The sequence below is a fragment of the Sorex araneus genome, chromosome 4, assembly GCF_027595985.1.
Source record: "Sorex araneus isolate mSorAra2 chromosome 4, mSorAra2.pri, whole genome shotgun sequence".
Classification (NCBI taxonomy): Eukaryota; Metazoa; Chordata; class Mammalia; order Eulipotyphla; family Soricidae; genus Sorex; species Sorex araneus.
In genome coordinates this window covers 206,060,907-206,192,426 of record NC_073305.1, presented here as the reverse complement: position 1 = coordinate 206,192,426, position 131,520 = coordinate 206,060,907, and the positions used below count along the sequence as shown (strand labels likewise).

General features: G+C 58.3%; 7 protein-coding genes and 1 non-coding gene across 15 annotated transcripts; 2 read left to right on the top strand and 6 right to left on the bottom strand.

Moving 5' to 3' along the window:
* Positions 1-28,710: 28,710 nt before the first annotated feature.
* Positions 28,711-33,280, bottom strand: LAT (linker for activation of T cells). Its single transcript, XM_055136233.1, has 11 exons — positions 32,877-33,280; positions 32,777-32,807; positions 32,650-32,684; positions 32,459-32,525; positions 32,268-32,332; positions 32,165-32,194; positions 32,014-32,068; positions 31,848-31,945; positions 30,365-30,427; positions 30,170-30,232; positions 28,711-30,095 (listed from the first exon to the last, which is right to left on the bottom strand). Exons 1-11 carry the CDS (start codon positions 32,974-32,976, stop codon positions 29,974-29,976), a joined length of 729 nt encoding a protein of 242 aa, XP_054992208.1. The 5' UTR covers positions 32,977-33,280; the 3' UTR covers positions 28,711-29,973.
* A 342-nt stretch (positions 33,281-33,622) lies between these two features.
* On the bottom strand, positions 33,623-41,649 carry SPNS1 (SPNS lysolipid transporter 1, lysophospholipid). 2 transcript variants are annotated; one of them, XM_055135167.1, is made up of 13 exons: positions 41,547-41,649; positions 41,102-41,395; positions 40,956-41,021; positions 38,859-38,995; positions 37,711-37,862; positions 37,555-37,621; positions 36,158-36,303; positions 35,155-35,310; positions 34,812-35,001; positions 34,526-34,591; positions 34,299-34,397; positions 34,032-34,203; positions 33,623-33,946 (listed from the first exon to the last, which is right to left on the bottom strand). In XM_055135167.1, the coding sequence occupies exons 2-13, from the start codon at positions 41,340-41,342 to the stop codon at positions 33,852-33,854; spliced, it is 1,587 nt and encodes a 528-aa protein (XP_054991142.1). In that variant the 5' UTR covers positions 41,343-41,395; positions 41,547-41,649; the 3' UTR covers positions 33,623-33,851. The 2 variants fall into 2 exon arrangements, with proteins under 2 accessions (XP_054991142.1, XP_054991143.1); XM_055135168.1 differs by having other exon boundaries at positions 41,102-41,310; positions 41,547-41,636.
* An 8,395-nt stretch (positions 41,650-50,044) lies between these two features.
* On the bottom strand, positions 50,045-61,210 carry NFATC2IP (nuclear factor of activated T cells 2 interacting protein). The gene is made up of 8 exons (XM_055136580.1): positions 60,759-61,210; positions 59,897-59,972; positions 56,574-56,688; positions 55,195-55,275; positions 54,926-55,112; positions 53,584-53,728; positions 53,379-53,488; positions 50,045-52,456 (listed from the first exon to the last, which is right to left on the bottom strand). The coding sequence occupies exons 1-8, from the start codon at positions 61,146-61,148 to the stop codon at positions 52,298-52,300; spliced, it is 1,263 nt and encodes a 420-aa protein (XP_054992555.1). The 5' UTR covers positions 61,149-61,210; the 3' UTR covers positions 50,045-52,297.
* An 8,376-nt stretch (positions 61,211-69,586) lies between these two features.
* Positions 69,587-69,693, top strand: LOC129404551 (U6 spliceosomal RNA). Its single transcript, XR_008629948.1, has one exon. It is a non-coding gene; the product is annotated as a U6 spliceosomal RNA (small nuclear RNA).
* Positions 69,694-71,694: 2,001 nt separating this feature from the next.
* On the bottom strand, positions 71,695-83,105 carry CD19 (CD19 molecule). Its single transcript, XM_055136404.1, has 15 exons — positions 82,994-83,105; positions 82,500-82,760; positions 82,000-82,182; positions 81,625-81,912; positions 79,666-79,776; positions 79,347-79,395; positions 78,990-79,075; positions 78,658-78,741; positions 78,402-78,503; positions 78,244-78,312; positions 78,097-78,156; positions 77,952-78,008; positions 75,141-75,233; positions 74,945-75,045; positions 71,695-72,001 (listed from the first exon to the last, which is right to left on the bottom strand). Exons 1-14 carry the CDS (start codon positions 83,079-83,081, stop codon positions 74,954-74,956), a joined length of 1,623 nt encoding a protein of 540 aa, XP_054992379.1. The 5' UTR covers positions 83,082-83,105; the 3' UTR covers positions 71,695-72,001; positions 74,945-74,953.
* A 7,731-nt stretch (positions 83,106-90,836) lies between these two features.
* Positions 90,837-103,952, top strand: RABEP2 (rabaptin, RAB GTPase binding effector protein 2). Of its 2 annotated transcripts, XM_055136254.1 has the most exons (14): positions 90,839-91,349; positions 91,977-92,186; positions 95,212-95,369; positions 97,778-97,888; positions 97,980-98,330; positions 99,151-99,246; positions 99,317-99,415; positions 100,705-100,860; positions 102,036-102,213; positions 102,299-102,310; positions 102,422-102,474; positions 102,567-102,596; positions 102,705-102,821; positions 103,455-103,950. In XM_055136254.1, exons 1-14 carry the CDS (start codon positions 91,289-91,291, stop codon positions 103,554-103,556), a joined length of 1,734 nt encoding a protein of 577 aa, XP_054992229.1. In that variant the 5' UTR covers positions 90,839-91,288; the 3' UTR covers positions 103,557-103,950. The 2 variants fall into 2 exon arrangements, with proteins under 2 accessions (XP_004615993.2, XP_054992229.1); XM_004615936.2 differs by lacking the exon at positions 102,567-102,596 and having other exon boundaries at positions 90,837-91,349; positions 103,455-103,952.
* On the bottom strand, positions 103,943-120,135 carry ATP2A1 (ATPase sarcoplasmic/endoplasmic reticulum Ca2+ transporting 1). Of its 2 annotated transcripts, XM_004615835.2 has the most exons (23): positions 119,859-120,135; positions 119,572-119,589; positions 119,255-119,337; positions 117,984-118,088; positions 117,244-117,382; positions 115,628-115,708; positions 114,749-114,834; positions 114,311-114,608; positions 114,020-114,186; positions 110,980-111,068; positions 110,696-110,798; positions 110,216-110,347; positions 108,245-108,370; positions 107,948-108,166; positions 106,839-107,174; positions 106,499-106,719; positions 106,100-106,302; positions 105,861-105,946; positions 105,642-105,775; positions 104,966-105,083; positions 104,744-104,861; positions 104,526-104,566; positions 103,943-104,186 (listed from the first exon to the last, which is right to left on the bottom strand). In XM_004615835.2, the coding sequence occupies exons 1-22, from the start codon at positions 119,974-119,976 to the stop codon at positions 104,562-104,564; spliced, it is 2,985 nt and encodes a 994-aa protein (XP_004615892.1). In that variant the 5' UTR covers positions 119,977-120,135; the 3' UTR covers positions 103,943-104,186; positions 104,526-104,561. The 2 variants fall into 2 exon arrangements, with proteins under 2 accessions (XP_004615892.1, XP_004615891.1); XM_004615834.2 differs by lacking the exon at positions 104,526-104,566.
* A 3,081-nt stretch (positions 120,136-123,216) lies between these two features.
* SH2B1 (SH2B adaptor protein 1) lies at positions 123,217-130,467 on the bottom strand. Of its 5 annotated transcripts, none has more exons than XM_004615836.2 (10): positions 130,343-130,467; positions 127,697-128,709; positions 127,121-127,222; positions 126,922-127,013; positions 126,656-126,831; positions 125,174-125,377; positions 124,866-125,077; positions 124,607-124,778; positions 124,134-124,233; positions 123,831-123,987 (listed from the first exon to the last, which is right to left on the bottom strand). In XM_004615836.2, exons 2-10 carry the CDS (start codon positions 128,618-128,620, stop codon positions 123,969-123,971), a joined length of 2,001 nt encoding a protein of 666 aa, XP_004615893.2. In that variant the 5' UTR covers positions 128,621-128,709; positions 130,343-130,467; the 3' UTR covers positions 123,831-123,968. The 5 variants fall into 5 exon arrangements, with proteins under 5 accessions (XP_012789809.2, XP_054992252.1, XP_054992250.1 ...); XM_055136276.1 differs by having other exon boundaries at positions 123,849-123,987; positions 124,551-124,778; XM_012934355.2 differs by lacking the exon at positions 124,134-124,233 and having other exon boundaries at positions 123,217-123,987.
* Positions 130,468-131,520: the final 1,053 nt, after the last annotated feature.

Here is a 131,520-nt window from a genome sequence, read left to right as displayed (position 1 = left end):
ACACACAAGGTCGTCTCTCTCTGGGGTAGGGGCAGCACCCCTGCCCAGGGACGCCCCCGGATCTCCCAGCCCCTCTCCTTCCTTCAGGTCCCTGCCCAGATGGCAGAGGGACAGAGAACACGTCCTGGAGCAGAAGCTCCTGGGCCCAGCCAGCAGTCCCTGAGGCCGCAGCTCTTCTCTGTACCCTCGGAGCCCAAATTCCAGAGAGTGTCTGCAGCGCACTGCCCTGCCCCCAGCCTAGCACGGGGCCTGGCACCTGGTGGGCACCATAATGATTTGTCAATTTCATGAATGAATGCCCGCTGCTATTTTAGGGGCCGAGGACTCAGCAATAGACCAGAGAAACAAACCCTATGTCCTGAAGGAAAACAGACACTAAATTAGCTTGCCTAATTATCTATGAAATGGGGGGGAGAAGGGGGGACAAAAACAGGAGCAGAAAAGATTCTAAACTAGATGGGAGGAACTGAGCCAGGAACGTCCCACCACTGCTCGCAGTGATGCCTGGCCCCTGGGGAGGTGGACGGATCCCTTTCCTGAACGCCCCCCCCACCCCACCACCACCACCACCACCACGGATTGCTAAAGGATGAAAGGAAACGCGACCCCGTCACGTGGGACCGCCCGCCGCCTGCGTTTGGTCCCGCAGTGAGTCAGGGAGTTCCAGACTGTGCCGCTAGGGGGCCTGGGCTTGCTGCTGCGCCCCGCGCGGCCTCGCCCCCGCCCGCCCGGGAGCTGGACGGCCCCCCCGGAAGCCGCGCGGGCGCTCTCTTAGCCTGCGCCACCTCCCGAGGTCCTGGTGAGGTCCTGCTGCAGGGACTGGAGACCTTTCCTGTCCCGCTGCATCGCTCCGAGGCCCCCGCGCGGCCGTCCAGAGGGCCGGGGACTGGATTCTTTTTTGCTTTTTGGGTCACACCCGGCGTTTGCTCAGGGGCTCATGCACTCAGGAATTGCTCCTGGCGATGCTTGGGGGACCATATGGGATGCTGGGAATCGAACCCATGTTGGGGACTGTATTCTTTAGTGCCCCTTGAGCCTTCTGCAACGTGCCACCCCTCCCCAGCCCAGTGCCGGTGACAGCCAGCCTGCAGAGCCTCGGGGTGGGGCGGAGGAGGGGACCACCTCAAGGTTCCCGGCACCCTGGGTGGGGGGGACTGCCATCGCCGCTTACATCACGGAGGGAGTGCGCCTCCATGACGCCCCACTCTCAGAGGTGGGGACCCACCCCCCCCACCGCCCCGGGCGGTTTGGGTGACGGTGTGGAGGTGAGAAGCGTGATTGAGGGGGCTGGGGATGTGGCTCCGCGGTGGAGCGCCTGCCTCGTGTGTGGGAGGTCGCAGGTTTGATTCCCCGCACTGCACCCCGGGCCCCTGCACAACTGCTGGGTGCATTCCTGGGGGGGGGGGTCCCAGTGTCCTCAGGGCTGAGCACCGAACTGCCTGGGGTGGCCCCAGGACCTCAAACACGGCTCAGGATCGCACACACCTGTGGAGCTCACAGGGGTCCCATATTTGGTTGTGGCCCCAGGGATCCCAAGCAGCAAAGCTGCTGCGTGTGGGTGGAGCCGGATCGAACTCACAGACTCCTAGGCAAGTGCCCTATAGCTGAGCTACATACAGTTGGGGCCTCATATTCGTTTTTTTGGGGATGAGGGGTTAGGGCCCACCTAGTGGTGCTCAGGGATCACTCCTGATGGTTCTCAGGGACCATATGTGGTGCCAGGGATTGAACCCGCTTGACATACGCAAAATAAGTGCCCAACCCCTGTACTATATATCTTGGTCTCCTAGGACCCCATGTTCTTCTTTTTCTATCAAACTTTATTTAAAACCACATAGTTTACAAAGTTGTTCATAATACAGTCGTTTCAAGCATTCAGTGTTGTGACACCAATCCCACCCCCTGTGTGAACTTCCCTCTACCTGTGTCCCAAGTTTTCCACCCGTCACTCAAGCCTGCCCACAAAACAGACACAAGCAGACACAAAATAGTTTATATTGTATCGGTTGTTACAACACATGCAAAAATTATAAACGTTGGAGGACAATTAGTAAGATGGCAAGAATTTTGTCCAAAAGCAGTCATATCTAAATATTTTATTTTATATTGATTTGGGCGACACCCCATGGTGTTTAGAGCTTACTTCTGGCTCTGTGCTCAGGGAATCATTCCTAGAGGTCCCAAGACTAGGGATCAGAGCCTGGTATTGTACAGGACTCCATATTCTTGACTGATGAGTTTGGGGAGCTGACTCCACCCATGGCTCTGTGGTATGACCACATGCCCAGGTCTGATCACCAACCAGACCTTCCAGCCCAGCAGCTGGCTCAGACAGGGACGGGTTAGACGGCTCTGGCCTTTCTCTTCTCACGTGGGAGAATGTTCCTTCATGAGTGTGTGGGGGGTGGGCTGAGCCTGTTGCTGCCCATCTCTGCCAAAGATGGGGGAGATTCTGGACAAGCCTAAGACTACACAGAGCAGATGAAGCGGCAGCCAGAGATGAGCAGAGACAGATTCTGAGCATCAGCATCCATGACTGACTTCCCTGTCAGTAGGTTTTTGGGGGTCTGGTCTGTAACGCAAATGATGAGGCGGAAACCTAACATGTGGGCCGGAGCCACAGCACAGTGTGTAGGCTGCCTGCCGTGCACGTGGCCAACCCAGGTTCAACCCTGCCACCCCCTGTGGCCAATCCCCCGAGTCCCACCGGGAGTGATCCCTGAGTGCAGAGCCAGGTGTAAGCCCTCAGCACGGCCGGGTGTGGCCCCCCAAAACAAAACAAATCAAACAAATAAAATACAAGAGGGGAAAAGAAAGAAACCTGACATGGGCAAGGCCCTGGGGTAGATCCCTGACTTGCATTTCCCTTACCCACCGGGCACCGCCAGCTGTGGCCCCTACAAAATAAATATACAATTAAATGGTGGGGTTTTCTGCTACATAAGCTAAGTCGCCATCATACATCCTTTTTTGGGGGGAGTCTCCCAAGCGGTACCCCACCAAGCTACCCTGGGTCATTCAGCGCAAGGGCTCCAGGGATACCAGGATCACCGCAGAGGGACACACACACACACACACACACACACACACACACAGAACTGCGCAGAGCGGGTAGAGACCTCACACACACACACACACACACACACACACACACACACACAAGCTGAAATGCACAGAGCAGGGTAGAGACTTCAACTTCCTGCCAGGTTCTCCTGCCTCAGCTCAGAGGGGAGGGGCCGTGTTTATCTCTGAGCCACCCCCACGGATAGAGCCCCCACCCCTTCCCCACCCCTCCCCTCACCCAGTGGGCCTGCAGTCTGCTCTTGGCTTGTTTTCTTTTTTTCTTTTTGTTTTGTTATTGGGGGATGGGCCACACCAGCAGTGCTCAGGGGTCACTCCTGGAATGGCTCAGGGACTACTGCTCTGACCCCTTGGGGAAAATATCCTTATGGCACAGGCCGGGCTGAAAGGTGGCCCATGCTCTGCATTTCTATCAGCAACACTGAGGCTTTGCTGCCCCCAAGCCTGGCGGTCCCATGGCTCCTGTCTACCTGCTGGGCCAGGGACATGGTGGGTCTCTGCCTGGAGCATCTTAGTCTAAGCGTCTGCCTCTGGGCCCCGTCTTCTTCCAGTGGCTCTTCCTCTGTCCATTCCGTTCTTTCCTTCGGGTTCCTTGTCCTTGGTAGGGGTCTCCTGTGGCCAGCCCTGCCCGCCTGCCCCTGTGCAGATTCAAGGCTCCTTTCCCCGGAGTGAACCTCTCTATCCTCTACCATTTCTTTCATGCTCAGATTCATCTAAAAGACTCACTGCGGGGTGGGAGGGGGGCTTCTGAGCTGCTTTTCTGGCTTGAAAATTTCCCCCAGACGCCAGACCACAAGCCTTTGATATGCCTGAGATTTGCTTTGCCATGACGGATGAGATGCAGGTCCCGGGAGAGATGCTTTTGTTCTCTCCAAACAAACCCTCCTCTTCAGAGGGAAGTGAATGTGCACATATTTGCTGTTTCAATTCCTGTAGGGGCTGAAGAGAGGGAAAACAGGGGTTGAGGCGCATGCCTTGCATGTATCTAACCCTAATCAAGCCCTGGGTACCACATGCTCCCCTGAGCATCACTGGGGTCCCCTGGGTAATCCCTGGCACAGCAGGGCCCACCAGGAGGGACTGCTCAGCACCACTTTGGAAGCCAAAAATAAACAAATAAGCAGATTCCTGCTAGCTGGGGACCCACTCGAGGTGTCTATTGGGGTACTGTGGGGACAGTTGTCGCCAGAGCTCACTCGTGGTTAGGATGTCCCATGTGTGTGGGGCCACACTGGCATTTTCACTGCAATTACTGGGAGGGGAGTTGCAATCTCACTGCAATTGCGTTTTCTGACATTCTAGGGCCCCCTCTTCAGTCTTTTGTGTGTGTGTGTCTGTTTGTTTCAGTTTGGGGCAACACCTGGTGATGCTCAGGGGTTACTCCTGGCTCTACACTCAGGAATTGGGGGACCATATGGGCCACAGGGGTCTAACCCCAGTCACCACATACAGTGCCAAGTGCCCTACCCACTGTACTATCTCTTCAGCCCCTCTTTTGCTTTGTCTTTCTTATAATAATAGTTGAACAAAATGTTTTTTTCCGTTTCTAGGTAAACATTTATTATAACCTTATGTCAATTATTTTATTTTTGCTTTTGCAATTTGGAGCATTTCTGTTTATGAGAGGGGCCACACCTAGTGGTGCTCTGAGATCAGACCCGGGGCTCCCACATGCAACGCTGCCCTCCAGCCCTTTGAACCATCTCCTCTGCCCCCACCCACCCATTTTATCTGATCCTGGCATATTTGCTTTTTGTTTGTGTTTTTGTGCCCAAGGGATACTCACAGCTCCATGCTTGTGGAGGAGTGAGGGCTGTCCGCAGGGAGCTAAGTACTAAGAATTGAACCTGGGGTTTCTTCATACACACAATGTTTCCTAGTCCCACTAATCGAATCTGCCCCTCAGGCCCCATCCTGCCTATTTAGTAGCGCTCTAAAATATGCTTTATTTGTTTTGTTTTGTTGTTTTTCTCTCTGAGAAATGGTTTAAGTACTTAGATTGATACTTGCTTGTGGAGTTATGGGGAAAAAAACTTATCATACTTAAGTAACTTATTTCCTTTTGGTTCTACCGTGTTGTTTTTTTTCCCCAAAAAAGTTATTGAACTTCTTGCAGAACTTTTTCAACTTTCCTAGCTACAACCTTTTTATTTTTCTCGACTGAGGTGTCAAGGATCATTTCCACTAGCAAAAACTAACAGTCATGTATTCCTGTCATAGAATCTATTTGTTCAAGCATGTTTTTCTTTGTTTTGTTTTTTTTGTTTTGTTTTGTTTTGTTGTTGTTTTGCTTTTTGGGTCACGCCCGGCAATGCACAAGGGTTACTCCTGGCTCTGTGCTCAGGAATTACTCCTGACAGTGCTCAGGGAACCATATGAGATGCTGGGAATCGAACCCAGGTCGGCGCTTGCAAGGCAAACGCCCTTCCTGCTGTGCTATCGCTCCAGCCCTGGCTATGTAATTTTATACGTTAGCATTTTCTTGAGAATATTTGCATCTAAATCATAGTTCTATGATTTACTGGCTTGTGGTGAATTTTTGTTGTTGTTCTCTTTTTGTTTGTTTGTTTGTTTGTTTGGGGGCCACATCCAGCCGTGCTTGAGTCTTGCTCCTGGCTCTGTGCTCAGGGATCATTCCTGGTAGTGTTCAGGGTCCCATATCAGATGCTGGGGATCAAGCATCATGCAAGGCAGATGCCCTACCTGCTATACTATTACTCTGGCCCCCCCCCCCCCGTTTTTTGTTCTTTTGAACAAATTAATTTTGTTCATTTGTTGGGGCCAGAACAAACTTTAGTAAGTGAAGAAATAAGTACTGAAGAGCCAAGAGAACAAGTAAAGGCATGTCTGTGACTCACCCGTCCCGGTCCCCGAGACACTGGGCTCACAGGGCCGCGAGCTGCCTGACCGAGGAGGCATCTGCGGGTGAGTGGAAGGAGGGGAGAGTCCTGCGGATCTCTCCTCTTCTCTGTGACAACCGTGCCCCCATACCGCAGGGCCTACTAGGGGGGCCGCGCCTCGTGGTACTCAAGGGCTACTCCCAGCTTGGTGCCGGGGGACACGCACTGTAGTTCTTGGGGACCATGTGGTGCCCAGGATGGAACCTGACTCCCGCACGCGGAGCATATGCTCTGGCCCTGGGAGCTGTGTCCCGGGCCGCAGCGCCTGCTGAGTTATTGGCTGGTGAGACAGGCAAGAGGCAGAGACACGTGGCGGGAAGCCAGCTCTCCTCGGCAGCTGCCCCGGCGGGCTGGGTTTCTCAGCTCTGCAGCAGGCCCTGGGAGGCGTCAGTACAAGCAGGGGCTGCACCGTGTGTGCGGGTCCTCCTCCCACCCCACCCTCCCCACAGGACTCGGGTGAGGGGGAGCCAGGGGAGGTGTGGGTGGGCAGAGTGCAGTGCACACCTGCAGCAGGGCTTTGTGCTGGGAGGGCTGAGTTAGCCCGATGCTGCAGGTGAGGGCACCGAGGCAAGGAGGAGGGTGTTCCTTGCCCAACTCCAGGTCCTGCCGTCACCGAGCCGCCCGGACACAGGTCTCTACCGCTTCCCCAGGATTGGGGATGCCCCCCCCAGCCTTCCACGGCTACCGTGCCACCTGCTTCTTGGGACACGCATCCGCCCCTGTGCCCAGCACCTCAGGTACCTGCCCCCGCATGAGTCACTCACCAGAGCAAAACGAAAGAACCACCTCCCGGGGGAGGCCCCAGGAGAGTGCATTTCGGGTTCCATCTTAGTCACCACTGCTCCATTCCCACCCTTCCCCCGAGCACAGCCTCTGCACACATGAACATGAACATGTGTGCACGCAGGTACATGTGTGCATGCACATACACATGCATGCACACATGCGTGAACAGACAGGGCACAGGAATATGCAAATACACATACATCAGACATGTGCATGTTTATATATTCACACATGCACATATACACAATTTACACATGCAGTGTAAATATACTGCACACATGCATGCACAAACGTGCAGAAGCATGTATATGCACATCCTTACTGTATTCACGACACACATGAACATATATGTACATGGAAATGTACATGAACACACATACACATATGCATACGCATGCACATTTATACATTTACATGCATGTGTGCACACAAATGCATACATGTGGTTATGTATATACATGAACATGCACACATACATATACACACAAAGGCACACACAGGGGAATGTATAAGAACACATACTTGTGAACATAAACACATGTGCAACAACCACATGAGTACACTGTGCATATGCATGCACATACAAGTGTGCTTGCACATATGCACACCACACGCATGGGACGATATACACACATTGCACACACAGCCTTATGGATCACCCCCAGTGTGCCTAGGCGCCGGGTCAGTGAGGTCCCATTGTGGGGTGCTCTCTGAAGCTGGGTCTTGCCACGTGACTGGGTGTTTGGGGGCCCCACCCACTTCACTAGGCAGTGAAGCTGCCAGGCAACGCATGAGCAGGACCCACCATTTCTACGCGTGGTCTCGGCCAGACCTTGCTCTGGGAAACCAGGGCTCAGGGAGCAGAGGAGCTGCTCAGTGCTCTGCCCACACGGGTCAGAGCAGGGAGCCAGCTCCACCCCCTGCCGCATCCTGGGCCCCGGCACAGACCCCACACCCGGAGTCCAGGCCTGCCCTGGGAGCTCACCAGGAGAGGGCCAGGAAGGGCTCCCTCTGCAGAAGGCAGGGAGCGCCAACTCTGCCCAGTGAGCTCTCCCCAGTGTCCCCCCAGACGCCCCCTTCCTTTGTGCCCACTGGACCCCTCCCCTCCTCTCCGCCTAATGAGTCCCAAACTTGTCGTCATCTTCCTGGAGCTAAGCAGGTGAGCCCCTCTCTCCAAGGCTCCATTCCCTCCCTGCGGAGCAGCAGCACGCCTCACAGGGGGCTGCTCGAGCCGGGCCCGTCGGAAACCTCCCTCAGGGGTTCACTGGCCCGACTGTGTGGCACCAGGCCCACCTCCCGCTGCCCGCAGGGCACCACAGCATCCCCTCTCTGAGTTATTGGAGGAACAACCCAGGGTCCAGCCAGCGGGATTTGGCTGCGCCTGGACGGTCAGTGCCGGCTCGACCTGGACAGGGTTGCCTCTTCCCAGGCGGTGACCTGGGACAAGTCCACTAACCAGCCCCACTGTGCGCCCCGCTCTGCCGGCAAGGGGCAGAGCATAGTCCTTGCTCCACGGTTGTTACGACAGACGTGGCCGGTATCGATACAGCCCCGAGGAAAGGCTACAAAAATGAGTGGCCGTGTCCCCTCCAGTGGTCAGCCCACCCGCACTGTCCACCCCATCTCGGGCTCTAGGTCACAGCGCCTCTCTCTGCCCACCAGGCCCTGCTCTGTGCTCAGGGGCCTGTGTCCTGAGTGGCCAGGCCAGTCAGTAGGGACCCCCAATCTCAGGAGTGGGGAGCAAGCATGATGGGAAATCTGTGCCTCAAGTCCTCTGACTGACCCTCCTGGGAGCACCATGGAGGTGTCGGGGAATCGTGTCTGATGGCTTTGTCCCACCCTACCCGTTCTGAACGGGTAGGCCCACACTGTGGCCCCGTGGCCCTCCCTCTCTCCCGAGGACCTGGCCTGGCCCCTGGAGGAAGCTGGGAAGATTGTGGGGGGTCAGCAAGCCACCCCCCACAACTGGCACTGTGGCTTCCCTGCAGCCTTGAGTCTTGTCCCGGAGCTGTCACAGGCATCTCAGGTCCCCTTGCACTGGCTCCACAGCTGTGACTGTTTGCTTTTGCACCAGGTCACCCTGAGAACTTTCTCCACCACCTGCTGCATCCCTGCAGTCTACAGAAACTTCTGGAAGGCCTCTTCACTATGCAGCAGTCTCGCACCTCCTCTGCTCTGTCCCCTTCCTGCCCCTGGTTGGGCGTGTTGCATAAACCACAGGACCCCAGTTACATGCGCATTTCTTCTCCCTGAGCACTGTGGCTGGAGTCTTCACCTGCACATCCAGCAGGGCCACCCAGGCGCCGGATACAGCCCCGAGGGAAAGGCCTGTCCAGCAGCTCCATTGGAGACATCACATTCCTGGAGGACCTGTGTTCTGTGTTTCGTGCCTTTCCCTCTGCACCCCCCCCCAACCAGCCTACACAACCTCCCCACACCCCACACCCTTCCCCTCCCCCTGCTACCATGGGACTCCCTGGGGTCCCTCTGCCCCACACCTGGCACCTCCCTTTGAACTGGGAACTGGCGGTTTGGGGCTCGGCCTCTATTCCCAGCTGTCTCTGTGGGGGAGAGAAGGCAGAGCACGTGGCACAGACCCCCTGGCAGTCCCCCTTGAGCCCTGCCTGCCCCTGACAGAGGGGCTCGTTCATGGACTTGCCCCGGATCTTCCCATGCCCGGGTCTCTTCCGAGGGTTTGGGGGCTCAGTCTCCTGGGGAACCCCGGGCCAGGCAGGGCCTGGAGGGAGTGGAGGCATCCCCTCGGGGTCTTGTCCCTCCTATGGCAGCTGTGAGCCTGTGACATTTCCTGAGGCTCAGCCATCACTCTGTGGGGGAGGGGAGGCCCGGAACTGAGGGTTCTGGATTCCCCAAGGGGAGGAGCCAAGGCCTCCACTCGCCAAGACTCAGTTTTCTCATCCAGAACTGGGTGAGCCAGGAGCAAGAAGGCCTTTAGGGGCTGCAGATTCAATTCCCAGCACTGCAGAAACCCACCACCGCCCCCGGCCCCAGCACCCTAGGGGTGGCCCAAAAGAAGAAAGACCTTCGATCACAGAAGGACACAGTTGAGGCTCCAGTTAGGGTGCTGTGGTCTCTTAAACTAGGTACGCCCCAGTCTCCCTCCTGGGCGGTACCATAGTCACACCCCCACTCTGGAGCGTGCAGAACTGTTCTCGCAGGTCAGCTGTTAACGGGAGCCCAGGGTGAAGGTCCAAGTCACCTACCACAGACAGTATAGACAAGTTCAACACCTCCAGACAAGGGCCCCCAGAAAACCCAGGAACTGGCCGAGCAAGCACAGGAGGAAGCACCTCTTCCACATTTCCACAGGATTCCTTACTTAAGGCATGGCTTCAGGTCCGGTCCGAGGTGGCCCGGACCTGGGCAGGGGACAGCGCACAAAGGATTCCGGGGGGGCACAATGTAACAGCAGCTGCAGACCACCCTAACACCAATGCTGTGCTGTGGCTTTTGTTAAACCACGTTTAGCTGTGAGCCACTGAGGTGGAGTCTGCACCTGCACGTTTAGCAGGGCCACCCCAGGGGCCGGATACAGCCTGAGGGAAAGGCCTGTCCAGCAGCTCCATTGGGGACCTCACATTCCTGGAGGACTCGTAGAGATGCAGGAAACCTGTGGCAATGCACCCAGCTTCCTGGTGGGCGACGCGCACCCTGCCCCAGAGCTGGAAATGTGAGTGAGGTGAGGAGGGCAGGAGAGGGAGCACTGGGGGTAAGGCACTTGCCTTGCACACAGCCAGTCTGGGTGTGACCCCGGCCTCAGTACCAAATATGGCCCCCCCCCTGGAATGTTTCCTGAGCACAGAGCGAGGAGTAATCCCTGAACACCAATGGATGTGGGGCGCCTCCAAAAATAGAGATAAGTGACCCTCTGAGCAAATATATTTGCCTCTATGTCAACAATGAAGAATGAATTCTCCTAATATATGAAATGATCCTTTTCTGTTTGGTTTTGATTTGGGGTCACACCCAGTTGTGTCCAGGTCTTACTCCTGGATCTGTGCTCAAGGATCATTCCTGGTGGGGTTCCGGGGACCATATGGGATTTGGGGGATTGGACTTAGGCCCTACTCACTGCACTATCTCTGCAGTTCCTATAAAGTAATTCTTGAAAGAAACAACAAGACCAACTACTGAAAAATGGTTATGGACACAGACAGGTCGCAGAAAACACTTAAACGTGAAAAGATGATCTTTCATCAGCTTTCAGAACTGCAGTTTACAATTAGAGTAAGGGCCCAGGATTATAGCTTAGCAGTCGGGCATTTGCTTTGCACATATGAGGACCTGGGTTTGATGCCAATATCACACACATGTGCATGCACACACACATACACACACACACATGCACAAACACACACAAACCCAAAGCCAGACGGCAGTTTTCATTGACAGTCTGGTTGAAGATGAAAGGGCTCCTGAGCACTGAGCTAGGACTGGGGGTTACTGAGTTGAGGAGACTGTGGGGTGCTGTTGGCTATGACTGTGGGGGTGTCAGTCACCTCTCCACTATGGGGAACTGGTCAATATCTAACCAAATCAAATGTGCTCATTTGCTTAGAAAAAAATTAATTCCATTTGCAGGAATTTGTTATCACGAGATTGTCCCACTAGGCTAAATGACTCGTGCATATGATTATTCATTGCAATGTGGTTTTAGAAAATTACCCTTGGGGCCAGAGCAGTAGTACAGTGGGTAGGGTGCTTGCCATGCATGCGATTAACCTAAGGTTCGATCCCCAGCGTCCCATATGGGTCCCTGAGAACCACCAGGATTGATCTCTGAGTGCAGAGCCAGGAGTAACCTCCGATTACTGGCCCAAAAAAGATCCTAGATGTACAGCCCCTTAAGTGTCTTCCACTCATGAGATCCCACATTCCAAGGAGCAAGAATCACCAGGAGTGGCCCCAGGTACCGCCAGCAAAGGACCAGATGCCATCAACTCTGCCTGAGACCGGAGCCTGGTGGCCAGGATGGGGTGGCAGGTTTCCTGCTCTTCACGTTTTGATGCTGTTGGGAGTTTGAAGCACAGGAAGGGAACGTGTGTTTTACAGTACGTTCAATTTTCATTTCAAAGCTCCGACAATACATAATGAAACCAGGTAGGCTTTGCTCAGCTCTGGCCTTTGTTGTAAGATCTTTCTTTCAGACACACGAGGCCGCCGGAACTGAAATTCCGAGCTGGGCCTCGCTGTGTGCTTGATGCCACAGTTGGTGTTGCTGCAGCTGCTCCCTGCGGAACCTCGTGCAGGGATGGAAAGTCCTTTTCCTGGTCTCCCAATGCTGGTAGAGACGCAGGAAACCAAGCGGCATGAGCCCCGGCTCGGATCCCAGACCACACGGGAGTAGATCTCGGCACCACGAGACGTGGCCCTCCAAACAACAAGACAGAAAAAGAGTGAGAGCACTGGAGGCCGAGGCACCTTTTCTGCATGTCCCAGGCCCTTTCCAGAACAGGAAAGCATAGCGGTCACATGACTGAGGCTGGCGCCGAGATCTGAGGGTGCTGGAGCATGCGGGGGCCCTTGGTGAGAGCCCTCCCTGGCCTGGGGTGCGGGTGGGGGTGAGGTGGCTGCTCACTCCTGGGGACACCGAGCCCGAGCAAAGGTGCTCCGTCCATGTGGTGGGCATTGAAGTGTGTGTGAAGCACCGCAGAGGAATGCCTGAATTCAGACAACACCTGAGTGTCGTAACCATTTCCTGGCAGGCAGAAACAGTCTCTGAGGAAGGAGGCATCTGTTTCTTATTCATACAAAGACCCAGCTGCCTTGCTCAGTACCTCCCCAGTTTTGTTTTGTTTTTTTGTAAAGGTCACACACACACACACACACACACACACACAGAGTATGAGGGGCTGAGTAAGTAAGGCGGGGCACCCAGTTCAGGGCCTTGAATATGCTCAGCAGGTGCCCCCTCACCAAGCACTTTCCCTGGCTGGCTCTGGCTTTATTTATCCATTCACCCATCTATCTCCTTAATACGTAGGTGAGAAGGTGGCTGTCCCCAATTCAATCCCAAGCATCCCACGGAGTAAGCCTGAGCACAGCCAGGTATGACCCCAAAACTCAAAAAAAAAAAGGAGAAAAAAATTACTTGGAAGAATTAAATTATTCTTTCACATGAACAGCTAGAGTCTCTGTTATCTACAGTTCTAACTTTATTCTAACTAATGCAGGAAAAAAAATACGGGGGAGAGGGAGGCTTGGGTCACACCCAGTGAAGCTCAGGGGTTATTCCTGGCTTTTCACTCAGGGATCACTCCTGGCAGTGCTCAGGGGACCATATAGGATGCTAGGGATCAATCCCAGGTCAGCTGTGTGCAAGGCAAATGTGCCCTACCCACTGAACTATCACTCCAGTCTCCCTAAAAAATTTTTTTAATTAGAAAATTTTAGACATCAGACAAATACCTCAGTGGACTGAGAGTGTTTGACATGGGATCAACACCAGCACTGCAGGTCCCCTGAGCGCTACCAGGAGCAAACCCTGAGGTTTGGCCCCAGAGCAAAATATCAAGCAAACAAAAATTGTAGGGCAGGGGATAGTAAAGGAGTTAAGGCCTTTCATGTGGCTGGCCCCAGTTTGAGTCCCAAGCCCCTCTAGGACCGATCCATGAGCACAGAGCCAGGAGTAAGCTCTGAGCCAGGTGTGGCCCAAAAACAAAGACAAAAAATATTAGAAACCTCCCTGTGAACTTAGTCATATACTAAGCTCCTCCACACATATGGAGTTCCTTTTCCTTTCTCTTCTAGCTTCCAATAAACCTCTCTACTTTCTGAAAGAAAACTCCCTTCCTAAATTAATAAGAACCGCCCCCCCCGCAAATGACCAAAACAATCTTGAAAAGAACTTTAAAACACTCTCTATATGAAGGTAATACTAGCAAACTCTGTAGCATGAATTGATTATCAATAAAGTTCTTTTAATATGTCATAGAGTGGAAAAGAAAATAAATTTTAAAAAGGAAAATATATTGGGCCAGAGAGATAGTTTAACGGGTAAGGTCTTGCACACAGCTGGCCTGGGTTTGATTCCAGCACCCCATATAGACCTGGAAGTACTGCCAGGAATGATCCTGAGTGCAGAGTCAGGAGTCACTTATGACCATTTCCAGGTGTGGCTCAAAAGCAAAAAATATATATATGTATTATACATATTATTATAATACATTATGTTACATATTATAATTATATCACATATTATTGTATTACATATTATTATTATACATATTATCCATATATATGGAGAGAGAGAGAGAGAGAGAGAGAGAGAGAGAGTCTCTTGCCCGCACACCTAGCTGTCTTCCCCAGGGCCCTCAGAGGGAATGGGCTCCAGCTTCCTTCCCCGCCCCACCCCAAGCAGAGCTCCTGGTGGCCGAAGACCTCCAGAACCTAGCCACAGCCATGCTCAAGGCCCCTCTCCACACGTTTAGACAAGCCTCACACATGAAGGTACCGGTAGAGGAACCCAGGTGTGTGTAATCCCATCAATGGCCAACATCCAGAGACTTAAAAGCAAGTTCCCAGAAGATATCTTATAACCTACTCCGTCTGGGAGAAACTGGCAAGCTACTGAGAGTTTCCTGCCCACATGGGAGAGCCTCTCGAGCTTCCCATGGTGTATCCATATGCCAAAGCCAGTAACAAGCTGGGTCTCATTCCTCTGACCCTGAAAGAGCCTCCAATGCGGCATCATTGGGAAGGACGAGTAGAGAGAGGCTTCTAAAATCTCAGGGATAGGATGAATGGAGAGGTTGTTGAGACTGCTCGAGAAATTCAACAATCAACGGGATGATGATGATGATGATGATGATGATGATGATGATATATATATATATATATATATATATATATACACACACACACATATATATATGGACTGAAGGGCTGGGCATGTGCTCTGCATATAAGAATCCTGGGAATTACACCCCAGCACCACATGGTCACCTCAGCACCCCTGGAAGTGACCCCCCCAAACACTGATCCAGGAATAACCCCCAAACAACACTGGGTGTGGCCCCAACCCCCGAATACTCAAAAAATGGGAAGAAGAAAGTCAGAAGACTCACCCTACTACTTTAGAAGGTCAGAGGTTAAGTACAAGGCACTGTGTAAAGATAGAGAAGGGGTGCCCACAAACCTGTGCAGGAGGCCCAGGTTTGATTCTTAGCACCACTTAGTCCCCCAGCACCGCCCAGAGAGACCCTAAGCACTGATCCAGGAGTATTCCCAGACCCAAAGGATGTAGCCATAACACCCCCCAAAAAACCTCAGACATATTGGCCAATGAAAGAGAACAGAAGCAAACCCTCACATACATATCAAATGATTTCCTAAATGGGAACGGGACACTTTGGCAAAAGGTCAGTCTCCTGCTGCAAACAGGGCTGGGAAAACTGTGTCTCTACTTGCCAAAGAATGAAACTGAATCTTCATCTCACTTAGAAAACTAATGCAAAATGGATTCAAGACCTTGGACCCAAGCAGATAGGGTGTTTGCCTTATATGCAGCTGACCTAGATTTAATCATCTGCATTCCATATGGTCCCCAAGCACCACCAGGAGTAATTCCTGAGTGCAGAGCCAGGAGTAACTCCTGAGCATCGCCGGGTGTAATCCAAAAGAACAAAAAAAACCCACACCCAAAAATATGTTTGAATGCCTAGAGCTCAATTTTTTGGTTTTGTTTTGGGGCCAAACCCAGTTGTGCTCAGAACTCACTCCTGGCAGTGCTCAGACAACCACATTCAGTTGTGGGGATTAACCCAAAGTTGGCTATGTGCAAGGTAAGTACCTTAACCTCCTGAACTATCTCTCAGGCACACAGAGCTCAATTTTTAAAACTCCAAACAGCCAGATTTTAAAATAAACAAGGGCCTCCGGGGCTGGAGAGATAGCACAGCGGGTAGGGCTTCTGCCTTGCACTCGGACAACCCGGGTTCGATTCCCAGCATCCCATATGGTCCCTTGAGCACCGCCAGAAGTAATTCCTGAGTGCAGAACCAAGAGTAACCTCTGTGCATTGCCGGGTGTGACCCAAAAAGCGAAATAAATAAATATAAAATTAAATTAAAATAAAATAAACAAGGAGCTTGGGGCCACTGGAGTAATAGTACAGAAGGTATGGTACATTCCTTACACGCAGTTAACCTGGGCTCAACCCCTGGCACCACATATAGGTCCCCCAAGCCCTGCCAAGAGTGATCCCTCAGCACAGAGCCAGAAGTAATTACTGAGCACTGCTGGGTGTGGCCCCAAAACAAAATCAAATTTTAATAAAATTTATTTTTTTTATTTTTAATTTTTTGCTTTTTGGGTCACACCCAGAGATGCTCAGGGGTTACTCCTGGCTCTGCACTCAGGAATTACTGCTGGCGGTGCCTGGGGGAACCATATGGGATGCTGGGGATCGAACCTGGTTCGGCCGTGTGCAAGGCAAATGCACACGCTGTGTTATCACTCTGGCCCAAAATTTTTTAAAAAACACAAAACACGGGAGGTGCCAGAGATAGTACAAGGGTTAAGATGTATGAACTGCATGTGGCCGCCCTGGGTTCAATTCCCAGCATGGCCCCAACACCACACATTTCTGTATGCACTGCCAGATATAGCTGGCCTCCAGGTCCCCCGAGCACCACATGAGAGCCCTCCCAAAAAAATAAGCAACGAATTTGTAGAGACATTGCTCTAAATTATCACATGACTGTCAGGCCTATGAAAAGATGCTTAATATCTCTAATCATTAGGGAACCAAGGATTGAAGTCACAACAAGTTCCTTCCTCACACTCGCTGGATGGCCGCTCTTGAAAGCAACAGTAGGGAAAATGACGAGTGTTGAGATGAGGTAGAGAAACTGGAACCCATGGGACACTGGTGGGAGAGAACTACTCCCAGCCACTGCGGCCCAGTGGGTGTAAGTATTGGAAATGGTGTAAGCAAATGTTCTGGAAATTTGACACTGCATACACGGCCTAAAGATATTTGCACAACCATAGGCCCAGAAGGAAAAAGAGAAAGAGAGAGAGAGAGAGAAAGAGAGAGAGAGAGAGAGAGAGAGACTGGAGGGGGGGAAGTGTTCTCATAGAGGCAGTGGGGCGGGAGGGGGGAGGGAAACTTGGGATATTGGTGATGGGAAATGTACACTGGTGGAGGGATGGGAGTTGGAACATTGTATGATTGAAACCTAATCATAAACAACATTGTGTATCTCATTGATTCCGTTTTAAAATAAATTAAAATATATATATTTACATAAGAGTATCCAAACAGCAGAGTCACGAGAGGTGGGCGTCACGCGTGCCCATCACAGATGAACGGGAACACAATGGTGTACACGCAGTGGGACATTAGTGGGAAATCATGTCCCAATGCGGCAGCTCGAGGGAAACTTGAGAATACCAGGAGTTGCGAAATGAGCTAGTCACAAAAAAGATGAACGCTGTTTGACTCCACTTACTTGAAGAACCCAGACGAGCCAAGTGCTTAGAAACAGAAAGTAAAAAGGTGGTTACCAGGGCCTGGGGGACGAGGGGGTGCTGTTGCCGCGTGGGTTCCAAGTTTCGGCTTTGCAGGATGAAGCCGCTCTCTGTCGCACAGGGTGAATTCTAGGTTAGCATGGCTGCACTCAACTGAGTTAAGATGCTGAATGTCATGTTAGATGGATTTTGGTTTTGGGGGTCACATCAGGTGATGCTCAGGACCTACTTCTGGCTCTGTGCTCAGGGATCATTCCTGGCAGTGCTCAGAGGATCATATGTGGTGCCGGGGATCAAGCCCTGGTCTGGCACGTACGAAACAAGCTTTCCACAATACTATCATTCTGACCCCCCAACGTGGAGTTTTCAGAGCACAACTTAAAAGCAGATAGCGGGGCCAGAGGGATAGTACAGTGGGTAGGGCACTTGCCTTGCATTCGGTTTACCTGGACTCAAATCCCGGCATCCCATTTGGTCCCCTGAGCCCGCCAGGAGTAATTTCTGAGTGCAGAACCAGGGAGTAACCTCTGAGCCCTGCTGGGTGTGGCCCAAAAACCAAATAAATAAATAAATAAATAAATAAATCGAACCCTGGCATGGACCACCCACGTGCAGTGCTGCTGAGGCTGGCAGGGCCCACGTGTAACAAGGGGCATCTTCTGCGCTTGTCTCATTCATTCATTCTCAATACCTGCTCCACTGTGGCCGGCTCTGGGGGAGGCCCTGAAGGACAGAGACAAGCAGAAGTTCACCAAGAGGAGCCAGAGGAGAAACCCCAAATACACAAAAATATGGGTACCACGATACCGGTCCAGAGGGGCAGCAGGATTTGAGGTGGCTGAACGGGGACAAGAGGACACGTGGTATGCAGAAGAGGCGCTGACACCCTCACCAAAGGACAAGAGGAGCGAGGTCTGTTTGCTCCAAGAGAGGAGGGGCAAGTGTGGGGCCCAGAGGCAGTGAGGGACATTGGGGGGTGGGGGTGGGGAGGGCAGTGAGGTCACTGGCTGGCTTGGAGCAGAAGGCAGCCGCATACCAGCAGAACCATGTCCATGATGCAGACCAAGCAGGTTTCCAAACTCACTAGGTTAGTGCAAATATCCTTTGTGATAAAAATAAAACATCTGGGGCCATAGTACAGCAAAGATAGGGCATTTTCCTGGCACAGGGTTGACCTGGGTTCGATCCCCAACACCCCATAAGGTCCCCTCAATCCCATAAGGTCCCCTGAGTTCCACCAGGAGTGATCCCTGAGTACAGAGCCAGGAGGAAGCCCAGAGCACTGCTGGGTGTGGCCCCCAAACAGACAGATAAATAAATAAATAAATAAATGAATGAATGAATAAAACATCCATGGGGGCCAGAGAGATACTACAGTGGGTGGAGCTGGAGCGATAGCACAGCGGGTAGGGCGTTTGCCTTGTACTCGGCCATCTCGGGTTTGATTCCCAGCATCCCACATGGTCCCCTGAGCACCACCAGGAGTAATCCTGAGTGCATGAGCCAGGAGTAACCCCTGAGCATCGCCAGATGTGACCCCGAAAAGCAAAAAATAAAATAAAATAAAACAGTGATACTACAGCGGGTAAGGCACAAGCCTTGCACATGGTCTACACGGATTCAATCCCTGGCAACCCATATGAGCTTCAGACCACTGCCAGGAGTAGCCCTTGAGCACAGAGCCAGAAGTAAGCCCTGAGCACTGCCAAGTGTGACCCCCAAACCAAAAAAATTAAAAAATAAAACATCCAGGCAATACACAGCTCAGAGACTCTCGGCTGTTACATTGCAAATTTGAAATCTGCTAAGGTGTAGGCATAAAGAGACAATTATTTTGCAACATGCAAAATAATTGAGACAAGTATTTAACAGAAAGACAATAACTTTGCAAGTTATTTTGCAAAACATAAAATTGTATGTTTGAAGCAAATAAAATGTGTATCAATTTCACTTTAATTTTAAAGCTTTTTTTTTTCTTTTTGGGTCACACCCGGTGATGCGCAGGGCTTACTCCTGGCTCTGCACTCAGGAATTACCCCTCGAGGTGCTCAGGGGACCATATGGATGCTGGGAACCGAATCTGGGTCGGCCGCGTGCAAAGCAAACGCCCTACCCGCTGTTGCTCCAGCGCCTAATTTTAAAACTTTTAATAAAAAAATATAAAAATAAAAAGAAGTAGTCTCATCCCAGAGAAAGGCTGGGTAAATGAAACCCCACAAGCATCTCATACATGGGATGAACTCAAAAGGCTTCTAGTGCAGGCTTCTACTGAACTCAAAAGGCTTCTGTTTCGGAAGCCCCAGGTTGGATCCCCGGCACTGCTTGGTTCCCAAGTACCACTGGGAGTGGCTCCACACACTGCAAGGCATGCTCTCCCAATGCCCCCTCCAAAAGAAAATCTCATATTTGTCTCAACTGACTCCCTCGGGCCCGTGGAGCCCATTCAGGACATGGAGCCCAGAAAGGGGGATCAAGCAAAGTCAGAGCAGGACAGGTGTTAGGTCTGGGGGGGTGTCTCACCCCCAGGTCAGGGTGGGGGGCCTTGGAGAAGAGGATTCCACAGCCCAGAGCCCTAACTTGAGTGAACAGTCCACTCTGTGGGGTACTTCTCTTAAGGCAGAAGTATCCTCCATGGCTGGGAAGCTGGGGCACGGGTGCGGTGCCCAGGCTGGGATGAACAAGGACGGACAGTGATGTGTCCAACAGCAGCCTCAGGGCAGGTTGGAAGGCATCTGGGGGAGTAGCAGCCACAGCCCGTCCCTCCCCCCCCACTCAGCTGGCCTGGCCCTCTGTCCCTGCCACCTGTCCTGGACCCTCTCCAGGGAACCTCTGGCTCCAGTAGCCCATGTTATTCTACTTTGGATACTGACAAGTCAGAGTTGGGAGGCTGTGGCCGGTGGGATGGGTGGGGGAGGGTGTCTCTTAGTGGCACTCTCATAGAGCAAATGGGGTCCCAGATCAGAGAGGCGGTGGTTCCTAACCCACTGGCCTTGGGCTTCCTCCATATCACTTCTTTTTTTAGGGGGAGTGGGGGAAGAGGGAACATTCCTCAATACTCAGGGGTTACTCCTGGCTCCGTATTCAGGAATTACTTCTGGCAGTGCTTGAGAGATCATATGGAGTGCCAGGGATCGAACCCGTCTGCCCTATGCAAGGCAAATGCCCTACCCACTGTACTATCTCTCAGGCCCCTCCATCTCCCTTCTGAAGGTCATGCAGGCCTCCCACCATTCTGGCCACTGCCCACTCCTAATTTTCTACTGTTTTTCTTTAAAATGCCATTCTCGGATGGGGGCAGGTGGAGTCCCCGCCCCACTGAAAGACCAACTATTCCACACACTCCCAACATCCTTTGACATATTAGTGGCCCAGCTCCACAGCTAATCTTGGAGAGACTCCAAGCTGCTGAACCATCCTAGTTTTATAGCTCCTAGAGCACGTGGCTACATATGTGGCCGCACCTCCTAATTTCACTGTACTGACAGCCCAGTAAGGAGCACAGCACATTAGATGTGAAAGTTGCATAAAAGCTCGCAAGGATCAATGAACAAAAACAATAATACAGAAGACTCAGCTAGCACCAAACAGCCCAATAAATTCTCAGATAACGATTTTAGTAACACTATTGTGAGATATATGTTGTCACAGGCAAGAGAAAGTCAATTATTTTGTGCCTGCTTAAGGGGGCTGACACAAAATAATTTGGAGAGTCGGTGGGAAACTGGGGACACTGATGACAGGATTGGTGTTGGAACAACGAATACCTGAAACAACTGTATTATAAACAACTTTGTAAATCACAATGTTTAAATGAAGTTTCAAACATTAAAAAAAACACCTAACACAAGCACGAAAAAGTGAATCTGCAACTGTACCCTCACGGTGATTCACTAATTAAAAAATAATTAATTAAAAAAAATCACCTAAATACCTCCTCCTTAGGGGATTTGTTTAGGAGACCACTAGCTGGTTAGAGGGTGGCCTGGCCTGGCCCTGAGTTGCTGACAGCTGCTCTGGCTGGATCGAGGCCCAGAGCAGTGGGCCCATGGCCCGTGTGCAAACCGGGAAACTTGCCACTGTTTATAATGCAGCCTGCAAGTTTCAAAGCTGCTAAGGAAACACAGTAAAGCGCCCTACTGTGATGACCACGGCCTAGTGTGTCCACCCGAGGCAGCATTAGACCATTTGTCCCTGATGCTGCGACTGAAGGAAGGAAACACTCACCACTGCTCAGGGGAAGTCAAAGCACAGCAAGGAACCAGATGCCGGCTCAGGGCACCACCTGGCCAGGGCAGAAGCCAGGGGACAGGCTGGGGGAGAGGTGGGCAGCACTGGCCAAGGAAACGACCTTATCTTCCAGGAGCTGTGGCGCCGATGCCCCCGTCTAACGAGAACCCTCTGCTGCACCCAGACTTTAGGCAGCCAAGTTCTCAGAGCTGGGGACTCCTGGTCACACGGGTTTGTTCCAGGCCCAGCCAGGAGGGAGTTCAGATCTGAGTGATTGATAAATACTACCTGGGACCCCTGGAAGGGATGAGGGCTCAGGACATCTGGGGGTCTCCCTGCTTTTAGCAGCTCCAGTCAGCCCCCCCTCCGCATCAGACATCTGTTCCTTACCTCCCACCCCTATTCATCAGCTTCATGGAGCCCAATTTCTTTCCCAGACACCCCTCAAGGGTGAGGGGGTTCTCCAGGCCTGTCCACAGAGGCATGACCGAGGCCCAGTGAGGTGACACCGTCCCTGTGCAGGCCAGACGAAGGAGGAAGGCACAGAGACTTGTGAGCTTCCCCCCAGCCCCCACATTATCTCTAGGCAGCAGCAGCTGAACCTCCTGGTATCTCTCAGATCCTCAAATTTCCGGTGCCCTAAAGACAACTCAGGATGTGGGGAGGAAGGGGCAGGAAGAAGAGGACAGAGACAGAATGGGCCATCACAGAGAAACAGAGATGGGACAGAGGGGGACAGAACTTCCAAGACAGAGGGGCACAGTGAGGGCCCTGAGCAGGAGGCAGTCTGCCACTCAGCCAGCAGCTCTGCATGGGAGGGCCACCAAGAAACCCAGAAACCAGGGCAGGAGGCAGAGGCCCAGAGACTGAGGCGGAAACCAAGCCCTTGTGGGATCAGGAGAGAGAGAGGCGAAGTCAGGGTTTGAAGTGGGGGGCTGGGGGCCGGAAACAGAAAGAGCCTCCCTGAGCTTGAGAGATGGTGGGAGAGGGTGCAAATGCCCAGGTGCGGGGGTGGCAAACTGGGACAGGGAGGACACAGAGGCCCCAGGTCCCCTCTTCCTCTGAGCTCTGAGGGCCCGCCCAGCCTGGCAGATGTTCTAAGAGCCCAACCCTTGGTTGCTCGGAGCCCCGGGTCCCCAAGAAGAAGACAGCTTGCCCCACAGGCAGCAACCCCATACTGAAGTCCAGAGGTTCACTGCGGGGGTATGCTGAGGGGGGTGCACTCAGGGAGAGCACTGGATGGTGCACTGAGGGGTTGTACTAAGGGGTGCACTGAAGGGTGCACTGAAGCAGTATACTGAGAGGGCGCATTGAGGAAACTTTGCTGCCCACCCACTCGGGCACAAAGATGAACTAGGACCCCTGAGAAGTTCCTGGAAGAAGGCACTCAGGGCAAGTGACCTTTCACGGAGGAAGAGCCAGCACCCTACTTAGTCTACCCACAACCCCTCTCTGAGACTCGACCGCCTCCTTCTTCCTCAGCATAGTCAGGACCAACCCAAGGTTTATGCGCTGGGTGGCACCTTACAGTCCCTCATGCGGACATCTAGTCAGGCCCACAGACAGGCTGAGAGTCACACATTCCAACATCCGGTCAGATAGACACAGTCACACACTCAACTCACAGTGTCATACACTCTAACACATAGTCAGGCACACAGTATGCACTCGGACACAGTTTCATACACTCTGACACAGTCAGACACAGAGTACACATTCAGACACACAGACATAGTGTCACACATTTTGACACCCAGTCAGGCACAAAGTACATGCTCATATTCAGTGTCACACACTCATACACAGACAGGCACACCGTACACATTCTGACACACAGACACAGAGTATACACACAGACACACAATCACACACATGGAAACACAATCACACACTCAGATAGTTACACAGTCAGACACACGGTACACACCCACATACAGTACACACACACACACACACACAAACTCAGACTCACAGTCATACAGGCACACAATCAGACACTCAGCCAAGCAGATATGTAGTCACATACTCGGTCAAGCAATCACACACTCAGATACAGTCATACTCAGATGAAGTCAAGCAGACATGCAATCACATACTCAGACACAGACATGAAATAACACTAACGCACAGACAGGCACATTGTATCACAACTTAGGTACAGCCACACACACAGGCACTGGCACAGTCCCACAGGCACAGCCCACGCTCAGGTAGTAGGTTGATGGCTGAGGCCCTAGTTGAAGGTCATTGCTTCATAGTATCCGTCAAGATGAGTCAGGCTCCCTTATTTGCAACTTACAGGAACTGGATGTTGAACCACGGGAGAAAGAGAAGGAAGGACATTAATGTAACTCCCATGTAACTCTCATGTAACTCAACAGCTCAGAGTAGATCCAGTTTCAGGAACAAATGGATCCAGGACCTCAACCCATGTTCTCAGGATTTCCTCTCTTGGTTCTCATCTGTGTGCTACCTTCCCTTCCCTTGAAGCCTTCGCCTGGCAGCCTTGGCAGTTTCAGACCCTCAGGCTCTCTGTTGCTTGGGTCCAGAAGAAAGAACCTCAGTTCCAAGAATTTCAGCAAAAATCCTCATGCAAAGCAGTTCAGTGGAATTTCTCTCTAGATTCTCATCTTTGTTTCCTCCCTTTGCCCCACTTTCAACCAGTGTAAAGCCACAATCCCACACACCCTACACATAACAGGAATTTTCTGTGACTTAAGCAAATCCATTTTTCTCCTTTCTATAAAAGGGCTTCCTGTACCTCATGGCCAGGAGTGTGTGAGACTGAATGAAACAATGCTTCGATGAAAGTGTAATAAAAGCATCCCAACAGACACCCACCCTTCTGCCGGCAAGAACCCTCACTTTCTTCGGGTGCCTGCGAAGGAAGCATCCTCCTGGCCTGTGGTGGCTCCGGGTTGTCAGGGAAACCCAACGAGAGCAGCCAGAACGCTGCAGGCCTTTGAGACAGAAGCTGGAGCCCAGGAGGGAATGGGCGCTGCCCGCACCAGCTGCTACCCACAGCCCAGGCGCTGAGGGAATGAGGCATGGAGAGAAAGGGGCAGTCGGGGCCCTGTGAAGACTCCACCAAGCCCCCCACTGCTCCATCGCCAGGAGGCCTCTGCCTTTATCCTGTCGTGGTCATCGGCTCCCAGATGAGAAGGTTGGAAGTCCAGTAGCCTTAAACCACGAAGTCTAGTGTCTGAGCCAGGAATGACCCGGCCGTCTCCTCGCGCGACACTGTTCTCCGGGCAATCATGTCCTCCCCCTCGCACCTCCCCCAAAGTCCTAAAGCAGGGCCCGGGAAGCCGGGGAGGGCTCCCTGGAAGCGGGGAGGGCATTGGCGAGGTGCGTGCGGATCAACCCCTCTGGGGGGCAGTGAGGACGGAGGCTGAAGAAAAGTCTGGAAGTTTCTCATCTTTGTGTCATCTCCAGGCCAGAGACTTTGGGACTTTGACTAAAACGAGCGTGACTGTGATGACAGCTTTTACCACAGCTCACCTGAGGGCGGAGACTGAGGAGCCCAGCACGCCTCAGCGGGCCCCGCACCCTCACCCGCCTCCCTCAGGCTCGGGCTGTGGAAGCTCAGGCGTCTCCGGTCGGCCGACACCCCCCCCCCCCAGCCTTTGGCGCCAAGTCTTGATTTCATTGGCTGGGTATAAGTCACGTGCTTTCTATCGACCAATCAGGTGCGGGTCGCCCAAGGCCGGCATGGGTGATTCCCACAACCTCCGTGTCTTTGGGCCAGAGTCAGAACGTTTCTCAGAGGAAAATGACGGGGAGGTGAGGGAGCGGTGGGGGAAGAGGGATGCTGGCCAGGCAGGAAACTCAAGCCGTCCTCGAGAAAGAGACCCGCGAAAAGCCGTTTCAAACCGTCTGACATCGAATAAATGGGAGCATGGGAGCGGTTTCTTTCTCTCTCTCTCTCTCTCTCTCTTTCTCTCTCTCTCTCTTTCTTTCTTTCTTTCTTTCTTTCTTTCTTTCTTTCTTTCTTTCTTTCTTTCTTTCTTTCTTTCTTTCTTTCTTTCTCTCTTTCTTTCTTTCTTTCTTTCTTTTGGTGTGTGTGTGTGTGTGTGTGTGTGTGTGTGTGTGTGTGTGTGTGTGTGTGTGTGTGTGAAGTAAAACAGATTTTATTAGGTGGTTTTGAAGGGAAGGAGGAAGAGAAAGTGAGAGACTGGAGAGTAACTTGCTGGAGAACCCGGGCTTCTCCAAGGGCGGAGAGAGCCCTACACACAATCCCGGCATTAGACATGAAAGCACATCTCAAGAGGGGTGATGCAGGTGACACATGTGCTCAGGCACCACATGTGCACAAGCAACACATGGGCACAAGCAGCACATGGGCTCAGGCAGCATCTGCGCCCCTAGCTTCTTAAATGCTGGTCACAAAAGGTATTGAGGACCAAAGCAGGTTTCTGAAGGCACAAGGAAGACGCAAAAATCCGTCTAGGGGCCAGAGCGATAGCACAGGGGGTAGGGCGTTTGCCTTGCACGTGGCCAACCTGGGTTCGATCCCTGGCATCCCATATGGTCCCCCAAGCACCGCCAGGAGCAATTCCTGAGTACAAAGCCAGGAGTAACCCCTGAGCATCGCTGGGTGTGACCCAAAAAGCAAAAAAAAAAAAAAAAAAAAATTAAAAAATCCGTCTAAAGTTCACGAGTCATGGATTCGAGGTGCTTCCGTCAGCATTCACCTAGCTTGCATTTCTCAGGTGAAAAGGGGTCATGACTGGAGAAAGTTGAAGAAGTCCGGCTCTGGAAGCTTCTCCCAGGACCCTCATCACGAGAAAAACTGAGCTCAATCAAGGTCACAAAAAGCCCTTTCCTGACAGGACGCTTGGTGGGTCTCGGCTGCAAAACGCCAACCTCAATCGTCTCTGTGCAGGGTGTGCTCACCAGAAGCAGGGCAAACCAGAAGTTGTGGAGAATTCAAAGATCTTTGCTGGGGTACAGGGCCCCACCTCCTTCTCTGGGAGTTTGTCTCACACCTCAGGCTCTGGGCAGTTCCCCGCCTGCCCTACCTGGATGCCCCCAAGACCTGGAGTGGTCTCTGCTTCCCCAGTTCACCTTTTATGGCTCACTTGCCCATTGCCCCCCACCATGCTTTCTGAGACCAGCTCCTAGAGTAACTGCTTACACGAGACCCTCATCTCAAGGACTGTCCCTGCGAGATTCCAAAGAGAGCTGGTACTTAAAAGAATTTTTTCTTTTGTTTTTTTTTGGGCCATACCTGGCAGTGCTCAGGTGTTACTCCTAATTCTGTGCTCAGGGATCACTCCTGGTGGTGGTGCTTGGGGGACCAAATGGGATGCTGGGGATTGTACCTGGATCAGTCATGTGCAAAACAAATGTCCTCCCTGCTGTACTATTGCTCCAGTTCCCGACCTGCTTGATGTTTCTGAGCATACCCAGCAAGTCCTGCAAAGACTGTGCATCGCAGACTTCCTCTTTTCCCATAGACTAAAGGGTAGATGACTTTCTGGCACTGCCTTCTCTGGGCAGGAATCCCCAGAACCCCTGCCTCAGGGGAGACCCCCTGACAGAGATTGAGCCAGCAACGCCATGTGTCTCGCCTACAGGTCCAAGAAGCACCAACAAAATCTTCTCAGTGGCTCAGGAATACCACCCCCTCCCCAAGAATCCACCAAGCACCAGGGCTCCCCTGCCAATCAGCCATGGCCAGCCTGCCACTGCATCCCTCAGTTCTGCCTTCCATCACCCGCTTTGGAGCGCCCCTCCCTTCCGCTAGCATGCCTCCCTCCCCAATTCACGCTTTTGCTGACGGCGGCCAGGTAGGTCGCAACCTCCTGTTCACCATCTGCTAGCCCGGCTCTCCCGCCCCTTCCACCCCGCCCTGGCCACCTCTGATTATAAAAGCATGTACATACTCCAGGGGATGACACACGGGGGCAAAAGACATAACATAGCGGGACAGGGCTCTTGCTTTGCATGCAGCCAACCTCGATGCGATCCCTAGCACCATACATGATTCCCTGAACTCCCCTAGGCGTGAACCCTGAGCCCTGAGCACCTGCAGTGTGACAGAAAAATACAAAAATCACAGCAGGGGGCCGGAGTGCTAGCACAGCGGGTAGGGCGTTTGCCTTGCACGCGGCCGACCCGGGTTCAATCCCCAGCATCCCATATGGTCCCCCGAGCACCGCCAGGAGTAATTCCTGAGTGCATGAGCCAGGAGTAACCCTTGAGCAACGCTGGGTGTGACCCAAAAAGCAAAAAAAAAAAAAAAAATCACACAGCAGGATCCAGGAGGTGGTACAGAGGGCTGGAGCAGATACTAGACATGGATGGGGCCCAGTTCAATCACCGGTACTGCAGGGCCTCCCAAGCACCCCTGGGTGCAATCCAGGGGAGCCCCCCACCCCATGGAAAGGAATCAACTATAAGACACTCGTGTCTCTGTTGAAGAGCACGCCTGGCCTGGCCCGTGCCAGAGAGGCATTCCCAGGAAGCCAGATCCTTCCACTGCAGCCCTGGGCCGTCCTCCTCCCTCAGAGTCCTGCCTGACACCTCAGGTGCGCGCCTTCCCGGGGGTCACACGGCTCTCCTTTGCATTCCTCACTTCAGAGGTTTTGTGGAAATAAAACAGCTCACTCTCCTCTCACATCACACTCCTCGGCCGTGTTAGCACCTCCCAGGGCCCACCTTACACATCCTCTTCTGCTTTCCTGCAGCTGCTAGATTGTTTCTCCAAGGCGTTCACAGCTGCAGTCCTGGTTCTAGCACTGCTGTGTGTCCCGGCAGAGACAGAGGGGCTGCTACCCAGTTCTGAAATCATCTATGGCCCCCGCATCTATGGCCTGTTGGGCTCCCCCGCATCCCCGCCCTGGGCCTCCTTCCTCCACTGTCCCATCTGAGGCAGCTGGACCCAGAACGGGGGATGGTGACTGGGATGGTGACCGAAGGGTGAGTCACAGAGTCAGTCCCAGATGTGCTCCTCAAACCCCACCAGCAGCGGCAAGACGCCTGTGGGGAAACTCCTTCTCTGTGAGCTTCGTTCGTCACCTAACCTGTGAAACGGGAGCGCCAAGATATCGACAAAGTACACACACAGACACAGGGTCAAAGCCGGGCCCGTTGCCTGGGCGCATGCAGGCTGCCACTGGGCAATCCGCTAGGGCCACGTGGGTGTATGTGACACAAACCTCCAGTCACACCAGGTGAAGAGCAACAGGAATTTATTGACCCGCATTTCTGGGATGCCTGAGGGGGCCCTGCGTCAGGGGACCCCGGGATGCTGACATGAGAGGGACCGGTCCTGTCCACCTCTGGGCAACTGTCCTCGACGGGGTGGCTGTTCTGGGGCAGGCTCAAGTGGGGCTCTGGGGCTACAAGATGGAGGGCAAGGGGCCCCCAGGGAGTGAAGTTTCCCATTCCTGAAACTTACTGTCCAGACCCAGGCCAGTGTCACTGGCCACAAGGAGCAAGGTACCACCCGAACCCCAGATGCAAAAGGGTTTCCAGGCAGTGCTCGGTGCCCAGGCTGCTCAGTGCTTAGGCAGCAGCTAGAGGATCCATCGAGATGCCTTCAGGGAGGCCCTTGGCTCGACCCCTTGCTAGAGTCCAGGAGAAGGTGGCTCGGTGCGGGGCACAGGCTTCATCTCTGGGCACAAACGGTCCCCGAGCACAGGGCAGGTGTGGCCCAAACCCAGGAAACAAAAAACAAAGATGAAGAAACGGGACCAGCAACTCCCACCCTATGTCCCTTCCTTTCAGTGAGAGGGACTGAGTCCTCAGAAGGGCCAGCCTGGCCCCCTCCTAGAAGGCCACCACACACACACACACACACACACACACACAGAGTCCCTCAGGAGCACCAGATCACACACACACACACACACACACAGTCCCTCAGGAGCACCAGATCCCTGCAGGGGACAGAGACTCAAAGACACAGACATATACATATGCACAAGCACACACACAGACACAGAGACACACACTTATTCACAGACACTCACACACACACACACAGAGTCATTCACATACAGACAGATTCAATCACATACACACAGACATACACAGACACACACTCATTTTCACACACACACACACACACACACACCCCTCCTAGCACAGCTCACTCTCCCCCTAACGCCACCCCTGGGTCCCCAAGCCAGCGCACATACAGACCACACCAGCCTTTATTGGGCCCCAGAGGGAGACTGGACCTGGGCTGTTCATTCTCAGGCTGTGTCCAGAAGGTGCAGTGTTGAGGGCACACAGGGGGAACCCCCAAAGTGGCAATAAGTTAGGGGGAAATTCTAAGGCTGCTCTGACCACCTGGCTGGCACAGCCCCACCTGACACAGCAGGCAGGGAGGCCAGGGGGCCCAGAGTTGGAGAAGACGGGATCCCCTCAATCAGAGGGCCCGGGTGGCGGGGAAGGGTCCCGAGGGAGGCTTCAGAGTCACCAGGGGCAGAGCTGGGGGCAGCAGGGGGTCGGCCTCGCCCCAGCGTCAGCTGAGCTCCTACAGATTCTCGTAGTCGTCATCCTCAGGGCCGTCCTCCTGCTTCTGCTGCTGCTCCTCCTCCTCCTCTTCCTCCTCCTCGTCCTCCTCCATTTCCTCTGCCTCGTGGGAACTGGGGGTGGCTGAGAGGAGACGGGGGTTGGCCCGCAGCAGGTGCTGCTGCAGGTGCCCCCCACACCCAGCCGTCCCCACGCACCAGGCTCAGTGCTCACGGCCAGCGGCAGCTCCTGTGACACGTTCACGTACTCCCGGCTCCCGTCTGTGGCGACATGTCGGGGGAGATGGCCACATGCCCAGGAGGACAGGCCCAGACCCAAAGGCGACCGAGGGAGGGGAACCCCGGGCCAGGGGCGGGTGGGATCAGCCCCAGGGCAGGGCTGATGGCGCTCACCCAGGGATGCGTCCGCGCTCTCCTCGCTCTCCTGGATGTTCACGTAATCCTCCCCGGACTCCACTGCAGGGAGGACACAGGCACCCGGCAGTCACCCCCACCCTGGCACCAGCCCGGCACCAAAGAGCCCAGAGCCAGCCTTATGGGAGGTGATGGGGAGAAGGGGGTGGCGGGGCCTGAACTGACCAGAGGGAAGGCGGGGGCGCCCTCAGACTCCAGCCCCCCCACCCCCGCCGTGCTCTATGCCCCTCTCGCTCCAGCCCCTCGCTCCTTCTGGCTTCTCCACAGAGATGTGGAACGGTTGGGGCCTCAGTCTCCTCATCTGTGAGCTAAGGTGTAGAAAGGGGCCGCCTCGAAGCAGGGTGCATGCTAACCCCCACCCTACAGACAGGACAACCGGGGCACAGGTGGGACGGAGTCTGGTCTGGGCAATGCCAGCCCCCATCATTCTCTGCTCAGGACGCCCCAGGCCTGGCGGGGGGGTGGTGCACAGGGGCCTGGCGGGGGGGTGCACAGGGGCCTGACAGGGGGGATGCACAGAGGCCTTGTGGGGGGGTCCACAGGGGCCTGGCGGGGGGGTGCACAGGGGCACGGCAGGGGGGGTGCACAGGGGCACGGCAGGGGGGGTGCACAGGGGCCTGGCGGGGGGGTGCACAGGGGTCTTGTGGGGGTTGCACAGGGGCCTGGCGGGGGGGGTGCACAGGGGCCTTGTGGGGGGAGTCCACAGGGGCCTTGTGGGGGGATGCACAGGGGCCTTGTGTGGGGGGTCCACAGGGGCCTGGCGGGGGGTGCACAGGGGCACGGCAGGGGGGGTGCACAGGGGCCCAGCATGGGGGTACACAGGGGCCTGGGGGGGTGCACAGGGGCCTGGCGGGGGGGGCACAGGGGCCTGGCAGGGGGGTGCACAGGGGCACGGCAGGGGGGGGCACAGGGGCCTGGCGGGGGGTGCACAGGGGCATGGCAGGGGGGGGCACAGGGGCCTGGCGGGGGGGTGCACAGGGGCCTGGAGGGGGGGTACAGGGGCCTGGCGGGGGGGACACAGGGGCCCACACGTGGCTGAGCTACAGCCTGAAGCAGAGAAGCAGCCAGAACCCGGATGGAGCCCGGGGCAAGTGCAGGGGAGAGGGGGAGAGGGAGGGCCCGCGGAGGTGTGGCTGAGGAAGGGGCCCAGGCAGGGAGAGAAGCTGCTTGCAGGAAGCAGGGTGAGGCCGGAAGAGCCCCCCAGCCTTTACAAAGGACTGTAATGGCCAATGGACGGTCCAGAGATGAACCTGGGGGTGCCCCAGGCAGACACAGGAGTGAGGGAGGAGGCCAGAGGCAGCAGAGGGTCAGGGAGGCCTGCGGGATGGAGGCGCAGCCAGGAAATCCGCACATGGGGGTGCCAAGAGAGGGAAGGAGAAAGGAGGAGCGGGGATGGGAAGGCCGGGCTAGGCGTGAGGGGCAGGGGAGGGCCGGACCCGGGCGGGGGGAGCGTGGCACTGACCCGAGACGGCGCTGTCGCGGAAGCCGGGCTTGCTGGCCTTGCCGGGTGCAGGCTGGACGGCAGTGCCGGCGGCAGGAACATCATCAGGAAGCACCACTCTGAGGGGGTCGGGGGGTGAGAAAGGTCCCCCACCCCGCCTCACCCCCCCACCTGCCCGTACACTCACAAATAGCCCCCATTGTGGTCCTCCTCATCTTCGTCCTTGGGCACCAAGTGGGGTCCTGGGGTCATGACACGGGGTTCAGCCCGGGGTGGCGAGGCCCCACCACCAACCCACCCCCCCCCCGCCGCAGCCTGGTACCCAGGCCCCCACTCACCCTGGTTCTCATAGCTAGCCACACTGTCAGCTAGAGAGAGAGCAAGAGGGAAACTGAGTCAGCTCAGGTGGGCCCAGCCGCACCCCGCCTGCCCCATGCTTACCCCCGTCGGAGTCCTGCCTGGAAGACGGTGCACAGCGGGAGCCCCCAAGGGGCTGAGGGGATCTCCTGGGGGTCAAAGGTGAGAGGTCAGACCCTGGCCGGGGGTCTCTGGGGCGAGAGGGGAGGCGGCAGGGAAGCAAGGTGAGCCCGGGAGAGCAGGAGCAGGACGCGCAGAGACCCAGGGCTACTCACAGGTCCAGGTGGCTCAGGACGGTCACAGGCGGGTGGGGAGCGACCGACAGGCAGGGGACGAAGGTGGCTGTGGACACAGGACCCCGATGCCGAGCGGACTCTGGCCGCACCCCACCCCCTCCAGGAATCTCGGGGGCACCCACCTCGCCCCCACCCCAGCTCAGGCCAAGGCCGGGGCCCCGGGCACTCACGGGGCGGCTTTAGCACCAGGCTGCTGTGGTTCACGCTGCCGGAGACACAAGTTGGGGGTCACGGGCCGGGAGAGGCCCGCAGACCCCCCCGCAGGGCAGGGACGACGCGGGGGTCCTGGGCACTCACCTGTTCATGGACGCATTGCCGTCGTAGGAGCCTGGGGAAGACAGGGCCAGTGAGGCAGGCGGGGCGCCCCCACCCCCACCCTCGGGGCCCCCCAGCTCACTCGTGTCACGGCAGCGCAGGCACAGGGCCAGCAGCAGCAGCAGCAGCAGCGGCAGCAACGCGAGGCCCAGCGCGTAGGGCCCCAACACGGCCGCGTCCATCTGCGGGGTCCCGGCCCAGGCCGGCTGCCCTGCCCGCTGCACCCCTCGGGCGTGGAGCTGCTGCAGGGGTGCTGGGGCCTGGGGGCGGGGGAGCCCTCCCTAGGGCTCCCCTCTCCTCGCCCGGCCGGAGGGGTCTGTGCCGGCTCGCAGGGTGCTTGCGGGCAGGGCTGGGCTGGAACCGGGGCTCCAGCGCCCCTCCAGTGCTCCTGCGCCCCGGCCCTGCTGTGTCTCGGCGCTGTCGGCCTGTGGCAGGAAGCTGTGGTTCGGCCGGTGAGGGCAGGAAATCATCGGGCTCCTCGGGCGGGCGCTGCGCCCGCCCCTTCACACCCCCACCCCGCCGGGAGGTGACAGCCAGGCGGGCAGCACCCAGCCCCTCCACCCCTCCACCCCCGCCCGGGCCAGAGGGAGACTCCGAAGCCTCAGGGCCACCAGCTGCCACACGGGGGCCTCGAGGCACGGCGAGGAGGGCAGTGGAGTCAGGGGCTCTGCAGGCCGCGGGCACACGGGCGTGAGTCACGGTCACACCAGGCCAGCTCACCGCTCCGGGCCAGCCCCCAACACTGCCCGCCGCCGCCGCCTGGGGCTGGACGAGACCCGAGTCCACAGACGACAGACCCCACACACCCCAAGAGACTCACACAGGCACTGAGGGTCCGACTACAAATTTATTCCCTTACAAATAGCACCGAGCCCCCGGGCTCCCTGGAGGAGGCGCCTCTCCCGGCCGCCCCGCGGCAGCCCTCTGAACCGTCCGTGTAGTGTCTGGGGCCCAACCGTGGCTGCGGCGTCCTCAGAGCTGGGCCGAGGCCTATGCCCGGCCCCCGCGCCCGCGGGAGTGCCCGCGCCGGGTGAGCGAGTGAGCGGCCGCCGTGGCCTCAGATGAGCACGCTGGACACGGGCACCCGCGTGGAGCGGCCGCGCTGGGGCACCACGATCCGGTCGTCGGCGGGCGCCGCCTCTCGCCACAGACCTGCCGGGAGAGGGCCAGCGTCAGGGCGGGGCCGGGGGCAGAGGCGGCGGGGGAGGCGACCGCGGGCGGCGGGCACGCCACTGACCCTGCACGTGGAGCTGGGCGCGCCGCCGGTCGGCCTCGATCACCATGGCCGTGCCCAGGAAGGCCGCGCCCCCGAGCGCGCCCACGAAGGCGCAGAGCATGAGCGAGAACTGCAGCGCCCGGAACTCGGACAGGAAGGACGGGGGCCAGCCCCGGCGCAGGCGGTCGGAGATCTGCGGGAGGACACGGCCGGGAGACAGTCGGGGACGGGCACCGCGCGCGCGCGGCCCGCGGGCTCACCGGGCACGCGGGGCCCGCCTGTGCTCACCAGCCCGATGAGGTAGGGGCTCCCGGCGTCCCCCAGCAGGTGTGACAGCACGATCTGGAAAGCTTCGGCGGTGGAGCGGCGCGTGGGGATCACCACGTACTGGGGGGCGGGGAGGGGGCGGGGCGTTGAGAGGCAGAGGTCAGAGCACCCCGGCACAGGGGGGGGGTGCAGGGGGGGTGCAGGGCTGGACTCGGTGGCTGTGGGGGGCTGGAGGGGTACCCGCTCACCAGCAGAATGTCAGCCACGATGGCCCAGTTCATGGACAGCAGCGTCTCCCCGATGAAGATGAAGATCTGGGGCGGGGGGAGGGGGACACGGGGTGTCAGTCACATCACAGGACAGGTGAACACAGGGAGCCTCCCCGCACCCCTGGGCCCAAGAAGTCAAGTCACATGACCAACGTCCCCCGCTCGGAAGGGCCCGAGCTGAGACCCGCCACCGGCGAGTCCCGCCCAGCCCTGCCCCAGCACACATGCTCCCCCCCACTCAGCACCCCACCTCTCGGGTACTCACATAGGTGGCCACGATGCTCCCGCGGGCGCAGGACAGGGCCAGGAAGAGGAAGGGCGCCGAGCCCAGGAGGCCGGTGGCACAGACCAGGGGGTCAGCCCGGGGGTTGGAGCGGCGGAGGCGGCGGCTGACTTCCACGCCGAGGCCCACTCCCAGGACTCCCGTCAGGCAGGTAATGAGGCCGAAGATGAGGCTGGGAGGCGAGGGGAGGTGGAGGCTGGCAGTCCCATCGCCTGTCGCCCCCGTCTCCCAGGCCAGCACCCAGGGCTCCCCACGCTCCAAAGGAAGGTGCAGCCAGCCCCCCACTCCCCCCTGACCCATTCCCACCCCGCCCCCACGGAGGTACCTGTCGGAGGAAGAGCAAGAGTCTCCCGGGAGGCAGGGGGGCGTCTCCCCCAAGACCACTCGGGAGCGCAGCAAGAACGCGGGGGCCCAGAGGGCCAGGGAGCCCGTGACGAATGCCACGGCAGTGAAGCCCAGAGAGGAGAGGATGAAACTGGGGCTGCAGAGAAAAGGAAATAGGACTTCAGGAGTGCTGGGCTGGGCCCTCCCATCCGTGGGCAGGAAGCAGGTCCTGGACCTCAGCACCTGGGCCTGTAATTCACCCAGGAGCCACAGGGGGGCAGTGGTGGCTGGCTGAGAGGATGGAGGGGGTCAGGCGGGGAGGGGAGGGGAGGGCAGGGCCCCCAGCAGGAGGGATCAAAGAGGAGCCCCTTCAACCTCACACCAGCTGTCAGGCTCTCTGTGTGCACCTCAGGTTGGGGCAAGATGGAATGAAACTTGTTTTTTTTTGCTTTTTGGGTCACACCCGGCGATGCACAGGGGTTACTCCTGGCCCTGCACTCAGGAATCACTCCTGGCGGTGCTCTGGGGACCATATGGGATGCCGGGAATCGAACCCGGGTCAGCCGTGTGCAAGGCAAACTCCCTACCCGCTGTGCTATCGCTCCAGCCCCAGGAATAAAACTTTTTAAAAAAACAAAATAGAGGGACCAGAGACACAGTACAGAGAATAGGGTGTTTGTGCATGTGGCCAACCTGAGTTCGATCCCCAGCACCCCAAATGGTGCCCTGAGCCTGCCAGGAGTGAGCCCTGAGCGCAGAGCCAGGAGTGAGCCCTGAGCACAGAGCCAGGAGTACTCCTCTCTGAGCACAGAGTCTGGCCCAACCCCACCCCTCAAAAAAAAACAAACAAGTTAAATGGTTTTATTTACAGAAGTTTACTTGAGAGAGAGAAAAGAGAGAGAGAGAGAGAGAGAGAAAAGAGAGAGAGAAGAGTGAGTGAGAGAGAGAGACAGAGACAGAGGCAGAGAACGAGCTTATTCAGAGTGGAAAAAGCTGACACTCACTTTCTTGACAGAGCCCTGAGATCTGCCCACCACGAGGTGGGGGTCAGGGGAGGGGAGTCCGAGTGACGCTCCACAGCCCCCCGGGGCGGCTCCCGGACCACCAGGAACAGCAGCAGAACCGCCACCACGCCCAGCCCTGGGGTCACCTGGGGAAAAAGCAGCTTCAGGACGGGCACAGCCAGTGGGGAGGGAAGCTGGGAGGGCGGGCCGGAGGGAGCACAGCAGGGGAGCACCCACTGGAGCAGCGGCCAGGCTGTGGGAGCCCCCCGCTTCTCCAAGCACCCTACTTTTCAAGAATCCGTTCCCCCAACTTCTCTCTCAATCCCGTACTCATCTGGGGTTCCGACCCAGACCTGACACCACCCAACTCCAGCTGAGGGAACTGGTTTAACCTAATCAGGCACCACAAAGCTCCTGCCCAGGCCTCACGGGCCCGGACAGCTCTACAGGGGAGACAAACCGGCTGAGGCGTTCGAGTGCGTGAGAAGGAGGTGCAGAGAAGAAAGCAGACCTGAGGAAAGGATGAGGCAATTCCTGGGAACAGTGGACGCTCTGGATCCAACCTGACCTGCACTCCCACGGAACGTGTCATCACAGGTCAACCCAGTCCCATATGTGGGGCCTAACGTTTTACAACGAGCTCTGTCGCACCAGGAGTTCCGTCTAGCACACGTCTTCCAGAAGGCTCGGAGGGTGAGCACTGCCTCCGAAGTGTGTGGTGTGTGGTGTGTGTGTGTGTGTAAAGGCAGGAAAGGATGAGCACTGCCTCCGAATTGTGTGGGGTGTTGGTGTTGGTGTTGGTGATGGTGGTGATGGTGTGTGTGTGTGTGTGTGTGTGTGTGTGTGTAAAGGCAGGAAAGGGTGAGCACTGCCTCCGAATCGTGTGGTGATGGTGGTGGTGTGTGTGTGTTTGTGTGTGTCTGTGTCTGTGTGCGTCTGTGTGTCTATGTGTGTGTGTCTGTGTGTCTGTGTGTGTGTGTCTGTGTGTGTCTGTGTCTGTGTGTCTGTGTGTGTCTGTGTCTCTGTGTGTGTCTGTGTGTGTCTGTGTCTGTGTGTGTCTGTGTGTCTGTGTGTGTCTGTGTGAGTGTGTGTGTGTGTCTATGTGTGTGTGTGTGTCTGTGTGTGTCTGTGTCTGTGTGCGTCTGTGTGAGTGTGTGTGTGTGTCTGTATCTGTGTCTCTGTGTGTGTCTGTGTCTCTGTGTGTGTCTGTGTCTGTGTGTGTCTGTGTGTCTATGTGTGCGTGTGTGTCTGTGTGTGTCTGTGTGTGTGTCTGTCTGTGTGTCTGTGTGTGTGTGTGTGTGTGTCTGTGTGTGTCTGTGTGTGTGTGTGTGTCTGTGTGTGTAAAGGCAGGGAAGGGGGTCGGGAATCACCGCCCTCCTCAGGCCGCAGCTACTCACCCTCAGAGCCCAGTGCCAGTCGCCAGCCAAGTCCTTCACTTTGGATCCAGCGATGTACCCCAGGCCGCTGGGGGAGGGGAGGGGTGGGAGAGAAGGGCGGCAGTCAGCGTCGCCCCCAACCCGGCGCCAAGCCCACCCCCTCCCCAGACCACTCACCTGCCCACTGGGATAGCGAAGTAGAAGACGCTGAGCATCCGGCTCCGCTGGTCGGCCACGAAGAGGTCAGCGATGAGGGTGGGCGCGATGGTGGAGTAACTGGCCTCCCCGACCCCCACCAGGCCCCGGGTCACGAGCAACAGCCAGAACCGCTGAGGAGTGAGACGAGGGCGAGTGGCACCCGCCCTGCGCCCGCCTCCCGCCTCCCGCGGCGAGGGCGGAGAAGCCTGGGCTGCGCCAGGCTGGCCTGCGCTCGGGTGCTGGCTCCACTACTTACTAGCTGGACTGTGGGAAAGCAACTTAACCTCTCTGAGCCTCAGTTTCCTCATCTGCAAAAGGGGGATAATGACAACTTGTTCACATGCTCCTGGGAGGGCTGGCGGGTGAGAGGGGTGCTCGTTACCGTGCACCCAGAGAGAGCAGTATTGGTCTCGATTTCTCTCCTGCCCACCCCCAACCCCACACTCCAAGAGATGGGACTAACAGCATTCTGGCTAAGGTGGGGGGCTGTCTGCCCACCGAAGGCACCTGCCGGTGAGCCCCAAGAACAGGATGCCTGTGGGGGCCAAGGTCAGCGATCGGGACCAAGGTCAAAGTTCCGGGGCCCAAGAGTGAGTGTGCCCAGAGATTTCAAAGGCGCCGGCAAGCAGGAGCCGGAAAAGCTAGAGGAAAAGCCGGGAGAGGTTCCCCGAAATCAGGAGAGACTTTTCAGAAGGAAGAAGTGGGTCAGCTGAGCCAGAGCCTGAGTAACAACAGGTCGGGGGGGGGGGGGGGGGGCTGCATTTAGCAACCGTGTGGTCACTGTTGACTCTGGCAATGAAGTGGCGGGGGCGGGGCGGCGGGACTCAAGGGGGGCGGGGGAGGAGAGGAAGTGCAGGCTGCCCCTTCACCCAGACCAGCGCCGGGGCAGGGGCCCGCGAGAGGCCTGACCAGGGAAAGACGCGCGTGTTTAGGTGCAGAGCTGAGGGAGCCGTGGTCGGGGGTAAGGGCATGACGCAGAGAGATGGTTCTGGAAGTCTGAGGGGGGGGCGAGGATCCAAGCAAGCGGGGGGTGGGGACTGGACCCAGGAGATCATTTGCCTTCCCATGGTGTGACAACAAAGAGCAGCAGGGGGTGTGGGGCACGGAGAGTCAGCCTGGGGCCTCACCTCTCTGGGGATGAAGGATGAGCCCAGGGTCACCAGGGACCAGAAGGCAATGCCCCCACACATGAGGTACTTCCGATTGTACCTGTCCCCCAGGTAGCCAAACACGGGTGCCAGCACCATGTAGCTGGAGATGAACACTGGGGGGAAAGCAGAAAGTCACAGCCCCATCCTGCCCCTGCTTCCTACCCATCTCCCACCCTTCCCAAGCCTCCCCCAAGGACAGACGGGCAGCTGACGCCTCTCATCCCCTGCAGCCAAGAACTCCACCTGAGCTCCCCGTGACTGACCCCTCACACACCGTGTGCCCTCCACCCTCCCAACGGCCAAGGGCCCAGCTCACCCCCCTCTTGAGGTGACCTGTCCCTGCCGTCCCCTCCATCGGGAATGTCCTCTCCTGAATGTGGCCACCGTCCCCAGCATCACGGCCCCAGCCCACTGGCTTTCCTGTCTTCCTTCCCACAACACTCATCCCTGCGGAGACCCGTCTTATTCTCAGCGTGGGCCTCTCAGGGCTCTGCTCCATCCCGCGTGGCGGAATGTCAGCGCGGGGCAGCCAAAGATCTCGCCCAAGTTGAGCTGCGTCTGTGTGTTCATCTTTAACAAGCTCCCCGAGCACAAAACGGGTGCTCAGCACACGAAAGAAAGGGCTGCTGTGGGGGCCGGAGCAATAGCACAGCGGGTAGGGCATTTGCCTTGCACGCGGTCGACCCAGGTTCGATCCCCGGCATCCCATATGGTCCCCCAAGCACCGCCAGGAGTAACCCCTGAATGCAGAGCCAGGAGTAACCCCTGAGCATCGCTGGGTGTGACCCAGAAAGAAAAAAAAAAAGGCTGCTGAGAGAGTGGCTGCTGCCCTAACTCAACAACTCTCCAGGGCCGGGCCCGGCTTGCCTACCATTCTGTTCCCCCCCCCCTCGTGACTCTGCTTCAAGCACCTATAGCTCAGTTTAGGCGTGGAGGGGAGCAAAGAGCATGGAGAGACCTGGCGTCAGAGGCCTGCTCTGCCTCTGGTTTGCTGGGTGAGGAGCCAAGGCTTCCCTCTTCCCAAGCCTCAGCTTCTTTATAAAATGTAATTAATACGTCCTCCTTCCCGAGGAAACAGGAAGAATTCCTAGGGCCGGGGAGACGGCTCAAAGGGCTGGAGTGCAGGCAACGCACACAGAAGCCCCAGGCTAGGTCCCCAGCACCACATGGTCCCCTGAGGACTGCGGGGTATAACCCAAAAGCAGCAACAAAACTCAAGGAGCTGGAATGATAGGCCAGCAGGTTGGGCGTTTGCCTCACACACAGCTAACCCAGGTTTGGTCCCCAGCATCCCGTACCGTGACCCAGGCAAAGCCAGCAGTGGTCCCTGAACGCAGGAGTAAACTGTCAGGTGTGGCCCCAAAGAAAAAAAGAACAAAGAGAAAAAAGGATTTGGCCCTAATTGTGCCTCTCCCTCAAATTCTAAAATTATGAACAAATAAAACTCAGCTCTTCCCATTCCCGGGGCCGGGCAACAGTACAGCGGGCAGGGGAGCAGTTGCCTTGAATGCAGCCGATCCGGGTTCAATCCTCAGAATCCTACATGGTCCCCCAAGCACTTCCAGGAGTAGTTGCTGAGTGCCAAGCCAGGAGTAACCTCTGAGCATCATGGGTGTAACCCAAAAAAAGCCCAAAAAAAAAAAAAAACCCAAACCAAAAAACAAAAACCAAAAAACACCACCGTTTCCCCATTCCAGACATCCTTCAAGCCCTTATTAGGTTCCCACCTCTCCTAGTCACAAGGTGCACCTCACTTCACCCCCCCCCCATTAGCCCTCCGAGGTACCCTGGGGCCCATCGCACTGACAAGGAAACGGGTTGAGAGCCTGAAGGCCTGCGCCCTCTGCACTAGTGAGGAGGAAAACGCAGATTTCATCCCAGGCCTGTCCTTCCCGTTACCCTACGGCGGTCTCTCCTTCACCGTGTGCCCCGACCATGCACAACAGCCCTAGAGCAAAACCTGAGCCTCTGCACCCCCCAGCCCCCCTAGTTCGGGCCGCAGCCCTCCTTTAGGGAGCCCCGGCCGGAGCGCACAGGCAAACAGGGCCGCTGTGCGCCACCGCGCCCACTCACCGGTCTGGATGAGGCCGGAGCTACTGTCCCCGATGTTGAAGAAGTGCTCGATGTCAGGAAGGACACCTGGAGAGGACACGGCTCAGGCTGCGGCCCTGGAGGCCGCGCCAGCCCCGGGCCCCGGCCACGCTCCCGGGAGCCCGTACCCGCCACGGTGAAGCGGTCCATGTAGTTGAGGAGGTTGATGTAGCACAACACCGCCACGATGAGCGCCGAGTGGCCCGCGGACACGCCCGTGATGCGCTGCAGCCCCTCGCGGTCCGGGATCTCGGGGCCCTCGGGCTTCGGGGCCCCCGGGTACCCCGGCAAGCCGGGGCCGCCGGGCGCCGGCCCGTCGTCCGTGTCATCCGCCTGGCTGAGGAAGGGCGCGGTGTCGGCCCCGGCCATGGTCCCCGGGGGCCGCGCCCGCCCGCGCGCTCCGGTCCCACCGACGATCCCACCTGCGAGGGAGGAGGCTGGAGCAAGGCGGGCGGCCGGAGCGCGGCAGGGCCGGGGGCACCGGGCCCGGCCCGCGTCCCGCCGCGCGAGCCCGGGGCGCGGCGGGGCAGGAGTGCGGTGCGGGCGCCCGCCCCGGCTGCGGCCACCACTCACCCCGGCGAGGAGCCCACCACACCCGCAGTCGCTCAGCCCCAGCGCGGCTCCGCGGCCACCGCCATGCTGCCCGAGCGTGGTCATGTGACAGCTGGAGCCGGGGGCGGGGCCTAGCCCCATGTGACCCTGGCGGGGCGGGGCCTGCCCGTCACGGGACCCGCGGCCGCCTACGGATGCCGCACACGCCCCTTCCGCGCCCCAGCCCGCCACGCGGGGAGGCCGGCGGGAGCCCGCAGCCTACCTAGGTCGCCGCGCCCTGGGCAAGCTCCAGCCCCCTCCCCGAGCTGGATCTAGGTTTCCGGACGTATGAGACCCCCCTCGGCTGACTTCTCGAGCCTTGTTCTTGCGTTTCTTTCCTTCATGCCCTTCTTTCTGTTTGTTCTGCCTTGAGATGACCCACTCGCCTCTTGGGGCGAGCCCCACGCTCGGTGGTTGCGGTGCTTGCACACACCTGACTGTGGTTCGCGGGGGACCCCAAAGGCGGCCTCCTGGGGATCACGCTCGGGGCTCCAGGTGCTCTGCCCACTGAGCCATCCCGCGCGGATCGTGGATCTTCAGTGATTCCGGAGCTGGCCGGTTTGCCTGAGCGCCTGCGTCTCCTGCAGGAGGGCCGGTTCGAACCCGGCCCCGCCGGTCCCCCAAGCACCCGGAGCCCAGAGGTAGCCCCTGGGTGCTGCCGGATGTGTGCCACCCAAAGTATAAGCAACCGAGAAACGTTGGACTCGGGAACTAACCCTGTGACTCTCGGTTTTCTTTCTTCCTCGCAGACGGCTTACACGCTCAGAGTTATGAATGAATGAATGAATGAATGCTAAACAGTGACCCCCCGCCCTGCCCGTTCCTTACTATCTGGGGGTTCCCAACAAACTAGCCCCGTAAACCCTAGAACCTGCAGACCAGGAAGAAAGTGCTCCTGAACCCCAGCCACCTCCCACTCAGCTGACTGGTACCAGGACTGAAGCTCTTGCGCCCTCTGGCGGCTCACTTGGCTGGAGGCCGGCAGGGAGTCAAGGCTAAAGACTAAAGGGAGTAGCTTTGCGCAAGGGGCAGTTTTCTGGTTCCTTCCCCTTCTAGATCAGTAGGAACGACATTAACACTGGCCGTACTCCTGTCCCGAGAGAGGCAAACAAAAAGAAACTTCCTCAGAACTGTCTACATTTAATAGTCCCCGCACCAATGGGGCCGGGTGGCGTTCCTCAGTAGAGCACTTGCCTCGCTGGGTTCAATCCCACACACGCACAAAAATCTACAAATAGCTCCATATAAAAAAATGAAACTCTTCCGGAGCGATAGTACAGATGGTAGGGCTTTTGCTTGCACACGGCAGACCCGGGTTCAATCCCCAGTGTCTATGGTCCCCCGAGCACTGACAGGAGTGACTCCTGAATGCAGAGCCAGGAAGTAACCCCTGAGCATCACTAGGTGTGACCCAAAAAGAAAAAGAAAGTCGCTGCATTCTGTATTTAAAATAAAGATTGTTTTGGATATTAAGGTTGGGGGAAGGGGATGGAACCAACCCAGTAGACTTGGGGGCTACTCCTGCCCTCTGTGCTTGAGAGTTGCTCCCGGTACATGGTGGTGGGGCCAGACCCAAGCCTCCCCCATGCAAATCATGTGCTCTGCCTGTTGAGCCATCTTTCTTAACCAAGGAAATAATTGCCTTTTACTTATTGGGGGGTGGGGGGGCGTTGTCATGTATGCCTCCTGCATGTAAAGCATGTGCTCAGCCACTGAGCTGTCCCGCTGGCCCCTAACAATTTTTTTAATAAAAAGAAATCATTTCCCATTTCTGCCCAGTCCAGACTTGTCCTTACATTGTGGAAAAGAATTCCTGTGAAGGGAAGACAGTGCAGTGCAAGAGTTTTGGTTAGGAAGGGGCTGGAGTGATAGCACAGCGGGTAGGGCGTTTGCCTTGCATGCGGTCGACCCGGGTTCGATTTCCAGCATCCCCATATGGTCCCCTGAGCACCACCAGGGGTAATTCCTGAGTGCAGAGCCAGGAGTGACCCCTGTGAATCACCGGGTGTGACCCAAAAAGAAAAAAAAAGTTTTGGATAGGAAGTCTGAGCGAGGGGGGAAAATATAGAGTAAAAGAAAGCAGCAGGGCTGGACCCATACTACAGCAGGTAGGGCACTTGTCTTACCCAGGATTTAATCCTTGGCACCACATACAGTCTCCTGAGTGATTCCTGATCGTGGCCAGGTGTGGCCCCAAAACCAAAACCAAATAGATTTGCTCTGCAGCCAGAGAGATAGCCCATGAGTGAGCACAGTTTTGTTTGTTTGGGTTGGGAAGGAGTACGGGGAATTGGGGGGGGGGAGTTTGGGCCACATCTGCCTGTGCTCAGGGATGAACCTGCAGGGCAACCTCTTACGTACCTCTGCACTCTCTCTCCAGCCCCTGAGCTTTTTTCTATGGCATCTATTAGGGGGGCCACACACAGCTGTGCTTAGGGCTCACTCCTGGCTTTATATTTAATAAAACACTGTGTTTAATAAACATGTCTTGCAAGCAAGAGGCCTAGATTCAATTCTGGCGCCACAGGGTGCTTTGAGAACCACCGGGAGCAACCCCTGAGCACTGAGATGGGAGTAGTGCTCAGCATCACCAGGTATGACCCCTCCCCCAAAAAAAACCCCACAAGTTTAAATCAGATTCGCATTTGATTTAAGCGCAGTGGCGGAGTCAGGCATGGGTAGACAGGAACTGCTTTGGGGGTGATGGGGACAGCCATGATGGGAGTCGCTGCTGATGGGGGCCAACGTGGCATCAGGCCTGAGACCTGAGTTTCTGACGCCATGGAGGACATGCAACGTACTCATCCCTTCACCACTCGTGCATCAGGGAACTGCCGGGCGTCAGGGAATCTTCAGTGTTTGTTGTCGAGGAGTCGAGGAGGGAAGGATGTGCAGAGCCAGGCAGAGATGACCCAGGAGAGAGAGCATGCCCCACCTCGGGGAGCTCTAGAGATGGACAGACTTAACGCAGGGCGGCAGTGGGAAGAGGGAATGGAGGCAGGACAGGAAAAGGGGGAAACGGCGCCTGGCTGCCAGTGGGGTCAGCAGAGTGGCCACTCCTGGGAACCTGTTGGGAATGCAGCTTCTCCGGCCCCACCCTGAGCCTGAATGCAGAGCGCTGGCCTCAACCAAGAATCCTGAGTGTCAGGCCCACCTGGCTGGTCTCTGAATTTGGTGGCTGTGGCCTGGGGCAGGCGCCTTAATGTCTGCGCTTATTTATCCTGTAACGCGGCCCAGAGGAAGAGTGCAGAGACTCACCACATCTGTCTTGCAGACCTGTGGACCTGGGTTCAAGCCCCAGCATCTCACAGGCACCAAGCATGATCCTGGCAGCTGTTGTCTGCGAAATCCCAGGGCCACAGGGATTTCTGATTGGCCCCAGCCAAGTGCGTATCAGGAAGGGATGCAGCGGCAAGCACCACACCTCAAAGGATGTGCTCTCTCCATGACCAGGAAGTACAACCCCCGGCAAACATGCAGGAACATCGCTGTGACCCACCGAGCACAGGGCAACAGTGACTCTGTGCTTCAACTCAGGTGACTGCGACCTCCCATGACCCTCTGTGAAAGTGCCACATCTACAGGAATGGCAATGTCAGTGAGCAGCACGGCAACAGGTGAGCACTCCAACCTGATATGCAACCCCCGGGCATCCGCTAAAAATGTGCGAGCGGGGGCCAGAGAGGTAGTATAGTGGTTAGGGCACTTGCCTTAACCACGTCCAGCCTGGACTTAATCCTTGGCACCCTTTAAGGTCTCCTGAACACAACCAGGAGTGACTTCTGACTGCAAAGCCAGGAGTTAGCCCTAAGCCCCGCTGGGCATGGCCAAAAACAAACCCCAAAACTGTGAGCATCACACCAGACATACATGCAATACCCAGACATCAGACATCGGTAACAGAGAGAGGAGGGGATGGGATCCCAGCACACCTGCCTCGGCAAATTTTCTCAGCGTGTTTTCTCAGCATGTTCATGATCAGTCTGGCTGCAGTGTCCGTTGCGGGGGGGCTGTCGTCCGCCTGGCTGCAGTGTCCACTTGGCTGCAGTGTCCGCTGGGCACTGTCCACCCAGCTGCAGTGTCTGCACGTGAGGGGCAGTGCTTGTCAGGGTGGCATGCCGTCACACGGTAGCTGCGGCTATAGTTGCTGTGCTTCCACACACCTGGCTCTGTGCAGGTGACAAGTTCCTAACTGGCACGGGGGTCCCGGACAGCCAGAAGTGCTGGGGGTCATGCTGGGCGTATGTGGGAAGGTCCTGGGATCAAACTCGGGGCCTCATAGTGGCAAGGCAGGAGCTTTTAGCCACCATTAGATTTTTTAAATTTTATTGAAATCACCCTGTGATACAAAGTTACAAAGATTCATGATCACCAGTGTCCACTTCCCTCCACCACTGTCCGCGGCTTCCCCACAACACACAGCCTATTTTTACAGCACACTTTTCTTTCTTCCTTTTAGGCACTGTGGTTTGCAGTGCTGTTACTGAAAGGGTCTCTTACATATCACTTTACCCCCTTCCAGAACACAGTTCTTGTCCAGAGCCACAGATTTTAAAACAAATATTTATTTATTTATTTATTTATGCCTTTTGGGTCACACACGGCAATGCTCAGGGGTTACTCCTGGCTCTGCACTCAGGAATTACTCCTGGCAGTGCTTGGAGGACTCTATGGGATGCTGGGGATCGAACTAGGTCAGCTGCATGCAAAGCAAACGCCCTATACGCTGTGCTATCGATCCAGACTTTTTAAATAGGAGCCACAACCAGTAATGCTCATGGGATCCAAGGGCACCCTGGCAGTGCTTAACCCTTTCGACGTGAGCCTGACACTGCAAGCGCTCAAGCCCTATGGTGCTGGAAGCTCTGGGGGCCCTGGAATCCTACTCGGGGCTTTGCATATGCTAAGCTTTGCACATGCTTCATTCATCACTGAGCCACATCTCTGGCCCCCAATATAGATTTCTGATGCAGTCTGTTGAATCCACCGGTGTGGGTCACAAGGTATGGCACTGATGGAAAACCAGGTCGGTACACACTGTATGAGCCAACTCCACGAGTGGGCAGAAACGAGACACCCTCACGGACCATGGGGACAACACAAAACCGTAACAACGAGGCCCTGGGCCTACGACAGGGTTTGCTTCCGTGTAGGATAACATTGGGTTTGTCCTTACAGCCTTGTCACAGGGAACTTCGTTTACCTTAAAGCAATGTCCTTTCTGTATGGACACAGGAAGACAGTTAATATTATGCTCTTGTAACTTGGGAGTTGATTGACTCCGAATAGTATTTACTCCCGGGCATCTGCTTTCTCGACTCAGTTGCCCTTAGTTCCTAGCACCCCAAAAGCAGGGTCCCAACGAGGGACTGAATGGACCCCGGGCAAGCTGTGAGCTACGCTGGCATGGAAATGGGCCAGGCCAAGCACCATAATACTTAACTATAAGTTAAGAGCACCATCATGGACAAACTCTGTCATGACCCAAAAGAGGTAACTGGATAAGGACGCTACTGGGGTTAGGAAGACTAACCTGGTCTGAGGACTACAGTCTGGAATATATTGTGAGATGTCCTCAGGAAGAACCAAACTTTAAGTTTGATATATCTCTTACTGTGCTCATGCAGAATGACATTGCTTGAAATATTAGAAGTAGACTTACAACTATTTAAGTGGATTACTAGCTGAAGAAAGAAGAAAGCGACACACCCTTGTTGGGATCCCATCCTTGAGCGGATCTCCTAGTAATCTGGAGTAATCTCTTTAGATGAGATTTTGTCCTTGAGTTAATCTCTTGGAGGAGTGGCCTTACCTCTCTTTGCTGATTTGCTAATGTTCAACCGACCTTTGTGTCATCACCCTACGTGACTGCTATATGAACTAAGACTGTAAGATCGAAGGGGGACCCAGGAGAAAGAAGTAGCATGGGGGAGGGAGAAGCAGGAGGAGAATCAGAGGAGAATGGAGATGGGAATGGAATAAATTGCAATTGGTACCAACCAGCCTGGCCCTCGTTTCTTCCTTCGCCTGCCCATCGCCACTGACCTCCCTGGGGTGGGGGAAGCGAAGACCACTGAACACTAGAGAGACAGAGCGCCAGCAAGAGAGATAGAGAGCGCCACTGCCCTTAGTAAATCTACACTTCCGAGAGACAAAACTCCTCAGAGAGCTGTCATCCCAGAGGCTTTCCCAGCTCTGGCTTCACTGGATGTCCTAGGATAACCCTGGCTCCTGTGAGGATGTACACCTTCCCGTTCTTAAGGATATCAAACAACCAAGAATTTAAAAATAAATAAGTGGGGTCAGAGGGATTGTACGGTGGGTAGGGGTCTGCTGACCCAGGTTCAATCCCTGCATCCTAAATGGTCTCCTGAGCACCACCAGGAGTGATCCTAAGTGCAGAGCCAGGAGTAAGTCCTAAGCACTGAGGGTTTGCCCGCTCCCCAAAAGAAAGTGAGAGACTGGAGCTATAGTACAGTGGGAAGGGTGTCTGCCTTGCACGCAGTCAACCCAGGTTCAATCTCTGGCACCCCATGTGGTCCCCCAAGCCTGCCAGGAGTGATCCCTGAGCACAGAACCAGGAGAAAGCCCTGAGCACTGCTGGGTGTAACCCCAAAACCACACCCCCCAAAAAAGAAAGAAAAAACAACAACTATGGTTTATACCATTCACACCTAAGACTAATCTGTTTTCAAAATAAATTTTTCTCGCTACACAGAGGTAACACAGAATGGTAGTTTTGTATTTAGAAATGTATTGGTGGCTGTTTGGAGCCTGTGCTAGTTATTCTTTTATTTTCTTTGCTTTTTGGGTCACACATGGTGATGTACAGGAGTTACTCCTGGCTTTGCACTCAGAAATTATTCCTGGCGGTGCTCGGGACACCATATGGGATGCTGGGGATCGAACCCGGGTCAGCCGCTTGCAAGGCAAACAACACCCTAGCCGCTGTGCAATCGATCCGGCCCCTCCTGTGCTAGTTAATATTAAGAAAGTTCTTGTCCTGGGACATGTTGTCTAAAGGCTGGTTTATTAGAAGCCACTGTCTTGGGGTTAAACAATCTTAGGGCTGATTTTTTTTTTCTTTTTGGGTCACACCTGGCGATGCACAGGGGTTACTTCTGGCTTTGCACTCAGGAATCACCCCTGGCGGTGCTCAGGGAACCATATGGGATGCTGGGATTTGAACCCGGGTCAGCCGCGTGCAAGGCAAATGCCCTACCCGCTATGCTATCTCTCCAGCCCCAGGGCTGATTTTTTTTTTCTTTTTTTGGGTCACACCCAGTGTTGCTCAGCGGTTACTCCTGGCAGTGCTCGGGGGACCATATGGGTGCTGGGAATTGAACCCGGGTCGGCCGAGTGCAAGGCAAACGCCCTACCTGCTGTACTATCATGCCAGCCCCTGACTTTCTTATTTTTCTAGCGGGCTCTTTCCAAACCGTTCTTATGCCAGAACATGTTGCTAAGGTATATCAATATATAACCAAGGAAAAAATCATGGAAGCTATGTAATTATAGAAAAACATCATTGATGTCTAGAAACCAAGTACATCCTCAACTTACGGATCCTGAACATTCCTGTATATTTTTCCAATGTGTATTTCCTTCTAGAGACCTATAAAAGGCTGTTGCTTGTTCAGTAAAGATGCTGCGTGAGAGCACTGCTTGTCAGCCCTCGTTACCCTGTTGTCCTTCTCCCTTCGCCTCGGGGACCCTGTTTGACTTAGCCGCACGGGACGCGGCAGGAGGCAGAGCGCTTGGCATCATTTTCAGAGATTATGCATTCTCCGTAAGCACATGGGCATTGGTGCCTGCAGATAAGCATTTCCAGACTTGAAATGTCACTGTGAACAGTGGGTGCCAGTTTAACGCTTTCACCTCATGTTTTCTTTCCACTTTGTGTTTCTCAGTTAAGGATTTAGATGTTCTCCCAATTACAAACTGATTTTAAATACGGGACATAGTATCAAGTTCTGTCCTTTGATTTTTTTGTTCTTTGGTTTCTGGGGCCACACTCAGCAATGCTCTGACTCTGCACTCCAGATTCACTCCTGGCGGTGCTCGTGGGACCATATGGGGTGCTGGGGATCAAGCCCCAGCAGGCCGCATGCCAGGCAAACGCCCTACCCACTGTACTACTGCTTCAGCTCAACGTAGTCTCAATTTTAATATCTGCCTTGCATTTTCACACATGGGCAACTAGGACATGAAAACTCTGATTTGTCAAATTTTATGCAGAGATACTTTATTATTTTTTTAAAAAGAGGGAAAGAAGGCTGGGGCAATAGCACAGCAGGTAGGGTGTTTGCCTTGCATGCGGCCGACTCGGGTTCGAATCCCAGCATCCCATATGGTCCCCCGAACACAGCCAGGAGTAATTCCTGAGTGCATGAGGCAGGAGTAACCCCTCTGCATCACCGGGTGTGACCCAAAAACCAAAAAAGAAAAAAAAAAAAAGAGGGAAAAAAGCTGTGATTTACCCAATGGAGGTTTTTCACACCAGAGAAAAAACCCTAAAGCCTGACAGTCTGTAAGTCGCTGGCTGGAGATGGGGACCCCAGTCCTTCCACCTACAGTCGGTGGCAGGAGGCCATGAGAGGGCGCTGGTCCCCGCAGCCTCGCCTTCCACCCTGGAGCCCGATCGGGCACTCAGCTGCACCCAGGCTCACTCTGCAGCTCTGGGCTTTGTCAAAATCCAGGGGCTCCCTTAGCCCAGGAGGAGGAAGAAGGGAGGTCCGGCCACAACCAGCCGCCGCGGTCAGAGACAGAATCCTCACGTACACACGCGCTGGCTGTCCTCCCATGTGGAGACGGAATACAGATCCTGTGAAATACTCAAACACTCATGGACGTGAAAGATAGGAAGAGAACTGAGAGCTATATATTTTGTAGGAGATTTCAATGTTACCAGAGGTTTCGATTTCCCCCACATTATAAGTTCAAAGGAATACCACATTGCCAACCAAAAGAGGCCTCAGAATATCTTCACCAAAATGATACCACATTGCCAGTGGAAAATTAATGGCTTTATTAGCAGAGAGTGGTAAAAGAACTCGCGCCTTCTTGTGTAAAACCTATGTTTATGACCGGATCTACCAGACCTATATTTCAGATACAAAAGTGAATTTTGATTTAAATAGTTTAAACTTGTATTCAATCCTATATTTAATAGCCAGTAAAGCCTGGCTTCAACTAGAGAACAAACGTTAGATCACAAAGCACGCCCCAGCAGACACGTTTGCCCGAGTCCTGTTCGTGGTCTAAGCAGGAGAGGGAATATAAACAGGAGGAACAGTCAAGTAGCTCATTTTAAATAAGAAATCCAAGAGCAACGAATAACAAAATAGTTCGTACATCTCCATGAAAGATATGAAGAGCCCCTGTTCGGTGAAGGACACCCCGACCCACACAGCAGTTCCCAGGACAGAGGCTCACTCTGAAGAACAAATACCAGGACGGAAGCCCCCGGCAGGAGACACACAAAGATGAACGAGCAGAAAGGGGAATCGGGAAGGCAATGGAGACTCGAGGGAATCTCCCCCAGTTACTGGTGACCCACTGAGTGCACATTGCAAGGCTCCAGCTGACGCCCATCAGACAGTGGGCAAGGAGGTGGGGAGGTGGCCGAAGGCCTGGAATACGGGCTTTGCATGTGGGAGCCCAAATCTGACTCCCCAGCACCACAAATATGGTCCCCCGGGGCACTGCGTGGTCCTCCAGACACTGGTCAAGAAGGAAAAAACAGGGTGGACAGGAATAAGCAGCAGGGAGGCCTCCGCTGGAAGGAACCACGCTGGCCTGGTGTCCCGTCCTGGGTCCTTCCCACACAGGCTTGGGCGAGGACACACGACCGCAGGCTCACGGTGGCCTCGTGCAGGGGCTGGGGGGCGGGAGGCAGCCGGGGCCCACTATCGAGCAGGGGGGAAGCCCACCGTGGAATGAGTGCCACAGGGCAGCACAAGCAGTGGGGCAGATGGAGATGAAGCAACACAGAGAGGGCGGGGGGTGAGAAAAGCCAGCGCCGTGGACAGAGCAGAGCCACCGCCGAAGGAATATCCACGCACACGCCACCTTACGGGGTTACATTGTGGGAATGGTACAGAGCAGGCCTGCGGGGAAGGAGGGTGTGGAAAAGAGAGAGAAATGTCCAGCCAGGACCTCTGCAGGCGACAACCCCGAGATCCCGACCAAACAGGCTGAGCACAGAGGGTGTGGGCCCGGGTGAGAGCAGTGCCCATGCCCACCTGGGCTCCAGCGGCCCTGCTGAGCCTGGGCGACGGTGCTCTTGCCAGCAGGGCACCGCAGCACGCAGGCAGCTTAAGCCAACTCACCCCAGTGACCCAAAGGCCACGGCTAGTCCCAGACTTGGGCACCCATCCCGAGACTGGAACCCCGTCCAAAGCACTCTAGAGCTGAACGGTTTCCCAGACAGCTCGATGGAGGGATGTGGGGGGGAGGGTGGCGGAGCGAGCGGGGAAGGGAAACGTGCTTGATGGCTCAGGCCGCTACGAGCTCAGCACCCTGGAGACGGGGCCACCGTCCACACAAGGCAGCATCACCGGCCACACACCAACCAGGCGACTGGGCTTGACACCAAGGTCGAAGATCACGCCTCAGTGTTGTTTCTGCTTCTAGGTTAACTCCCTCTCAGCTGCCCTCAGCCCTTCGGCGGCGAGAGAGGGGCGGCGGCTCTCCCCAAATCCCGGCAGGGCTTGCAAACGGCGAGTGGGGGTTCAGCCCCACACCTCAATGAGGTCCCCGGATTCCATGCCCAGGTCAGCTGGCAGCTCCTTGCCTGAAAGCTTCGTCCCATCAAAGAAGAAGGTGAGCTTGTGGCCCGAGAGGCCCATGGCCTCCTCGTAGCGGCACATGAGGGTCCTGAGAGGAGAGTTCTGTGGGGAGAGCAGGAGAGGAACATCGGACCCGGAGCCGAGGAACTCGGACGCACAGCGAGCCTGGGACAGGCGGGACCCAGGGCTGAGTCGGACAAGGCAGAGACCCGGAGGGGAAGGCGAGGCAGCGAAGGGGCTCTCCCGGGAGTGAGGCCAGAAGCCAGGGCTTGGGGGGGGGGGGTGTGGGGTGGTCCGGCAGCACAGGACGATGATGAAGAAAGAGAGCCTGGACCAACAGGCAAATAAAGGTCAGGCTCTCCCACGGAGCTGGACGCGAGGGGGTGGACTGGGTGTCCCCGCCTCGATGACACTAGGTGGCCCTAAGCCCTCGCATGTGCCTAGACCGGGAAGAGCCTTGGAGACGTGACTGTGTTAAGGCGAGGTCACACCCCCTTGGGGGCACACGCCGGACTCACCTTTTCAAGAGAAACAGACACCAGGGCCGCCCCATTCTAACGCCAGAGGCGAGACCACAGTGATGGCGGCGGCCAGCCAAGGCGCTCCCACTGCCACCAGAGCGGAGTCTGGCAGCTCAGACTCAGGGCCCCGGAGACGGAGCCAGCAAAGGCAAGAGCGGGTCTGACCCATCTCCCCGGGTGCAGGCGCTGCTTACCCCCGCCTGGGCTTAGCGTCTGAGGAGGGCTGAAACAGAAACCATCCACCCTATCCGGACTGTGATCATCCTGGGCACAGGGACTGCTGTGTAGACGGGTGACAGGTCCCCGTGCGGGGTCCCTTCCGGGTGACCCAGGAGGAGGGAGGAGACAGTAAGGAAGGATGCTCTTGGGCAGAGCATGGAGGGCAGCCGAGTGACCGGCGGGGAGGGCAGCCTCCGGAGGCCAGGGGACCCTCATCCCCTGCTCGGCGACAGGAAAAAAGAGCGAGGCTAGGGCGGCGGGCCGAGAGCCCTCCCCACACTCACGGGGGACAGCGAGACTTCCAGCGTCTGGTGCTTCTCCTTGCCCTGCACCCGCAGCTGCAGCAGCTGGGACGAGTCCTCGGTCTCCGGGGGACTTGCCAGGACCACACAGTCTGCGGGGGGCGGCAACAGGAAGCAGGCCTGAGTGAGGGGCGCTGGAAGCAAGAGCCCCCCTGCCCCCAGCTCTTCCTCCCCGCCTCCCTCTCACCAAGGATGTCGGCCACCCCAAGCTTCAGGGTCCTGGGGGTAGCAGACGGGGACAGCTCTGTCTCTCCGAACAGCAAGAGGATCCTGCTTGGGGACACGCCGAGACGGGAGGCCATGTGATCCACCACGCTCTGCAAGGGCTCCGACTAAGGGGAAGGACAAGAAGCAAGGCCGTGGGGCTGAGCGGGTGGGCACAGCGGGTGGGGCGTTTGCCTTGCACGCGGCCGACCCGGGTTCAATTCCCAGCACCCCATAGGGTCCCCTGAGCACTGCCAGGAGTGATTCCTGAGTGCATGAGCCAGGAGTGACATCTGTGCATTGCCGGATATGACATAAAAAGCTTAAAAAAAAAAAGTAAACCCTCCTCAAAGGTAAAGCCTTCTCCCTGCCTGACGGGCACCCCCACCCCCACCCCCAAGAGTTTCCAGCCTCCGGTGTGTGCTGGGCTCCTCAGATCTAAGTTTCTATTTACCCGACAAAGGAGGGGGTAAAATTTGCCAGTCACCGTTCCAACCAGTCCTGCCCAGAGATGAAGCAATCAGAGGGAAGAAGAGCATGGGGTGCAGGAAACTGGAACCCTCTCGCCCTGCTGGACAGGCCACCTGCTCCGCAGCTCCAGTGAAGACTACAAAGTGTCCACCAGAGAGAGACCAGGGGGCCGGGCTTCCCTGTGGAACTGCCCAGTGGCTGCCTATGCTTTCAAATCTTTTGTAGGGGGTAGAGCGAGGGTACAGCAGAGTGAGGCTGGGTGCCTTGGACACGGCTGGCCTGGGTTCAATCCCCAGCATCCCACCTGTCCCCCGAGCCCTGCCAGGAGAGATCCCTGAGTGGAATAAGCCCTGGGCACTGCCAGGTGTGGCCTTGAAACCAATAACAAGGTATTTCGGGGCACAGCAGCTGTTGTGCTGTGTTGATGAGGCCCATGGATGCGGCTTTAGAACCTTTAGCTCAGGTGCTTGCCTGGCTCAACAGCTATCGTTTTTGGGACCGTTCTATTTCAGAACCGAGGTCATCCCTACCCAACGCAGGCAAGTTTGGGTCAGAGAGAGAGAACACGGTGGGTAAGGCATTGCACTGCTCGTGGCTGACCTGGGTTGGACCCCCGGCACCCCATACTGTTCTCTAGCCCTTCAGGAGAGATCTGAGCGCAAGCGTGGGAGTCAGGAGTAAGCCCTGGGCACAACAACCAAGCAAAGCTTTGGATGTTTGGGGTTTTTTTTGGGGGGGCTGGGGGGATCGCTACTCGCTGTACAGATAGACAGACAGACAGCATGCCATGTACCCCGCATCACTGTGCCCACAGGCCCCAGGCACCCTCCTCCCGCATGCCTTCCAGTACTTACCATTCTGACGGGCAACCTGATGAGGTCAGCCCGGCAGCGGACCTTGAGTGGGAAGAGCCGGGGGTTCTCGGGGAGGGTGGGCCCCTCCACCAGGATGACCTCATCCTCTTGGCCCAAGAGGTCCTGGCCCCGGCGCTGCTTGGGGCTCAGGCAGGAGCGGAGGCTCTCGAGGCGCCTGTTCACCTCCCTGACGGGCAGAAAGAACTTGGGGTCCGTGGGGAGAGCACCCCCACTGCTGCCCGCCCAACCCAGCCCCCTGTCCGCAGCACCTCAACTTCTGCAGCGCCTGAGTATGTTTTCTGTTTTTGGTCCTCGGCAGAGACGAGGTCAAAGGTGAGGTCTCTGGAATCCTACGGAGAGAAGAGAATGTGGGGTTCATCGCTCTCTTCACGGTCTAGGGACCCCTGGGAACCGGATGGGAGGACCAGAGGCCAAAGCTATTGTAAGTGGGTGGGAGTCTGCCTTGCATGCAGCTGACCCAAGTTCAATCCCCGGCATCCCGGAGTGCAGAGCCAGGAGTAAGCCCTGAGCACCGCACAGTGTGGCGCAAAACACAAAACAAATAAAACCAAGGGGGAAAGGGGGTGGGGGGAGGTGGACCAGGACCAAAGCCACGGCTCAGAGGGCTAGAGTACGTGCCTTTTATGCACCCGACCCCAAATCTGAAGCACCACCCCCCGCCCGGTAGCACTGCTGTCGCTGCCCCACTGGGCCCCAGGCTGTGTGCCCAGTCATCAGGCTGTGCCAAGTCTCAGAGTGGACTCTAGACTCCCCAGCGCTGCTGGGAGATACCCCTAAAGAGGGAGCACCTCTTGGCAACATCCGTCTTGTTGGCCGGAAGACGTGAAAAGGACAGGAAAACCCGAGTCAGCTAGTGTTTTGCTTGTGTGTCATGTTTCTGGGGGTGCCGCACTTGCCGTGATGGGGACCCTGCAGTGCTGGGGGTCAAACCGGGCCTCCTATGTGCACACGCTAAAAGTCCTTCGCGCCATGTCCCCACCCCGAGTCATTTTTTTTGTATTATATGGCCCAGCTGTCAAGAAGAAAATGCCCGGCTTTGGGGCCAGAGGTAGGGCCTTGCACGTGGTCGACCCAGGTTCAATCCCCGGCACCCTATATGGTCCCCCGAGCACAGCCAGGGTGGCCCTCCAAAAAAGACAAGGAAGGGGCTGGAGCGATAGCACAGCGGGTAGGGCGTTTGCCTTGCACGCGGCCGACCCGGGTTCGATCCCCGGCATCCCATATGGTCCCCCAAGCACCGCCAGGAGTAATTCCTGAGTGCAGAGACAGGAGTAACCCCTGAGCATCGCTGGGTGAGACCCAAAAAGAAAAAAAAAAAAGACAAGGAAATGCCCAGCTTTTATAGTCCATGGTTTGCCATGTAACGGATGCCAACCAGCAGCCCAGCGGTCCTTTACCTGCTCTCACTCCGAGGCCCTGACACAGGTCCCACGCCCCTGCTCCAGAGGACGGGCGGGAGACGCAGGACAGTGGCAGAGTCACGACCATCTCCAATGGGAAGTGCTGCAGTCAGGGGCCCCCGCAGCTCTCGGCTCCTCTCCGAGAGTTCCCCTCACCCCCACCTCAGAACCCCCACCCCTCCGGGCCCTGCCCTGTGCCCACCGGGCCCGTGCCCAGGCTCACTCACAGAAACATCTCCTCCTTCTCGTCTTCATCCTCTTGCCGCAGCTTCTTACTCCAGGGAGACTCTGGCGCTGGAGACTCCGCAGAGCGGGGGCTACTCGAGTTGGCCATCTCGGTGTCTGGGGGCAGAGAGCGGGCAGAGGGCCCAGGGCAGCACTGAAGTCGGAGGATTTGGGAAAGGAGACGACCGCAGACTCAAGGGGTCGAACTGTAGTCCTGGGGGGAGCTCAAGGGTGGGAGTGCACAGGAAATGCCTAACTCTGAGAAAGAGCGGCCGTTTGCCAGGCTCACGCAGGAAAGAGTCCGAGGTGCAAACAAAGGCCTGAGATGCTATGGCAAGCGCGGACAGAACATAGCCAGTTCCGACTAAGGCAATGGTTCACACGCCTTTGTTCACTTGCACCCCACTAAGAAAAACGCTGACACAAAATCCAGAAAGTGATTGTCCTTATCTCTCGGAAGAGAGCACAAAATGACACATCCCATAGCCATGCTACTGGACTCTGCGCCAGGCTGTTTCATTCGGGGCACCCTGGAGGGGGGATGGGTGAGGTTCCTCCCCGCCCCAAGGGACCCAGCCCCAGCAGCTGAAAACCTGCAGAACTCAACCGCCACCCTGCTCACGGCCGCTCTCCACATGCTCCAGCCGGGCCTCGTCCACGAATGAACCTATCCCTGGACATCTCACACCTCACACCACTCATACTCCAAGAGCAGCGCACCACATTTGATGGGGTTTAAAGTAGAAGGCAACCAATCTTAGAGGGAAATACATTTTTACAGATACATACAAATAATATAAATACATTAATTAATATGAATACACAAGGCTCAACCCTTAACAACATATTAGTAATCTCTTATAGAAGGGCTTAATGGTCCCTGGGTGAAATACAACAGTCTTCACACACTCTCCTCTAAGGAAAGCTTTTTTGGAGCATTTTCAGAGGTTTATGCATCACAAACAATACAAAATAAATTATTTCGGTTCTACTTGGGACAGGGGTTGGGGTTCAGGATGGAAACATCCAAAATATGGTAGTGGGAAGGTGTAATGGTGGTGGGATTTTGGTGTTCGAATATTAAATGTAATCAAATACTGTAAACCACTTCTTAAAAATACAGTGAAATTATATATATTAAAAAAATTCCAGAAAGAATTTACCTTTTTGGGTTTTTCAGCGTCAGAGTGGGAGGGGAGTGAGCGCCACATATGGTGGTGCTCAGGGCTTACTCCTCACTCCTTACCCCTGCACTCAGGGGTCACTCCTGGCAGGGCTCAGGGGACCATATAGGGTACCAGGGACTGAATCCAGGTTGGCTGGGTGCAAGGCAAGCACAGACACTCCCACACACCATACACAACATACCAAGGCACTACTGCCGAAAAGACAGCAAATAAGGTACTTGCACTGCCCCAAAAAAGTGGATCCCAGCATGATTTTTGGTCCCTGAGCACCACCAGGAGTGATCCGAGGCAACGAGGAGTGAGTCACCAGGTGTGGCCCAAAATTCAAATAATAACAATAATAATAATAATAGCAATAATAATAATAATAATAATAATGCAAAGTTTCTCTTATTTCCTTCCAGTACTCAGTCCTGTGACCTCCTGACTCTGGGCTGGGAAGGGCTGGGAAGGGCGCTGCGGCGCGGAGGGAATGAGTTAAAGCTGATGTCTCTCAGGTTTCAGTAACATTTGTCTCTGTCTCTATTGCTGATATTTTTCTTTAAGTCATTTCAACTCAAATTTCCTACAGAAGGAAATCAGGCATTATTCTAGAGCGTATCAGCTCTTTCCCTTAGCTTGCTCCCGCATGACCGTCATTAAGCAAAAAATGAGTCCTGTGGCCGTGGCTTTAACTTGGTGGTCGAGCGCATGCTTTGCCTATGTCTGAGGCCCTGGGGTCAATCCCTGGCACGGGAGGGGAGGGGAAGGGAGGAGAGGGAAGGGGAGTAGAGAGAGATCCGGCGAAAACAACCAATGAAAATGAATCCTGGATAAGTGATTCTCCTCTGGGGTCTATTTTGCCTCCCAAGTGACCTATGCAGTGTCTGGAAAATATTTTGGTTGAAACAATAAGAGGGAAGGGGTTGGGTGGGGTATGATATGGCTCCTCATGGTCAGACATAAGGATGCTGTCAAACACCTGACAATCATGGGTCAGCCTCCAAACAAAGAACTGAGGGGTCAGAAATAAAGTACAGGGGGACGGGTACTTGCCTTGCATGCAGCCAACTCGGCTCGACCCCTGGCAGGAGTGGTCCCCAAGCACACAGCCGGAAGAACCTCGAGCAGTCAGCTATGGCCCAACCCCCACCTCGTCCCCACCCCCCAAAAATACTCATGGAAGAACTGAGGCTGGAAATCCTGTCCTAGGACCCGAGAGATCGTACAGCAGGTAAGGGGACTGCCAGCATCTGTCAGGAGTGATCCTGACAGAGCCAGGAGGAAGCCCTAAGCACTGCGGATTGTGGCCCCCAAAAATCCAAAGTGAAATAAAATGAAACTGTCCTAATCAAGTACAGTAGGACCAGAGGCTGGCCACCCAGTTCCTCAGAGATACCTAACACTGCCGCGTCCACTTTTTGTGCATTCGGGGGTCACACACAGCGGTGCTCAGGGGGGACCATGGTGCAGGACCTGGACCCAGGCCTCCCACAGGCCAAGCCCACCCTTCAGGACTCTGGGCCGTCTCTGCACCCTTGGGTGAAATTTTTTTTTCCTTTTTGGTCACACCTAGCGATGCTCAGGGGTTACTCCTGGCTCTTCACTCAGGAATGACTCCTGGCGGTGTTCAGGAGACCCTGTGGGATGTCGGGGATCAAACCCAGGTCGGCCACGTGCTTCCTGTCCTAAACTGTCTCCTCCTGAACACTCACTGCGATCCTGACAGGGGTCCCCTCTTACCCCCGCTTTCCTGAGGTGGAGCAGAAACGCCGAGAGGCATTAACGCGCCCCCACAGTCACAGCCGGGCAGAGCCTGGCTGTCAAAGCCGGGCCAGGTGGATTCTGAATCAGTCCCCACGTTCCGTCCTGGTACAGACGTGCCCCCGCAAAGCCCCCTGCACCGCACATCATTCAAACCTGGGAGGACCCAGGCGAGCCAGAACACCCGCCCCCAAAGGCTGCTGCAGAGGTGAGGAAATGGTCCAGGTCCTCACTCCCCTGCCCGGCGCTGGCCCCAACCCGCCCCCCATGGACACTTTCAGCTACAGGTCAGCCACTCTCAAGGGGACAAGATGAATCTCGCAGGAGCCATGGCCCGCGCCCTCTCTCCAGCCCCCCGCTGCCCCTGGACACCTCCCCCTGGAAGTCCTCCTCACCTTCTTCCTCAGCCTCTGGGGGGCAGAGTTTCAGGAGGGACAGATGGTCGGGGATGAGGTGGAGGCTGTTCTTCACCTGCCAAGACAAAGGCGCAGTCCCCAGGTAGTGAGCGACAGGGGGAACCCCCCTCCGACCCCTGCCAGCAGCTGCCCTCCCGCCACCGTCCTCCCCAGAGCTCAGGATCCCTGTTCCCCACCGGGCCGCCCTCCTTCCTCTTCCTGCCCGTGGGTGGGGTCTCCGGGAGTCCCCGCACCCCGAGTCCCAAGTGGACCTGTGTCGCTGTGAGTTCAAGTGGACCCTGAAAACCCAGAGGGACCCTAATCCCACTGCCTGCTCCTCCTGGCCACTCCCAACACCCCAAAGCTGGGGAGCCCCACCTTGAGCCCCCACCCCAGAGATTCCTGCACTCCCAGCCCTCAGGGCCTGCACCCGGAAACCCCCACCCCGGGCCCTCACTCCCCTGCCCTCCACTCCCACTGCCCCCCCCCGCGGCACCCCAAGATCCAGTGGCAGCCCAGCCGCATCCCCATGCCGCCACATCCCCAGCCCCCCACACCCCAGCCCCTGCACTGGCCCGCCCCGCACCCCCCAGCCCCTGCACCCCCAGATGCAGCACCCCCAGGTCCTCACTCCCGCCCGGGGCCGCACCCGACCCGGCACCAGTCCCATCCGCACCCCCTGGCCCCGCGCCCCCAAACCCTCACGCCAGCCCAGAGCCGTACCTGACCCCGCGCCAGCCCGACCCTCACCCCCAGACCCCGTACCCTCGGCCCCGCACCCCTGACCCGCACTCTTGACCCCGCACCCTTGACCCGCACTCTTGACCCCGCACGCCCGACCGGCGCCCCCCGACCCGCGCACCTTCGCCGAGTACACCGGAACCACCGGGGCCTCCCCCGGATCCAGCAGCCGCCGCCGCCGCCGCCGCACCAGCGCCCGCGGGGCGCCCCCCGCGTCCGCCCCGTCGCTGTCAGTGTCGCTGTCGCCGCGGGGCGCAGGGGGCGCGGGGGGCGCAGGGGGCGCGGGGGGCGGGACCTCGGCCGGGCCGGCGGCGCCGCGCTCCGCGGGCACCTCCAGGACATCCTCGTCGCTGTCGCTCACCAAATCCACCAGCACCGAGTCCAGGGCGCGCCGCCCCGGGGAGGCCTGGACGCGAGGACGCCGGCCCCGGCCGCCGCGCGACCCCCGAGCCCCGCGACCCGCGGCGCCGCCCCGGGGCCGCCGACCCCGCTTCCTCAGCGGTTCCGCCATGGTCTCGCCGCCGTCTCCACAGACGCCCGCCTCGGCGCCCGTGGCCCGCCCCTCCTGCGGCCGCCCCCTCCACTGGGCCGACGGCCTGCCCGTCAGCGCCCGGCCCCGCCCCCCGCCCCGGCCCCGCCTCCGGGCCGTGTCACTGGTGGCTGGACCCGCCCATCACGTCTCCATCACTGCGACCGAGGCGCCAAAGATTCCGGCCCCGGCCGTCCTATCGAAGGAGCCGTTTCCTGGCCGGCGCGGAAGCGGGGCACTCTGGGAATTGTAGTCCTCTCAAGGTTCCAAGGCCACAGAGCCGAGGAAGACGGATGGGAATTGGTTCTAAACCCCAAGAGCTAGGTTTCAGACCTCCCGGGGAACCTCTTCATTGTGCCTCCCGGCTGTGCTGTGAGCATGACTGAAGACCCCCACTCGTGCACACCCCTCTTCACGCACTCAGTCCTCCAGTACACAGCCCTACTGCGCTATTGCTCTCCTGCTCGACCCACCACCACCTCCCTAGGAAAGTGAGATGGGGGTGATGGGCGGGGACTGGAGGCCTCTAGGGCAGTAACAGCCTGTCACTAGCTCCTGCATGGACACTAGGGTCCCACCAGCCCCGCAAGGCAGCCATCAGGTTGCACCTGAGGTCCACTCGATGTACGTGTTTTGGGTGAGCCGTGGTCTCAGGCAGAAATTTCCCTCTGCAGAAATGAAAGTCAGTCCTGACTTCAGCCCAGGTTTCCAAGTTCATTGTCCACTCTCATAGAGAAGATTTTTCTTTCTTCTTCTTTTTTTTTTTTTTTTTCTTTTTGGGTCACACCCAGCGATGCTCAGGGGTCAGTCCTGATTCTGCACTCAGGAATTACCCCTGGCCGTGCTCAGGGGACCATATGAGATGCTGGGAATCGAACCCGGGTTGGCTGCGTATACGGCAAACGCCCTACCCGTTGTGCTATCACTCCAGCTCCTCATAGAGAAGATTTTTCAGGAGACAAATAGCGAAGCAAAAAAATATATATATTTTCACGGCCAGGAGATAGTACAGCAGGTAGGCATTTGACATGTATGGGGTTGACCCAGGTTCCATCCTTGGCACCCCAAACGGTCCCTTGAGCCTGTGAGGAGTGATCCCTGAGCACGGAGCCAGGAGTAAGCCCTGAGAACAGCCGGATGTGGGTCCCCCCAGTCCCCACCAAAAAAACGGGAAAGAAATTCTACTCATGGGTTGGTGAGATAGTACAGGGGTTAAGTATACTTGCATGTAACTGACCCCATTTTAGTCCCTGGCACTGAATAAAGTTTTCTGAAGACAGAGACAGGAGTAGATGTTGAGCTAGCTGGGTGTGGTCCAAGTCCTAGAGTGATGGGCTGAGAAGCTCCTCTATTATTTGTGAAATAGTTATCTGGGGCATTCCTCCTCTTCCATAGGGCCAAATCTGGGATTTTATGAGGCATTCCAGGGGTTGGTTATAAGCTTGGTGTCCGTTTTCTGCATTTCCCTGCAAGAAATCTGCTAAGTTGTTTTTCAGTCTGTTGTTACAGGAAATGAAAAATGCTCTTTGAGGGGCACAGGTAGGGTGCTTACCTCGTACTTTTCTCACCGGGTTTGATTCCCAGCACCCCAGATGGTCCCCCAATACTGCCAGGAGTGATCCTTAAGTGCAGAGCCAGGAGTAAAGTCTGATCACGGCTGGGTATGGCCCCAAAGAAAAATAAAAAAGCTCTGAGGGCCAGCGTTCAACAGGTAAGGGCTTGCCTGGCACCTGATCTGACCAGTCTCGATCCCCCGAAAAAAATCCCCCTGAGCCTTGCCAAGAGTGATCCCTGAGCATAGAACCAAGAGGAAGCCCTGAGCACTGGCAGGCGTGGTCCCCAAACAAACAAAATGCTCTGAAGTTTTTCATAGGTTAATAGGCATCCCTGATCTGAGATCAAATGTGCTCAAGGCTTCTTCCTGGCTCTTCGCTCAGGAATCACTCCTCTTGGGGTCCAGGGAGACCCTGTGTGGTTCTAGAGCTTGAACCTCAATCAGTCTCATGTAAGGCAAGCATCCTTCCCATTGTGCTAACTCTCTGGCCCTCACATTTCTTCCAAATTAGAATTTTTTTTTTTAATGGTTCTGTGATCTTTTGTTGCCAGTATGGTGAAGTAAGTAGTCAGGTAGGTGGAGCTTCTTGGCAATGAGTTTTGGGAGACTGAAGTAGGCAGGTGTGGGGGAGGGGGATGGGGCTGGATTTTATTACTTACTCAGGAAGTAATAAAACCAAAATGTGACAAAAAAAGTTACTCTATCACTAGCCCTTAAGGTCGACATAGTAGCCCAGGATGTAGACAAAGAAACCCAGGTTGATAAGACTCTGTCACCAGGGGCTGGAGCCAGCACAGCGGGTAGGGCGTTTGCCTTGCATGCGGCCAACCCGGGTTCGATTCCCAGCATCCCATATGGTTCCCCTGAGCACCGCCAGGAGTAATTCCTGAGTGCATAAGCCAGGAGTAACACCCTGTACATCACCGGGTGTGACCCCCCCCCCAAAAAAAAGAGTCTGTCACCAGATGGGCCAGGGAAGGCTGGACCCAATCCCTTCAGGAGAAGCGCCAAAGGAATGAGGTTGTGATAAGAACATGAAGTGCAGGGCCCTTGCATGCGGCCAACCTGGGTTCAATCCCCAGCATCCCACAGGGTCCCCTGAGCCAACCAGGAGTGATTTCTGAGTGCAGAGCCAGGAGTGAGCCCTGAACACCGCTAGGTGTGGTTCCCCCCACCTGCCACTCCCCCAAAGACTATAAGATGGGCCACCAAAAGTTTCAAGCTCTTCCCTTGACAACGCTCTAGAAACAGACTCTTCTCTATGTAGAAAGCCCCAAATGGACAGTTTGGGAAAAAACTTATAAAACCAACTTTGCAGGGCTGGGAGGTTAGTCCATACGCCTGGTACGTACCTGACCTGGGTTTGAGTCTCGAATCATGTGGTCCCCAAGCACCTCCAGGGTGCAGGCCAGGAGACCTCTCAGCACCACCTGGTGTCATCCTAGGATCCCTGGCTCTGCTGGGGTGACCTGGGTCCCCCCGAACGACACCTGCCAGTACTTGCACTAAACCATTGGCCTGGTTGGCCAAGACTCGTTGTCGGGGCCTCCTGAGCACCTCTTGAGGTGCCCTAAAAAAAAAAAAAACACTTTTGCAAAGACAAGTGAGGTACGTCCCTATTCTGGAGGTCCCCTGCATTCATTCTCACTGATCACACCTATCTTTTTTTTTCTGCTTTTTTGGGTCACACTCGGCAATGCACAGGGGTTACTCCTGGCTCTGCACTCAGGAATCACTCCTGACAGTGCTCAGGGGACCATATGGGATGCTGGGAATCGAACCCAGGTCGGCCGTGTGCAAGGCAAATGCCCTACCCGCTTGATCACACCTATCTTTGACTTGGTGATTCTGGGCTCTCTCCCTCTCCCCCAGTCTCTAACAACTTCACTTCTCTCTCCGTCTCCTCCTGAAAATTCTTTTCTGCCAGGGCAGACGACAAACCTAGGGACCCGGATGGAGGTCAAGCTGATGGCTTTTTCCCTGCAAAAAGCAATTTCTCATTCCAGCCTGAGACCAGGGCTCCCCAGAACTGGGGACTCACTCTGGGGAACGAGAAGCGCTCGGCCCTCTCAGGGGAAGGGGGGCGGTGTCCATGACCCACTTTACCCTCCTGGCCCTCCTCTGCCAATAGGACACTGTAGCTCTCCTGTTCTAGAAGCTGCAGCCCTTTCCTCCCCTTCTCCCACCTGCAACAAAGTCACAAGAGTGAGACAAGTTCTGAATAGCCGTTTCTGCTCCGGTCCAAACCCCAAGGCTGCCCTCCTCCCTCCAGATGGCTTTGCAGGAACAAAGGCCTGATAAGACTATGAATGTCGCCAGCCCTAGCAGAGGAGGCTGAACCCCCCCCCCCCCCCCCCGCCACTGGAAAGGAGCTGCCTCAGCACAAACCGGGTTCAGAGGAAAGATCACCGAGCGGGAGCCTGGCATCAGCAACCTTGAGTCACCTCCTGAGTATATGGTACCTGCGAGGCACGGGGGCGTCCCTGATGACCCCCCGCACTGCTGGGCCTGGCAGCACCGAGTTGAGTATCACCGGGATGACCCTGGGGACACCAAGACAAAGAATACTACATAAGTGCTGGTACAGCAGGTAAGGTGCTTGTCTGGCACGTGGCTGGCCCAGACTAGATCCCTGGCATCTCCTATGGTTCTATGAGCACCACCAGGCGTGACCCCTGAGTGCAGAGCCAAGAGTAAGCAATGAGTACAGTTGGCTGTGGGCTAAGAATCAAAATCACGCTTTTAGGGTGCCCTGTCCCACGGCCGCCATCATGGACACCAGCTGAAGAGATAGTACAGCAGGCAGGGTACTTGCCCTGCACGTGGCCAACCCCGGTATCCCATATGGTCCCCCAAGCATCGCCAGCAGTAATTCCTGAGCGCAGAATCAGGCGTGAAGCAAAGCATCGCCGGGTATAGCCCCAAAACAAAAATCTTATTTTGCTTCGCACAAAAAAAAAAAAAAAAGGAAAGAACAGACATTAGAGGTAATCAAGCATTTGTTTGGAAGCAAAGAACTGCAACTAGAGATGTCAATGGAAATGCAAGGAAAGAACTAAAGTCAGGTTTGTAGTCCATGAAAGGACACTTGTCCCGCTCTCGTGAAGCCTGGGTTCTACTCCTTTTTTTTTTTTTTCATGTCACACCTGGTGATGCACAGGGGTCACTCCTGGCTTTACACTCAGGAATTACTCCTGGCGGTGCTTGGGGGACAATGTGGGATGCTGGGAATTGAACCCAGGTCGGCTACGTGCAAGGCAAACGCCCTGCCTGCTGTGCTATCACTCCAGCCCCATGGGTTCTACTCCTGAGATAAAAAATTAATTGGCAAAAAAAATTAATTGGGATTTGGGGGCAGAGCGATAGTACAGCAGGAAGGGCATTTGCCTTTCATGCAGCCAACCTGGGTTCAATCTCCGGCATCCCATATGGTCCCCTGAGCAGCACCCAGAGTGATTCCTGAGTGCACAGTCAGGAGTAACTCCTGAGCATTGCCGGCTGTAGCCTCAAAACAAAACAAATAAAGTATATTAATTGGGACTGGAGCAATAGTAGAGTGGATAAGGAGCTTGACTTAAACACAACTGACTCCAATCTGATCCCTGGCATCCCGAGAGGATCCAGGGGCCCCAGCAGGAATGATCCCAGAGTGCAAAGCCAGAAGCAAGCCCTGAGTACATCATGTGTGCCTCCCCCAAATTAACTGATTAATTAATCAATTTAAAAGAACTGGTTGGAATCAGAGAGTTAATACAGGAGGTAAGGCCCTGGCCTTACATGTGGCCGACCCTGGTTGGAATCCCTGGCACCACATATGGCTCCTTTCGGCATGTCCAGGGGTCATGTCCAGAGCCAGGAATAGTCCCTAAGCACATCCAGGTGTGGCCCCAAAATTGAACTAAAATAAACTAGCCCTAGGGGTTCCGGAGAGAGAGTGCAGGGGTTAGGCACTTTGCTTGGATGCAACTGACACTGCATCGACCCCTGGCAATGTGGTCCCACAAGCAGCACAGGAGCGACCCCTGAGCACAGAGCCAGGAATGACTCTCAAGCTCTTAGCTCTAACGGCCCCAAAAACAAAACTTGCAAACAAGACACTTTTCTCAGGCGCAGGGAATGACACGCTGGCGTAAAATATCTGCTTTTCTCACATGAGGCTGTAAGTTAGATTTCTGGTGTTGCTTAAATGTACAGAGCATGCACAGACCTCCAGACCCCCCCCCCAGCCAGGTGTATGCCGCCCCCATCCCCTGAGAGTGCAAACATCCAAACCAGGCATGTGTGTGACCCATGTCATCATACTGACAGCAAGGGGGAAGCAAGAGGGAACTCCAGACAAACCAAGACGCGTTTTTCTTACCCTACAACCTCTGGACTTTCTGGCTGGGAGTGCTCATCTCTGTTTCCCCAACACACCCGCCACCGACCTCCTCCCACGTCCGCTCTGAGCCCTGCCCTCAGCTAACTGCCTAATTTAGCAACTCCAGCCCTTACGCACCCCCTCCTGACCCCTCTGATGGCCGTGACACCTCTTACCTCCACACACTTCCCAGGAGACCTCCGCTCAGCACACACCTCAAACCACGCGCCTGGGACTAGAGCGATAGCACAGCGGGTATTGCCTTGCATGCGGCCGACCTGGGTTCAATTCCCAGCATCCCATATGGTCCCCTGAGCACCGCCAGGAGTAATTCCTGAGTGCAAAGCCAGGAGTAACCCCTGTGCATCGCCGGGTGTGACCCAAAGAGCGAGAAAAAAAAATCAAACTACGTGCCTTTCCCCTACATACGAAAGAGTTTCCGAGCTGATACAGCACCTCCAATACACACAGCCTCAGCCCGCGCCACGGACACCGCTCCCTCCAGTCCCTCCTGCGGACCCCGCCAGCCCCTGCTGAAGGCCACGTGCCCAGTAGGTGGCGCTGTTTCCCAGGGAACACGGCTGGACCTAGGGGACCTTGGAGCGGTGGGGAGGGGGGAGGAGCCAAGGAACCAGAAAGGTGGGACAGAGATGGCACAGGGCCCCCAGCCCAGCAGAACAATGCAAGCCTCAGGTCTCCTTCTTCCTCAACTCTGCGCAAGAGCAGAGAGTGGCACGGCCCTGCCCAGCCAGCTGAGGGGGGCAGATGAGAAACTGAAACTGGACTCCAGGCTAACATCCTGGGTGCCTATGGCCTTTTGGCATACAGCTAAACGATGGTTCCTGTGCCACATTTCTGATGGTGGCTTGGAGAAACAGCACAGTTGGCAGGTCACTCCCCTGGCACACAGCTGACCCGGGCCAATCCCTAGCATCCCACATCCAAAACCGTAAGTTGTTGGGGGCCGGAGCACTAGCAGAGCGGGTAGGGTCTTTACCTTGCATGCGGCTGACCAGGGTTCAATCCCTGGCATCCCATATGTTCCACCGAGCAACGCCAGGAGTGATTCCTGAGTGCAGAGCCAGGAGTAGCCCCTGAGCATTGCCGGGTGTGACCCAAAAAGCAAAAAAAAAAAAAAAATCAAAACCCAGGAGTTGTGGTATCCATACATAGTGGAACACTAGGTAATTTTTTTTTTTTTTTTGCTTTTTGGGTCACACCCGGTGATGCACAGGGGTTACTCCTGGCTCTGCACTCAGGAATCACTCCTGGTGGTGCTCCGGGGACCATATGGGATGCTGGGATTTGAACCTGGGTCGATTGCGTGCAAGGCAAAAGCCCTACCCGCTGTGCTATCACTCCAGCCTAACACTAGGCAATTCTCAGAACAAAATCATCAGGTGCAGAGGCTAGACTAGGATAGTCAGTCAGAAGAACAGGGATGAGCAATCTCTCTCATGTGTGAGGCGTACAGATACACCACGAGGTAGCACAAAGGCTCAAAGGCAACATCACAGAAGAACTGAAGAATAAAATTGAGCTGGGAGGCAGGGGGTGAAAGGGAGAGAGAAAGGGGTCCTTGGGAGAGGATGGTGGGCACACTGGTGAAGGATGTGGCATTGGAATTACTGTAAATCTCAACCTCAATCTATAAAGGTTTTAAAAAATAATAAATGGGAACCAGAGAGAATGAACACAACCATTAAGAGCTTACCTTGGGGCTGGAGCGATAGCACAGCGGGTAAGGCGTTTACCTTGCACACAGCCGACCCGGGTTCGGTTCCCAGTGTCCCATATGGTCCCCTGAGCACCGCCAGGAGTAATTCCTGAATGCAAAGCTAGGAGTAACCCCTGTGCATTGCTGGGTGTGACCCCCCCAAAAAAAAGCTTACTTGTACATATCCAATCTGGGTTTGATCCCCAGCACTCCACTTGGTACCCCATGCCTGCCAGGGCTATGGGTATTACCCAAAAACAAAATGATAAATAAAAATAGAGTAAAGCAGACTAAAGTCCAGTGGAAGAGTGGAGACACTAGAACCCCTCCCTTGAAAGCATGTGGTCCTGAGTTTGGATCCCCGGTGTCCCACATGTGCTAAGCATGGTCCTGGCAGGCCTCCTTTTTGAGGCTGGCAGCTCTGCTGTCCCAGAACTGTGCCCGACTACTGGCCACGCTGCAGGCCACACTGCTGCACCAAAAGGGGTGTGGCTTGGGCCGGAGCAATAGCACAGCATTTAGAGCACGTGCCTTGCATGCAGACTACCAGGTCCGAGCCCCGGCATTCCAGATGGTTCTCCAAGCAATGCCAGGAGTAATTTCTGAGCATCACCGGATGTGAACCTCCCTCCAAAAAACAAAAGCCAAAAAAAAAATAGTGTGATTCTTGGTGAGCACCACAAAATGGTGTGTGAGTTCCAGGACTGTGACCCTGGGGAGCACTGTGAGGGCACCACAGTGACCTGCTCAGACCACAGCTTGGGGCTGCCACTGAGAGTGGGAGCCCCGTGCTCGCTTCGGCAGCACGTAGACTAAAATTGGAACGATGCAGAGAAGACCAGCATGGCCCCCTCGCAAGGACGGCACGCACATTCGTGAAGCGTTCCATTTATTTTTCTGGGTTTTATTGATGCAGCTGCTACTTTTATGACATTATAGAGTGATTCTGTGGAATTACTGCTTTTGGGGAGGGGGCCATTATTTCTAGAAATATTGTTTCTGCGATTGACTGGGTGAATTGTAAAAAATTGTGAATCTCACTATTCAAATAACTTTTAGATGATATTGATTTTCTATAAATCCCAATATCTGTCAATGTTTGAAACTGTTACATGTTGCTATTTCATGCTAAATTTACTTAAAATAAATTGACCTCATGGGGCTGGATCGATAGCACAATGGGTAGGGCATTTGCCTTGCACATGGCTGACCTGGGGTTCGATTCCCAGCATCCCATATGGTCCCCCGAGCACCGCCAGGGGTAATTCCTGAGTGCAGAGCCAGGAGTGACCCCTGTGCATCGCTGGGTGTGACCCAAAAAGAAAAAAAATAAATTGACCTCTTATTCAAAAAAATAAAAGAGTGTGAGCCCCTGTGAGCACCACAGCCAGGCGTGTGTTCAGCCCCTATCATGGGACAACGTCCACAACAATGGGGGAGGGGGGCGCCAGAGCAGTGGTCCAGTGGGTGCAGCACTTGCCTTACCTGCAGGGGACCTGGGTTGATCCCTGGCACCCCACATGGTCCCTCAGCCCACCAGGAGAGATCCCTGAGTGCAGAGCCAGGAGTAAGCTCTGCGCACCGCTGGAAGTAACCCCAAACTTCCCCCCCCACACACACACACACATACAGGAGGGAAAAAAATAAAACAGGCTGCAGGCTGGAAGCCATGTTATGTTTCGGGGCACTCTCGGCTCAGTGCTCAGGGATTCATACTGGTTGGGGGTGTTGCCCCACCCTTGGGGTCTCTATCATCATCACTATCACAGCTACTATTTTTGCCACGAGGACCGTGTTCAGAGGCTCATGTCCCCTACAGGGCCCGGGAGAGAGAGCTCCATGGGCTAGAGCACGAGCCTTGCAGTGAGGAGGACCGGGTTGGCTCCCCAACATTTACACGGTCCCCTGAGCACCACCGGGAATGAGCCCGGAGCACAGAGCTGGGAGTAGCCCCTGAGCAGGGATGGGCAGCTGCCAGATAAAATAAATAACACACGCGACACAGAATACACACGTTTTTCTTTTCCTTTTTAATAGGGGGTTGAGTTTAGAAGCAAGATGGGGGTCTTCCTGGTGCTAGAAATAAAGAAGAAAACTGGGGCTGGAGCGATAGCACAGTGGGTAGGGCGTCTGCCTCGCACGCGGCCAACCTGGGTTCGATTCCCAGCATCCCATAGGGTCCCCTGAGCACCGCCAGGAGTAATTCCTGAGTGCAGAGCCAGGAGTAACCCCTGTGCATTGCTGGGTGTGACCCAAAAAGCAAAAAAAACAAAACAAAAAAAAAGAAAAAGAAAAAGAAAACTGGAGAAAGCTACAAGGTGGAGAGGGTTACACAGGCCCTGGGGGATGCAGGAGGACCCCGAGACACAGGTTTCTCACCAACCCAGGATCAGACCGAGGGCCGAGGGCCCTGGCCGTGGGGAGCTGAGGTGAAGGTTGAGCACAGAGCTGGGGCGGCGAAGGGGTACCGAGCCAGAGCACACCTCACCTGCTGGCCCCGCAGGGTGGCGTAAAGGCAAAGCACGGCCAGGGGCGGGGAGGCGGGGCTGTCCAGGGCCTGTGGCGCGGAGGGCTGGAGCACAGGCTCTGCACAGGGGGGCCCCAGGCTTGATCCCCAGGACTGCACGCTCCCTCGGGCACCGCCAGGGGTCGCCCTCTCGTGCTTCCCCACGTAAGTCAGGAGAGAGCAGAGTCCTCACAAAGGACAGGGAGGCTGGACACGGACCAAACTCTGTGCAAGAGCTGCCTGGAGTATTTGGTGAATTAAAAGCTCCCGAAACCTGCGGAACCTGTAAGACCGGTGGCAGCCCAAGCCCGCCCCACGGGTACCTGTGGGCCTCATAGGCAGGAGAAACAGTCCCAGACCCTCCCCTGGTGATGCTGCCCCAAGGGGACATTTCCCCCTCGTCCTCTGCGTGCCTCCTCCCCACCCTGGGGACAGTGGGGGCCTGTGCAGGGGAGAACTCGGGGAAGTTTGGGTTACTCTTTTTTTTTTCTCTTCGTTTTTTGGTTTTGAGGGCCACGTTCAGGGTTGTCAGGGGTCACTCCTGAAGGTCCTCAGGGGACCCCGTGGCAGTGAGGATTGAACCCGGGCCTCCGGCAGGCTCAGCGCACTGTTTATCTCCCGGTCAGGAAGGCTCCGTGAGGAAGGGAAGACGCCTCCGTGCTCGTCTCCTCAGCCGTGTAGTGAACCTTCGAGGCTGCTGGAAGATCAAAGGAGACGCACCTGAACTACAGGTAATGCTCGCAGAGAACCTAGGGCCGCAGGATAAAGCCCAGGTAATTCCTGCAGAGAACCGAGTCCTGGGGTGAGTCAGCTTTAAAGGTCCAGAGCTCAAAGAAGAAAGCACTTAAAACAGAAATAGACATGACAGGGGCCTGGGTGGGGCTCCCACTGGGAACGCGTGGGTTCGGCCCACAGCACAGACATCACAGAAAGAACAGGATGTTATGAAAAAAGAACTGGCACCTTAACAGCACCACCAGGGGGACCTCTCCCCATCCACCCTAGTGGCTCTAAAGGAAAGGAGCTCTAAATGTCAAAAATGTAGACACTGCAAATTAGTCTAATATTTGGAGGGAGGGCAAGAGCAGGGGTGGGACTGAGGGTTTCACACATGCAAGGTTCATGCTCTCCACTAAGGCACAGCCCTGAGCCCACTGAAACGTTTTCTGATGTGTTTATTTGCTTGTTTGTTTTTTCTTTATCCCCTGGGGGAGCAGGTCAGAGTTCGTCCACACCCTGTGGTGTCCAGGGGGTTCGGTCAATATCCTGGTGGATGATGCGGTGCCAGAGCTGGGACCCAGGCCTCCAGCATGCACAACATGCGCACTCGCCCTCTGAGCCAGCTCCCCAGCCCCAGGGGAACGTCCTGAGCAGGAGAGGAAGAGGAACGGGGCTCTCGAGGGGAAGGCCAAGGGGCCAGGAGCCCAGGCAGAAGACAGCAGCAAAGGGGCCAGAACGAAGGCACAGCGAGTAGGGCGCTGACCCGGGATCAATCCCCAGCATCCCATACGGTCCCCGGAACACCTCCAGGAGTGATTCCTGAGTGCAGAGCCAGGAGCAACCCCTGAGCATCTCCAGGTGTGGCCCAAAGGAAATGAAACCAGACAGCAAGGTTAGCCACTGAGGCAGGAATTTGGGGGTGGCGGTTCTCGCCATCCCACCTTTGCTCGGCAAGTCTCCGTCCAGGCTCCTCTAAACAAATGGGGGGCACACTGAGAGTTGGGCAGGTAGCGGCCTCCGCCACAGACCCTGTCTGGAGTTGCATCTGCTCTGAGCCGTCTGAAACCACACAGCTTGGCCTGACAAAACCACTGAGGGCCAGGGCTATAGCTCAGTAGTAGAGCATTTGTGAGGGTCCAGGTTCAATCTCTGCAGGCACACACACACACACACACAACATACATGTGCAACACATATAGACATATGCACAAAACACACAACATACGCGACACACACATACACACATGCAACACATACCACACACAAAAAACACATGCAGCACACACATACCACGACACATGCACACATGCAACACACACACACCACACACACATATACACACTTAAAAACACTGGATTTGGGGCCAGAGCAATTGTACAGCGGGCAGGGCATTTGCCTTGCACGCAGCCGACCCAGGTTCAATCCCCGACATCCCATACAGTTACCCCAAGGACCTCCAGGAGTAATTACTGAGTGCAGAGTCAGAAGTAAACCCTGAGCCTCGCTGGGTGAGTGGGGTCCAAAAATACAAAAAGAAACAATACAAGAAAAAGTAAAATAAATTAAGTCCTGATTAAACTTTTAAAAATAGAATAAAGTCACTGGAATTGTGGGGCCGGGAAGTAGCCCAGAGAGCTCGGCGCACGGTTTGCATGGGCAGAGGTTTTGCATGCCAGAGGCCCAGGCTTGATCCCCATCACCTCTGGAGTCGCCCTCGAGCACAGGGCCAGGATTAGGCCCTGAGCACTCCAGGTACAGCCCCAAAGGGAAACCAGCAAACAAGTTGCACCTGGGAAGGGGGGGTGCCGGGTCCGAGTCCAGGCCTGAGACGTTCAGGTCTCGTGCCAGCACTGAGCTAGGAGAGCCGAGAGCGTGTGCGTTCACCTTCCCGCCTCTGTCTCAGCCTGGTGGAGGCTTGCTTGGGAAGACAACATGAGCAGATACAAGTACGTGAAATATATCAGAATGCTTTCACACCCCCTGCTCAAAGATGCCCCCCAACCTGTGCGGCTGCAGCTCCTCCTGTGCTATGCAGAGGGCACTCACCTTGCATGCGGCTGAGCTGGTTTTAATTCCTGACACCCTACCTGAACCCCAAATATATATATATTTTTTGCTTTCTGGGTCACACCCGGCTATGCACAGGGGTTACTCCTGGCTCTGCACTCAGGAATTACCCCTGGCGGTGCTCAGGGGACCATAATGGGATGCTGGGAATCGAACGCCCTATCCTCTGTGCTATCACTCCAGCCCCCTGAGCCCCAAATCTTGCTAGGAGAGATCCTGAGCACTATCAGGTCTGGCCCCAAACTACCCAACAAAGAGCAGCTCCTCCGTGAAAGCCAGGCCTGCCAGTGTGGGCCACGCCCCCTCACCAGGCACCCGCCCCACAGCGGGATGAACAAGGACAGATAACCAGCCAATCAACTAATAACCTTGGGACACCCGAGGCCCGAGGGGAACCCTCCTGGAAGGACGCTGCTCTCTCTGCCCCTGGATCTGAGGGGGATGGAGACCCCATTCCCACATTTCCTCCCCCTCCCACACAGGGTGTGGCCTCCTGTGACGAAAACTCACTGAGTTCACTTGGACAATGCCAAGGGGTGGACGCTTCCATGTGCACGCATGTACACATACATACTTGTGTGCACACACACAATCACACACGCAGGATCACACACATCCTGAGCTGTTCTAGGGGTCGGCAGAGTCTGCCTGGGTCCCGTATTTCAGTGTCAGGTGTGGCCCCTGGGGGCCTGAGGAGGTCCAAGCTACACAGAAGCAATGGGGCCGGGGGCGGGGGGCATGGCTCAGGTCCCAGCAGGCTTTGGGAACCCTTTCCCTCTCCCTCCCTGAGCACCCCACTTCCATCCCTGCTTCTCACCCATCCCCCCTTTTTCCCGGTCCCTTCCCAGCTCACCTGAAGGGATCACCTGGTGCTCCAGGTACCTGTGTGGGCGCCCCCTGTCCAGGCTGGTTCCGGCCCGTCGGGGTTATTCATGTTCTCATAAGAGTCAGCATCTGGCCGGGGACACCAAGGGGGAGACATGGAGGCTGGCAGCAGGCCGTGGGGCGCAGCCCCGCGCACAACGGGCGGCAGCAGTAGGAGCACCCACCTTCCTCATGACTGGGACCAGGCTGGCCCCGCACGGAGCGGAGCTGGGGGGTTGCGTACAGGATCCCTCTCATATCCTCATAGGACCGGGACCCTGCTTGGACAGGGGTGGGGAGCAGAAGGCCAGGGGCGTGGGGCAGGGCAGAGCAGCTGGGACACGGGCGCCCTCTGGGAAGGGGTGAGGAGGGTCGGGGTCCTCGTGAGTGAGGGGCTGAGGTTGGGTTTGGGTTACGTCAGAAAAAGGGTCAAGAGCAACACCGGGGGCTCGGAGGCAACTTGCAGGGGTTGAGTGCTCGTCTGCCACCCACAAAGCCCCAAGTTTGATTCCCGTCACTCCTGCCCCTCACAACACCACAGGAGTGAGTGGCCATGGGGGTTCCCAGAGCTGCCAAGCAGAGCCCTAGTCATCATCCCTGTTTAAAACAGTTTGGGGGGCTGGAGCGATAGCACAGCAGGTAGGGTGTTTGCCTTGCACGCGGCTGACCCGGGTTCAATTCCCAGCATCCCATATGGTCCCCCGAGCACCACCAGGAGTAATTCCTGAGTGCAGAGCCAGGAGTAACCCCTGTGCATTGCCGGGTGTGACCCAAAAAGCAAAAACAAAAAAAAACAAAAAAAAAAGTTTGGGGCCTGGAGTGATAGCACAGCAGGTAGGGTGTTTGCCTTGCACGCAGCCGACCCGGGTTCGATTCCCAGCATCCCATATGGTCCCCCAAGCACCACCAGGAGTAATTCCTGAGTGGAGAGCCAGGAGGAACCCCTGTGCAATGCCGGGTGTGACCAAAAAAAAAAAATTTGAGGGGCCAGAGCGATAGTCTAGTGGGTGGGACATATGGTTGACCTGGGTTTGACTTCTGGTACCCCATATAATTCTCCAAGCCCACCAGGAGTGACGCCAGAGCACAGAGCAACCACCATTTGTGGCCCAAAACAAAATAATAATAATAATAATAATAATACATTTTAAACATATCTCTCTGGACTGGAGATTTAGCACAGCACATAGGGTGGAGACCTGCAAGCAGTCAAACTGGTTTCAGTCCCTGGCACCAGATATGGTCCCCCAAGCAGTGCCAGGAGTGATCCCTGAGTGCAGGAGTAAGCCCTGAGCACTGCCAGGTGTGGCCCCAAAACAAAACAAAAAACAAAGTCTAGGAGAGTTGGTGCAAAGAGCTGAGCATATCCACTGCATACAAAACGCCTGGATTTGACCCCGGGCACCCACGGTCCCCCAAGTTTCACTGGGAATGGTCCCCAAGCACAGAGACAGAAGTAGTCCAGGAGTACTGCCTGGTGTGCCAGTTTCCCCCCACCTACCCCAAGGAAGGGGGGAAAGCTGAAGACTGTGATTGTGATTTGGAACACTGTATGCGTGAAATCCCATCATTAATACTATTGTAGGAACCGGAGCTATTGTGCAGCGGGGGAGGCATTTGCCTTGCAAGGACCAACCTAGGTTTGATCCCCAACATCCCATATGGTCCCCCAAGCCTGCCAGGAGTGATCTCTGAGTGCAGAGCCAGGAGAAAGCCCTAAGTACCGCTGGCTATGGCCCCACAAACAACAACAACAAAAAACCATATTGTAGATCATGATGCCTAAAATAAAATTTAAATTCAAAATTCTGAGGGCTAGAGAGACAGTCCAGTAAGTAAGGCATTTGCCTTGCACATGGCCCACACAAGTTCCATCCCCGGCACCATACATGGTCCCTTGGGTCCCAGCAGGAGTGACCCCTGAGCACAGAGCCAGAAGTAAGTCCTGAGCACTGCCAGGTGTGGTTCAAAATCAAAAGAAAAAATTTTTTTTTGTCTTTTGGGTCACACCTGGTGATGCACAGGGGTTACTCCTGGCTCATGCACTCAGGAATCACTCCTGGTGGTGCTCAGGGGACCATATGGGATGCTGAGAATCGAACCTGGGTCAGACGCATGCGAGGCAAATGCCCTACCTGCTGTGCTATCACTCCAGCCCCAACAAAAGAAAAACAATTCTTTTTCTTTTTGGGTCACACCCAGCAGTGCACAGGGGTTACTCCTGGCTCTGCACTCAGGAATTACTCCTGGCGGTGCTCAGGGGACCATATGGGATGCTGGGAATCGAACCTGGGTCGGCTGCGTGCAAGGCAAACGCCCTACCCACTGTGTTATTGCTCAAGCCCCAATTTAAAAATTTTAAAAAGAAAAATTAAAAATGTAGAACTTGAAGGAGGGTCAGGACAATGGAGGAAAGGGTGGGGCCCGTCTCTTGCATGTGGGAGGCCTACAGCTCAGTCCCTGGCACCACCCAGTGTAGTCTTGGTACTCCCAGGACATCCCCTGGGGTCGTCACCAAAAATATAAGAACTATAAGGAGTTAAAGTGAGTCATAGGAGATTGTAGAGGGGCCGGAGCAATGGTACAGCACGTAGGGCGTTTGCCTGTGTTTGATCCCCAGCAGCCCATATGGCCCCTCAAGCCGCTGGGAGTGATCTCTGAGCACAGAGTAAGCCCTGAGCACCGCTGGGAGTGGCCCCCCAAAACAAAAATATAAAAGGAGGTTGTAGAGAGCTGGGTCAGCTGAGGTCTGTTTGGCCACTGGGGTGGGTCCCCCAAGGTCAAAGTTGGCAGGAATTGGAACAGACAGCTCTGGCCACAGTGAGGGGCTGGTGAGCGTTAGGTGTGGATGGAGCTGGGATGCGGAGGTTAGTGTTGGGAGCCAAGTCTAAAGTCTGGACCAGGGCCAGAGTCAAGGTCATGATAAGGCCTGGGGGCAGAGCAGAGGCCTGGTGAGCCCAGTGTAGGCCTGGTGGGCAGGTGCAGGTATTTCTTACCAAGGGAGGTTGCCTCGCAGCTGGGGTCCCAGCCTGCCCCATGGGGGCTCAGGAAATCTGGAGAAAGAAGAGAGAAGTCACTATTCTTCCTGATTTCCAGGGTTCACCCTGCCCCACCCCTTACATACTAGACTGTCATACACACCCATTTTCCTGGCCACAGGCTGGCTCAGCGCCTCCTCCTCGTTCTCATAAGACTCAGCTGCTGCAAGCAAAGGAACTCTGGGGCACCGTTCCTGCACGGCCCCGCGGGTCAGCCCGTCCCCAGGATCCCCAAAGGACAACCAATTACCGTTGGAGAAGGAGTCTTCATACTCAGGATCCAAGGCCTGGTCCTCTGGGTGCTCATATCCACTGCCATCTGGTGGAGAAGGCGGTTCCAGCAGGGCCACCAGGGGCGTTGGGGACGTTGGGAGATGGGGGGTGGGGTGGGGGGAAGGTCAGGCTTACCCCGGGACAGCTGGTCTGGTCCAAGGTTCGAGTCATTCTCGTAGAACTCAGAGCCCTCCTCGCTGTCTGGCTCCTCGTAGTTCTCCCCGTCCTCATCAGGGCCTAGGGTTGGAGGGACGCAGGAGAGAGCCGAGTTACAGCCACCCTTCCCCGGGTGCCAGTCCACATGTCCCGTCCACTGGCCGCTTCAACACCCGAGTGTGGGGAAAGGCCGACCCCGAGTCACCGGCGGCTGGCGCGCTCCGCGCCCCCGTACCTCTAGCCTGCTGGTCGTCATTGTACGGGGTTCCGTGGACCGGAACGGCGGCCCCCAGGCCTGCTTCCCACCGCCTGGCGCGCCCTGGCGGAAGGAGCAGGGTAGGGGCAGGTAAGAAGAGATGGGAACTGCCAACGATGCGGGTATGCCCTCACGTTCTGGTCCAGGTTGGTACCCAGGGGGCGGGGCCTAAGTCTAGGGGCGTGGTCTGGGCGGGGCTATGGGTTTGGGGATGGAGCTACTCTTCTGAGGGCGGGGTTCTTGGCTTGAAAACCCGGGGATTGGAGGGATGAGGAAGGTGGGTGGGGCTCTAGCCGAGAGGTGCTTCCTACCTGTGCCTGAAGATGTGGGAAGGGACAGCACGTTCCCGTACTGGTTCTGGGGCCCATTTGCCGCGGGAGGCGTCACTTTGAAGAACCTGGCAGAGGAAGGAGGGTTAGACTTTACGAGGCAAGGATTGGTTGGGACCGGGAGACATACTTAAGGTTCTGACCCAGCTGTGAAGTTAAAATGTGGTCCACAAGGGACCCGGATGTGGCTCCGTGGAAGAACCTAGGCTTTGTACATGCAGGGCTCTGGGTTCAGTTCTCTGCACCTCCCTCCCCAACCCAATGAGACCTCTTATAGGCAGCAGCACATGCGAAGCGCCAGGTACCAGAGTGGGGAGCTGGAGCACTTCACAGCATTACCTTCTGGTGGGATCTGTCATTCGCTTCCTTTTCCTCCTCCGGGTCAGAGCTGGTGGGATTGAAGGGAGCCTTTAGGGGAGCCGCTGCTTGGCAGGGTGAAGATTTGGGGACTCTGGGGTTACTTGGGTCAATGGGGGACATGGACGTTCAAATTCCAAGAGACTTGGGAAGTTGGGGAGGGGATTCAGGAGAAAAGGGAGCAGGATGGTGTGGTCTGTGGGGAAAGTCCGGGAGAGCAGAGGGGAGTCACAGCCATGTGAGGGCTCTCCTGGGGACGACGGGTCGGATTTGGGCAGAGCAGCTGGAGGACTTGGCTCACCTTTGCGAAGATGAAGCAAACCCACCAGGGAGCCAAGGCAGAAGATCAAATAAACCAGAGTCACTGCAGGAACTTTCCAGCCTCCCATCCTCAGCAGCCAATGCCATACTGCTAGGGGGACAGAGACGCAGACTGGCATCTAACTTCTGCCCTCAAGACCTCAAAGCAGGGCTGGAGCGATAGCACAGCGGGTAGGGCATTTGCCTTGCATGCGGCCGACCCCGGTTCGATTCCCAGCATCCCCTATGGTCCACCCAGCACTGCCGGGAGTAATTCCTGAGTACAGAGCCAGGAGTGACGCCTGTGCATCGCTTGGGTGTGACCCAAAAAAGCAAAAAAAAAAAAAAAAAAAAGACCTCAAAGGGCCATGAACCTGTGAGGGACAACACACAGATCCCCGAAGTCTCAAGCTATAAGAGAGTCTCTGTTCCCTCCCCCTGAAGACAGGGACGTGACAGGCCCAGCATGGGATTTAGGAGCACACGCTGACCTGCTCCCTGCGGTTCAGGGAAGTTCTGGTGAAAGCGAAGCAGAGGTAACTTCTCCAATGAGAGGTGGATGCAGCGATGTGCTGAGATAAATTCTTTTCTTTTTCCTTTTTGGGTCTCACTTGGCAATGCTCAGGGGTTACTCCTGGCTTTGCACTCAGGAATTACTCCTAGCGGTGCTCAGGGGACCATATGGGATGCTGGGAATGGAACCCGGGTCGGCCGCGTGCAAGGCAAACTCTCTACCCGCTGTGCTATCACTCCAGCCCCATGCTGAGATAAATTCTAAGTGCAAATTGAGGCTACGTTTGAGAACTGTGGTTAGGAGCAGGCATGAGAGGACTGTGTCATCATGGGACACAGAGAGGAGCAGGCCAACAAGACCAATTTGATGGCTGGGGAGTTGGCGGGGGCGGGGGCGGGGGGACAGGAAGTATGGTCAGGTTCTGTGGAGGCATCTGGACAGGAAGTGTGTCCTTCCCTCCAGACCACCCAGAAGACTGTGCTTGGGGAAGATACTGACTCTGATTTTCTACTGGCTGGGCTTACAGAGACCCTGGGACATCAATGGGCAGCTCCCAGGGGTGGCGGGAGTGCAAGGGGGGGCACTCTGGGACCTGGAATCAAATCACTATGGCACAGTGGCCCGGGGAGCTATGGCGTAGAAGAGGCCCACTAGCGAGAATGAAGACAAGGATGGAAGACAGAGGCCAGGGATGAGAGCTCTGGGCTCGCACCCCAGGACTCGCGGGGAGAAAGGAAACATCACCAGTGGCAGTAGAAGGACCTGCCATGGAAAGAAGATCAAGGAAATGGGGCTGGAGCGATAGCACAGCAGGTAGGGCGTTTGCCTTGCACGCGGCCGACCCAGGTTCGATTCCCAGCATACCATATGGTCCCCTGTGCACCGCCAGGAGTAATTCCTGAGTGCAGAGCCAGGAACAACCCCTAAGCATCGCCAGGTGTGACCCAAAAAGCAAGGAAAGCAGGGAGGCAAGGGAGTCAGTGTTCTGGGTTGTAGGGAGCCATCTTACAAAGTCTGGCTCTTATCGTCTAGTCAACCGGTGGCTGCTTGGGATTCCTGTGATCTTATCATTTCACCATTTGTCTCACTAGCCAAAGGCCATGCCTGATCAACATTCTACTACTGTTCCTATGGGGGTCCAAGCATGCATACCACCCCCCTCCCACCAAGAGGTATAAGTATTGTAACTGCTGTGAATAAACTCTCTTTCTCTCTCTCCTCCTCCTTCTGGCTCTGCGTCTGTTCATTCGGTTACGTCCCCTCCTTAGCCCCACGAGGGGTCCTCCCTGCGGGACAGGATGGGACCCCACACTGGGTCGAGGTGGGGGTTCAGAATGGAGCTGGTACTAGAGCCCAAAGGTTGGAATCCAAAATTGACCGGCTTCGCTGTTCTTCCCAGGAGCCGCCTTCCCCCTGCCCCGCTGATGTCCCATGATTGGGACTGACCTGACGGGGCTGTGACATTCAGCTGCATGCTGATGGTCCTGTTGCCAAGGTTGCAGTGGTATATGCCCGCGTGCTGGGCTCTGGCCTGGGGCAGGGAGAGGACAGCTCCTCCCCGGACGGTGACCAGGGCCCACTTCTCCATGTCTGCGCCATCCTCCCTGACCGTCAGACTCAGCAATGAGACTTTCGACCTCTTGGGGTGATAGCGGGTCCAGGAGATGGGGGTCCCAGAGTCTGGGGCCACCGCACAAGGCAGCCAGAGTGTGGAGCCAGGAGCCACGGTGAGGTCTGGGGAGGCAGAACCAGGACTGTAAGTCCCCTAGAGTCTCCATCACTGCCCTGGGCCTCCACTTGTGGCGGCCCCCGGCCCTTTACCTTGGCTCTGGTTTGAACGGAGTCTCGGTGGAATACACATGGTGTCTGTCCTCCGGATTACACCGTCATCTCTGTACCACACGTACAGCTGGGAGCTTGGGGCACGGCCAGAGGAGGATCCATTCCCCACCCTGTCGCATCCTGGGCCATACAGGTCTGAAATATCCCACCGGAACAGCTCACCTGGGCAGAGAGCAGGGCCAGATCCAGAGACATCCAGGACACAGAGACCCAGGAAGGCAGAGAGTCAGATGGCAGAGGGAAGGCCTGAGGCCCGTGTTTTCCAAGCAGAAGCCCCTGGTTCAGTCCCTGGCACTGCACTGTCCCCAAGGCATCCAAGGGAGCAACCTCCATGCACCATCAGGTGTCACCCCAAACAAGAAAGAGAGGAAAGTTTTTTTTGGGGGGGCCCCCTTAAACTCTCAGCCCTGGCCCCTCCCCCAGGCCCTTAGTAGCTGCTGGACTCCACCCCCAGCACCAGGCCCCATCCAGGCCCTCACCGCTGCCCTCCACGCTGACGGTCCAGCCAGACTGCCAGGCCTGCTGGGAAGGGGGGGCCCTGGAGCACAGGTGGAAGCCCCCCATCTCCGCCGAGACATTGGTGCTGAACATCCAGAGGCCCTGGGGCCCCTTCTCCACCCCCACGTTCAGTGACCCTCGGTTCAGCTGCAGGAAGGGTTTGTCCTCCCGGTACCAGGCCAGGTCCTCAGGGGGACCGTCGAGGGGGTCTCTAAGGCACGGCAGCACAGCATCGTCTCCCTCTGTGGAGAAGGAGAGCAGCAGGAGCCCCAAGCCCGGGTCACACCCGCCTCCCTCCGGGTTATCGACCCGAGACCCCACCAGCGGGGAGCAGATAAGCCCCCCCACCCCGAGTCCTTCCAGCCCCTCGCCGGATTTTGTGAGCAAGCCCACGGCGGCTCTGGCCGGGGAGTTTCTCGGCCCCGAGCCCATTTTTCCAGCCTCAGTGCCTTCCATTCGTCTCTTCCGGTCATACCTGTAACCTGCACCAGCCGTGGCTCCTGGGGTCTCGCCGCCACGGGCGTGAGGAAGAGCAGGAAGGAGAGGAGACGCGGCGTGGCCATGCCGGACTGCCCGGGACACCCCAGCTCCGCGGCGCAGGGGATGCTGGGGCGGGCGGGGGCCGGGGGCACTGAAGCATGGGCGTCTGTGGGGGTGGCGGGCAGTCCCTTCAGGGAGGAAGGGGTGGTCACGCCTCAGGCTCCCTTCTCCCTGCACCCCTCAGACCCTCAGACCCATCAAGCTTGCCCCCTTCCTGTACCTCAAAAGAATTTCCATCCCAGCCCTTGCCACCAGGCGAAACGTCCCCATTGGTGCATCTGTGTGGTCGCTTTCGGTTCCCTCCATGGGACAGAGACCTTGTCTTGTTGGCCGCTGTTGCAAGCTCCCGCCCCCCCCCCGCCCTAGAACTGTGCCAGGCACACCAGAGGGGCCCAGGAAACACTGCTGAGTGAACAGGTCCACTTTGGCATGCGCCCTCTTTCTTTCTTTACTTCCTCTCTGCACTCCAGACTCTCCCATTTCCCTTCGCACATGCTCCCCATTCATCCGCTCAACCGCTGTCTCTTCCCCTTCCAGCTCCAGCCACCACCCAGTTCCCACACTCCAGGCTCCAGCCGAGCTGCGTTAGAATTCTCCACCTCCTACCCTGTGAGTTTCCAAAGGAAAGCATGGGCACTCAGGACTCAGCGTTTGGTGGCCAAGAGCCATCTGCTGGCCGGCTCAGCGATGGACGGACAAAGGTTGGAGGAGCAGAAAAACAGGGACTGAGTCCCAGGCTGGTTGGTAGCACTGTGGCACTATAGCACTGTCCTCCGGTTGTTCATCAATTTGCTGGAGCAGGCACCAGTAACGTCTCTATTCCTCTCAGCCCTGAGATTTTAGCAGCCTCTCCTTACTCGTCTTTCCCAGCGATCGGAGGCTCTTTCAGGGTCAGGGGAATGAGACCTATCATTACTGTCTTTGGCATATTGAATATGCCACAGGGAGCTTGCCAGGCTCTGCCGTGCGGGTGAGATATTCTCGGTAGCTTGCCGGGCTCTCTGAGAGGGACAGAGGAATCAAACCCGGATCGGCCGAATTCAAGGCAAAAGCCCTATCCGCTGTGCTATGGCTCCAGCTCCAGGCTTGTCTGTAGTCAATTTATTTCTCTCTCCTCCACAGCCTAGTCCAACCTCTCCCTTTACAGCACAATCATAGTCTTAGTTTTGGTCCCAGTCATCATAGTTCCCTCATCCTCGTTCACACTGTAGTCCTCCTAGTCCTCATTCAGTCCCCTCTTACCCCTTACAGCATAGTCATACAGCAATCATGAAGGGTGGGGATACACATAGGTGGGGTTAAACATGGTCATGACAACAAACAGAGGTAAAGCCATTCCTAACAGGGGAAGTTCTAGAAGATTAACTCAAGGACAAAAATCTCATCTGAGGGCTCAGCACTCCAGATTGCTAGGAGATCCACTCAAGGGCGGGATTCCATCTAGGGTGTATTGCTTTCTCCTTTCCTCAGCTAGAAACCTATTTAAGCATTCATAGTAAATTTACTTCTTAATAATATTTCTGGACTGGAGCGATAGCTACCGAGAGTATCCTGCCCGCACGGCAGAGCCTGGCAAGCTCCCCATGGCATATTCAATATGCCAAAAACAGTAACGATAGGTCTCATTCCCCTGACCCTGAAAGAGCCTGCAATTATTGGGAAAGACGAGTAAGGAGAGGCTGCTAAAATCTCAGGGCTGAGAGGAATAGAGACATTACTGGTGCCCACTCAAGTAAATCGACGAAAAACGGGATGACAGTGATACAGTGATAAATGATTCACAAAAAAAAAATGATCACAAAATGTTTCCTTAGAAGAAAGTGTGTGAAGATTGTTGTATTTCACCCTGGGGCCATTAAGCTCTTGTATAAGAGATTACTAACATATTACAGATTAAGCCTGTGTGTTTGTATTTTGTTAATCGAGATTGGTTGCCTTCTGCTTTATATCCCATCCAATGTAGTGTGCTACTCCTGGTTTATCAGTGCTGTGAAGTTTGAGATGAGATTTGTGGCTGTGCACTCCAGGAATTCCAAAATTTTGGATGGGATGATACAGCTAGAGTTAAACTTTAACTGGATGGTGACTCAGACAACTCAGCCTGGCGCAAGGCCCAGAATCATTTCTGCAACTTGTTGATCTCTTTCGAGATTTACTCATGAGTCTCTAGATATGGATGGTTAATGAGCTTACTTGGCACCAGAGGCAGTTCATGGGTGAATGCCAAGACTTCCAGAAATACAGGGAGATGCGGGGAGGTAGTCCATCCTGACTCCATAAAAGCCTGGAGATTTCAGTCACAAAACCTGCAGTTTTTCAACAGATTCATTTCCGGATGAGCTTGTCCCGAGCAGTGGAGTCCAGCCGTGAGCATGGCAACGATTGTGGAATGAATAGTTTTTCAGCTGCCGGGGCTCTGTTTGGCCATGTGCTGGGATCACCCACCTCTCCTCTGGGGTGCCACTGACAACTCAGCCTGGTGCAGTGTTTGGAAGCATCTCTGCAACTTGTAGATCTCTTTCAAGATTGATTTTGAGTCTCTGGGCATGGCCCCATTACCTACTTTCACCACTCAATTCCTGTCCAAAATGATCATTTCTATCTATCATTATCATACTGGTCCCTTCTCTATCCTAAGGGCAGTTAGAATAGAGATCAGGTAGGACTTTAACATACGGACCCCTGGGTCACTGGAGCAGATGACCAAGGCAGGGAAGGATGCAGTCAAAGAGGCTGCTGGAATTATTCTGGCTGGAAAGAGAAGAATCTAGAAAGAAAAAGAGAAATATTTAAGAGAGAAAATGGACGGGACTTGGTGACTGAACTTGGTGACTGAACTTGCATGGGAGGAAAAAAAACGTCTTTCTGTTGCTGTACTTGTGTGTGGACACCGGCCCGCCCGTGGTTACCGAGGGTCCCCTGGTGCATTCCAGGCTGAATCACCTTCCCTCTTACAGCAATGGATGAACAAGGAGGGAACGGGAGCCACCAGGCTGGTGGTAATCAGTGGATGTTTATTCAAGTCTCATAGCCTTAGTTATAGAGAAATCATGAAGGTTGGGGGTAGCAATTATATATAGTTGAACATTATCATAAACAACGAAAAGATGTAAAGCCCTTCCTTCAGGGGAAGTTCTAAGAGATAATCAAGGACAAAATCTTATCTGGGTGCTCAACACTCTATATACATCCAAGGGCAGAATCCTTCTAAGGATATGTTGCTTTCTCCTTTCCTTAGCCAGTATCTATTTAAACAGTCGTCTTAAATTTACTTCTTAATAATATTTCGAGTCATTTTGTATGAACACAGTAACAGATATATTAAGCGTAAAGGGTGGTTCTTCCTGGAGACATCTAGTTATACAGTCCTCAGGCCGGGTTAGTTTTTCCTAACCCTAGCAGGGTCCTTATTTAGTTACTTCTTTTTGGGTCATGACAGTTTGTTCCATGACTGTGCTCTTAACTTACGCTTCTTATGGCACTTAGCCTGTCCCTATTCAATGCCAACGATAGCTTATGGCTTGCTCTGGGTCAATCCAAGTCCCTTGCCGGGAATCCCCTTTTGGGGTGTTGGAACTAAGGGTAACAGACTTAAGTCAAGTAAATATGATGGATGCCCAGGAGTAAATATTACTCAGAGTCAATTAACTCCCAAGTTACAAAAGCATAGCATTAACTGTCTTCCTGTGTCTGTACAAGAAGGACATTGCTCTAAAGTAAACTATGCAAAGGATATAAAGAAAAGAGAAAAGCAATATTTCACTGACATATACAAGATCCAGAGCCCTCAGAAGAATCTGACTTTACAAGTCACAGGGTCTGATTTGGGGGTGTAAGTGATTAACTGATAGGGGAAGAAGAGCACAAAGGAGAGGTTAAGGATAAACACAGGATTGGGAGTGCCTGATGGAATTGGTGTGCCTTGGGAGCACTATGGTGGGAGTAACTCAATAAGCCTAAGCTCCCTGCAAGTGGGGAGTGGGAGGGAAAAAGGACAAACCAATGTAACCCAACATCTTTCTCTTTTCCTAATTGACTTTTGTTTGGGGGCCATACCTGGTGATGCCCAGGGACTACTCCAGACTCAGTGCTTTAGGTTGCTTCCCAGGTGTGCTCAGGGGACCATGTGGTGACAGGGATCGAACCCAGGACTCCTGCATGCAAAGCACCAGCTTCTTGAGCCATCTCCCGGCCCACCACACTTCTTTTCTTTTTGGGTCACACCCCGCAATGCACACATGTTACTCCTGGTTCTCCACTCAGGAATTTCTCCTGGCAGTGCTCAGGGGACCATATGGGATGCTGGGAATCGAACCCAGGTCAGCCACATGCAAGGCAAACGCTGTGGTATGGCTCCAGCCCCCACCTCACTTCTTCTATCCAAAGGGCCCGCTTCCAGCCTGCCAGTGGACCAGGCGACAGAGAGCCCTGTCTCAGCATGAACGTGTCAGCGCGCCAGGCCCGTGAGAAAGTGAACACATCAACTGTTCCGTGGGGGCTAGGACAGCAAGCAGGCAGGTGTGGGTGAGCCGTACCCTGCCTCTGGGAAGGCCTCTCTGCGGAAGTAACGTTCAAGCTGAGGCCTGGGCCCGAAGACAGAGCCAGTGGAGTGGAACTGGGGAGAAATCCAGAAAGAAGAGTCAGAGCAAAGCCCCCTCCCCCACCTGATCGTGGGGACGGTGTGGAGGGTGGTGCTGGGAGGCAGTGTGACCATTTGCTCCCTTGGTAAAAGACCCTGCGGTGGTCTAGCAGGGGGACCGGTGGTCTAGCAGGGGGACCGCTCACTCAGGCAAGAAGATTCTGCCCTGAAGCAGGTGGGAATGAAAGAGATTTTGCTGTGTGGAAGGCACACGGGGGTCTTGCCACCTCACCCTCTCCATTCCGCAGTGCCTCGCTCGTCCCTCGCCCCCCTCCGAGTCCCCCCAACCTCACCAAGGGGAAGTGGGTGGCCTGCCAGCTGGAGGGTCCCCTGGGGTTTGCTTGAGGCAAACAGGAAGCCGCAGACCGGTGAGACAGCCTGGGAACCAGCAACTGAGAAAGCAGGTCTCCAGGGTCCCGATAGCAGGAGGGAAGGAGGGAGAGAGGGAGGCAGAGCGCAGACTGGACACATGTCACGCTGACCTCTGCTTCTCCTGCCAGTGCTCTGAGATGGATCTCAGGCCACACCCTGCGCTTTGGGGGACCTTCACTTCCCTGATGCTAAGTGGGCTGTAACCAGAACAGAGCAGCCATTCTGGGCCAATGTGGAAGAGAAAGGGCAGAGATGAGCCTTCATTTCTCAGGGTGCCTTGAAGAGCCACGGGAGTGTGGGGCACCCCTGCCCTTCAGTGATTCTCTTCTGAAAAGCAGGCCTCAGCACACTTCACGGATCACTCAGCTCTTATTCTTCTGAGATTTTATTTGTTTGCTTGTTTTTGGCTTTTTGGGTCACACCCTGGGCAATGCCCAGGGGTTACTCCTGGCGGTGCTCAGGGGACCCTATGGGATGTTGGGGATCGAACCTGGGTCAGACGCGTGCAAGGCCAATGCCCTACCTGCTATACTACCGCTCTGGCCCGTCATTTCTGATTTTAAACTCTCCTCCCTCTTTCTTCCTTGTTATTGCAGTGATGTGTGTGTAGTCTGGGTGGTGGTGGTGATGGGGTGTCACACACTTGATAGTGGTGCTCAGGGGGGGGGACACACTTTGTTATGACCCCAAAGAATGAAGCTGCTAGGACCACACTCTGACATGTGTGGCATTGCTTAGGCTTGAACTCGGGGCCTCATGCTGATAAGGCAGGCACTCTATAATGAGTTACCCTGGGCCCCCTCTCATCCCCATTTAATCTTTGCAAAAGATATTCAATGGGACTATTAGGGTCCCCGGTTTTACATGGGGTGGTGTTGGATAACATTTGGTTGTCCTTGCTCCTTCCACAGAGAGCTTAGGTTTATTGGGTTACTCCCACAACAGTGCCCCTGAGGTACACCCAATTCCACCAAGCACTAATAATCCTATATCGCTGTTCTCTTTCCTTTATGTCACTTGCATGGCTTAGCAATGGCCTTTTTTGTACAGACACAGGAAGACAGTTGGTGCTATGCTTTTGTAACATGGAAGTCAACTGACTCCAAGTAATATTTACTCCTGGGCATCCATCCTTTTTACCTGACTTAAAATCTCAGTTGCCCTTATTTTCTAACAGCCCCAAAAGGAGGGTCCTGAAAAGGGACTGGATGGACCCAGGGCAAGCTATAAGCTACCCTGGCATCGGAAAGGGAGAAGTTAAGTGCCATAAGAAGTATAATAAGTTAAGAGCACAGTCACGGAACAGATTCTGTCATGATCCAAAAAGAAGTAACTGAATAAGGACCCTGCTAGGGTTAGGAAAGACTAATCTGGCCTGGGAACTATGGTCTGGGATATATAGCGAGATGTCCCCAGGAAGAGCCAACTTTAAGTTTAATATATCTCTTACTGTGTTCATACTAAATGACTAGAAATATGATAGCACTGCCGTAGCACTGTTGTCCCATTGTCCATCGATTTGTTCGAGCGGGCACCAGTAACATCTCCATTGTGAGACTTGTTACTGTTTTTGGCACAGTACTCTGCGTTGTGAATCATTTATAACAATATAAAATTAATTATGTGCTGGGGATACAACCCTGGGTTGCCACTTGTGAGAAACGTGTCTTACCAGCTCTGCTGTCTCTCTGGTCATCTAATTGTGATTTTTTAGTTTGCACTAGTTCCCCAGTGGCTATTCATGTTGACCTCCCGATTGTGTGTATCTACCACCTGTGACACCAGTAAAATGTGTTTGTTGTGCCTCTGTCCATTTTTTTTTTTTTTTTTTTTTGCTTTTTTGGTCACACCTGGCGATGCACAGGGGTTACTCCTGGCTCTGCACTCAGGAATTACCCCTGGCCGTGCCCAGGGGACCATATGGGATGCTGGGATTTGAACCCAGGTCGGCCACGTGCAAGGCAAACGCCTTACCCGCTGTGCTATCGCTCCAGCCCCCGACCATTTTCAAATTGGGTCCAGTGAGATGTTTTGCAAACGATCACTCTGCCTGCTTTGAGAATTAACTTAAGGGGCTCTGTGAGCTGTAGGAGAGGTGATGTTGGCACTGCAGAGTAGGGAAGGGCCCACTGGGAACATTCAGCAGCTGAAGAAGTGCACAGATTTTGCAGGACACTGATGTATCTAGAATTACTTGGAGAGGCGGTTACTGGGCTTGACTGTCACCATTGTCACCATCCAAAATCGCGGAAGGCAATAAAAAAAAAAAAGAGGGGGAGCTGGAGCAATGAAGAGATTGCACAGGGGGTAGGCGACGGACCCAGGTTCGATTCCCAGCATCCCATATGGTCCCCTGAGCACCGCCAGGAGTAATTCCTGAGCGCAAAGCCAGGAGTAACCTGTGCATTGCCGGGTGTGACCCCCCCAAAAAAAATCGCTGAAGGCGAGGGGCGCCGTAGCACAGGTCGTAGGGTGCTAGCAGTGAGCGGGCAGCCTGGGTTCCATCCTCCGCATCCCATATGGACCCCGAAGCCCACCAGGAGTGATCCATGGGGGCAGAGCCAGGAGTAAGCCCTGAGCACCGCCGGGTGTGGCCCCCAGACCAACTACACGTTGGGACAGCGGTCACGGTGGATTCTAGTTTGGCCAAGGGCAGGTCCGAGCCAGGTGGAGAGGAATGCGGGGTGAGGTGGGGAGCAGGAAGCGGGGACCGGTGGAGTATCAAAGTGCGGGTGGGGACGTGGAAGTTCCTAACGCCTACGAGTGACCGCGGGAACTCGGCGCCCAGCCCTGGCCGGAGGGACCGGCCGCGAGCGCGGCGGTGCAGGAGGCAGCCGCGGAGAGGGAAGGGAGAAGGGCAGGAGCGTGGCCCCGCGGCCGGCCCGGGGGGCGTCCCGGCGGAGGCGCGATCTCAACACAACTTGCAAGGTCACGCGGGGAGACTCGGACAAAGAGCCCGGGCCCTTGACCGACAGGCGTCCTCCCGGAACAGCGCCGGCCAGTCCGGGGGCGGAAAGGGCGGGGCTGGGCCGAGGCCCGCGGGCCGACCACTCGGGAAGCCTCGGCCCAGGCTCGCCGGTGCCCCCCCCAAGCCCGCCTGGGCCTCGAGCCGTGGCCGGTCCGGAAACAGCCGAGCGGATCCGGAAACAGCCGAGCGGACCCGGAAGCGGAGGGCGCCGTCAGTAGCCCGTGCGGGAACCCGCCGTTTGCGCGGAGGCCATGGCGGCTGCGGCGCCGGCGGTGGCGGGCGAGGGCGGCCGGCGGCGGCAGCCGGGGGCCGGTACGTGGGGGCGCGGCCGTGCACGGGGGGCGGCGGGCCGGGGGCGGGGCTGAGCTCGGCGGCCGGCGGAAGGGGCGGTGAGGGGTGGGGTGTGGTGGGGGGGAGAAAAAGGACCGGGAAAGGGGCGTGGCCGCCGTAAGAGGGGCGTGGCCTAGGGGCCACCTGCGGAGGGGGCGGGGCCGGGCCCCGGCAGGTGAGGCGGGTACCGCGTGAGTGGAGGGGCGGGGTCGTGCTGCAGCCAAGAGGGGATTGGATGGCTCGAGACGAGGGCGGGGCTGTTGGCGATACAAAGCCGAGCTGGGTGGGAAGGGGCGTGGTCGGGCGGCTGGACGTGGCCAGGTGAAGGGTGGGTTGCAAGTGGAGATTTCATGACCTGCTGTGTGAGGCATGGCAAGGGGCCAGAGTCCAGTGGGCACTATCTTTGCCTTGCACGCGGCCGACCCGGGTTGGATCCCCGACATCCCATGTAGTTTCCCCAAGCACTGCCAGGAGTGATTCCTGAGTGCAGAGCCAGGAGTAAGCCCTGAGCATTGTTTGGTGTGACACCTCCCCCCGCAAAAAAAAAAAAAAAAGAGAGAGAGAGAGAGAGAGAAAGAGATGGTAAGATCTGATCCCTGTCCCCCACAGCGCTGGACGCCCAGCCCCAGGAGGGGGCAATGGCGGAGTCTGAGCCAGGGGAGCTCAGCCGACTTCGGGCCGAGCTGGCAGGTGCCCTGGCAGAGATGGAGACCATGAAGGCAGTGGCGGAGGTGAGCGAGAGCACGAAGGCGGAGGCTGTGGCTGCAGTGCAGCGGCAGTGCCAAGAAGAGGTGGCCTCGCTGCAGGCCATTCTGAAAGGTGAGTCTCCTCCCAGACTCCCCGGCAGCCCCATCAGCGGGAGAGCCCGGCAGGAAAGGGGCTGGGCCACCCGTAAGCCGGGCAGCGGGTTAGGAGCCTTGGAGCCCCGCAGGCCTCTGACCCCCTTGTAACTTGTCCAGAGGCACTGCATGTGCTCAGCCCCTCTGCTCGTGCCAGCTTCTACCTGTTCCCTCACCCAGGGTCGTTTCTCAGCCCTCACTGATGAATCAGCCTTGAAGATGAGCATCTGCTGGGTTTCTTTGAGCCTCTGGGCTACAGACTCAGCCCTCGGTCCACCCTCTCAGCTTCATTCTCTGCTTTCCTTCCTTCCCTGGCACCCCCACATCCTCAGCCCTCCCCGCCCCCCTCTCCCCCAGCGCGTGCGCGCATGCACACACATACACGCACTGATTTCCCTCCCTCCACCTCCTAGCCTCTGTATTTGGGGTGCACCAGCTCCCCTGGTCCCAGATCCTCCCGTCTCTGGAACATCCTCCTCTGTCAGGGTTACTCTAGCAGGGCTTAAGGTATTTAACTAGGTTGGCCCTGACTTTTTTTTTTTTTCTTTTTTTTTTGGGGGGGTCAACCCTGGCGATGCTCAGGGCTTAACTCCTTGCTCTGCACTTAGGAATTACTCCTGGCGGTGCTTGGGGACCATATGAGATGCGGGGGGTTGAACCCAGGTCGACTGCATGCAAGACAGGCACCCTACCCACTATCACTCCAGCCCGGACCCTGACGTTTTTTTTAACAATTAAAAGATGTTTTGGTTTGTTCAGAAAATGTAGGCACCACTTCCCACAAGACTCAGCCAGCTGGCCAAGGGGTCAGTGCTTAAGGCATGGGCCCCACAGGCCACCACACACAGCAGGGAGGTGACCATGCAGTGCTGGGGATCAAATTCAGAGCCTCCTGCAAGGCATCTGCCGCAGCCCCTTGCACTCGCTCCCGGCCCCTAACGTCATGGGTTCATTCCTATCAGTGCTCAGGAGCCACCAGGGCTGTACCTAATGCTCTTCCATGGCCATGTGGTACTGGGGATTGACCCAGGTCCTTGCATTGCAGGGTATGTGTTCTGCCACTGGAGCCCGCCTCTGGCCCAGACCCACTTTCTGTGTGTGTGTTTGTGTGTGTGCGTGCGTGCGTGCGTGCGTGCATGTGTTTGGGCCAAATCCAGAAGTGCTCAGGGGCAACTTCTGGATCTGTGCCTGGAGATTATGAGGTGCCAGGGTCTAAACCCAGGTCTTCTCCTGCATACAAAACCTGTACTCCAGTTCTTTGAGGCGTCCCAAGCCCAGCTCTGTTCTCTATTTATTTATTTTGGCTGGGGCCCACATGCTCACGGATGGACTGTGCCAAGCAGTTTTTGGTTTTGGTTTTGTTTTGTGGCCACACCCAGTGCTGCTTCAGACTGACTCCTGGCTCTCTGCTCAGGGATCATTCCTGGTGGGGTTTCGGGGAAGCATTGGGGGTGCTGGAGATCGAACCTGAGTCAACCGTATGCAAGGCAAATGCCCTACCCACTGAACTAAACCTCTCTGGCCTTAGTCACCCAATCACTGCTAACGTGGCCCCTCTCCCCAAAGAAACTTCACATACATTTAATAATTCATTTATTTTCAAGGTTTCCCCTCTGCCGCTCTGCAGATGTAGTGGCTCTGACTGGGGTCACGGGGCGTGCCTGCCCATAGCGCCAGCACAGTTGGTCGCAGTGCTCCAGCGGGGGCAGGGGCGGTTGGGGGGGTGGGGGTGTCGCATGTCAGGCTGTGATGCTAATGGGGTCGCACGGCTGCAGTCGCCAGGCCTGCAGGCACGTTCACTGGGGGTCATGTGCTCTAATTGGTGTTTGCGGGGGTTTGCTGGCGGGGCTCACGCCTGGCTCAGTCTGCCTAGAAATTGCGCTCAGCTGTCGGAATCACGGGCTGCCGAGCTGCCAGATTCCCCCTCGGCACCTGTAGGAGCTCCAGGGATTCAACCCAGGGCCTGGCGCTGTCACCCCAGAGCCGCCTTCTAGTCCCCTCACACTCGACGTGCGTTCAAAGAAAACTTTGAGTAGAGAAACTTGAGCGGGTCCTAATTGCCCGTCTCGAGGGCTTTCTGTTGGCCGGGCACTGGAGCAAAAACGTCCAGTGAGTATTTTTACTTTCCTAACAAAATTTGCACTCCACTTAAGAAAGCCCCAGGGCCCGGAGAGATGAGATTAGTGATGCAAGGTCAGAGCGCGAGCCGGTGGCAGGGCATTGCACCCAGCCAGTTGGGCCGCAGAATTGCTTCCGCTGTTCACACCTGTGACAGTGCATGGACGTCTGTACGAAGGGAACGTGAGCACTGAGCATGTCGCAGGGGCTCCCCTCCTCCCTGCCCAGGAGGGTGAGCGCCAGACTCCTTGGCGTGGGCATCAGCGCCCTGGGAGCCGTCCACTGCTGCCCCTTCCTGCATCTGCCCGAGACGCGCCATGCGCTTTGCCAACTCGGCCTTTGCTCCTGGCCCGGCAGACAGAATGGCGGCTCCTTCCTCCGACGCTGCCAGCCCCGCTGAGCGCTTGCTCCGCGCTCCCATTCGTGCTTCCTCGGGCTTTCTGAGGCCGCCTTCACTGCTGGCCTCTCCGCTCCTGGCCCCGCTCTTTGATCAATCCTTCTATTTCCAGCTGGGCACCTGGCTCAAGGTCCACGGGTCTTACTATTATTAGATATCGATTGTTGCCGGGACCTTTGCAAAGCGTTTGTATCGTCAGCGTTTGCGATGTCCCAGGAAGAAGGCTGACAGCTCCCAGATGTCATCCTTTGATGCCCTAACAAGCCGGCGGGGGTCGGGGGGAGGTGATGGTCAGTGTTGCCCTTTCTCAGCTGAGGACACTGACGCAGAGACGCTGCATAGCCCGGGCCCTCTGCCCGCCAAGCCCTCCGTCATCACCGCCCAGGGAACTCGCCTGGCAGCGAGCATCCCGTGAGGGGCAGCCCTGCTGGCCGCCATGGCCCCGGGGCACTGACCCTCCCTCTCCCCCCCGCCCTTCCTGCCGCGCCAGACTCCATCGGCAGCTACGAGGCCCAGATCTCTTCCCTGAAGCAGGAGCGGCAGCAGCAGCAGCAGGACTGTGAGGAGAAGGAGCGAGAGCTGAGCCGCCTGAAGCAGCTGCTGTCCCGGGCTCACCCCCTGGATTCCTTGGAGAAGCAGATGGAAAAGGTTGGGGTGGGCTCCCCCCCGCCCAGGTTTGGGAAGAGGTGGAGGTAGCCGGGGTGCCCGGGGGCAGAGAGATGGCGGGTGCCTCGGTGCTGCGGGCCAGAGCCCCACGCGGTGGCTGTGGGCAGAGCACTGGGCTCCCACATCCTGCCGGCGCCCAGCTCTGGCCTCGGCCGGCTCTGCCGCAGTGCGCTGACCTCATTGGTTTGCTTCCCGAATTCTGGGCAGGGGCTCGGGCCGTGGCGCGCTGGCAGAACACGTGCCTTGCTGGTAGAGGAGCCGGGTTCGAGCCCCAGCACCTGTAAACACCAATAGGCAAGAGCAAAGCCAAGGGAAGCCCCGGAGGGGAAGGGAGCTCCCTCCCGGGCTCCTTTCCTGGGCTCGGGCCCTGGGCTACACTGCTGGCCAGACTCAGTTTCCCCAGAGGTCTTTCCGCCTGCTCTAGCCCCCAGATGAGGAAGTGAGGCTCAGCGAGTTTCAGTAATTCTCCAGGTCATGCTCAAGAAAAAGAGCAGAGTTAGGATTTTTAAATGCAGCCCATCTGCTTCTAAAAGTTGTTCTTTTCTTTTATTTTTTTTAATTTATTTTTGGGGGGGGCACACAGGGGGTCTTCAAGCAGCGTGGTGAGGTCCCAGGGCCTTCCCAGTGCTACTGGGGGGCGATCATGTGGTGCTGGGGATCAAACCCAGGTCAGACACGTGCTGAACCCCAGGGCTCCCTCCCTGGCCCCCACAGCCCTGGGTCTCCGGCGCCCTCTGTTGTGAGTGTTGTGAACAGTGGCGGGACACCTGCCACCAAACCCTCCGTCACCTTCCCTGTCACAGCCGCCCTGTGGGCGCTCGTCTGATCTTAGTAGAGGAAGAAAGGTGAGGAAGGCGGATCATCGGAGAAAGGGAGGGTCTGGGCAGGCTGGCACCGCGCCCCGCGGGCCCCTCCCTGCCCTCACAGACTCTGCCCGGCCTGCAGTGTGGCAGGCACCGTGGCCAGGGCAGCAGCTCCTGTGCTGGCCGCTCCTGGCTTTCCACCATGCAAGCACCATAGAACCGTCCAGACTGGCTTACCTTGCCTGCCGCCTGCTCTCACAACTGTGGGAAGGTGGGCCGGACGCTGTCCAGTGCGAGAGGCACTTGCCTGGCACAAGGCCCACCTGGGTTTGGTCCCCGACACCCCATAGGGTCCCCCAAGCCCAGCCAGATCTCCTGTACGCAAAGCATATGCTCAGCTTAGTGAGCTCTCTGGGTCCGTGAGTTTGTTTGTTTTTTAAGCCCAGAGGTAAATACAAGTGTTTAAGAATTCAGCCTCTTCCTACAGAGGTCGTTTGTTGCCTCGTGGTCCCAGACGGAGAGCCAGTCGTCATATCCACATCCTGAGCAGTAGAGAAAGGTGCGGCCGCCTCCATTTTCAAGTGGTCCTGGAAGCTGCAGGTGGCCAGACCACTCACACCTTGTCATTTGGAACACCACCAGGTTTTGTGGCAGGGACGCTGAGAAATGGAGCCAGTGTTCTCGAATCTAGGTCAGAGGTTCCACTTACCTGGCTTACCACTCCCTTTTCAGGGAAAAAAAAAAAAAAGTATTCAAAGCGATGTCTCCAGTTGCACCTAAGGCTGCTCTGTCCTCCAGGGGGCAGTGTTGTCCACTCCGGGAACGGCTGATCTGGGGCATATGCTCTAAAATAGGCGAGGTTCTGGAAGGTCAAAGAAATAGCTCAGCATGGGCCGGAGCCTTAGTACAGCGGGCACTAGCCTTGTACGCAGTGACCTGGGTCCCGTCCTGGCCTCTCCTGTGGTCCCCTGAGCCCCGCCAGGAGGGATCCCTGAGCACTGCCAAAAGAAAGAGGAAAAAAAAAAAACCTCAAGAGGAAAAAATTAATTAAAAAAATAAAAGCCAGGTGCTGGAGCGATAGCACAGCGGGTAGGGTGTTTGTTTTGCACGCGGCCGACCTGGGTTCGATTCCCACCATCCCATATGGTCTCCTGAGCACCACCAGGTGCAGAGCCAGGAGTAACCCCTGTGCATTGACAAGCAAAAAAATAAAATAATAAAAAATAAAAGCTCAACAGGCTGAGTGCATCAGGCAGGAGGTCTGGGTGTGATCCCTGGCACCTCAGGGTCCCTGAGCACTGCCGGGAGTGACCCCCAGCACGAGGCCAAGAGTAGCCCTCAGCAGCATCAGACGTGGCCCCAAAACACAACGAAACAGACCATGAGCGCCTGGACGCGGCTTCGTGACGGAGTGCAGACTGCACTTCTCAGAGGCCCTGGGTTCGATCCCTAGCACGAAGGACCGGGGGAACGGGCGGGGGAGGTTCTCTGGGGAGAGCAAGCGGGCGCCGGGAAGGTGCTGGGACCTGGCTTCCCCGGGAGGAGGCGCGCGGGGACCCAAGGCCGCCTGCCCCCCACTGCCCGCAGGCCCACGAGGACTCGGAGAAGCTGCGGGAGATCGTGCTGCCCATGGAGCAGGAGATCGCGGAGCTGAAGGGGAAGCTGCTGCGGGCCGAGGAGCTGATCCAGGAGATCCAGGTAACCGGGCGGCCGGGGGCGGGCGCCGGGAGGGGGACGGGGTGCCCCGGACCCTGGCCCCCCAGCCTCTCCCCTGCCCCGCTTTCCCTAGAGACGTCCCCGGCAGCCCGCCGCCCTGCACGGCGCCCCGGAGCTGCTGCCCCTGTCGCGGGACCCGTCTCCCCCGCTGGAGCCCCTGGAGGAGCTGAGTGGGGACGGGGGCCCGGCCGCCGAGGCCTTTGCCGGCAACTGCGACGACGGCGCCTCCATCTCCTCCTTCTCCCTGGGCGGCGCGGCCGGCAGCAGCGCCTCCCTGCCCCGACAGCGCCCGGGCCTGAGTCCCGAGCAGGAAGAGACGGCCTCACTGGTGTCCACGGGGACGCTGGTCCCCGAGGGCATCTACCTGCCCCCTCCCGGGTACCAGCTCGTGCCGGACCACCAGTGGGAGCAGCTGCAGGCCGAGGTAGGCGCACACCCTGGCGGCGTCTCACCTTCCCCCTCCCACCCTTCTTCCGGAGCACCCCACCTTCCAAGGCTTCCCGCCCCGCCCCCCCCCAGGCGGGAGCCAGCCCCAAACAGGCGTCTGGACACTGACCGTGAGGGACACAGGCTCCTGGATGGGGGGCAGGGGGCAAGACACGCCCCACAGATTGGGGTGGGGAGCAGCAGCGAGTAGGAAGGGGCCGGGACTGCTGGGGTGCGCTGGGCCCGGGGGAGGCAGGTTGCCTGCTGGGGGCTCGCACGGGAGACGGACCATCAGGGGACACCTGCTCTGCCCCAGGACCCTCGGGGTGAAAGATCTGCAAGGGCCTCCCAAGAGCTCCTGCTGGCTGGCTGGGAGTGCAGGAGTGGTGACAGGCTGGCGGGAGGGCGCTTGCCTTGCACCGGGCTCGCCTGGGTTCCCACCCCTGCATCGCATGTGGGGCCCAGAGTCCACGTGCAGGGCCCGGAGTAAACCTGGGACACGGCTAAGCGGGGCCCCAAAAGAAACTGAAAAACGAGTAAACTGGGGGCTGGAATGATAGCACAGCAGGTAGGGCGTTTGCCTTGCACGCGGCCGACCCGGATTCGATTCCCAGCATCCCATATGGTCCCCCGAGCACCGCCAGGAGTAATTCCTGAGTGCATGAGCCAGGAGTGACCCCTGTGCATAGCCGAGTGTGACCCATAAAAGCGAGAAAAAAACCAAAAACGAGTAAACTGGATGGGAGGAGGCCTGTGTGTTCGGAGCCCGCCCTGAGAGGGCTTGGCCCAGCGGCCGCGCTGAGACGGGCTCCGTGCAGGGCCGGCAGCTGCAGAAGGAGCTGGAGAGCCTCGGCCAGGAGCGGGACGAGCTGCAGGAGGGCCTGCGACGCAGCAACGAGGACTGTGCCAAGCAGGTGGGCGGCCGCCCTGGGGCGCTGCGCCCGAGCCAGGACCCACCTCACCCCGCGGCCCCTCCCCCCACAGATGCAGGCGCTCCTGGCCCAGGTCCAGAACTCAGAGCAGCTGCTGCGGACCCTGCAGGGCACCGTGAGCCAGGCCCAGGAGCGGGTCCAGCTGCAGATGGTGAGGCCCCGCTGGGCAGGGCCGGGGGCGGGGGTGGCGGGAGCTGGGTGAGGGGGGCACCTGGGAGGTGGCTGCCCCGTCGCCCCCTCAGGCATCCTCCTGGAGTTGGGTGGACGGCCAGTGGGCGTCTGGGGCAGCCGGCCCTGTGGTCAGAGCACGGGCGCTGGGCCCTGGCCGCCAGCTTGGACCCCGCAGCCTTGATATGAGGCCCTGGGGCCCAGCTTGTCGTCAGAGGCGGCTGGACTGCATGTTCCAGCAGCCTCCGAGCACTGAGCTAGGAGTAGCTCTTGAGCACTGCCAGTGTGGCCCCCAAACCCAAACGGGGCCCCTACTGCGGGTCTGCTCCTCTGCCCCACGGACTGCGGCTGTAGGAATGTCACGTTTGGTCCGAGAAACCCAACCTCTCTGTAGTGTCCCAGTTATTAAAGTTGGTCACCAGGGCTTGGCCGTGGCTGGGAGGTAGAGCATTGACCCTGCCTCTGTGTGGTCCTGGGTTCGATCTCCAGCTCCACCAAAACTTAAAAAATCGATACAGGCCGGAGTGATAGTACAGTGGGGAGGGCGTTTGCCTTGCGCACGGGATTCGATCCTTGTCATCCCATACGGTCACCTAAGCACCATGAGTGATTCCTGAGCACAGAGCCAGATGTAACCTCTGAGTGTCGCCTGGTGTGATCCAACAAAATAATAAATAAATAAATAGGGGCCGGAGCAATACTACATCAGGTAGGGCATTTGCCTTGCATGCGGCCGACCTGGGCTTGATCCCTGGCATCCCATATGGTCTCCCCAGCACCGCCAGGAGTAATTCCTGAGTGCAGAGCCAGGAGTAATCCCTGAGCATCGCCGGGTGTGACCCAAAAAGAAAAAAAAAATATTGAAACAGATAAAACAAGGGCGGGCGAGGAGACAGAGGGTGGGAGGTCAAGCTTAGCTGCCTGCAGCTGACTCCGGACTCCTGTCCCTGGCACCACGCAAGGGCCCAGCACTGCCAGGGGCGAGGTGGGGGGGGAGGGTCCTGAACATTACCAGGTGTGGCTCAAAACTCCAAAATTACTTAAGATTTTTAAACCTTAAGCTGGCAAGTATAAGGGCAAGCCAGATGGACTCGTGAAGCCACTGGTATCTGCTGCAGCTGCCCGTGTGGCCCCTAGGGAGTGTGAGAGGGGCTGCCCGTGTGGGATCCTGTCTGGAGGCCCCTGTCCAGTAGCCTCAGGGGGCTGGGGGCAGGGCTCGGCTGCCCGGGCGTCACCCCAGGGCCCTCACAGCCACCCCGTTGCCCACCCCAGGCAGAGCTGGCCACGTCCCACAAGTGCCTGAGCCAAGAGGTGAAGCGACTGACTGAGGAGAACCAGGGGCTCCGGGCTGAGCAGCCGCCACCCCTCGGCCCTCCCCGGCTGGAGCAGGACGAAGGCCCCGAGACCACCCTGCCCAGCACAGTGCAGGTAAGCGGGGAGCGCCTGGCGCTGGCCTCTCGGGGGCAGGCCCAGGCTGCTGAAGGTCACCTTGGTCAGCCCATCGGACTTTTCTGAGACACTTTGTTTTCCATGTCTGAGAAGCGGCCCCGACCCTTTCTCGGCCCTGGCATGAGACGCCAATGAGCGAAGGAAGTGTTGGTTCCTTGTGTGTTGTTTTGCTTTTGTTTGGGGCTTGGGGCCACACCTGGAAGTGCTCAGGGTCACTCCTGGTGGGCTTCGTGGCCCCTCCGGGATGCTGGGGGGTCAAACTGAGGTTCAGCCGTGGGCAAGGCAAGTGCACCTCCCTTTTGTTATTTTCGTTTGGGGGCCACACCTGACAATGCTCAGGGGTCACCTCTGGCTCTGCACTCAGGAATCACTCCTGGTGGTGCTTAGGGAGCCGTGTAGGGTGCTGGCAGTCAAGCCCGGGTGGGCCACATGCCAGGCAAGCGCCTGCCCACTGCACTATCTCTGCTTTGGTACCGGCGAGCAAGCCCAGGCCTTCAAATGTGCAAGGCATTGAGTTCTGCCACGGAGCTACTCAACCCTGCTACCTTTGCTTTGCAGGGGCCACCCCCCGTGGTACTCAGGGGGCTGAGTGGTGCTGGGTTTGGGACTCAAAACCGCGTGTGCCCCCTGAGCTGGCCCCAGACCCCGGCTTGAGCTGGCGTGACATGTCACTGTCACTGTCATCCCATTGTTCATCGATTTACTCAAGTGGGCACCAGTAACATCTCCATTGTGAGACTTATTACTGTTTTTGGCATATTGAATACGCCACGGGGAGCTTGCCACGCTCTGCCGTGTGGGCGCGATACTCTCGGTAGCTTGCTGGGCTCTCCGAGAGGGACAGAGGAATCGAACACAGGTTGGCTGCATGAGAGGCGAATGCCCTACCGCTGTGCTATCGCTCCAGCCTGGCATGACTTGAAGCCTACCAGATCATCCTCATTCTAGCGCTGGTGTGAGAGGCATTCCGCACTCCCCAGGGCTGTGTGCACGCCCCGTCACACTCTCCACCCCGACCCTGCCCGCCTTGGTCCTGGCCCAGCTCTGCGTCAGCCCCAGGGCTGCGGTCTGGGCTGGATTCTGGCTCTGGCCCCTCCCCGGAGGTGGAGGCCCGGTGGGGTCCCGGCTCCTCCGCCCACCCGGCCTTCTTGCAGGAGCTGCAGCAGCTGGTCCGCCGGACCTGGCAGGAGGTGCGGGCCCAGCGGCAGGCGGCCGAGCACGAGGCCGAGCGCCTGCGCATCGAAATCGTGACCCTGCGGGATGCCCTGAACGAGGAGACGGCGGCCAGAGCCAGCCTGGAGGGGCAGCTGCGGGGCCAGCGGGAGGAGACAGGTGAGGGGAGAGGGGCCGGCCGGGGCGCCGGGGCGCGGGGGCCCTGCGCAGCTCCCTGACCTCTCTCTCTCCTTCCTCCCCACAGAGGTGCTGGAGGGTGAGTTCCGCGGCACAGCACGGCACGGGGACACTGCAGGGCAGTGGGGCGGCTGGGGGCAGCGGGGGCGGGCCTGCCTCTCGCCCTGCTGACCCCCACCCCCACCCCCAGCCTCCCTGTGCAGCCTGAGGACGGAGATGGAGCGCGTCCAGGAGCAGAGCAAGGTGAGGCCACACTGGGCCGGCCCCGGCGGGGAACCTCGTGCAGAGGCCAGACGCTGATAGCCCCCCGCCTCTGTGTCCCCCCCCCCCGCCAGGCCAGGCAGCAGGAAGCACGCCCTGAAGAGGTCAGAGTGGGGGCCGGGCGGGAGGGACGGCCGCAGCCCGACGCCCCCTACTCTGCTCCCATTTCCCGCCCCGCGCCCGGCCCCAGCCCCCCCTTCCTGTCCCCCCAGGCCCAGCTGGCAGACCAGCTCGCGGAGCAGAGGGCCAAGGTGCTGCGGCTGCAGGCCGAGCTGGAGACCAGCGAGCAGGTGCAGAGGGACTTCGTGCGCCTGTCGCAGGCCCTGCAGGTACCACGGGGACAGGCCGTGTGTCCGGGGTTCACGGCGCATGCCTTGGAGCCGGGGCCCCAGGCGCCCTTCTCGCTGGGCACTTCCACCCATGGGCCCTCGTTTTCCTCTTCTGATCGTTTTGGCTTTGGGTGCTCAGGGCTGACTCCTGGCTCTGCGCTCAGGAATCGCTCCTGGTGGGCTCGGGGGACCAGATGGGGGCCAGGGATCAAACCTAGGTCAGCCGCGAGCAAGGCAGGCGCCCTCCCTGGTGGACTATGGTTCTGGACCCCCCCCAAGACCTCCTTTCTTTTGCTTTGGGTGTTTGGGACATGCACTCCTGGCAGTGCTCAGGAGACAGATGAGGTGCCAGGGGTTGATCCCGAGTTGACCAAGTGCAGGGCAAATGCCCTCACCCGCTATATTCTCGCTCCGGCCCCAACAGAAGGGCTTGTGGTGTCGGCCTCCGCCCTGGCCCCGGGTCCCTTGCCTCGTCCTCTCTTAGGACCTGGTTCTGCCCTTCGTCTTGGGTTTTGGTTTTCGGGAGGTGGGTGGCCACAGCTGGTGCCTCCGGTGCTCTGGCCACTCCACTGAGGGCTGGGCACGAGCCTCTGGCACTGGCCCTGAGCCCTTTGCTTCCGTGCCGGCCCCCAGGTGCGCCTGGAGCGCATCCGCCAGGCAGAGACCCTGGAGCAAGTACAGAGCATCATGGACGAGGCACCTCTGCGCGATGTCAGGGACATCAAGGACCCCTGAGGGCAGGGCGACAGCCCACCCAGCCTGGGGGTGACTGTTCTTCTCCACTCCAGCACTGGGAGACGCGGCCTTGGGGGTTCAGGCCTCAGCCTGGAGTCTGCCCCTTCCTGGGGCCGGGGGATGAGGTGACCAGGCCGCAGCCGCCGTGTCCCACTGGGCCTCCTCCCCGGACGGCCGAGCCTTCTGCTTCCCAGGTGAAGGGTGAAGGTGACACCTGGGCAAGGGTCCCTAGCCCCTCCCAGCACCAGAGGTGCCGGCTCAGCCTCCGGCCACCTGCTGCCAGCCCCTCAGCCCCTCGGACGCAGCGTGTGGGGCCGGGCGGGCTGCTGCTTACTGGACCGCGCGACACTAAGGCTTGTCCCCACACGTGCACAGAGGCGAGGCCAGACTTTCCTGTCATTTATTTTCAATAAATAAGCATCTCAGCTCAACAGTCGCCTGTGCCTGCAAGCCCCACGGGGTTGGGGGCAGGGAGAGGGTTCTAAGAGGCCAGGGAGGGGTGCGCTAGGGAGGGCGGGGCGGGGAGGGGTGTATAAACAGAAGAACGTCGGGAGTGGAGGGATGGGATCTGGGCCACAGTCTGGCTGAAGGGCAGAAGGACTGCTCACTTCCTCCTCTCGTCTTCTGGATCTGCAAGGAGGAGGCGGGTGAGGCGGGCGCCAGCGCAGAGGGCAGGCAGTGTGCCCGCTGCTGTGTCCTGCAGCCCCCCATACTCACCTGGCGCCCAGCCCCCCAGCCCCCCGCGGCGACCCAGCCCCGGCAGACAGCGCGGCGCAGCGCGGCGCACCCAGAGGAGCCAGCGGCGGGGGCAGTGCCAGCCCGGAGGGAGGCAGCACCACCCCGGGCAAGCGCAGACGGCAGCCGCGAGCGCAGGTGACCCCGGGCGCGGGGACAGGGCGGGCAGGCGCAGCAGCAGGGGCGCGGGGCGCAGGGCGCAGGGGGCGGGGCGTGGGGGGCGGGGCGCGATACCTGTGACTCGGTGAAAGGTGGAGGAGGGGGAAACAGTTACCCTGTGCCAGAGAGGACAGAGAGAGCCGTTACCCAGGACAGGCCCGGCCCGTGCGCCCGGGCTAGGCTGGGGAGGCTGCCGGGGGCCAGAAGGGCGCCCCCACCTGCAAAAAATGGGGCAGGCGCCTTCGCAGCGCAGGGACGGGGCTGTCCCGGGCTGGGGTGGGGGCGCGGCTTACCCTCCAGATAGTTCCGGGCAATGAACTTGAGGAGTTCGTCCAGCCCGATGACCGGCAAGGAGATCTTGAGGACCATGATCCACTGGTTTATGTCCAGGGCCCGGAGCTTGAAGATCATCTGGGAGGGGCGGGCGGGGCGGTGAGGCCCCGGCTGGCTCTGTCCACACCTGTCCCCACCGCGCCCAGGCTCCCAGGGGGCCCCCCAGCTGGACGGAGACTCACGGGCAGAGGGTCGACGTAGAGGATGAGGAAGTGGAGGGACATGGAGAGGCAGATGGAGCCCAGCAGCCAGATGTTCACCCAGGGCGGCATCCGCATGAGGGACTGGTTCTCCGACAGGCTGCGGGTGGGGGGCGGGCGGCAGGGCCTCAGCTCGAGAACGGGTTGGGGGGGCATGTGGAGGTCGTGCGTCTGTGTGTGCGGGTGTATGTGAGCATGTCGAGGTGTAGATGTGCATCTGCAGTCACGTAGGGCCAGGTATACATGTACATGCATGAGGAGGTGTTCGTGGAAGTAGGCAACCGCACATGGGTAAGTACATGTGTATGTTATGTGGGACACATGTATATATATGTAGGTCACATAGGAGTACACACAGGTACATGTGTAGGTGTGTATTGTATATATAGTGTTCCATGTGCAGGTGTATGTGAACATGTGCACACATGCTATATTTATACAGGTATACAGGTATATATGTGCGCACTATGTGTACATGTGTTGGTATATTGTGTGCATGACCTTGCACATGTCTGTGTAGATACGCATGTGTTGCATACACTTGTGTACATGTGTGCATTGTGGGTGTACATGTAGCACATGTGTGTGCATGTGTGTGTGATGTGGGCATGTGGACATGTGTGTGCGTGGACACATGTGTGGGGGCATGCAGACCCACCTGTTGAGAGCATTGCACATCTCAATGGTGACCAGCACAGACAAGGCCATCGTCATGGGCTCGGGGGCCTCAAAGATCTCACAGTCCAGACCCTCGAATTCGGGGTTTTCCTCGTTGCACTGCATGAAGTGAGTCTGCGGGGAAGGGAGAGGAAGTGGGGTCCCGAGCAGCCCCCTGCGCTGTCCTGCCGCCCTTTTCCCACTGCTCCGTGCTCCCTACCAGCTGGTTGTAGGAGACGTGTGGCCCGTCCTCTGCATACAAGAACCACCAGGCGGCTGCCCCGACCGTGGCTGCCCCCACGTAGCCTGGGGACACAAGTGGGAGCTGGGATCAGGAGCGGGAGGAGCTGGGGGGACCCACCGGGCAAGAGGCCTGGGGGTGGCTGCCCGGAGGAGCCCGTGTGCCAGGGCGGGCGGCAGGCCCGGGGCTGGAGGGGTCGCCAGGCCCCCTCTGCTCACCCCCAATGGCCATGTAGCGGAAGAAGAGCCAGCCACTGATGAGGGGCTCCTTGGGGCTCCGGGGGGGCCGGTCCATGATGTCCAGGTCCGGGGGGTTGAAGCCCAGGGCTGTGGCCGGGAGCCCGTCGGTCACCAGGTTCACCCACAGCAGCTGCACCGGGATCAGGGCCTCGGGCAGCCCCAGGGCGGCCGTCAGGAAGATGCTGTGGGAAGGAGGTGGTCACAGGCCGCAGGTCTGCTGGCCCGTGTCCCACGCGTGTGCCCCCTCCCTCCCGCCCCGCCCCCTGCGCCCTGCACCCCGGCCTCTCCGGTCACATGTGCCACACTCCAGCCCTCCCGCCCCGCCCCCTGCGCCCTGCGCCCTGCGCCCTGCACCCTGCACCCCGGCCCGCTGCTCACCACACCACCTCGCCCACGTTGGAGGAGATGAGGTAGCGGATGAACTGCTTCATGTTGTTGTAGATGGCGCGGCCCTCCTCCACGGCCGCCACGATGGTGGAGAAGTTGTCGTCCGCCAGCACCATCTCTGAGGCCGTCTTGGCCACGGCGGTGCCCGAGCCCATGGCGATGCCGATCTCGGCCTTCTTCAGGGCGGGGGCATCGTTGACGCCGTCACCGGTCTGGGTGGGGGTGGGGAGGATCAGTGCAGGGCCCGGGCCCCTCTCGGGTTGGCCCCGGGTGCAAGCCCCGGAGGGCTCCTGACGACTGCAGGGGAGGGGCAGGAAGAAGGCGCCCCTACCATGGCCGTGATCTCGTCAAAGGACTGCAGGAACTCCACAATCTTGGACTTGTGCGAGGGCTCCACGCGGGCGAAGCAGCAGGCGCGGCGGCAGGCGTCCCGCTGCTCCCCCAGGGGCAGGTCGTCAAACTCGCGGCCCGTGTAGGCGCGGTCTGTCACCTCCTCATTCTCGCCGAAGATGCCGATGCGCCGGCAGATGGCGATGGCCGTGCCCTTGTTGTCCCCGGTGATCATGATCACCCGGATGCCAGCGTCGCGGCACAGCTGGATGGAGCCGGTGACCTCTTTGCGGGGCGGGTCCAGCATGCCCACCACGCCCACGAAGGTCAGGTCCGTCTGCAGGGGCAGGGGCAGGCGGGCAACAGGTCACAGAGTCGGTAGGTACCTCGGGGCTCTGAAGCAGGGGCTGGGGGAGGGGAGCTGGCACTGAAAGCTCTGTAGGCCTGGAGGGCTTCAGGGAGGGGACAGGGGTCTGACACCGTCTGAGGGGCAGAGGGTGGCTTCCAGAACTCCAGCAGAAGTTAGGGAGCCGTTGTCTGCTCTCACGGGCCACTCGCTCTACAACTGAGCAAATCCCCATTACCTATGGGGCGACTCCCCTGGGACACAGGGGACATGGGTCCATGCGGGGTGACTCTCTCTGGGAGCCAGGGGACATGGGTCCATCGGGGTGACTCTCTGGAAGCCAGGGGACATGGGTCCATGCAGGGTGACTCCCTCTGGGAGCCAGGGGGTCCATGCGGAGTGACTCCCTCTGGGAGCCAGGGGACATGGGTCCATGCAGGGTGACTCCCTCTGGGACACAGGGGACATGGGTCCATTGGGGTGACTCTCTAGGAGCCAGGGGACATGGGTCCATGCGGGGTGACTCCCTCTGGGACACAGGGGACATGGGTCCATGCGGGGTGGCCCTGTCTGGGGACCCCGAGTCCTGGTCACTCTCAGGAGCAGTCACTACATTGCCCCCTGCACTGACCCACCACGGCCCAAGTGAGTCCAGAGAGCTGGACGGCGGCCCCTCAGCTGAGCCTGTCCCTCCAGGGTCCAGCCCTGGCGACCGTGACGTGCCAGGTAGCACCGGGCCGCGTCCTGAGGCCTTGGTCGCCCACCTCGTACTCCATGAAGCGGGCAGAGTCATCCAGAATCAGCTCCTCGCGCTTCGGGGGGGTGTCGCGGGTGGCCAGGGCCAGGCAGCGCAGGGTGTCGCGGCCGGTCCCCCACTCCTTGATCACAGACATGATCTTCTCCTTGGCGGGGCCCGTCATGGGCACGCGGGTGGTGCCGACTCTCACGTAGTTGCAGCGGTCAATGACCCCCTCGGGGGCACCCTAGGAAGCAGAGGTGCCGTCAGAGCACGGCAGCGGCAGGGGGAGGCGGCGTGGGGACAGGGGGCGCCGCTTTCTGACCTTGACAAACATCTTGTTGCCCACGACGGTGCGGGAGGACTTGGCGGGGGAGCAGTACACAGACATGGATTTGCGGTCCCGGGAGAACTCCAGGGTGAATTCCTTCTTCATTAGCTGGCGGATCACCTGGGGGCACGCGAGGGCAGCGTCTCAGACCCTCCCCATCCAACAGAGTCCCCGAGCTCAGAGCAGCCCAGTGCAAGGCAGGAACAGCCCGGCCTGGCCCCACAGTCGTGGCCACTGCTGCCTCGGCCTCCCCGGGTCCCGCGTGCCAGAGGGCTGGGGAGGTCCTCAGGGGGCAGAGCGCAGGGTTTGAACACACGCCGCGTAGAGCCCTGCTGGGAGCGGCCCCCCAGCACTGAGGAGTGACCCCTTTCAAGCATCTCCGGATGTGGCCTAAGACCCCCTAAAAACAACTCATTCCCATAAAGCAGGGGTGAAGCTTCTTCCTCTCCACTAGGGGGCGCCGAGGCTCGCTCTCTCTCCTCGGCAGGTCTGCGCTCCTGGCCCCTTCCTCCCCACTCACGTTCCCTGAATAAAACTGGCTCACGGCACAGAAACAAAGCGGAGTAGGACCAGGATGGCCAGGAGTGGAGGAAACTGTTCTCCCGTCCGAATCCCCAAATGCTCCACGATTGGGCGATGGCAGCTGAGCCCAGACAGGCGCCCGGGAGGGACCATGAAGGGTTCATCCTTGTCTTCATTTACATAGAACTGGCCTCAGCCTGCCCAGACCCAGAAGCCTTCTGCTACTGTCCTACGGCCCCCGTCCCCAGTAGTAAGTTTTTAAGGTAAATCCTCATTGACAGGTATCTAGATTGTTTTCTCTCTTTTTTTTTTTTTTTGATTGTTGTTTTCTTTTGTTTTTATTTTTTGAGCCACACCCCTTGGTGCTCAAGGTTTACTCCTGGCTCTGCACTCCGGGATCTCTCCTGGCTGTTCCCAGAGTTGGAGCATGCAAGGCCAGCGTCTTACCTACTGTGCGCTCTCTCCAGGCCCTCCTTATTTTTATTATATTAAAAACAAGCAATGAGGATCTTGAAAATACATTTTTAAAGCAAGAATGAGAGTGGTGGGAGAACATCGTCTCCCAAAGGGAGTCAATACGGACATGCAATGAACAGTAGGAGCGAGTGAAAAAAATCACAGTGCGAGTAAGAGAATTGGTCCTGGACCGGAACTATGGTACAGCAGGAGGACTTTTGCCTTGCATGTGACCGACCCAGGCTCAATCCCTGGCATCCCTTGTCATCCCCTGAGAACTTCCAGGAGTAATTCTAGAGTACAGAGTCAGGAGTGATCTCTGAGCACTGCTGGGTGTGACCCAAAAATATTGAGAGAGAGAGAGAGAGAGAGAGAGAGAGAGAGAGAGAGAGAGAGAGAGAGAGAGAGAGAGAGAGAATCGGTCCTGTTAATCTGGAATCAGAGGAATAAACAAGAGTCCTATTTCCCAAATTCTACTTTGTTTTGGTTCTTAGATCACATTCTGGCTCTGTGCTCAGAGATTATTCCAGGCGGGGCTCAGGGCACCATATGCAGTGCTGGACATCAAACCAGGGTTGACCGGGTGCAAGAAAAGTGCCTTACCAGCTAAACTCTCTCTCTGAACCCCTATTTCCCAAATTCTAAGTCAGGCCTGAGACCAGACATAAGCAAGTTTCTGCAAGAGACAGAAGGGTAACCGTGGCGACCAGACTGCCCCAGGACAGGCCTCTGAGGTGGCTGCACTCGGCCCGGGACAGGAAAGAGGAAGTAATGTCGATTCATCAAGGAGGTGGCAGCCGGGATGCCCAAAGGAGAGCAGCATCCTGCGCAAACCAGTCTGGCCGAGAACACAACGGGCCAGCACACACACATCACGTGTGCAAGGCCCGGGGTTCGATCCCCAGCATCGCCAGACCCAGACAGACAGGGAAGCTATAGGGAGACCTCAGAGCCGTGCAGGGTCCGGGGAGGGAGCCCCCGACTCACTGAGTTGCACGCGTTGGCTCGCTCCACCTTGGACAGGTTCCTCACTTCCGTGTTGAAGACGTTCATCTTTTCCACCAGGGTGGTGAGGGCCGTCTCCGTGGCCTCGCCCACCTTCTCATAGACCCCCTTGGCCTGAGAAGCAGAGGAAGAGGGGCACATGGGTGCTGGACACCTCAGCCCTTGTTTCCACCCCTTTCAATCTGGAAGAGTATTTTTTTTTAGGGGGAGGGGTTGGGGTCGCTCCCAGTTGGGCTCAAGGGCGACCGCTGGCTTGGTGTTGGGGGCCTTGCGGAGCTGGGGGTCAAACCCAGGTCTCCCCTAGGAGTGAGTCTGCAGCCCCCCAGCTGAGAATGGGAAGGGGTCACCCAGCTAAGGATGTGGAAGACAGCCCCCCCCTCCTCCCCGGGACCCCTTCTCTGTGGCCCATGGAGAGGCCCGGACGGCGGCTGGTAGCTTCCCCACGGCAGGTGGCTGGGTTACCTCATTGAAGTCCAGGGAAGAGTCATTGCAGAGGGCACAGATGGTGGCCAGCTCCACCAGCCCATCGTACTGCCCTGCCCGGACTGGCTTATCATTCTTCATGCTGGCAGCGAGCAGGGAGAGGGTGTGGGGAGAGACAGGTAGAGAAGAATAGGGGTGAGATGCAGAGAGCCTGGGGAGAGCAGCAAGGCCCTGGGGGTGGGGGCGGGAAGCAGAGGAGAAAGGAAGATAAAACCAGAGGGGGCCCCGGGCCTGGGTGGGCACGAGGGGCCGCGGGCACTTACACCTCTCCCTCGGGAGCATAGGTCGAGCCGGTGATGGAAAACTCGTTCAGGACGCAGGAGTCGCCTTCCACCTTGTCAATGATGAACATCTGGGGGGCCGAGGGGGCAGCTGTCTGTCTGGGGCCACCGGCAGTGTCCCCTCCGCCCGGCCCCGGCCCCGGCCCCAGCCTCCTCCTCGCACCCTTCATTTCCCCCCCAGCTCTTCCTCGTCCTTGTTCCCCACGCTGGGTGTGATGGGTCCTGAGGAATGGGGGCCTGGGACGGGGCTCACGGTGAGTGGGGCACAGGCCTGCATGGGGGAGGCCCTGGGTTTGACCCCCCCCACGTTGCAAAAAGTAGAAATAAAATAGAGGGGGGCCGGAGCGACAGGACAGCTTGTTGGGTATTGGTCTTGCACACTGCTGACCGGGTTCGGTCCCTGGCACTCCATATGGTCCCCTGAGTACAGAGCCAGGAGTAACACCTGAGCATTGCCTTCCCCCAAAAAAGATAAAATTGGGCCGGAGTGATAGCACAGTGGGTAGGGCGTTTGCCTTGCATGCGGCCGACCCAGGTTCGATTCCCAGCATCCCGTATGGTCCCCTGAGCACCACCAGGAGTAATTCCTGAGTGCAGAGCCAGGAGTAACCCCTGAGCATCGTTAGGTGTGACCCAAAAAAGCAAAAAAAGAAAAATATATATAAAATGAAGGGAAGTGGTTCTCTGCATGAGACCCGTCAGTAACACGATTGTAAACCACAGTGCCTAGAATGAATGAAAGTGGAAGATGGGGCATTAGGATGAGGTTTGCAGAAGAAGGAATGACAGTCTGCCCTTAAAGCATTCTTAGGTATGGGATAGGCATCTGACCATTTAACGTTTGCGCATTAATTTACTGAAAATGTATTAAGGAATGACCTTGTGCCAAATTCTTGGAATAAAATCGAGGTTAATTCAGGCAATATTTGGGCCAACATGGTACAAAAGTGATCACACAAAAAGTGTGACTCACTGTGCAACTTCCTAAACTAATAAACATGTATCGAGTCTGCTGTTTCTCATGTTAAGCAATTTTTCTACTTTCAATAAAACTTTATATGGATCTCCATCTTAAAAAGAACACACACAGTTACAGAAGGAGAAGAGTGTGTGCCAAAGAGGCAGGCAGGGATGGGAGGGGCACTGGGAACACTGGTGGAAGGAGGGGTGTTGGAACATCTAAGCCCGGAACCAAATCATGAATCACTTTGTAACTTTGTGGTTCATACTGATTCAATTAAAAAAAAAAATAGAGGGGCTGGAGAGATAGCACAGCGGGTAGGGCGTTTGCCTTGCATGCGGCCGACCCGGGTTCAAATCCCAGCATCCCATAGGGTCCCCTGAGCACGGCCAGGGGTAATTCCTGAGTGCAGAGCCAGGGGTAACCCCTGTGCATCGCCAGGTGTGACCCAAAAAGCAAAAAAAAAAAAAAAAAAAATAGAGGCCGGAGAGATAGTACAGCGGGTAGGGTGTCTGCCTTGCACATGGCCGACCCAGGTTCAATCCCCGGCATCCTATCTGTTCCCCATCATTGCCAGGAGTGATTCGTGACTTCAGAGGCAGGAGTCAGCCCTGAGTATTGTCAGGGGAAACCCCCAAACAAAAGTAAAACAATAAATAAATTAATTAATAACAAACAAAGCAGTGGATGGGTTCATTTTTCTTTTTTTTTTCTTCTTGGGTCACACCTGGCAATGCACAGGTGTTACTCCTGGCTCTGCACTCAGGAATTACTCCTGGTGGTGCTCAGGGGACCATATGGGATGCTGGGAATTGAACCTGGGTCGGCCGCATGCAAGGCAAACGCCCTCCCCGCTGTGCTATTGCTCCAGCCCCAGGTTCATTTTTCAATGCTGGGGATCGAACCCAGGTCAGATAAGTGCAGGGCAAGTGCTCTACCTGCTGTACAATTGCTCTGGCCCCAAACTGTATTTTATTCAAATATTTGGGGTATTTTGGGGGATAGGATTATTTGAGTCACACCTGATAGCACTGTGGGGTTGGGCCCAGTGGTGTCAGAGAACCATGGGGGGCTGAGGTTGCCGTATGCACTCAGGCTGCTGATATAACTCTCCTCCTCATCACGTTTTTTTTTTCTTTCTTTTTTGCTTTTTGGGTCACACTCAGCGATGCTCAGGGGTTACTCCTGGCTTTGCACTCAGGAATTACTCCTGACGGTGCTTAGGGGACCATGTGGGATACTGGGAATTGTCGGCCGCATGCAAGGCAAACGCCCTACCTGCTGTGCCTTTGCTCCAGCCCCCTCAGCACGTTTTTAAAGCAGTATCCTATACACTTTATTTAAAATACTAGGCTGGGAGGGCAGGAGAGAGCGCCACAATGGTTAGGGCGCTGGCCTTGCATGGGCTTGATCTCTGGCACCCCAAATGGTCCCTCAAGCCCTGCCAGGAGTGATCTCTGAGCACAGAGTCAGAACTAACTCCTGAGCACCTCCGGGCTTGGCTCCAAACCCCAAAACTAAAAAACTAATAAATAAAATCCTTTGCTGTGCCCAGAGGGCTAGTACAGCAGGTACGACACTTGCCTTACAAACTGCCAACCTGGGCTTGATCCCAGCACCCTATATGGTCCCCTGGGCCTGCCAGGAGTGATGCCTGAGCACAGAGCCAGGAGTAAGCCCGGAACACCGCCAGGTGTGGCCCAAAAACCAAAAAAGTAAAACTAAAACTAAAATGCTGTGGCTGAACAACGGTCCCAAGAGCCAACAAGTGCCCTGGGCACAGAGACGAGGAACCTGGGCTCAGAACCGCTGTGGGGGTGAACGTGGTGGGCGCCATCCTAGGGGACACTAGGTGTGTGCTCACACGAGGGTTTACGACTCATCTCCGTGACTTAGTCACTGAGCAGTGGCTGTGCCACTGGGCACTGCCCACCAGGGGCACTGCCACGGGCAGCCCTCTCGTAACTGGAAGGATGGCACCCTCTCTGCCCTCTGGGCATTGCCCGGGCCCAATGGGGTGCTCCCGGGAAGGGGTCACTCCCTCTGCGGGGCCCCCCTCACCTTGCACACAGACATCTGGTTGGTGGTGAGGGTGCCCGTCTTGTCGGAGCAGATGACAGAGGTGCAGCCCAGAGTCTCGACGGAGGGCAGGCTCCTGACGATGGCGTTCTTCTTCGCCATCCGGCGGGTACCCAGGGCCAGGCAGGTGGTGATGACGGCAGGAAGGCCTGTGTGGACACAGAGGGCGGAGTGAGCGAGGCTGGATCACGGCCTCCTCGCGCAACACATTGTCGCCTCCCTCGGAACCTTCTGGGGCCGACGAGCCGAGGCGAGGCAGAGGGGAGGGCCTACCTTCCGGGATGGCGGCCACGGCCAGGGCCACGGCAATCTTAAAGTAATAGATGGCGCCTCGGAACCAGGAGCCCCCGTGCACAGGGTCGTTGAAGTGGCCGATGTTGATGAGCCAGACGGCCACGCAGATGAGGGAGATGACCTTGGACAGCTGCTCCCCGAACTCGTCCAGCTTCTGCTGCAGAGGGGTCTTGTCCTGCTCCGTGGCCGCCATCTGGTCGCGGATCTTGCCGATCTCGGTGCTCACGCCCGTGGTGGCCACGATGCCCAAGGCCTTGCCGGCTGCGATGTTGGTGCCCTGGACAGGGCAGAGGAGGCAAGGAAATGCATGGAGTGCCCCCCCACACACACACACCCCAGGTGCTGGCCACACCCCACCCATGGCCCTGAGTGCCCCGAGCAGTGGCCTGCGCGTCCCCGGCTGGCCCTGCGGCTCACCGAGAAAAGCATGTTCTTCTTGTCCTGGTTGACGGCGCGGGGGTCCGGGACGGGGTCTGTGTGCTTGATGACAGAGACAGACTCGCCTGTGCAGAGGGGACCCGGCACCTTAGTGACGTCATTGCTCTGCTTCCCAGCCCCAAGCCCCTCCCTGCAGAAGTCCAGGCTCTGGAAGAAGCCGCCGGAAGCTTCTGCTTCCAGGGGGTCCCACGTGCTGAGGGGAGAAAGCCCTAGCAGCGCCCCGGGCCCACCTGGACCCGCCGCCTCGGCTGGGCCCAGAACAGGCGCTGCTGGGGTCAGAGACGGGCCCTGACCGCTGACCGCTGTCAAACACGGCCGGGAGGCCCCACCCTGGGACTCCATCCTCACTGGCCGGACCTGGGGGCTCAGCCAGCCAGACCCTCACTTTGTTCTAGAATTTCCAATTCCTTGGGGCCGGAGTGATAGTACAGCAGGTAAGGCGCTTGCCTTGCACATGGCCAGCCCGGGTTCAATCCCCGGCATCCCATAGGGTCCCCCAAGCACTGCCAGGAGTGATTCCTGAGTGCAGAACCAGGAGTGACCCCTGAGCATCGCTGGGTGTGGCCCAGAAAGAAAAATAAATAGAATTTCCAATTCCTCACTAGGGACGTTGGAGGAGATCTGGTGGTTCTCCATATGGTTGGAGGAGATATGGGGGGGCCTAGACAGCATGACCTCGGGGAAGGGCTGGGGTGACACGGAGAACCGGTATTAACCGCGCACCTCTCCTGGGACCCCCGGAGTTCCAGGCTCGTGAGTCCTGCGGGGCTGGCCCTGTCCCCCACCCCAGCTCCTGGACAGGGGCTCCGCCCCCGAATCTGCCCCGCGCCTCCCCCTGCACCCCCCCCCGCGACACACCTGTCAGGATGGACTGGTCCACGCGGAGGGTGGTCGACTTGATGGACAGGATCCGGATGTCAGCGGGGACTTTGTCCCCCACTGTGGAGAGAGCGGAGCAGAGTGACTCCGGCTGACAGGCGGGCCGAGTCCTCCTGCCTCGGGTGGCGGGCGGTGGCCCCCAGGGCATCGCCCTCTTCAGCCAGTCCTACTTGGCTCGGGTTCTTCTGGATTCGGAGCCGTACCCGGCTCTGCGCTTGGGGGTCACTCTTGGTGCACTTGGGGCGGGGGGACCATTTGGGGCGCTGAGGGTGGAACCTGGGTCAGCCACACGCAAGGCAGACGCCGTCCCGCTGTGCTGGCACTTGGCCTGCCAGCTGGGTGCTGACCTTGGTTGGGTGCTTCTCTGCCCCCGGAGCGCAGCACCCATGAAGGGGCCAGCAGCCAGCATCCCCCTCCACGGGCTGGCTGAGGGGCCGAGGCTGCGGCTGGGCATGGAGTGGCACGGAGAACACGGGGAAGGGGGACCGGCTACCGTGGAGGAGGGGGCGGCCGGGGAAGGCCCAGCGGGCAGCAGGAGTCAGTGGCCAGAGGGGCAGAGGCTTGAGAGAGCGAGAGCGGAGTGTGAGAAGTGGCCTGGAGGGACAGGGACAGAGGTCACGAGTGCAAGTCGGAAACCTGCCACGCCTGGACCCCTGCAGCTGAGGGGAGTAGAGGTCACTGGGGTCAGCGGGTAGCTGGGCAGCTGAGGAGGGGGACGCACAGCCCCCGGCCGGGGGAGCGGGAGAGGCACTGCCGAGAGGGGGAGCGCGGGGGCTCGGGGAGGACCTGTGGGGTCAGAGGCCCAGGGGGAGGCCGAGCCCGTGGCCAGGGCCTGGGGACAGGCTTCTGGGAAGCAGGAGTCTGGGGCGCCCGGCCCCCTGGCTAGAGACACTCCTGGCCTCAGCGAGGCGGGTCTCCAGCCAGCCCTCCCTGCCTGTCCCCTGCCTGCAGGGTGGTGACTCGGGCGTCTGCAGGAGGGAACTGAGCCTAGAGAGGCTGGCTCCCCCGTGCCAGGGCCGGAGACGTGGGAAGGCCTGCGCAGGGCAAATATAAAACCGCTGAAGGGGGCAGAATCCCAGTCATCTTAGCCGCCCGCCGGCATTAGGTGTCCCGGGAGGCGGGGCCCTCCTTGGACCCCCCCCTCCCGCCGGTCCCGTGCTCTCGGCTCCTGCCTGAGTTTCCCTTACATGGCCGGGGGCGCCAGCCTTCGGCTCCCCTCCTCCCCTCCCCCCCTCACTCTTTCCCCTTTGAGGCCCCAAGGGCACGGGGAGGTCAAGACTTAAAGTTGACCAAGCTGGGGGGGGCGGGGGGAGCGCGGTGGCCTGGAGCGGGTGGGGACGGGGTCATTGGCAGGGACTGCCGTCCACCTGTCACAAGTGCGGCCGAGAGGAGGGGTGCAGGGGGTCCGCCCGGGGCCTCGGGGACAGGACTGGCTGTTCCTGCTGACGCTCGGCCCAGGAGCGGGTGCCAGGGCCGAGGTGCCCTGAGGTGACCCCCGAGGAGTCTGGGAAGGAGAAGCCACAGCAGCTCCCTCCTGGGTGCCAGGTTGCCGTCCCCCCTAGACACACGTCCCCGGCCCCCAGCCCGCCACTCACCAGCCACCTCCACGATGTCCCCAGGGACAATGTCCCGTGCCTTGATCCTCTGCACGGACTTGCGGTCAGCCCGGTACACCTTCCCCATCTCGGGCTCATACTCCTTCAGCGCCTCGATGGCGTTCTCTGCGTTCCGCTCCTGGTGGGAAAGGAAGGAGCAGGACGGGGCTTACTGGGGGGGGCTGCAGAGATGGAGGAGCCAGTATCCTGGGAGAAACGGGGTCAGCACGGGGCGGGGCGGGGGGCTCGGCCTCCTGCTACAGGGGAAAAGACAAATTCCTGCTAAGAGGGCTATGGCGTCTCGGGGACGCAGAGCACGTGCAAGATCTGGGGCTGGAACTCAGCACCCCCACATGGCCCTGGCCCTACACTCCACAGGAAGGAAGAGGGAGGTGTGCGCCGTGGGCATGGTCACTCTGGCTGGGAACAGGTAAGGGCATGGGGAGAGGAGGCCGGAAGCCAGGCCCAGAGGGCGGAAGAGCAGAGCCGGCGGCCGCAGGTGGGGCACGCTCCCCCGCACCCCCACTCGCAGCCGCAGGGTGACTAGGGGGGAAACTGAGTCTCTAGGGAGGAGAGAACTTGCCTGAGGCACAGAGCCATGGGGGACAGTGGGGACACCGGCCCCCTCCTCTCTCCCTCGCTCTGTCCCTCTCCCAAGTGGCCATGGGGCAGGAGAAGGCAGGTCCCGGGCCAGGGAGAGACGCGAGTGACCGCGGGCAGTGGCTCTCGCGAGGGCTTACCTGCCAAACCCCGACGATGGCGTTGGCGATGAGGATCAGCAGGATGACAAAGGGCTCCACGAAGGCCGTGATGGTCTCTTCACCTTCCTCAAACCAGGCCAGCACCTGGGGGGGGAGGGGAGGACAGCAGGTGAGCCCCAGGGACCCGGGAAGGAGCAGAGGCAACCGCGCACCTGGGGCGCTGCCCGCCTGGCCGTGTGGTGGGCCCCCACATTCTGCCGGCACAGCCCCTGCTGCACCCTCGGGGGAAGGGGCTCAGCTGGAAGAGCTGTCAGGGTGCCCTGCCCGGCCACTCAGAGAGTAAAGGGAGCTCGGGTGCCTGGCCTGCGGCCCCCAGGGCCACACCCACCCCACAGCAGCCATGCTGGAAACCCCACGGTCTCTGCAGGCAGTGGGCCCCCCATGCCCTCCCCGCCCCCCCAGCTCAGGCTCCAGTTTCAAGAGGGCGCGGTGAGAGTGGGGGGGATAGGGTTACTCGGCCTCTTGTCCACACCCCACCCAGCTGTCGCCACTGCCGGGCAACAGCCGCAGGCAAATGTCAAGGAGCAAACTGGGGAGGCTGTGGGGGGGCACGCGGGGTGGGTGTGTGGGTGGGTGGGGAGGGTCCTGCCAGCTATGCCCGGGACTGCGGTCCCCTCTCAGGACAGCAAGGCCGTCTCTTATCTTCTTGCAGACTACGAGGGGAACGAAACCCACCCATAGCAGAGTGGACACTGGCCTGCATGCTGACGGCCGCCCCCCAGGACAGGCCTTCAAGAGGGGTGCGAGGTGCGGCAGTCCTGGGGCTGGGAGCCTGGGCTGGGCCAGATGAGAGGGGAAGGTCCTCCAGGCGGGTGAAGTGGGGGTCCCAGGAGGCCCAGCCCTTACTAGGGGAGTGCGTTGGATGGGGGGTGGAGTTGTCCCCGCAGGGCTCTGGGCCCACCTGCACCCACCCGCAGCTCTTTCCCGCCTCTCGGAGGAGTGTTTGCCTCAGCCAATCAGCGCCTGGGGGCGGGGCAGCGGCGCGGGGCTGCTCGGGGATTGGCGGAGCGCGCCGCCCCTCCCCGCCGCCCCCGGCAGCCCTCGAAGCGCTCGCAGTTGCGGGGGTGGCTCAACTTCTGTGTTTTGGCTGAGGACACCCTGAAAGCTTAAAATAAAACCTGCCTGCAGGGTGTGGAGGAGGACGGAGCCGCGCGCCCTCCCTCCCTCCGCTCTGCTCCCTGGAATAGGGACCCCCCGGTTAGGGACTCGGGGATCCCCCGCACCCGCCGCCAGCTGCCCCTCGCGCTTACAAAGGAGATGCAGGCGGCCAGGAGAAGGATGCGCACCAGCAGGTCCTCGAACTGCTCCACCACCAGCTCCCACAGGGACTTGCCTGCGGGGAGAGGCAGCGGGGGGGGAGGTCCAGAAGGGCTTCCCCGGGCCGCGCGCCCCCAGTCCCTGGCCCCTGGCCCCGGGGGACAGGGATGCCATGGGCGGAGGGTCCAGCCCCTGGAGTCCACGCACAGGCTCCCCTGGGGCTGCAGGCGGGTGTGTTAGGGAAACCCTGGGGGCGTCTGGCCCAGCCCCCCCCCAACTCTTGGGAGCGTGTAGGGACTCGGGAACTTACCTTCCTCCGCGGGCAGCTCTGTGCAGGGGAGAAGAAGGAAAGAACATGTTTATTGGGGGTCTCTCCAGCCTCCCCACCCCGCGAGGGCCTGAAAGGGCATGTGAGGGTCACGAAGGTCATCCCGGAAACACCCCCATCGCTGGGTTCCAGGGGCCCGGGTCTCTCAGGAGTCTCCCCACCTCAGTCCTGGGGTGCAGGTGCTGCTCCAGGCCCCCCTCCCCCCGCGCCTGGGGGGGGACCTGTGGGGACCAGGAGGCCCTTGAGCCTCTGCCCTCAGACACACTCACCATTGGGGCCGTATTTCTCCAGATGCCGCTTGACCTGGTCCGCGGTGAGGCCTGTGGTCTCGCTCACCCCAAAATAGGCCAGGCATTCCTCTGTGGACTTGGAGTGTGCCGCCTCCATCGTGCTCCCTTCCTGGGGGCCCGGTGGGGGTGCGTTCCTTCTGGGGGCGCTCGCTCGTGGGGGGCCTTCCTCAGTGTCCCCACCTGCCTGTTTGGGCGCTTCTGGTGTCCTCTCCTACCCCCCCCAAAGTTGTCCTTCCTCCCACGGGACTCTGACCCCGTCCCCAGAGCAGCCGCCACCCCCGCAGCCCCCAGCTGGTCCTTATGAGGGAGCCGTGGGGGCCGGCTCCCCCTCCCCGGGGTCGGGGATTGGCTGGCCCAGACTCCAGCAGGAGGGGTCAGGACAAATATTTCTGCTGACAGAGGGGAACAGTGGGACAGCAGCCTGAGATGTCACTCATGAGGGGAGCTAAGGTGGCCCCGGCACAGCCCTGGGCGGGGGGGGGGGGGTGGCGGGGGGGACCGGGAGAACCTCCACTTTCGGCCTTCTGCTGACTTCTTCCCCGTGCCTCGACTTCCCCGCTCAGTCCCATGCCCCGGCCACACTGCCTAGTCTGGCCTTCTCTTCCCATCTTGACTGACCCTCCCTCACTTACTTGCCGAGACGGCCTCGGGACGACCCCAGTCTTCAGGGGAACAAGGAGGGGGGAAGCATCCTTTGGGGGGCAGAGGAAGTGGCTCTAGAGGGCCCCCCGGGAAGCAGGAGGGAGAGGGCCAAGGGGACAGGGCCGAGCTGGTAACCCTAGCCTGGGAGGGGCTGCCGCTGCCCACAACAAGGGCTTTAGTGTCCAGGCACTGGCCACCAGCGCCAGCACTGCCCGTCCGCCCCCCCGCCCCCCACTCGACTCACCCTCTGGGCCCGGCGCCTTCAGCGCCCATCCCAGCAGGGAGCCCACCCCAAGCCCCCGGGATGGGATGACCAGGCAGTTAGGTCACCCGCGGCCGCAGAACGTGCTGGCGGTACCGAGGGAAGACGAAGGGTCTCTGGGTAGCGAAGGGGCCGCCCGGGGGTCCTTCATCCCACTCTGCGCACTCTGCCCCGAGGGGCTTCATGGCAGAGCAGCTGCTTCATGGCGTGGAGGCCGTGGCGTTAAGGGGGGGTGTGGGGCGTTGGATCAGGCCAGCCCCAGACCCCAGGACTGGGAGGGGTGGGGGGGACGGTCTGGGGGCAGTGAGGGCAGTGGGGCTGTGGGGTCATCTGAGGAGCATCGGTGGGGAGCAGGGGGCTGGGGGCTGCCCCACACGCCCGCAGCGAGAAAGCCCTACACGTGGCTGGCCTCGCTGTGAGCTTCCTCAGGGGCAGCTGCTCCTGGCCCCCCAGTGACGGGGTCCTTTGCTTCCAGTGCTGAGGGCAGCTAAGAGTGGGGGTGGGTGGCGTAGGGGGGAGGGCAGGCAGGGGAGGCTGGAGAGGGAGGGGCAGGGCTCGAAGACTCGTGACCGGGAACTGCCTCCATCTCTCCAGTCCCCTCCAGGGCCAGCAGGCCCGGGTCCTCTGGTCTGCTGCTCAGCTCCTGAGAGACGGGGGGCGGGCAGGGGACCCCTCGCTGGGGCGCCTGCACCTGGGGGGGGGGCAGCCGTGGGGGTGATCCGAGGACAACGTTCGCGGCCTCCCTTGTAGCACATGGGGAGGAGGTGCTTGAGCAATGGGCGTGTCCCTCGGCGGACCCCATCGGGCCTGCCAGGCGTCGCCTCGGCCCTCCACCTTCCCAGAGGGGAACCGAGGCCAGGTGTGGAAGGAGCCCTGCGTGTCCAGGCCCAGCCCCAGGGTGTGGGGATGGAGGGCCCGGCACCCCCGGCCAATCCCAGACCTTCGGTCCTGACCGGCAGCTCCCCCAGGACCCGGGGAGGCTGCGGGGCAGAGACTCCAGCAAGGACGAACGGCGAATGGTCCCTACAGGAGCCCTGAGCGGCTCTCAGCGGGCGACAGGGGTGAACCCTCCTCCCCATCTCCAAAAGAGGCCAGGCTGTGGCCGGCGGGGCGGGCTAGCCTTCGCAGCACCAGTTGCCCCTGGATTAGGAGTCCCAGGTCCTGCTTACTCAGGGCCCCGGGGCGCTCGCTGTCCTCTCAGGGAGCACTCAGCACCCAGAGCGCCAAACCATCCCCCTTTTCAAGGCCGAGTCTATCCCTGGTGTCCCGAGGCCAAGGTCTGAGGGAGCCCCAGGGATTAGCCCGAACGGGGAAGGCAGCGGCTGCCCGTCCCCACCCCAGCCCCCAGCCGGGGTGGCCGGAGAGCCCAGCTGTCCGCTGTCTGTCTCCTGCTGGGGACAGGACAGGACGCAGGCCCAGAATAGCAAGGTCACCAGTGGCGGCGGGGCCTCCCGCGGGCAGCTGTACGGGCTCCAGGGCTCCCGGGGAAAGTGAGGCAGAACTGGAGGCCAGGGGAGGCAGCAGAGGGCCTGGCCGGACCTGTGGGGGTTCTTCTACCAGGCCCCGCTGCCCTGGCGCCCGGCGCCCCTGGCGTGGGGAGGCCCAGAGCGCCCCTCGATGGAGGCCACTCCAGCAGCCGAGTTCAGAGCAGGCCCCAGGCTGGGGGCTGGGGACGCGGGGAGGGGGAGGGTGCCAATGCAAATGACCACATGCCTGTCATGCGGCGGGGCTGCTGGGAACGTGAACCCAAGCCGGGGTCCTCCTGACCCAGAGAAGCGCAGTATCTGAATTTTCTTTATTTTTTTTTGGTTTTGGGCTCACACCTGGTATTGCTCGGGGGATACTCCTGGCTCTGCACTGAGGAATCGCTTCTGGCAGGCTAAGGAGACCCTATGGGATGCCGGGGATCGAACCTGGCTCAGCTGTCTGCTCGGCAAACGCCCTCCCCACGGTACTAGGTCTCTGGCCCCAAAAGGCATCTGGATCTTGCTACTTCCCAGGTCCAGCCTTGAGGTCCCGCCCAGGTGCCACTTCCCACTTTCCTGGGAGGACAGAGACCCAGAGCGGTCTCAGCCTCAGGGCAAGGAGAGTGGTGACAAGGCACCCTGCCCGGCCTGGTTCTGCGAGGGGCAGTGAGCTGTCCCGGCCAGCCCAGGACCTCCCGCCACCTTCTCTGGGGCAGGAAGCTGCCAGGAAGAATCCTGGGTATCCGCAGTCTTGCGTTCACGTCCGTGACAGGAACTTGGCTGCTGATCCCTCCCTACCCACCCCCCGCAGCTCTGGGAAACCAAGACCCTAGGGCCGGAGAGCAGCAGAGGGGGGCTTGGGGCCCCCCACCCCGCCTCGGCGCTGGGCCCCCAGCCCCAAGGGGGGGCGCTCTGCCGACCTGCTTGGTCCAGCGTCCACTGCAAACACGGCCACAGCCACCAGATGGAACGGAGATAAACCCTTTTTATTTATTTATGCTTCTCCATTTTGTTTAAAACAACAACAACAACCACCTTGATAGGACTGGCAGCCCCCCACCCCGCACCCTTGCAGGGCTGGGAGTGGTTAATAAGGAAATGCCCCCACGGGGCTGACCAGAGAGCCTCGGAGGTAAACGGGCCGGTCCCTGCCGGGGGCTGGGGCGCCTGTAGTGTACGGACTGGGGAGTTGGCGGTTTTCGAACCTTTTCTTGTACCAATAGACAGGCCCATGGCCTTCAAGGGTCAGGAAGCGGGGCTTGGGGGAGGGGGACACGCCTGCCGTTCCTCTGCATCCAGCCTCACACATTGCGGGCTGGGGGGTGGGGAGGCCGAGTGGAGAAAGGGCAGGGTGGGGTGTCTCACACGAAGGAGTACTGGTTATTCACGGCTCTGGGATGGCCCCCTTCTTCTCCGTCGCCCCCTAGTGGTAGCTGCTGGAGCTGCACCGCCAGGATCCCGCCTGGGTCCCCGCCAGGTCCAGCGCCCCCCTGGGCCTCCAGGCTCGGTGCTACGGCCTCTTCCAATTCAGCCACGGGGACCAGCTCAGCCACGGGGACCAGCTCTTCCTGGACCCCTCCACTGCCCGCTTTCTCTTTCTCTTGCCTCTCTTTGGCTGCGGCGGCGGCGGCTGCCGCCACTTCTGGCGCCCGCGACGCCTCTTCTGCCCCAGGTTGTGGGGGATCTGTCCGTGAAGGGGGTCCTGGGGGCCGGGGCGGGTCACGGGAGGTGCTCGATTCTGGACAGGAACGGAAGAAGACAGGCCCGTGGTGGAGGGAGGCGCGGGCTCGCCGCGGCCTCCCCTGCTCGCAGCCCCGGAGCCGGGGCCTGAGCGCCCCCCGTGGAAGATGGCGCATGGGCGGCGGTGAGGAGGACCACACTTACACACAGTCACTCGCTCCGGAGGGCATGAGGGTGGAGGAGGCATCGGGGTAGCATCTGTCTCCCTCGCACACCCCAGCATGGCTCCCGGCCTGCTCCCGGCCTGGCGGGGGGGTAACGTGGGGACAGATGGGACGACGGGGCGGGGACAAGGGAGAGAACAGACAGGGACATCAGACGTGGAGAGGAGGCGGGAGCGGACTGAGCACCCCGGGGGGGCAGGCCCGCGGCCGGGCGGAGACGAGGATGCTTCAGACAGACGATGGAACAGAGGGGCTGATGGGATGGGGATGTGCCCGCCCAGCCCCACCTCCTCCCCGGCCTTCCTGCCGCCTCTCCGCGCCCCCTCAGACCGCCCTCCCAGCCCCCCGCCCCGCCTCTCCTCACCGCCCCCCTGCCCCGTCTCTCTGGCACACACACCTCCTCGCTGCCGGGGTGCAGGGGCACCTCCTCCCCTGCGGGCCTGCTCTGCTCACCCTGCTGCCGCTGGGAGGACACAACATAGCTGACCAGGACCACGTCGCTGGGGCCGCCGGACTCCAGGGGGATGGGGTGCACCCGGAAGTGCTCGAGCATGTCAAAAATGGACTGGAACCACAGGTGCTGCACCCGGCACTGGCCCTCCTCGTTCAGCGACAAGCGCAGGTGCTGGGCGGGGGAGGAGTGGGTCAGGGGCGAGCCCTGGGGCCCCCCCTCGAGCTGCGACCGGGGGACGGAGCCTCCCCCACGCCTCACCTTGGCCTTGCCCTGGAAGTTGAAGGTGAGCACGTACTCGCCCCGCCTCGTCTCACTCTGCCGCACCAGGAAGACCCCGTGGGCGCCCGCGCCTCCGGCCAGCACCAGCTGGGCCGCCTTGAGCCGAGAGAGCATCCCGTGGAACCACGGGTACCCCGAGAGGGGCTGCTCCCCCTCGCCTCCCTCCGACTCGCCCTGGAACGGGAATGACCCTTCAGGAAGGAGAGGGAGGGAAGCCGGGGTTAGGGAAGCCGAGTCCGGCCGGCCGCGGCGCCCGCACCCCCCGCCCCGCCCCCAGCCCCCCGTACCTGTGGCTGTCTCCGGGGTGTCCAGGGGCGGGTAGGGGGCTGAGAGGGGATGCACTGTGCCAGCGGGGGGTCCCTCCTCAATGGGGATGCGGGGGGGCAGCTCTGGGGGCAGCATTTCCATTGAGTCAAAATGGGAGGCAGCAATGGAGGCAGAACTGGGGGAGATGGATGTGGAGGGGCGGTCTGAGAGGCCCCCGTACGCCCCTGGAGGAAAGCAAGCGGGAGAGGCAGAGTTGAGAGGGAAGAAGCCGCCCCGGGCGGCCCCGGCTGCCTCCGTGGTGGGAGCTCAGACGCACACGCGGGCCTGGACGCACCTTTCCCCTGCCTGGGCCGAGCGGACAGCGACTGCCGCAGGGGTGGGGAAGGAGAGGAAGCCCCGCGCCACCCTCACAGCAAGGGGGGGCCAGGACCACGCGGCCACTCGCGAACCAGAGACCTGCCTCCTCCTCATCCCTGCACTCCAACCCACTCTACTCCCAGCACCCTGCACACCCGGTGCCCTCGCCCTCTCTCCCCTGCACCCCAGGCCCGGCCTGCTCTTGGCTCTACCTTTGGCTGCTAGGCGCCATCCCCGCCTCTCCTCCCCTCTCAGGCCAGAGCTGTCTGGGGCTCACACGGAGTGGCATGTGGGGGTCACTGTTGGCAGCAGCACGTGAAGCTCCAGCCCGCTGAGCCATCTCCTCGGCCCACACTGCGTCTGTCTGTCTGTGCTGGAAACCCTATTCTAGCCGGCTCGGGGCCTCTCGGGGCCAGTGGTGTCCGAGGCCAGCCCTGGGCCAGCTGACCGAGGGGAGGGCGGGAGCGGAGGCCCGTTTGGCATTTCCCGGCCCTGCCTTAACCAGCTGGGAAGCCGGGGCCTTGCAAGGCTCCCTCTAGCCCGGAGACCCCACCGCCCCTGTGCTGCGGAATGCAGCCTGCGTGCGCCCCGGGGCAGGCGGGGGCAAAGCAAGCCCAAGGTGGGGAGGGAGCCGAGGAGACCCAAAGGTGCCACTGACACCGACGACTTCAGAACCAGAGCAAAGCAGAACCCGCCAGGTGCTCTGGAGGCTGGGGGGTGACGGCCCTCCTCTCTCTCGCGAGAAGGGTGGCCAGCACCAGACTCCCAGGAAGATGGACAAGGATGCGGCCAGCTGGGCACAGAGGCCGGATGGAGGCAGCTTAAGAGTGGCAACAGCCAATAGGATAAAAAACATCTAGTGCTGGGTGTCTTAAAAGTGGTAGGGCAAGGGAAGGACAGAGTGACAGCGCAGTGGGCTGGGCCCTTGCCTTGCAGGCGGCTAACTAGGGTCTGATCCCCGCTACCCCCTTGGGTTCCCTGAGCCCTGGGAGTGGCCCAGAGCCCCTCCAAGAGAAAGAGCGGCGAGGGAGGCAGTGGCGGGGCATATTCAGGGGTGAAGGGGCCGGGGGGGGGGGCAGCCGTGCAGGAGCAGACTGCAGGGGGGTTGCGGAGGGGGCCCGAGGGCTGCCGGCAGGCCCCCTTACCCTGCGACAGGCGGTCACTGCTCTCACTGGGGCCCAGCAGCAGGTCCTGGCCGGGCAGACTCTCGGAGTGGTTCATGCATGGCAGCTCCAGGCTGTCTGGGTTGTCCCTCGGCAGGAACGAGGGCCCTGGGGCCAGCGGGAGCGTCATAGGGCGGGGACTAGGAGCAGGGCAGGGTCTGCAGAGACAGGGGACTCAGTGCCAGGGGGAAGCCGCACGGCGCCGCCTCTGTCCCTGCCGCCACCCCTGGGGCCGCGTGGGCGCTCACCCCGGGCTCAGGCACTCCTGGATGTCGGCCACCCAGGCCTTCGCGTGCAGCGCGCCCGCCGTCTCCAGGATGTACTCCGAGGGGCCTTCTACCTGCGGGCACGAGAGGAGGCCCGAGGGCCACTTCCAAGTCCCGAGGCCTGTCTCAGCCCCTGGAGAACGGCAGCCCCCCTCCCTCCCGAGGGCGGGGCCGCGCCTACCTTCACCACGAAGGTGTTCTCGTGGTCCGGCATCTCCAGGGCGGTGGTGGCGCGCACATCTGTGATGGCCGAGCAGGGGATGCTGAGGCGGGGCCGCGACGCCTGGGAGTGGGGCGGAGTCCGGGGTGGGCAGGGACATGAGATGCCCACCCGGGCTGGGCAGAGACCGCCCCGCGCTCCCCCGCTGCACTGAGGGGCGTTGAAGCCCGCGCTCCAACACCGTTCCCGCAGCTGCCCTGGAGCCAGGGCTTGGCCTGGAAACTGGTGCCGGGGGCGCGGAGGGTGCTCAAAGCCTAGGGCCCCGGGTGGCTCCTCTGCAGGGCACGATCCCCAAGCACTGCGGAGAGGAACCTCCGAGCACTGAGCTAAGAGCTGCCCTGAGCACCACTCGGTGTGGCCCAAACAGAAGAGAAACTGGGCCGGGAAGGTGAATCACGGGGGTCGGGCACACGCTTCACATGCAAGAATCCCAGGTTCACCCCCCCAACCCCCCCGCCAAACCAAAACCAGGCCAGGGAGGCGGCACGCGGGGGCCGGCGAGCCTCCTGTGGCCTCCCAGGTCCCCGCCAGCCTCACCTTCGGTGGAACAAAGAACTCCAGCCGACTTCCTCCGCCGCCTCCTTCGCTCCGGAGCAGCAAGCGACACTTCTGCCACTGCGGCTGCCCGCCGCCCCCGGAGGTGGGCCCGGCTGCCCCACCACCCCGACCCACGCCGGCTGGGTCGGGGGCCGCCTCTTCAGCCCCCATGAAGCTCAGCAGCTCTTCCCGCTGCACCACCCCCGTGGCATCCTTCAAGGCCCCCCCACCCCGACTGAGTCTGAGCCTCTCGAAACGGTGAGTCCATCGGTCCCCCGGGGCCACGCCGTCGCTGACCAGTCCCCGGCCAATGGTCCCCGTTCCCCCGGAAGAGTTGGAGTTGCTGTTGCCCCCTAAGACTGGGGGGCCTGATGAGGTCTCCAGGGGCCCAGCTGGGGAGGGAGGGTCGCCGGCCCCCCGCCACTGCAGGATGCCACGGACGGAGCCACGGACGGAGCGGCCCACCGAGCGCAGGGAGAAGCGCTTCTTTAGCTTCGGCTTCGAGGTCGCAGAAGAGGAAGAGACCAGGGAAGGGAGGGGGCCGGCCAGGTCCTCGGAGGATCGAGACGGGCCCAGCACAGCCAGGGGCACGGCCGCCCGGCAGCCCTCCAGGGTCAGCTCGGGCGGCGGGCTCTCGGCCCCGGGGCTCAGGGCGAGAGGCGAGAGCGAGCCGGAGGCCCGGGCCACTTCGGCCTCAAAGTGCTGCAGGAAGAGCTCAGCGAAACGGCGGGAGAAGGCGGCCTCGGCCCCCGGCCCCGCGTACTGCGGGTGCGAGGCCAGGTAGAGGCGGAAACGGCGGGCAAAGTCCAGGGCTGCAGCCCGGGCATGAGACTCGCAGAATTCCCGCCAACTCGGGGGCGGCGGAGGTGGCAGTGGGGGAGGGGAGGGGGAGGCCCCGTCCTCCGGGGAAGGGGCACCATTCATGGTGGGCCCCAGGAGGAGGCGCGGGGGAGCCTGTGGGGAGGGGCAGCAAAGAGGGAAGCAGTCAGGAGACACGGGGAGAGCGGCAGCAGCTGCAGAGGGAAGAGAGGCACATACACCCCATCACTGCCGAGCTGGGGCCGGGGGCCAGGACCCCCGAGCCCCCCACCCCACGCCCCCGCCCGAGGCCCAGCCTGCCCCGGTCCCCCTGTGCAGCCCTCACTCTAAGGAGTCTTCTGGGGCGGGGAGAGGGGCCTGCCGGGCACACGCCATCTGCGAAGTCCCCACCATCCCTGCCGCCTCCAGCCCCGGGCAGCGCTGCAGGCCTGCACAGCCGGGCAGAGAAGGGCCACGCGGGGTTCCCGTGGCCCCCCGAGAGCGGCCTCGGGCCAGGCAGAAAAGACAGGTGCAAAGGCCCCTTTCGCTATCCTCCCTTCGGGAGTGCCAGGACTGGCCTTACCTTTCCCCCGAGGAGCTAGGACCTCAGCCACCAACGGGTGAGCCCGCGGCTCGCCAAGTTTCACCTCGCCAAGCCCGATCGCCCACAGCACCGTCCGTGGCCCCGGGGTTTCGCTCGGCCCCGGCTCAGAGGGCGCCAGAGACTCATGCACCCTACGTTCCCACGCCGGGTGGTGGGGGGGCCGGGAACCGCGCTTGGCTTTGAAGCTGATCCCGCGCCTGCAGGCGGGAGCCCAGAGCAGCAGGACCAGGGACCGTCTTCACAGTCGTCAAACACCACTAATGGGGAGCTGGGCGGCCAGCCTCGCCCCTGCCCTCCAGTCTAGCCGGGGACAGTGCCCTAGAGGCGACGGTCAGCCCTCCTGGTTCTGGCCGCGCACCCTCAACAGTGCTCGCCTGCTTTATCAGCGGTGTGATCTGGGACGGCTTCTGCTTTCGCCCCGAGCTTGTTTTCAAATCTGTCCAACAGGGCTAATGATCCCTGACCTCTCCAACCGCCGAGAGGATGCACTGGGCCATGTCAACAGTTGACACATGTGGGCAACACGCGGATGACGGCCACGGCCGCCGCCACGGGCTCATTTTCCAGCCGACGGAGCGGAGCCGGGGAGCGCCCTCCCCAGCCTTCCCGCGGGATGCCTGGCCCCGGCCCGCCGGGCCACAGCGGGTGTCCCGGCACCCCGGCCCTCCGTGGCCCTATCCCCACCCTCAGCGAGGCGCCAAACCCAGGGGCCACGCCAAAGCGACAGAAAAACGCTGGGAAACGCAGGAGTCATGGAGCGTCGGGGAACCGAGCCAGGAGGTGTAGCCAGCGCGGAGCCGCAGCTCCGGGCCGAGGCACCTCGCTCACCCCGGCCCACCCGGCCCCCGCGGGGCCTGCCTATCCTTCGGTTCCTGGGCTGGTGACTCAGTTTCTCTTTTGCCCAGCAGGACCTGGACACCTCCCCCCCGGATGCCCCTGCCTCTCGGCTCAGTTCTGCAAGTTCCCGGAGGGCAGGTGGCCGTGCAGGCTCGGCCCCCCGCCCCGGGCCCGGTGGGCGACCCTCTCCCACCCGACCCTACTCCTCCGACCCCCTCTCCCCGCCCATCCCCTGGGGCCAGCAGCCTCCGCGGGACCAGTCCGGTGGCGGCACCCTCCGGGCCCAGCGCCCCTCCTGCCTCCGGACCCCCACGCCCGCTCCCACCCGGGGCTCCTTGCAGGCGCCGGGACCGGGTCGCCCAGAGGGAAGAGGGACTTGGAGAGGGGGGTTCCGGTTCCGGTCCCACCTGCATCTCGGTCCCCGCGGTTAGCTCCGGCGGCGGCGGCGGCAGCTCCCGCTCCCTGCCCGCCCCCCCCTCGCAGCCAGGTCCAGGTCGCTTCTGCGCAGGCGCCGGGACCCCTCTTCCGGTCACCGGAGGAAGCGACCATAGAGAAGAGCGGCGAGAGCGAAGGGCACCTTCAGCCACTTCCGCCACCCTCCCGCTCTGCGCAGACCCCGGGAGGCCAGGAGGCCGAGTGCCGAGGGCGTGGTGACTTCCCCAGGGGCCGCTACACGGACTAGATCCCTTCAGAGCGCGTCCCCCCCCCACCACGCGACCGCGGAGGAAAGTGAGGACAAAGGAGCGGAATCACCCTTAGAGAAGCCACCCTAGGGGATCGAGTCCCAGCACCGCTGACAGCTAGAGTCGCCGCGGCCGCTGCGGACCAGCGAGTCGAAGGCCTTTTAAAGGGCCCGCTGCAGCATAGAGTGTCCGCTCTGGCTGTTCGCGGACACCGCCCCCAAGGAGCTGCGCTGGGGGAGCCGCGGGTGACCTTGGCGAGGCCCCGTGAGGAGGCGGAGACTGAATTTACACCCTTGTCTTAGCTCTGAGGGGCTGGAGGCCCCTGGCGGTCCCATCTTTTCTGGATGGAATAGAAAGAAAGATGGAGGTGGGGGCGGGCAGAAGTAACGGCCCGTTTTAGAGGTGCCGGGGGTGGGGTGGGGGGGTGTATCTGGAGGCCGGTGGACTTACAGCCTGGCCATCACGGCCAGGCACAGAAATCGAGGTTTGCTGAGATCACGAGCATGATGATTTCGACTCCGTGGACGTAAGCAGTAAGGGAATCAGCTGGCTCAGGTCCAGAGTAAGGGAGCCGCATCCGCAGCAACTAGGTACCGGACCCTGCGGTTGTGCTAGGCCCGGCTTTCCCTCGCACTTGGCCATCCCCAGGGGCAACCGGCTTCCCAGGGCGCCAAGTCCAACTAGCGGGAGGAGCACGTGCCTGTAGCTCGCTTCGCTAGGACTCATCCTATAGAGCGCAGGGACAAGCCGTTCCCCCAAGCTGCTCTGACTCACGGTCAGGGTAGGAGCTGCCCAGTGAAGCTGGACAAACGCACCGTGGAAGGCAGGTGCGCTCACCTGCCCTGAGCCAGCCAGCACGGCTCACGGACGCCCTGTTCTCCAGTGCCATCTGTTGTCCCAGC

Bases quoted from the DNA above. Each gene is read 5' to 3' on its own strand.
- LAT (XM_055136233.1), bottom strand. From the start codon at position 32,976: ATGGACGCGGCCGTGTTGGGGCCCTACGCGCTGGGCCTCGCGTTGCTG. The intron at 30,428-31,847 runs GTCAGTGCCACG...TCCTCCCTGCAG, and splicing joins CCGCGACAGCGCCGTCTCGG to TGGAGTCCGGGGAGGATTAC. The intron at 30,233-30,364 runs GTGAGCGCCATC...ATGTCGCCACAG, and splicing joins GAGCGCGGACGCATCCCTGG to ACGGGAGCCGGGAGTACGTG.
- SPNS1 (XM_055135167.1), bottom strand. From the start codon at position 41,342: ATGGCCGGGGCCGACACCGCGCCCTTCCTCAGCCAGGCGGATGACACG. The intron at 41,022-41,101 runs GTACGGGCTCCC...TGTCCTCTCCAG, and splicing joins GGACCGCTTCACCGTGGCGG to GTGTCCTTCCTGACATCGAG. The intron at 34,592-34,811 runs GTGAGTACCCGA...CCCCCGCCCCAG, and splicing joins GGAGCATCGTGGCCACCTAT to ATCTTCATCTTCATCGGGGA.
- NFATC2IP (XM_055136580.1), bottom strand. From the start codon at position 61,148: ATGGCGGAACCGCTGAGGAAGCGGGGTCGGCGGCCCCGGGGCGGCGCC. The intron at 55,276-56,573 runs GTGAGTGAGCCT...TTCTCTCCGTAG, and splicing joins GAGAAGGAGGAGATGTTTCT to GATTCCAGAGACCTCACCTT. The intron at 53,729-54,925 runs GTAAGTACTGGA...CCTTCCCCTTAG, and splicing joins TCAGGTTGCCCGTCAGAATG to TCGGAGCCCTTGCAGAGCGT.
- CD19 (XM_055136404.1), bottom strand. From the start codon at position 83,081: ATGGCCACGCCGCGTCTCCTCTCCTTCCTGCTCTTCCTCACGCCCGTG. The intron at 79,396-79,665 runs GTGAGCCAAGTC...CAATCCCACCAG, and splicing joins TTTGCTTCATCTTCGCAAAG to CTCTGACCCGGAGGAGGAAA. The intron at 78,009-78,096 runs GTGTGTATGACA...TTCTTTCTCCAG, and splicing joins GCCTGTGGCCAGGAAAATGG to ATTTCCTGAGCCCCCATGGG.
- RABEP2 (XM_055136254.1), top strand. From the start codon at position 91,289: ATGGCGGCTGCGGCGCCGGCGGTGGCGGGCGAGGGCGGCCGGCGGCGG. The intron at 100,861-102,035 runs GTAAGCGGGGAG...GCCTTCTTGCAG, and splicing joins CCCTGCCCAGCACAGTGCAG to GAGCTGCAGCAGCTGGTCCG. The intron at 102,475-102,566 runs GTGAGGCCACAC...CCCCCCCGCCAG, and splicing joins GCGTCCAGGAGCAGAGCAAG to GCCAGGCAGCAGGAAGCACG.
- ATP2A1 (XM_004615834.2), bottom strand. From the start codon at position 119,976: ATGGAGGCGGCACACTCCAAGTCCACAGAGGAATGCCTGGCCTATTTT. The intron at 107,175-107,947 runs GTGGGCGACCAA...CTGCCCCTGCAG, and splicing joins CCCGCTTCATGGAGTACGAG to ACGGACCTGACCTTCGTGGG. The intron at 105,947-106,099 runs GTGAGCAGAGGG...TTGTGTCCCCAG, and splicing joins CCGCTACATGGCCATTGGGG to GCTACGTGGGGGCAGCCACG.
- SH2B1 (XM_012934355.2), bottom strand. From the start codon at position 128,620: ATGAATGGTGCCCCTTCCCCGGAGGACGGGGCCTCCCCCTCCCCTCCC. The intron at 127,014-127,120 runs GTAGGCGCGGCC...TCGTGCCCGCAG, and splicing joins AGAACACCTTCGTGGTGAAG to GTAGAAGGCCCCTCGGAGTA. The intron at 123,988-124,606 runs GTGAGCAGAGCA...GTTCCTGTCCAG, and splicing joins GTCCTCCCAGCGGCAGCAGG to AATCGAGCACCTCCCGTGAC.